The sequence below is a fragment of the Diadema setosum genome, chromosome 22 (genome assembly GCF_964275005.1).
Source record: "Diadema setosum chromosome 22, eeDiaSeto1, whole genome shotgun sequence".
Lineage (NCBI taxonomy): Eukaryota > Metazoa > Echinodermata > Echinoidea > Diadematoida > Diadematidae > Diadema > Diadema setosum.
This window is the reverse complement of record NC_092706.1, coordinates 29,592,242-29,736,420: the sequence shown is the minus strand read 5'-3', so window position 1 is coordinate 29,736,420 and position 144,179 is coordinate 29,592,242. Positions and strand designations below refer to the sequence as shown.

The window sequence follows — 144,179 nt, the reverse complement described above, 5'->3', positions numbered from 1 at the left end:
TATTTTCATATTTCACTTGACATCGAGCTACATCAAACAAAGAATACAAACCAAGCAAGATACAAAATATGATATAAATCGGGTCATGAATAGAGAGTGTGTCAGCATACATAATGTAAAGACAATTCTCTATAACTTGTGAAATGCATAGACATGCATACTGTATATTATATCATCAATTTCCTTTTATATCGTTGTTTATGCAAGTCAAACGACTCTGTTTTAAATATACTTTGTATATTTCCCACATGTTCATGATTATGTAACTTATGTATACTGATTTGCAGAAAATAAAGCATCTATCAAACAAACAAACAAACAAATATGATGGAACCGCAAAAGCAAAGCTTGTAAACGATGCATTTCAATGCATCTTCCAAAAAAAAAAAGAGAAAATACTTAAGTTTTGAGAACATATAAGTCGCTGTAGGAAGTAAATAATGGTATGAAAGCTACTCTCCACACTACAGATAATGCTACAGGATTATTCAGCGTTCAATCATATTGTACTCTATACACAGACAGAGTCTAGGTTGGGGTAAAAGTCCGTGAATTGTAAAACAACTACATGTATAAGATTGTGTGATTACTAACAGCAATAAATTTGACATTTGCACAACGTCCGATCGTGTGAGCTGACACCATTCATCCCAGCAAAAAGTCTCCAATTACTTTTACAATGAAAATAAACACGGTAAAGAAAGTGTAATAACAAACATATTCAACTCACGGCAGATACATATAAACTGTCATAGTTTTGGTTTTCTTCTTCTCCTTCTTCTTTACCGAATATTCCAGATGAGACCTGTATTTGCACTTATCTTGTGTACCTGCTGTTCACTTCTGGTAGCTGAAGGATTTGGTAAGTTACGAAAGATGTGCAATAGTTAATTGTAAAATTCATTATAGAACACTAACTATAGTCATATGAAATGGGCGTAATATATTTCTCTTGCGTAATGTTACAGGATTCATACTCAAGTATGAAATGGGTCGTCTGAAAATAATATATTTCATATATATCACGATCCGTACTGCTGTTGATTTCTGTGAAATATGTTATTGTTTAAAAGATGAGCTGGATCCATAGAGAAATATTGGGTAAAATATCACTTCCACCAATTTTGATTGTGACTAATGCTTATGTGCTAGTCAACTTTACCGAATGAAATAACCCTTTCGTTTGTTTTGCAACGATTCTAGCCCCATTCACTAGTGTGTATGTATGTGTGTGTGTGTGTGTGGGGGGGGGGTCTATAGGGAAAGTTGTATGCAATTATAACTCGATGTTATCCCTCGTGTGATCACATATCCCTCGTGTGATCACATTACACACAAACTTTGACATAAAGACTCGTACACACTCGACTGGGATACGTATCAAAAAATCATGAATTATTGACGTGTTGATGAGTTTACATGGAAAAAGCACACATCATTCACAACATCAAACACACACATGTGTAAACGCAAGCACACCCCCCCCCCCACAAAAAAAAAACAAGAGAAAAAAACATTCGCAGACTCTAAGAATACTAATCACGCATTAAATAGCTTGTGTTATAATTCAAAATCCAAGGCGGTGACGAACTGTACATAAATGATTTTAGTGCAGTTGAGGCCATCATCGAAAATAGGCATTAAAGGCATAATATAACATCTGCAGATGAAACAAAAACCCAGCATTAGTGATTCAAAATAGTCTTAAAATGTGAGTTAAGGATAGAAACAATGTGAATACTTGAATCAGTATAATCGATGTTAAGTATTGTTAGATATACAAAATGTGAACAATAGTCATAATAAAAATGCCTACATACTAAACCGTCTACACTTGAAGAGTTTGTTTGCAAAAACCGATAAGTCCATATTTGACAAATGGAGATATTTGCGATTAAAGGTCAAGAAAAATAAAGAGAATAATAAGAAAATTTTTGCTTCTTTTGACCATAACTTCAAAAATATACCTTTATATGTAGTGACCAATATATCATTTAAAAGGTATTATTTTGTACTTTATGACAGAGATCGTACCTCAAAATCTTCAAAAATGGACTTATCGGTTTTTGCAAACAAACCCTTCACTTATAGTTCACTAAGAAAAATAGTGATATATCCTTATATTTTAGGCTGTATTGCAAAAAAATATATATATATAATATGGTAGGATGTTTTGTGATACAACTGACCTACACAATATGCATCAAAAGTGATATCTTGAACATTTTTTTTTAAATCTCTGCTCCCAACGGTAAACAGAACCTTTAACAACAGATATAAATGTTGACGCTGGAACAAAAATTACTAATCGTGATGCACCAATGTAGATAAAATGTCGTTTCGATGACGTTAGAATTATGATAAAGGGGCCTTTTTAGGGTGCCATATCTCTCATATTTTGTTCACTCCTATCGTGCCCATAGCTGTAGATTTCGTAAAACAAAGTGGACTTTACATTGCGAGTTAACAATGGAATGTTGGAATCGTTGGTGATGTTTTTCTCGCTTTTGCATTCTGAAAAATAGAATGCGTGATAATAAAGCTAGATAGGGGTTATGAGAAAATGAAAAGTAAGAAAGTATAGTAGTTTGCTTTAATTGGTCTCAAATATGAATCTTCGTATAGCCCTATTATGTCGATTTTGATTTTGATTTGATTTGATAAGATTTAAGATATTGTCTCTATATGGCATAGCTTTACAATTACATAAGTTTTCATCAATTTCATGAACACTATACAAACAACAAAGGCTTTTCACAGTATATAGTTATGTTGTACAATTTTGACAATTTTGTTGTATCTGTACATCGATAACATAATAACACGTATTGCGTTACATCTACAATTTCCATACAGCACGATTGTTAGGAATAAGCATAAAGCTTGACTATTTGGCAAGCGATAATTTATAACATAAATACAATAAAATCAACAACATAATGCGCATGGAAGAGAGGGATTAGGAAAGAGAGAGGGGGTGGGGTGGAGAAATATATTATAGCGGTATCACTTGCTGTGTACACCAGACCGTAAAACAGGTCAGATATTTGGTGGCGGTCGATCATTTAAGGATCGCTTCCTGACTACACATTCACCAGTGCTCAGTAATATGAAGTGGAGCTGACGTAGTTCCTACACTTGATTCGCGTTGCCAACATGCAATAAAATACAACGTAAGTTGCCAGTGCTTTCCATACGCCATGTACGATTTGTACCGAATCAGACTAGATCACGCTATCTCACTGTGTCCAGCACAACTGTCTACTGAACGTATTATCATTCCTTTCATCGATTAATTCAAGCCAATTTCGCTTAATTTTGTCCCATTCTGTTGTCATTCAAGAAACGTGTCATGACTTCACAGTGCATAATTAGGTTATAGAGGCCATTGCACGATGTATGCAAACCTTGTAAAAACAAGACAAAGAGAGGATTATGAAATGAAATAATGGAGAGGCAAAAATGTACAGAAAAAGATTCGGACGTGTAACATTTTTCACTGCTCACAAAAAAAACAATACATCTGCCTTTATTCGAAAGACTTCAAACACTGCCAAATGCACAAGCTTTTATTCGAGTGCTTATAAATTATCATATCAAAGAACATCAGCACGTATGCATATCCTTTCATGCACGTTAATAATCGCGAACACACGCAATTCTGTCACTAAAACATGCTGCAGCGCAGTAAAAGAAACATAATTATTTATACAAAGAATGCTGCAATTATTTCAAAAAGTGAAAAGACGAAAAAGTGAAAAAAAAAATAATAACATGTATTTTCAGTTTGTAAAATGTCAGTGTTTTCTTATCGTCCAAACGCGGACAATAGGCCCTGCTCTGCATAATCAGCGCTATCCAAGATCATTTCTGTATATGAACAATTCCTCGAAACGTATTCAGGAACACTTTAATCGAAGTAATTCCTAATCCTCTGTTTCACATGTTTTGTTTTGGGTTGTTTCTTTTTTGTTTTTTTGTTTTTGCCTGTAAATTTAAGTCTAACCCAGAACACATGTAATTAGTGTTCAAGTAATGAAACTTGAGTATAGATGCAAGACTAATCTTCAATTAATACATTCTAATTGGAATTTTTTTTTTTATGTCTTATATCCATTCTTCCTTTACTTTTTGTTTAGTGATGTTTCAGTTATAATACGAACAGCCAAATATACAGTTTTCTCTGTACAACTTCTCCAATATATTATATCCAAGTCCTACACTTATTTCCATCGCGATCATTTCGAGTAGTGTATCTTTACTTTTGTAATCATGATAATAACAAAACATGAATCTCCAAAATTTCTTTATTAGATGCCGCTTATATCGGGACAGAGCGCTAAAATTATGACCGTATGACAAAGTATGATGATGAATATGACCAGACACAAATACATAGCGTTTATCCTCGGCAACAAAAGTTTAGATAGGAGTCTACTGTCGTCTGACGTTATATATACTCACCTAAATAGAAAGGGTGAGTGATTTAATCAGGATGATTATTATAATGTCTCCGTAATTACACAGTGACGCACTTCACGCCAGAAAGATATTTTAGTTGGCAAAACCAGGTCAGAGTCTGATCGCTAGTGTCGTATGCTTCCAAATTTGATATACCGCAGTGCTTTAGATAGGATAGTCAGATAGTGGAGACATTTTTTTTTTCTTTCACGGTCCGATATAATTTTGCAACTCAGCATATCCCACTCATGCTAATTAAACTTTAGATTTTGATAATTTCACAGACAGAGGGCTTCGCAGCAGAATTTGTATTGTTACGAATCTAGTACGTCTCTACCTTTTCCTCGGGCCGGCCGTCTTTTCAAGCAATGCTTACAATGGCGGCCCTCTGCATAATCACTTCTTAACTACAATTGTTATTGTAATCCCTGCTGTATAGACATGCATACATTATTGTAATTAATTTCCTTTTATATCGCTGTTTATGCAAGTCAAATGACTCCGTTTCAAATTTACTTTGTATATTTCCCACATGTCTATGATTATGTAACTGATGTATATTGATTTGCAGAAAATTTGGTATCTATCAAACAAAACAAACTTACAGAAACCCCTGTGTATTATCTCTGCATCAATAGCTTTCAAGATCTTTGATTGAAATTCCTTTAAATAAGAAAAGAAAGAAAGGGCATGCAGGTAATAATTTTAGTGTAGAAGAAATTTAAGTTGGATGATAGAGGCTGGGGACGAAAGGGCCAATATGAAGTCGGTTTTTTTTTTCTTCAAAATGTTGATTGAAGGTAAAAGGGGTACGATCTATCAGACAACGAAGATAATATTTTACCTGAAACTTTGAATTTTAGAAATGGAGGGACAGGAACAGTAAGAAAATAATTGTTATACTGTTCAGAGTTTTGCACAGCACGCTATTGTGTTGGTGTGACCACGCCATCCGGCAGAGACTAGAGGGGGCAAACGGTAAAATAGAAGGTTGGAATGGTGCTTTGTATGACAGTCCATGCAGTATTGGTTGTAGCTCCTTTGATTCCATAATTATTCCAGTTTGTCCTGCGGGCTTTACACGAGCCGGCCCCCGATGCTACAGACTGGAGCCATCTAAGAACCGTGACAAGGCGGGTGAATTCTGCGCCGGTCTTGCCTCGTCTTTGGCCCTCATCACGTCTGAGGAAGAACAAGTCCACATTAAGAACTTTCTCTCCAACTACCCTGGCAAGAAGCCCGCTTGGATCGGTCTGGAACCGGTCGACGACTTCGTCTTCACGTGGATGGATGGCTCACCTGTAAACTTCACGAACTGGGTATCTGCGAACAAAGCTCACGACTTAGGCACTGATTGTATCTGCTCTCAGGGAAGTTCAAACTGGAAATGGAATGACAGAAGTTGTTCCTTTAAATCTCTCTTTGTCTGCGAAACTGAAGTACATGATGGAGGTAATACATTTTTGGTGACAGAGGCGTAACCTTGTTGTACTGTTCGACCTTTTTTTTTAAAAGTTGTTTTACCCTATTTAAAGAGTGCTGAATCAGAGTCTGGATGATGCAAATCTTGCATTCTTTAGGGTTTTGAGATATGCAAAATGGCCGCCACATTCTGCAATTTCTATAATCATGATTCACTTAAATGTAACAAATATTGAATTTCACCTTATTTAAAGGATCGCAACTCTCGCATCATTGAGGTTTTGAGATATTCAAGATGGCCGCCAAAATGGACATAAAAAATCTTGAATATCTCAAAACCCTCAAGGACTCAAGAATTGATTTTAGGATTAATGAAATTAAAAAAAAAGTTACGTTCGATTGGCTATTACAGTTGCACTTAATTTCAAACATAAGTATCTTTGTGAAACAGACTTACTATCAGTACTGATCTTATGCTCGATTCAGTGAGTTAAGCTCAATAAATCGAGCGTAAGATCAGTCGCAACTCTTTATGAAAAAGGCCCCAGGTTTCTAAAAACGTGCATACCAAAGGGGTCTGGAAAATGTGGGGTCATCTCACGAGACCGACACCCACGACTCATAAAGCCCACGAGTTCGACATTAAAAACAAGTCCATGAGTCATACAGTCCACGAGTCATACAGCCCGTGAGTTCGACAACCGGCAAATTAAGCCCATGAGTTCGACATTGTAGGTAAAAACAGCCCACGAGTTCGACAAATACAACACGGGGCTTAATGTGTCGGTCTCATAGGCCTTGTTAGCTTAGTGTCGAACTCATGGACTGTATGACTCGTGAGCTGTATATCTCATGGGCTGTATGACTCGTGAGCTGTATGACTCGTGGGCTATATGGCTCGTGAATGTCGGTCTCGTGACGTGCACCCGAAAATGTTTTCATGAAATTTATTACAAGACTACCCATGCAGTGACGTGTAGTTGTAATCTTCATTACTACCCGATTACAGGACCATGTCCGGCAAATTTCACCTCAAGGTATGGCACCTCGTGCTACCTAATCAACACTGAAGTTAAAATGAAGAGAGATAAGGCAAAAGAAGAATGCATGGCTCTTGGAAGTCATCTTGTTTTCCTGGAAACCAGCCAAGAAAATGACCACGTGGTTTCCCTCATGGAAAACTTGAGTAAGTCATCTAAATCTCGCCAATATTTACCTTCTTGAAGGAGTGATAAAATGTGCTACTTTTTAAAACTTTGAAAAGTTTTAATAAGCGTTTGATTTTCTGCTTTGACCTTTTCCTTTTACGAAGACCTCTGCATTTGAAGTAGTATTATCCCATTGTTGTTGATCATGGCAAAGCAGTGATTCGAGAAGAATCAATAGGTTTATAACCAGGAAGATACAGCGATACTCTTTTATATTTCATATAAATGGTTTCTAATCATCTCGTAAGAAGTTAAAACTTGAATCCCCATCTCAAACCAAGTATATCAACATCCCTTTAATCCTAGATGTTGGTCGTACAGTTATCGTTGGTCTTCTGGCAGTAGATAACATTATATTACCCCTTAGACAATTTTAGTTATCATGTGTCTTTCAGCATGTTCAGTTCAGGGAATGGGTGATTGTCTGGGCATACTCATCGAAATCAATGAGCTATTATCATTGCTTTGAATATTTGAGATTTTTTTTTTCTTGTTTCTTGTTAAACTTTTTACGTTGATGAGAGTAGTAACAGCAAAGATAATGATGGTGATGCGATGTGGTTATTTCTGCGCACGATAGTCTCTTTGGTATTAACAATGTTTTCCGAAGGGGCCCTGCCATTTTAATACTCTAACATTGGCACACGGGTTGCAGTCATTCCTTATGGGTCAAAAGGGACAAAGGTCATAGATCAAGTGTCATAAGATTTATCTATTGGAGTCTGCCAGGTCTGTTGACTAGCCAAAAATTAGCATTGAAATTCGTTTGCCATTATTGAGGTTACATTAGGAATTTATCATATCTTTAAAGACAATGATTTAGGAGTTTATCCGTTACTTTAACGCGTTCCATGCGGGAACCTGGTAGCCTGTGTATAAAGTCAACGGGGATTTCAGAATTCAGTATGGGATAGGTTAATCTCAGTATGATCAACTTACGTCTCTGTAGAGGTCAACAATTCCTGGATTGGATTGACCCAACCAACCCTTGGCCAGTTTAGATGGACGACAGGGGAGGAGCTTAACTACACAAACTTCTGGAATCTAGACAGACATGCGGCTTGTGTGGCGGTAGAGCCTGGTAAGGGCTATCGATGGGCGGACAAACATTGTACTGGTAAACATGCCGCACTGTGTGAACGAGAGGGTAAGTTTGTCACAGTCTTTCAACACAGTCTTTTGTTACCTTTCTAGAGTGTTGTCTGAAAAATTTATGCACATTTGACTCATTGACACAGGAAGGGTTTAAAAGGTTTATTCACGAATAAAATTAATTGTATTTGTGTATTCGTTTGTCTGTTTCTGTTGTTGTTGTTAATGTTGTTGTTTTTGCCGAACAAATAAACAATAAAGAACAAAGAGCGCATAATTTTGCGACCTGAATTTTTGCTTCGTTGTAATCGGAATTTCGTTATAACTGTGATCGTTATAACGGGAGTGCACTGTATTATGGTAATTATATGTAGAACCGGATTTGTCAGACCCCTTGCTCTTGCTGTAATGATTTACCACTTTCAAACGATGGCATGATATACATTTATACAAGACTTGATAATGTTGATGTAAAAACTATGAAATACTACTATAAGGTTACATATGAAAATCAAAACGACCTTTTGCTTGTGCTCACCTCCCATATCATACATTTATTATTATTGTTATTACTACTATTACTATTATTTGATTATTGTTGTTGTTATCATTATTATCATTATTATTATTATTATTATTATTATTATTATTATTATTATTATTATTATTATTATTATTATTATTATCATTATCATTATTATTGTTATTATGGGGAATGAAGCTCTCTTGTTTTTTCTCTGTAACATTCATGTGTATTTAGTTGTTATTCCTATTAAATAATCTTGATGTTGTGTCTTCATGCACCTCATTTTAAGAGACGTAGATATTTTTCTTGATAGTCAGTTTCAGAGTTAATGAAACTTTGAAATAAAAAGACATTTGAAAAGTAGCCCCGAATTATGCACACATATCTAATGTAGATATCAGAGTATACATTTAGGAGACATTCCTTGAATAGTTTTGTAGACAAAGAATACGCCCTAAATGTAGCAACAGAATGTTCTGGATGAATGTTGTAAATAATTGTTATAAGTAAAAGGTAAGTTATTACAGTAACTTCTCTGAAATTTGAATGTACGGGAAGACTGTAAATGTTCTGTTTGGATTTTTTCTCTAATCGGTATTTGTTTACATTTTCTTTCTTTTTTTTTTCTTAACATCTCAGGATTTTACGCCGATAGAATCAGGAGCGCAGAATTTGAACTTGCAGCTGTGAACAGCGCCCCCGCATCAGAGTCGGTCTTGTATGAACATCACTGTGATAGTCTCATGTGCTGCTCGCAGTACTGCCTGGCTTTCGGCCAGTGCCACGCCTACGCCTTTGAACAGTCCACGGGGTTATGTCAAGTGACTGAGCGTAATAGCTCCCTCATACGACGGCTCGGTTTCCGTTACTTCGTGGAAAAAGACAGTTTCACCATTTAACCCTCTACTGCCAATTAGCCAGGGTCCTTAAGCCTGGTTGGGTTGTCGCAATCGCAAGATTCTGTAATGGCTTTCATGATTGAACTCCACATGTGCTATCAAATCGCAATTCTATTTCAATATGTAAGTCATGCCAATCACGGTATTATTGTTGACGTAGTTTCCTTACAACAATACACGAGAGTGATTAGCATTTCAAATGGCATGTGGCCGACATAAATAGCGTCATCAATACTGAAATCAATATCTTTGTCATGTCAGCCGTTATCCAACATTGACTTTTATGCTAAAGTAGGCCACGATTAAACAAGTTACAGTTTAGATAAAATTTTCGAATATCTCCAGATGCCTTCATTTTGCAGATGAGGATAAATTTTTTGATATATTTATAAGTGAATATATGAAAGGAAAAATGAAATTGAATATACATAATATAGCTCAACGATGAAATTTGGTTTAAGTGTGTCTTTGTGTTGTAAAGGTGTACAAAGTTTCATCGACATGATAAATGCATGCGGTTACAGTTCCTAATCCGAAGGTCCGTTCTCTTCCCACCTCCCTGGTTAATCAGAAATGAGGCTCGTAATTCCGAAGGTTCGTTCGTAGGCCCTACACACTTTTTCCTTCTTTTTTTATTTTCGGATAAACTAACCTTCGGGATAACGAACATCACGCATTACAAGCACATTCACCCTAGTCCCACATATGCAAACGCTGAATAGCATTTTCCTCGTTCTGATAAAGTTGTGGACGAAATTTCCTTTTTTTTTCTTAGCAAGTATAATATCAAATGAAAGAAACATTATTCAGAGGGGTGAGGGTTCAGATGTGATTTTCTTCAATTCGTCTCCCTCTACAAATTAAATTTGTTAAGTGTAATATAAATATTTCAAATTCCAGTGTCAATTCATTTTTTGGGTTGTTTTTGATTTTCATTTGCGCAAAAGAAAAAAAAATATACAACGTAATAATTGAAATTGCAAAAAGGAAATGCATGGCGTAAATCATTTTGTCGTTGTTTATACTGTAGTTAACTAAAAAACGCACACACACAAATACAATGTATTCTGTGAAGAAAGGGGGGCCACAGAAATTAGCAGAACAGTAGTTTATTTGAATCATAAGTAAATGAATAACCTCTTTCGATGTATAGATTTAAAAGTAGTACGTGATCAGATGTTCAGGAATCTATATGTTGATTAGTTTGACTAGAATATCAATTAGAAGATTTCAGTACAATGAATAAAAATGGAAGATCGTATCTGTAATTCACAGTTATTGTTCACAGTACATGTTGTTTTAAAAAGAACAAGAAAAGAGAGGAGAAAATGGGACCCTATCAAAAAAGTTGCCCCAGACGATACTGACGTCCAATCAGACCAAAATAAATCTTAAACAAATCAAACATTATTATTACGTTGGCATTGCTATGATAATATAATGTCTCCAAAAGGAAGCTCGTAAATGTCTCCACGAGGGAGCTCATAATAAACATTTCCACAAAGGAGCTTATAAAGATTGTAATTATTACAGTATACCAACATTCAACAATAAAAAAACATTCAATCCTCAAAGAAAGAGCTCATAATGATAATAACTCATAATTTCTTATTCACAGTATGTAATGAGACAAATGTACTGAGTAATACAAATGACAAGAGTTTTAAATTTGAACTCGTACGTCGTTCTCATTGACTTCCGTGTAATCAGAAAATTATATCTTTCAACTGATTGACAAATTACCCTTCATCGACGTAAATAAACAAGATTTATTCAATATCTGAGTTATAGCCATAAAAAGCCACGGGCATAAATACTCGGGTGGGATTCGAACCCTCAACCTCCTGATTGCTTAGACAGACGTCATACCCATCGAGACCCGCTACCGAGCTTCCACCCCATACAGCCAGTGATGGTTCTATGGTAGGTATGACCCCTGTCTAGCAATCAATAATAGGTCGTGGGTTCGAATCCCACCAGAGTGTGTACTTTATGCCCATGATTTCTATTATAGCCATTAATTAAACACTGAGCAGTCCGTGTTTAATTTCGTCGATGAAGAGCAATTTGTCATTCATTTACATAAAGAACTCGACGCAAGAATCATCAAATCAAATCAATTCTTATTTTCTCATATGTCACTTTGCTCTATGTGTATACAGCCTTGAGGAGGAGAAGTCGTATATAGTCTGACAGTTTATGAAGTCAGTTCTCTCAAACGTCCACGGACAATGGTGAAATATACCACAATCCCTAATGACACAATTCATTTTCTTGCAGAAATCTAGTCTTCTTATACAGTCTCCGTGAAAACGCACAAAAATATCCATGCTTATTTCATACTGCGTTACATGAAGCATTGGATAAGATTTAACGCCCTATTGATCACATTTTGAAAAGAGCGAAAATAGTAATAACAAATAAAAGCATCGGTTTAATGATGTGCAAAATCAAACTTAAAATGCTTACACTGAATAACAAGAAACTACCAAAAAACAATAAATTTCATCTCTGACATTAGCATGTTGAATAGTGATTAGCTTCAGATGCCTCAACTTAACACAGACTACTTTACTGGTGCAAAAGAGCGAATAATTGTGGATATAAAGTTGTTTGTAAGGATGTTTTGAAACGATTTATTCTCGGGAGACCTCGATAATATCTAGCGTTCAAGGAGTAAGTTCACGAAGGCATGACGAAGGTACCCGGCGTAGCGATGAACTTGTTAAAGGCAATGGTCTCCCTTCGATAGTCATTACTGGGGAGGGGTAAAATCCGCTCTCTCGAGTTTTATCAAGATTGATTTGACTGGAACCGAAATTAAACTCCAATTAGCGAAGAGTGGTCATAAATCAGGATCTCCGCTTTGTCAGCTATTTGGCATGCTGGGAAGAAAAAAAAAAAGAGACGAGTGCCTTACAATGCTCTTTCCATCGACTCTTAATTGAGTATCTGAATATAAAAACGACCCAACTCCATGGAAGACCATTTCGAGTAAACTTAAAAAACTTCATATCTTTTTTATTTGTCCAATAATATTCTATCTAACTGTGATGGGAAGGCAACATTGTATATACAAATTAGAACATATATCATTATGGCAATTAACATTTACATTAGTTGTGGAGAGGCCATTTTGTGTGATGGACTTGGGTCGTTCTCTGAATCATATGGACTTGGGTCGTTCTTTGATTCATATATATACATGATATTCTGCTATAGAGATGAGAGAAGGACGAGAGAGGGCGCTATAATATGAATGTAAGAATGACCCAAGTCCTTCATTACATTCGTATAAGATTTTAACTCATTTATTTCACGCACTTCCGGGGGTAATTAGGATTTATCATTTATACACAAGATGAGTCCTTGTATAAGCTACAATTTCCCATGTCAAACTGAATTTGGCCAAAAATTGGACTTGGGTCGTTCTTATATTCAGGTCTTCAATTGATTCGTCGATATAGGTACATTCGATGATCTGTATGCGATTTATTTGTTCCATGTTCATCGTGTCACTGCCGGCAACCAGGGACACCCTAGTGGTAGTGTCACTGCCCGGAATAGATGACAAGTTCGAGTCCCACCGGTTCTTTCTTTCCGACATGTGTGTTATTTTACAGATGAGCAGTTGTGATCTTAACAAATTTCATTTGTAGTGGGAGACAAATCGAAGAAACTCGCATCCGTCCTGAACAACCAAGATTATCAAGTGAAGGGGTTAAAGGATGTGTACAGTTCTGGTCGAGGTGAGGATTTATCTTTTAACATTTTGCGAGATATTCAGAAACCACTCTATGAGATGTCAAAGAGCATGCAATTCTTAGGGGTATCAAAAGTTTATTTGATGAAAATCGGTTTTGAAATGGCTGAGATATCCAAAAACAAGGTGAAACAAAGAGATCCTAATAAAAGGCGTGGCCTGTCGCCTTTTATTATTTTTTACTTTTTTGGATATCTCGGCCATTTGAAAACTAATTTTCATCAAATAAACGTTGAATCCTTCTTAAAATTACATGCTTTTTCATATTTCATAAGAGGCTTCTCATTATCTCGCTTAGGAATGTTCAAAACATGAATCCCCACCTCAACCAGTACTGTACAGTCCCTTTAATGGCCTTAATTAAACCTTCCAATCGACTTGTATGTTTCTCTATTACTAATGTCACTAACAAAAGACATCGCAGCGGAACATGAAAGTTATGCTCGGTCTCGGGGAATTTCCATTCCATTGTCTGTTGTTAACCACACCGATACTTTAAAAAAGCAATGGGTCACAGATGATTTTGAGAACAGAATAATGGTTCGGAAGGTTGATTTTTTTTTTAATAAGCAAAAGTTTATAAGTAATCTGAAGAAAAAAATGTAGAAAAAATTGTAACAAAAGGATTATAACATAAAAAGCATTTAGATATTCATTTTGTGACATCATGGACCTATTGCACATAATGGATACACATCGCTCGTGAATTAATTTACACTGTAATTACCTGTTTTTGTCAAAAGCGTCCCAAAATCATATCAAACATGCTTCTCTGCTTTGATCTCATCATGACCGCCGATAGCCAGCCTGCAATGGACAACAACAACACGGCGCGTTGAGAAATCTAATTACAATGCATTATATGCACAGAAGATAGCACCTCTCTTAAATCAAGAAAAACGCATGTGCAGTTGTAGTGTATATTGAGAAATCATCGCTCAGCCAATTTCATTTGCGAAATGCACGTACTTTATGAGAGAAAGCATATATTTTGGCAGATTGATTGTGATTTTCAATCTAATTTTTCCCATTTTCTCACATTCTTTCAGAGTAAAATTAGGCAGTCACGGTAGACGACATGCATATCTTATCGTAAGCAACGTTATTTGCGTGTCTACAAGTGTCCACTTCAGTAATAAATTACTAATTTTGTGAAACTAAATTTGTCATGTTTTGAGACTCGCTGCTCCCCATCATTGTTGTTTATTCAAATCAGTTGAGCCTGAAAAGGCACCTCAGCCAAGTAAGACCGAAATGAGGGAAACGGTTCTTTTGTCAGGGACGATGCACGACGTCACAATCGTCATTGTCCAAACATCTGAATGTACTCATCAAGATGCACATAATCAGGTGGCGGCGATGGTGATGACATCAAAGAAACACCTCAGTTCATGGTCTATAATTGAGGGTATCGCCAATACGTAGGTGCCGTGCGCCGAGCAGCGTTTTAGATACATTATGGGATAGCTCATGGGACAAACTTGCCCCGGTTTTGGCTGCACATGCACCTACATCACGCTCTGTCTTTATAAAGAGGTATTTTTTGTTGAAGATTTCTTCGCTTTCCATCATGTGACCAGCACATTGAAGCCTTGCTGTAGTGAACCATGACTCTAGTGACCGCAAATCAGTAAAGCTTAGACACTTTCAACTCTTTTAAGCTGAATTATAGCCAAGAAAAAAAGTGCTAACAACGGAAAAGCAGACAAAGAACTCCATTGAATCGTATGGGAACTGCGACTCGCGTGAGACAACCGGAAGCGAACAAGGGACCGAGTTTTTTTACATCATTGGCGATAGCGAGAATTATGTGTAGTAAGTCCATGCCTATTATGTGAACATACATTTTGCACAGCATAGGTTCTTTAAGTCGGTACACATTTGCAATCTGAGCATGTGCACCTAAAGATCGTTGCGGACCTTCTCTTGAAATCCGTTTGTACAGCTGAGGTATTAGAAAAAAAAATAACTAAGCCTTTACAAAGACAATGTTATAAATCTTTCATGTTCGAACTAGCCGCATATAGGAGTGAACATATAATGTGTATTCTTTTCATCCATTCTACAATCTTAGATAAAAGTCATTCATGTAGCACTCACATCCTACATTAGCACTTCCTGCATGCGTGGCTGTTTCAACTACTTTTTAAACATGAATCCGGGATGATATGGAAAGCCTGTGATTACGAGGTCAAACCATTGCTAACTGTAAATTGGCTTTTAATGAAAGAAGCGATGCTCTGGACGCACATCCCGTATACCAGCACGCTCAGACCCAGGATGGGGGGGGGGGGGGGGGGGGGATCCTCTAAAGACGCGGTGAGAATTTCAGTCAGAGCATGCGCATATGACAAAAATTATGAACGAATGATTGCGAGACTCAACTTGCGTGAGAATGAATGGAAGATATAAGCGGATCATCCTCGTCGCATTGGTACACACCTTTGTAGCGGAGAGATATTCTGCACGTACGGGTCAAACGCTGCTGGTACTGGGTAAGTTGAAACTAAAAGATTATCTTTTATACCACCGTCTCTGGAATGGACTATTAGCCTTTAAGAAGAGTCTTAACTTAGCATTTATCGTGTTTTTTTTTAAATGAATTTTGAGGCCAATCATTGTTTCAATACAATATACATGTAATTATATTCATGTAGGGAGCTATATATATAATCATGTACGTAATTACGCATGTCTGTCTCTGTGTATGAATGTTTGCGTGCGTGTACTCTAGCATGTCTAGTGCCATCATAAGAAAAAGAATATTATGATATAGACCGAAAACAGTGAAAATCGTATTTCTTTCTTTTGCCTCATATAGAGGGCTTATTATGTAATAAGGGTTTACATTGATAGGTACAAACCGATGTTACGACTCAAATTATATCATCACAAAATCATAATATGCAAAGCAATGATTTGAAAATGCAAAACATCCACATTGTCATTAGTAAACACAAGACATTATTGCCTGTTTGTTTTCCTTATTTAATTAAAAGCGGGTTTTTATTTTTTCTGTAGAGTACTTCTTCATAAGTAGTATTTCTTTATTTTGTTCCTGTAATATTTCGATTTACGATCAATTTGTGAGTAGTCCAAATACCTTTAGTAAGAAAGTAAATATACTCATATATGTTTTCACAATCTTGAATAAATGTTGGATGATAACAAACAATAGATTTACTTTGAATGTATCGTAACATTTCTTTCAAACACTAATTTTAAGGAAAGGCTCATTCAATTTACAGTCAAAAAGATTTATTTCCTCCTTGGAACATCATTTTGCCCATACGTGATAGATTTTCTCGAATTGAGAATATTTTTTGATTGTTTTGTTGTTGTTGTTTTTTTACCGACAATGATATGATAATTTCAAACTTGCATAAATCAATATCAACATCAAGTGTTTGTTTCTAATAAGGGCAACTGACATAGAACAAAGAAAAAGTGAATAACCATAGTTTTAGTTCCTATAAGTAATAGCTAAAATGGATTAATAAATCTCCACCATAATTCTCACTATTTTTTTCTCATGAAAGGAACTGCTGATCATAACAAGTGAATAGTTGCTTTAGACCATTGTAGACTAAGTGCGCTTAACATGTCACGTAGTCATGTGGTCATGCTTCCTAACTTAAAGGGACTGTACAGTTCTGGTTGAGATGAGGATTTAGCTTTTAACGTTTTGCGAGATATTCAGAAACCACTCTATGGGATGTCAAAGAGCATGTAATTCTAAGGGGTATCAAAGGTTTATTTGATGAAAATCGGTTTTGAAATGGCTGAGATATCCACAAACAAGGTGAAACAAAGAGATCCTAATAAAAGGCGTGGCCTGTCGCCTTTCATTATTATCACTTTTTTGTGTGTGGATATCTCAGCCATTTGAAAACCAATTTTTATCACATAAACGCTGAATCCTTCTTAAAGTTGCATGCTCTTCATATTTCATAAGAGGTTTCTCATTATATCACTTAGGAATGTTCAAAACATGAATCCCCACCTAAACCAGTACTGTACAGTCCCTTTAAGCATGGGCGAATGTTTTATTTCTATGGCAATGTGTGGTGGAACAGCATGACAAAAACTCGTCTCGGAAATAATTTGCCAAAAATCAATATAGCACGTGCTTACGTGATGTCAGCCAGAGTAATTGGTACAAAAACAAGATGTTATAGTCCCAGTTGAATTTTAGAACTCACAGCTCTGAGGGATGCATGATACAATTATTGCTTCATCTTTCTTGATCATGTTGGTCGCTTGAAGCAAATAGATTAAGTTATAGGCTGGAGGGACTTACGAAGACTGTGGTTCTGTCTTCAAGCATTGCCACAACGTTGTGAGGAGCTATTTCATTTTCATGGATACAAGTGTATCAAAACCCGAGTGTTAATAGTCACTCTTTTTTCTTTTTTTTATTCTCTAGTTTGGTCTTTAGTTGTACCGTGCTCCTCATCCTGTTCTTCACTCTATACTGCTTTTTGTTGGGACCTACACTCAACAACCTTTGCTTCTTAGTAGGATAGGTTCAATCGCATTTCTCTATGTATAGCATTCTTTTACTCTGATTGAAAATGACACATCGACCGCTATGTACTATGTTTTTGTAATTAATATCCCAGCTGGACATTCTGTATTACCATATTTTGTTATATTCTATGCATTTTCCATTTTGAAATTGAAATACAAGTGCTATCGAGGCCGATCATATACATTATGAGGTCCAAATTTACGAGAGCTGCAAACGTATGCTTCGCGTTGTACTTTAAATTAAGTCTCAGACTGTCAAATGAGAAGGCAGCTCAAATTTCACGGTGACAGCAACAAGATATTGCATTGCGACCTTGTCGGCATCATACTTTAACCTCCTTTTTAAAATCACACCCTCAATATCTTATAAGCCAATTTGTTGTTTTACTTTGGACCAGAACGGAAAAGGATCACTAAATATTGTACTAACGGGCGTGTTGGTTTTTAAAAGGCATGTTGGTTTTTAAATTCGCTATATATGAGATAAGCATGTGTGAAATAATGGCTTTTCATGTAATCCTTATAAATGGTGCATGTCAGCTCATCCACCCGACAACTAGCCTGGTACTTAGTAATATTAATGATAAAAAAGACGTTTGTTAATGCTTCAATGAAAAACATTGAAATGGATGCTTCTTCAAGTGTTGATCACGTTGTTTCGTCAGGTAAACTTACGCATTATGTCGATTTAAAAAAGAAGGGAAAAAGGAAATGTCATTTGTACCACAGTGCGCATGAGCTAATTACGAATTGGCTAAATTATTGTCGTTGTTTGTACTTCCTGGGCCTATAATACGTGCAGATGAAGGAGTATCCAATTGTCCGCAGATGACTCAAGTGTTATGACGCATGATGTAAATGTAATGTGTGTAAATAATTATTTATGTGTGCGTGTGTGTTTAAATGTGTGTAAGTGCGTGAGTTCTTCTGCCTTGAAAACCTTCTAGGTTTCTATCAAAGTTCTTTTACACAGAGATTCAATCAGCTCTAAGCTAAACTACCGGCGCTTGAAGATTTAAAAGTGAAAGTACTCAGTCGTCGATTTTCCTCTTTCCCTTCTCAGACAGTGTCAGAGTAATAAAACCGGACGTAAAGAGGCTAATTCATCAGCCATAATGTAATGCTGTGGTCACGAAAGGGGAAAAAGTCCTTCCTTGATTTATTATGTAGACTAAGATACACGCGTTTCTTTTCAAAACCTTGCACTTTATTTCCTTTTCCACTTGAGGCATCCTTTTTTAATGACAAAGCATAATTCGATGACAGCAAGAAATAACACATTCGACATATTCCGCAAATTTACGAGATAGGTGGTATCCGGATATACGTGAGATCCTTTTGGTTCGTTAAGCCATTTCCTCTATAGTTTCCCCTTCAAGTAAGTTTACCAGCACAAAAAGAAACAAAAACATCCTGTTGTCAAGATTTCCCAGACAAAGAAACCATGATACTTTGAGCTTAAAGGCATAATTTACCATTTGCAGATGAAAGCATTAGTGCTTTAAAATAGTTCTAAAATGTGGGTTAGGGATAGAAACAACCACTGTCAAAATTTGAATCTGTATAATCGATGTTAAGTGTTGTTAAATACACAAAATGTGAACAATAGTTATAATAAAAATGTTTCCAGACTAAACCGTGTACAGTTACGGTTTACTGAGAAAAACCCTGATATCTCCTTATAGTTTAGGTTTTATTGCAAATATTTCATATGGTAGGATGTTTTATGATACAACAGACCTACAAATATGCATCAAATGTGATATTTTGAACATTTTTGAAATCACTGCTCCCAAAGGTAAACTGGACCTTTAAAGGTGGATGATGATATACAGTATACTCCCCGTTATAAAGAACACGGTTGTTATATCGAAATTCCGGTTACAACGAAGTAAAACTTCAGGCTGCAACATTATCCACCTATGTATTTTTATTGTTTACTTGTTCGGTTATAACGAAATTTCGACATAACAAAAAAAAAAAAAAAAAAAAAAACCTAACTGCCGGTCCCGAGGATTTCAGGAGTCCACTGTATACAAAAATCACTTTTTATTTTATTTTAAAGGGACTGTACAGTACTGGTTGAGGTGGGGATTCATGTTTTGAACATTCCTAAGTGAGATAATGAAAAGCCTCTTATGAAAAATGTAATTTTAAGAAGGATTCAATGTTTATTTGATGAAAATTGGTTTTCAAATGGCTGAGATATCCAAAAAAGTGCTAATAATAAAAGGCGACATGCCACAACTTTATTAGGATCTCTTTGTTTCACCTTGTTTTTGGATATCTCAGCCATTTCAAAACCGATTGACATCGAATAAACTTTTGATACCCCTTAGAACTGCATGCTCTTTGACATCTCATAGAGTGGTTTCTGAATATCTCGCAAAACGTTAAAAGCTAAATCCTCACCTCGACCAGAACTGTACACACCCTTTAAGCGCATTTCATCACAGATAGATTTAGAAGTGCTCTATCCGTTTAAAGGGATGAAATAGTTTTGTTTAAGTCCTGGCTTCAGGTTTCTAACTTTTATTGAAGGGATAAAGCAAAACCTCTAATGAAATATGAAAGAGCATGTAAGCATATTAAAGGAATCCAATGTTTATTTGATAAAAGTTGGTTTTTAAATACCTGAGATATCCAAAACAAAGCAATCAGAATAAAAGGTGAAAACCACGTTTTATTAAGATCACTTTGCTTTACTTTGTTTTTGCATATCCTAGCCATTTCAAATCTGATTTTCATCAAATAAATTTTGAATTCCTCTTGGAATTGTATGTGCTGTAAAAGCTCAATCCTCATCTCCACCAATACTATACCATCCCTTTTAAGTCTGTAAATGCCAAAATGCAAGTTTCCGTTTCTTTTTTGTTTCGGTCGTTTTGATTTGTATCGACCGTCACATGCAACCAATAAAGACAGACGAGTCCTTTTCTTATTAATAGTGTCCTACCAATCAGACCAAATTACATTTTAGGCGACAACTAAAAGATTAATTTAGTTGCTCGTTACTTGGAATGATATTTCCTCAGGATTTATCATCAAAATAATTGATAACTGATATGGTCTGCTTTTGCTAGTATTATTGTATTGATATATTGAGTAATAATTATATATCATATGGCCCCAACACAAACATTTAATGTACCTATCACTGCACACCCACAGCACTCCCTCACATCTTTTTCCCTGTACAGCGTGATATTGCAATAGAAAACAAATAAAACTACGTTTTGTGAGAGGCAAACCTTAGTTATATTCCCAATGAGGCCATCAACCTATTCAAGCCATGCTTATGCTGACGGTCTCCTGCTTCCTTACCGAATCATATGTACTGCCTTTTCTATACTATGTGCAACTATAAACGTTTTACAAATATTTTTGTTATACATGTAGTATAAACTGCACTTTTGTATTGTTCCTTTACCTTTGTCATTGCTTAGTTGTGTTTCGTTTAAAGTACTCAGTAATTCATTTTGATTTGATTTGGTTTGAGAAGCAAAATAAATATGAACGAACGAAAAAAAAAAAAACCCCAGAAAAAACAATATGTACTTAGCCCAATATTAAAGGTGTGCTACACTAACAATAATACCACCGCAAAAAAAAAAAACACGAAAGAAAGAAAGAAAGAAAGATGAAAATGATTTGCGTGAGTGTCACAAGAAAGAGCTAATTCATCCCCACTTATTTTGTAAACTAAAGCTTTCACTATAACAATTATGATATTGGCTTTGACGAAGCTTTTGTTTAAAGGGAAATTTCTATAATCTAAAACAGTACTTGATAAGCCCCTAACTATCTCTATCTCTCTCTCTCCCTTTATTTCCCAGAAAAAGACATCATGGCCTCCTTCACTTTAGTTGTCTGCATCGCTTTCATCTTTATCGCCATCCTTCAACATGTACCTATGGGTGGAGCCAACACGACCACGCCCATTCCCTCTACTGGGAGTGGGACCACTGTTGATGCTATGACCATAATTAGCCAACCAGGATTATGTGCCGATGGTAACGAATCAGAATGCATGCTAACTATAGGCTCCACGACGTCCGGTGCTGATCTACCATCTGACGAAGACAAAAATTCTTCTGCGTCGCACAACAAGACGGATGGACGTGAGTATAAATATCCCCTTAATATATATTACCATTGTAATCGCATCTAGATTTACCGTAGAAACATACCCTTTCAATGAAGAGCAATATGCGGCAAAGAATGTCTACTGTCTTTAAAAGAAAACAAAAGGAACAAAGCCCGAAAAAGGTCCATCAGGACTGTCAGGTGTTAATCCACTTTCTCATATCGACTTTAACGTGAGAACCACAATCATAAAACAATAAAGTTTAGTGGAATTCGAAATCATAAATATATTTTCTCAGTAGAAAATAGGAAATACTTCCATAGACGCTTTGAAAGAAAAACTTAAAGTAGAACATTGAATAGCACATTGCTACATATATAACAATATTCGATAGAAGAATACTTGACAAATTGACCACAAATCGTACATATTTCAGGGTTATCTCTGATCTTCTAGAATAGAGTATCACATATAACGGGAAGGTTCCTGCGTATTGTTGCAAGACAATTCGCATGCTGTTGTTACTGTTTTGCTACTTAACATTTTGTAGGGCTGAATGACACGTGCAATCATTATGTACAACTATGATCCTTATGTTTTTGTGCAAATGAATTTATTGATCGCATTATTAATGTTACTTTCAATTCTCCCAACATGTTTTCCGGAGTCATTTCAATGATCAAAATTAATGGTATTGATTGTCTAGCTTTCTATATAAATTGGTCTTTTCCTTCACGTTGCTTCTTAAAACCAGACAAAACCCATGAACCTGAATGGGAGGTGATGCCGTTAAAGTGGACGTGGTACATCATTATTCAGTTAATATCTGGGATCTTGGGAACCCTGGGCAATCTCCTCGTCGCCGTCATCATATTTCAACGTCGCTCGTCCGCTCGATCCACAGACATCCTCATCGGTAGCCTTGCGATCGCCGATTTCCTGACGTCGATTTTCATAATCCCGACACCGCGTCCAACCAGAATACCGAACTCTTGGCGTGGCATGCTATACTGTCTCATTCTGTTTCCTGACATTCCATTATGGACGTCGATCACCGCTTCGTCCTACATCCTCATGGCGATTTCCATTGATCGATTTATCGCGGTCGTCTTCCCACTCCAGTTCGGCCGTATCGTGACCAACCGCAGAGTCAAATTTGCAATCGTTTTTATTTGGTTGGCGGCCTTTCTATCTCTCTCCTTCTCGTTCTTCATCATCAAAGTCGACGAATCGAGTCATCAGTGTGTTCTGACAATAACGACAGCAGCGGGCTATGCCGCCATGGGCTACACCTGGTTTTGCATCCGCATCATCGTCCCAGTCCTGACGATGCTTATTACGCAATCCATCATCGCCGTCAAGCTCCACATCCAGTCGTCAACTTTCAAAGCCAACGAGACTTCGGCTACCACCGCTTTTCACATCGTGGCGCGGAATCGCGTCATTGGAATGATGTTCCTCGTCATTGTCGTCTACATCGTCTGCTGGCTGCCCAATCAGGTGGCCTTCCTCGGTTACATTGTCGGCTTCTTCCCGCCATCATACATCGGTAGCCCTCTTCATCACGTCTTCACCGTTCTCGGATTCCTCAACAGCTGCGCCAACCCCTTCATCTACCTGACTCGTAACCCCCAGTTTAGGATTGCTCTCCGTGAGTTCCTGACATGCGCGGCAAACAAGGATGTGTCAGTTTTCGACTGGAAAGTGAGTCCAGCCAATACCAAACTCACCACGGCGGGAAGTAAGAAAACCAGTGACACCCACGACGGGCATGGAACGATCATGAATAAGGCATGACGACTTGGCCATTCGATCCCACAGTGAACACCTTCTTAAAGGTACAGCTTACCGTTGAGAGCAGTGATTTAAAAAAGAAATATTCGAGTTATCACATTTGGTGCCAATGTGTAGGTCAGTTGTATCACAAAACATCCTACCATAATTATTTTTCAATAAAGCCTAAAATATTAGGAGATATCACTGTTTTTCTCAATAAGCCATAACTGTAGACGGTTTGGTCTAGAAACACTTTTATTATAACCATTGTTAACATTTTGTATATTTTACAGTACTTAACACTGATTATACTGATTGACATTTTTTACATTGGTTGTTTCAATCCCTAACTCACTTAGAACTATTTTGATGCACTAAAGTTGGGGTTTTTGTTTCATCTGCAAAAGGTAAATAATGCCTATAACCCTTTCCTAATGACAGTCCAGCTGTGCTACTGCAAAGCTTCTTTCGAAAAGATTTTTGAAACTCACCGAATGTCTCAATAAGCAGTTGATGACACTGCTTGAAAAAAAAAAGAATGATGCGAAGACCGGCTTGTGTGAATATTCTATATATCATCATATTTGGTTTTTATCACAGTACATGCAGTAAGATTCGCATGCTCAATTGTTCCAGTAGCCTACTAGTAATTCTGCTTTCGTATGAAGAAAAGATTGGGGTAGGAACCAACGGGGATTGCAATAATTGATGCTTATGTTATAGTATACTTATCAATGTTCTCGATTACTGAAATGTTAGATTGGCAGTAATCATATCCTAACTACGAGTAGTTACCACAGCTGTGATTTGCTTATTGACACTTTCACCACACGTGCTTGTATCTGTAACGATTTGATTTTCTGGATAAAAGAAGCCGACACTTTAGAGGCCTTGTTTACCTTTGGGAACAGTGATTTGATAAATGTTAAAGATATCACATTTGATGCATAAGTGTAGGTCAGTTGTATCACAAAACGTCCTACCATATGCAATTTTTGCAGTAAAGTATTAGATATAAGGAGATATCAATATTTTTCTTAGTAAACCATACCCGTAGACGGTTTAGTCTGGAAACATTTTTATTGTAACCACTGTTCATTTTTTTTTTTTTTTACATTTAACAATACTTAACATCGATTATACCGGTTCAATTTTTTACATTGGTTGTTTCTATCCCTAACTCACATTTTAGAACTATTTTGAAGCACTAATGCTGGATTTTTGTCTCTGCTGCAAATGGTCATATGCCTTTAACATCTACTGTGCAAGGGACTTTAACTCTTAAAACATCCGAGTCAGAACTGACCCGGAACTGGGTCCGTTGGGGTCACACACCGTTCCGGGTCAGAAATGACAAGGAATGGGGTCAGATATGACCCATTCAGAGTCATGAATTGGGTCAGGGTGACCCCATTCGGGGTCTTCATGACCAAATTCCAAGTCATTTTTGACCCAGAACGGTGTATGACCCCAACGGACCCAGTTTCGGGTCAGTTCTGACTCGGATGCTTTAAGAGTGTTGGACAGTACGTACAAAGCAATGGGGTCCCCCTTGCCAATCGGAGCTCAAAGCACACAAAAATGTTTAATGGGTCCCGCTCACAAAGCAAGTCCACAACCGGTCTTACTGTTACCATGGTTACAGGAAGTGGGACAATCTTGGACAATCATATCAATTGTCAAATAATTCTCAAAAAAAAAATTAGTTGCAAAATCTTTCTTTTCATCTTTTACTTTATTTTTGATTGGGCTGATCTTATCTGTGATTTTCATAAAAACAAATGTGAAAAGGGCATATTTAAAGTGTAGTGATACAAGAAACTTAAGTGTGTATTCTGTAAATCTAAATACACAAAACGTTTTTAAATGGTATATATGTACATATATATATTGTATAATATCACGTGTCTGTTATGTGTTTGTGCACATATGTCACCAGCTTTCGATCTGTCTACTCTTATATTTATAAATTGTGTTGATATCTTGTAGCTCTCTCAACAGACGATCTATACCATCACTAATGGAATGAGTGCCATGCTACAGATGGCTCAAAAAATCTTCATCAAAAAGCGCGCGTGACGTTCCGAATGTGTTGTTAAAAATAATAGCAGTAGTCTCCATGTTTTCCAGCACACCGTGACAGGTCTAATGGATAGAGCGTGAACCAATTAGCAACTTATATTATGGTTTCCATTTAACTTTGCGTCTGTAATACCAATAGAGTATACAAGCCATTCGCGTTTCAGTGAAGGCAGAGATAGCACTATACAAACGCATCTTATCCAAATGATTTCTGCCTGTGTAGAGCTATTGCAAAATGGAGAGCAGGAATAAATTTACATTGTCCTTAATGTTGTGTATCTGTCCTCCCCTATGTAGATTTCATTAGATTAAGTTCGCTATCGTGAGTGGGATTACATAGAAAAAAAAGAAGAAGTATGTCATTAGTTTTAACTACGATGAGGTGTTTGAATTTTCCTCGCCTATGAAGAGTGTGTAGGCATCGAAGGCAGATTTGCAGATTTGTAAATCAATGTAATTCAAGCATTGTTAGCTATAGCTGTTTTCTATTTTCTACAGTTACTTCTGTCATAATCAAAAGTGTACAATCGTAGAATTGTAATGACTCTCAATAATGGATCATTGATTAAGAGACTCAAATGGTGGGGTAACAAAAGGCAAGAATTTGAATAAAAGAAAAGCAGTTCATGGGCCCTTGTAATCATATTCCGATAGCCGCATAGCAAGGGAGATTGATAAGAAATGACAGATAAATAGAAATGAAGACTCGAGTATTTTCACCTTTGTTTCGAGAGAAGAAAAGAATGACACGAAAAGTAGTCAAAGTTCTAAAATTAAATACATTCCTCATGTAGTGTCACGTGCTCGAGCGGTATAGGTAAACATTTTGAATGGCCTCCATCTTAGAATCCTACATCCTGTTGTTTGTCACTGTCAATGTTTCAAAGAAGGAAAATGAAGTTAGCTAATTAACAAAAAATTCTTATTAACTTTACTCCTTTGAATCAGCATCTGTCTGTCTCATCTCGTGAAAATGTGATAGAGACAGATAACAATGATCCAACTGTTCATATTGAAATGATGAACAACTATTCTGTTCCTTCGATGACTGAGGATCCACCATCCAATTCCAATATCCGGATATTTCTTTGAACTGCTTTCCAAGATAATTTCCTCTTCACTAATATCTTTCACCCTTTGCTGCAGTCGTTATCAATATCAACTTTCATTTATTGTCTTTTCTTTTATTTGACCGTTTCCGTCTACAACCTTTTGCCTTTTCGGAGTTTCTTCACTTGTCGCAAATAATTACTTCCCCTAGCATATTTGGTACGGTATTTTTGTCCTTGACGCTCGCTGTTGTATCACATTCGAACATAATTATGTGGTACTGGTACAATATACATATTTTTTTTCAAAACGTTGTTATCAGTGTATCGCAAGCAAACTGTTGACGTAGCACTCTATAAATTCAAACAGGTACCTGTTTGGATAATTTTCTTGCAAAAAAAAAAAAGAAACCTTTCATATTGCACGCTTTATCTGGAAGCACTTCAATGGAACAAAATTTACCTCCAAGAAGGTATAAGAGTAGTTATAGGAAGTATTCTTCAAAAGATTTTATCCGCTCTTATCATGTTTATAGTACTTAACCAAACAAACATATAAACAAAACAGGTTAATTTGAAAGTAGTACAAATGTATTCCTCATTTATACACATATTTTGATATACAATTTTGAATGACTAGTTCTGCAAGGCAGTTTTCCACTTGATTTTAGGAAATACAACGGATTTTTCGTTTTCTCCCTAACATGCTATTAAGCGCTCATGAGCACTGTTAGAAGAACGATGTGTTTCGTTTTGTTCTTCTGTTATTTTCATGGATTTCATGTGAACTTATTGAAACTTTGATAATTTTGCATAATGAAAGGATTTACAGACAATAGACATAAAAAAGCTTGAATGTTTTAAAGCACATTGCAAGCATCATGTCAAAAACTATAGAAGTAAATGAAGTTAAGGTATACAAAGGTTAACGCATTGAGATTCAAGTATAGTATAACTATGCCTACTGTATGAGAATTCTATTCATTATTTGTTACTCTCGTGAAAGAAATTGTTGCTCGTTAAGTAATGTTTACAAAAGCTTGGGCAGTAAAATATATGTTGAAATCTACCTTCTCTTGCAGCTCCCTGTTTCTTCTATCCACAGGTTTATAAATCTATAATATATATATATATATATATATATATATATATATATATATATATAAACATATATACATACACACATATATATATTATATATACATCAGTTTGTATATCATATGTCATATAATAGGTCCTATATACATTTCTCATAATCGAGTATTTCAAATGGCATGGCTTGTCTTAGTGAATGCATGTTATTCAAATCATTCTTTCCATGGTATTGGCTCGATATTTCACTCTGAATCTTTCTCCTGTTACAATGCGCTGGTGTAGTGTTGTTTCTCTTATTTTTCTCCCTTTATATGTGTTTCTATATGAAAAGAGTTCCGATTAAGGAATTGTCCTATATGTCAAGGGAGCCCTGATGACGGTTCATTCAAAGGAACGAAAGCCTGGACGATGAAATACCAGTTTAACTCTAGTCTTTTCGTAATATATGTATATGCAATCATATATTACGTGTGATAAAAACCTAAAATAGCATAGATCTATATAAACGCTTTATCCTGGAGAGGAAAGCGCATGTTTTAGAAACAAGACACCAAACAGGTTAGTCATCGCATTCTTCATCACTAACCTGTTTGGTGTCTTATTTCTAAAACATGCGCTTTCCTCGCCAGGATAAAGCGTTTATATAGATCTATGCCATTTTAGGTTTTTATCACATATATATATATATATATATATATATATATATATATATGTATATATATATATATATATGACATGACGGAGCAAATGCAAGTGAAGTTCAAAGAGTATAAAGCTTCAAAAAATATAACGCTTAAAGAGTATAAAGCTTTCTTTTCAAGGCGTTCGTTCTTTTTCCCTCTATGTCACATAACAAGGCAGATATGAATTGTATTATGACATTATGATATGTCCAGTTTTTTCCCCAAATTGTGAATCAACTCATGGAATTCACTATTGTCTTGTTTTTGAGACCTCCTCCAACATCATATTTTATCAGACGACGGAGGTCAATTTGTCAGTAGGTTGTATTCTAGGTTCTTTTTTAAAGCCAGAAGAACCTATTTCATGATTATTGATTTGGCCTTCCGGACTGTCATCTCGTGTGACTAAAATGGAGCAGTCCTTTCTCGCTTTTCGTTTCTCTCTTGTCGTGAGGCTGAAGGCACTCAATTGAAATGTACATTTTTATCTTTTTAGGTGAGGTTTGCTTTGGATTAAGAATGAGGAGTGAAAGTGAAATAAACAGAATGGGGAGAAAAATCATATCCCCGTGCCTCGACATTTTAAATCGATAAAGATCGTAACTGTAAAAAAAAAAAAAAAAAAAAAAAAAAAAAGCAGCACTGGACCTATTACATTAACTTGATGGGAAAACACATGACTTCTACTTTTTATAAGACCTTGATCAATCAAATACCAATTGAATGTGACATGAATTGCCCTTATTTCTCAAAGAAATCGCCAACGAATAGTCAGTACCAAACAAATCGAGGGTAGTGACTTATTTCATATATCAGTACATAGTTATTGATTTCCAAGCATTCCATATACTTATCTTATTTTGGTTCATGTCTACCTATTAGAAAATCAAATGACATAAAAGTACTTTTTTAAAATGTCAACCACAGGTTTATAGCTAACATCTTGATTTAAATTTCTTTTAAAAAAGCAACAAAAAAAGCAACAAAAAATCCATTGCTGTTGAAAACTCATTTCTCTTCCCTGGTCTGTATTCTGGACTGAACTGATATATATATGTATATATATATATGTATATATATATATATATATATATATATATATATATATATATATATATATATATATGAAGGGGTCGGTGCAATATAGTGCTAACCCACACAATGGTCATTTTGAGATAAACGCTGTTGAATGTTTGGAAAGTCCATACATTGTACATTAATAAAACATGAATGCATGCATTTTTTACCATCTTATTGGTTGAATTCAAATATGATATTTTCACGGAGGCTAGAGTGAAGGGTAAGGATCATGAAAATGCATTTAACTCAATTTTAACAAAAGTGTGGGTTAGCACTATATTACACCGACCCCTATATATGTATATATATATATGTATATATATATATATATATATTTGCAAAACAAATTCCATTACTGGCAGTGACTGGGGAAGGTACGTAGTGAGACTATGTTTCTTTTTTTTTATCACTATTTCCCTCCTATTTTCCTAATAAATTTTCATCATTCCCCATTCCCTTTCCACTTCAGTGAATTTTCTGTTATTGGATGATAGAATGTAGAGCAGACACTTTCCTTTCTCCATTCTTACTAATGAATGAATAATACAATTTTGGGGTTGTCTTCCAAGTGAATTCACTCACCTGAGGGTAATATTACCTATAGGCCAACATCAAATGCCGTCATGTGTATGTGCCATTTCACCAACAAATGAAAATGAAGAACAAGTTCAAAGAAAAAAAAAACACAAACAAACAAAGAGAACACTGCAATAAAAAAATCATACTGATAATAACAACAACATCAATGATAACGATGATTTTATTGTACTCTACCACAAACAACTAAGATGCTCATAACAATGTTGAGAACGATTTCCATACTCCACATGTGCGGAAGAGCACCGAATGTATCTTCCTCGACAGTGGTTGCTAAGTAACTACATTAAATCAACATTTAACACATGCTGCGCATGCGCACAAGCTATACTGGCTGCTTACGCCCTAAAAGCCATGGTAAGAAAGAGTGGCAAGAAAAATTTGATTCCGTTTTACTAAACAAAGAACACAACGTGAGTAGGCTGTTCCAAGAATATCTGGCGCATTATTTAAAGGAAGCGTAATAAACTGTGACTTGGTACTTTAAACAAAATCGGTTTAGATTACGAATACGGGAAATTTCCATCGACAGCATTCATCACAAGGCGTAGCTCTTTTATCTACAATTCGATACTGCAGGTGAAATTTGCTGTCAGAATTTACGAGTGACTTTATGGAAAACTTTCGTCTCTCGTTAGAATTGTCAATTCTTGAGGCAGCGTGGTATCAAACTACATGGGACTGCAAGGGACGTGTAATAAAAGCTGCGTCTACGGAGTTCTGAAGTAAATCAGTTCCTCTAGGTTTAAAGGGATCGTATAGTTTTGGTTGAGACCTAATTTCAGATTTCTAACATTTTTGGTGAGACAATGAGAAACCTCTTATGAAATATTAAAGAGCATGCAATTCTATGAGGAATTCAACGTTTATTTGATGAAAATTGGTTTTGAAATGGCTGAGATATCCAAAAAAGAGCGATTCTAATAAAGTGTGGGACCCACACTTTATTACGATCGCTTTGGTTTACTTTGTTTTTGGATGTTTCAGTCATTCCAAACCAGATTTTCATCAAATAAACTTTGAATTCCTCTTAAAATGGTACGCTCTGTAATATGTCATAAGTGTTTTCTTGGTTTCTCGCAAAAAGTTAAAAGCCCAATTCTCATCTCCACCAATACTGTACCATCCCTTTAATGTTTCTGTGATCGAATTGCTTCGATCACGCACTGTACTTCAATGGCAGTTATGCTTACAGAAAGCAATTTGGGAAATAGTTATAACTTTGCTTCTAGGGAAAAAAGAAAAAGAAAATCCCAAGAGGACTTCTGCAAAAGAACGCACAATTCAGTGGATAAGATGATGTCGCGCATGCTGACGTTCGCACAAAAAGAAATCTTGATTTTTCATGAGCATTTGTCTCTTAAAGAATGTTCTTTAATTTGTTTATTTAAAAAGACAATGAATATCTGACGTCACCTCGCTAGAATGTCTACGTGCATATTTTTTCCCATTATCATTGTTTACAAACTATACGGCACTACAAATGCCCGCATATTTTCGTTCATTTTTTTTTTCATACACCTTCCTGATGTTAGGGGAAAATACTGTTCTGATTACGTACTGGCACATACCATGTGTATCATTGGTCTTAATTTGCTAATAAAGGTTTTATGTTCGCTTTAAGTATGTAATTGTTTGTGTATAATTATGTAAGCAGATGTGTAATAATACATATATATATGTGTGGCGCTCCGTCGGAATGAGTCAAAAGTCGCAAAAAATGAAATCGTAGTTATGCCTATATGTGAATTCTACAGACTCTAAGCTTTACACTGATATGTAATACAACTCATTTCGACATCCCTGTAGATCACAAAAACGAATATTAACTACGCTTACGATGTCAGTCCTTTTTCTAAATAACGGAGAAAATCGCTCTCAAAGTTCAGGTTAGGTTCAAGCTCACAACCTGTTTCTTTCGCGGGACGAAACAATACAACAGTCCTGCTTAGCGACGGCGTTTACGCTCCATCGCACGCACTACCGTATAAGGCGATAGCTTGGGTGTGTAAGATAATTAACCAATCGCAGGACAGGTCTATCATTAACGATTCTGACCAATACGGTCGTCCGATGTAAACTTCGGTGCGTTTGTGTCCGTGCCGCTGCCGCCGCATGAATGAGTCGGTACGCGTTGTGTGTCGGCTGCGGTGTAGTTTGCCGCAAGTTTTTAACTCACAAACAATAGGAAACAGTAGAAAGAAAAAAGGCACGCAATGCGTATTACGAAAAGCGTCTATAGCGAGAGCGTTGATCGCTTCCATTCTCCTCCCACGTTGTTGTCAATGGAAACTATAGAGGATGCGTTTAGCAAGTACCAATACCTAAATCGAACCTGAGTACCTATTGTAGCATAGGCGGGCACGCAATGCGTCTTACGAGAAGCGTCTTTTAGCGAGGGCGTTGATTGCTTCCATTCTCCTCCCATGCAGTTGTTGTCAATGGAAACTAAAGAGGATGCGTTTAGCAAGTACCAATACCTAGATAGAACCTGAGAACCCATTGTAGGCGGGGGTTCAAAATGAAGTTAATTAACGATAGTCGTCTTTTGAGATCGTATTCTTTGCGTGTACTAAAAACCCTCAAATTACGCACATGGTCGTAATGTTGCAGAACATCAAAGACTGCTTTCGCGTCTGTTCTGCTGCAGCTATATACAGCCGTAACATTCTGAATTCCCGCCATATTAGGCACATATCCTTTATAGGCGTTGCGTCCACAGAATTATCGCTTATCAAGCTTGCCAATGTTGCACGTACTATACGTATCAGAAGCAAAGGTTGATGTAGGCCTGACAGCTTCACGTTGGGTTTATAATTATGACTGTATCATGAATATACTTCTTATTCTCGGTCACTTTTGTAATACCATAGCATATAAAGACTCGTTAACTTGTAGCTTAAGCTTATCTTTTTTTTAACATCACATTTACAATCTTTACAATTTTACAATCTTTCTGCATTTGTGAAGTTGAGTATAGATAATTATAATGACATACATTCTAAATTGATAGTTAGGCCTTCCTCATTTCGTTTTGTATTCACAAACCTTACTAAAATAAATGATTGCTTGATTACTTTCGGGTAAAGGAAACACCGGAAAAGGAACCGCATTTCATGTGTGTTGTTTGTTGTTGTTTTTTAGCGAACCTAAGCTAATAGCGAACCATATTTCATTGTATGATTAACAAACCTTCAGAATACTCAATTGTATTACCCCCCCCCCCCAAAAAAAAAAACAAACAAACAAACAAACGAACAAACATTTCAATGTCATGTGTTGCCAATAGTGATAAAAGGCCCGTTTTTATTTAATAGTATGTCTCAGTACTCCTGTGTTTATTTTTAAGGATGTGCCTCACCTTATGATTGCGATTGATGTTCAGCTATTTCTTTCCCGCAAGCTTGAAAAGGAAGCAGCTAAAGTTCAGGCAAGGAGACTAGTTTTCTTCCATGAGATACAATCATAATTGTATCAGGCACTATACAAAACGGTTGAAATCTGCTGAAAGTCGAACTTCGTTTTTTTTTTTTTTTTTAATTCCATTTCAAGCGGGGATAGACTAGAAATGAGTTTGTCTATACTGGCAGGAGACATTAGTTTTACAGTACATACTCCGCATTTAGATAGTCGCCATATTTTCGTGGTCAGAATCAGATACACACGTGATATTATCATAAAAATGAAAATACAAAACAACTAACACGCCATAATCGTACAAATATTATGAACTTCAATGAATTAGTGACTATACTTACCTGTAATAGTCCGCATAAAAAACAAGCACGCCAATCAAATAATTTGATAGAATTAATAGAACATACAGCGATATCATGCGTGGCAGATCAAATCAAGTTCAATTGGTGAGAAAGCTAAATGAAGTTAAATAGTTGACTTCTTTACGTTTCTCTTTCATTTTATGAAAACAGAATTACATTGTATATCTCCTGAAACGGATTGTCTCTGTTGCGAGCGATCGCCATATAAAGCATTTTTAGTCTTCTGAGCAAATCCGAATCCCTATATACTTTAATTTTTGCTTGATAATGTAACAACCCTTATAACTTTACAAAGGACTCGCAAATTCAAAGTTTCAAAACGTATACTAAAACATTACATTGTACACGTTGTATTTCAAAAAACATTTTGAATGCGTTGTGTGTTAGCATGTTAATGGAATCAATCTGCCTTTTATTTTCCGTACGTAAAGCGCAAAGAAACGTAACCAAATGTTACCAAATACAGTGGAATGCATTGTACGGGGTGGTATCATCATTAGAAGTATATCCCATTCCTTTTTCCTTTTATTTGCTTGAAGCAGTAGTCAAACCATGTGTCATTATCGCAGCGCCATCACTTAGGAATTAGAATGTATGAAGATAATCGTTACTCATTTATTTCATGCTATTATTATAGCATTTACATTTTCCAACTGTTATTGACAGTATTATGGTACTGTATGGTTACGATTACGAATGTTGGTTATGAATTCAAAAGACTGGTTCATTAATCGAACCATAAAGGTAATAGCTGTTTTGAAAGTAGTTCGGTACAAGTTCGAAACGCAAACGAAATCATCGTCATAGGGGGAACTGATCTAGAAAACTTGTTTAGGTCAGTAAAGATTGCCGTATGCAATCCTTGTAGAAAGTTTTGACTATGGCCATCTTTTGAGCATTTTGAGAAACTATATAAAGAATTATTTGTTTGGATTATGCCAAGAATTAGTTTGAACTATGAAAATAAAAAGGCGCGGTTACCTCAACAATGTCGTAGTTCGATTAGACATGATGGGTGAAGTGAATTCATGACTTGTTGATTAATCCTTGCTGATTGATGATCATTTCTGTACTAAAAACCATCAGATAAGTCTCGTAGATGATACCTCTGTAATCGTAGTCAAAATTCGTTTGAGCAATGAGACGAAAACCAACAAAACAAAATGCCATGTATCATCGCTCGAGTTTCCAACATTTGTCGTCACCCGACCAACAATAAGTGACGAATCAAATGGAACATTTAATTGTGGGAAAGCGGACTGCGTTACGATTTTTAAACGTTGCGAGCAATTCTGTAAAATAAAAGAGAAATGAGGCAAAGTTCAAGAAATTAGAAAAAGCACGTAAATGCAGGCGATCATGTTTAATAGTCAAAGTAAGAGATTACAATCGGCCATGCGGATGTATATGATTGCCTTATTTACATGTCTGATTTCTATAAACTATGTTATATTTAAATTTAAGTTCCCTTCCCTCCTTGATAGAAGTTATGTTGGGTTTTCGCTAAAGGCATTTATTAGGACACGCTATAAAAACGACAACAAATGACTAGTTACATCAAAAGATGACCTATGCATGAACCACAATAATTTTGTACGTTCTGATATAATGCAACTGCTTGTTTGTCTGTTTGTTTGTTCGCTTGTTTGTTTTGAATTACCATGGTCTTTGTCGGGGGGAAGATGAAGAAAAATAGTAGAGTGTATCACTCCCAAATCCGGATGATTGCGATAAGTGTGTATTCCCGCCCTTTCTATACAGGTAAACGATTTAAGCTTGGTATGCTATTATAAAAGCCTTGTGTCGCGCAGAAGAACTGATTCCGCGATCACTTTCAACCTTTCATAAAATTCACGTTTTAAGATAGTAACGATAGCTTGTAGGAGATAAAGTAAGTTGGCGTCCCTGGCTGTGGTTCTGAACACAAAAGGGGACTGAAAAAATCTTTTACAAATTAGCAGACATAATGCCGATCCTCCAACACTGTCGCTCCGTTACGTCACTAATTCTACTATCAATAGCGAAAAAAAGAATTGTACTGGTTGCGTGATTATCCACCCCGTGATAGCAGGAAGTTACCTTTCATTGTTCAAGGCTTCGTTGATGCCGGGTTTACTCGGATACAAGGCGTGAATAGTGTCGTCCGAGTTCTTTCATTCGGAATTCCTCAGAATACACAATTCAATAGGCAATTAGCGCTGCTACTTCGCAAAGCTGTTAGTCAAATTCTTTGCAGACTTGACCTCTCACATGTCAGCTACACGTAAGACACGACAAACAACTATCATTACACACATTCTGATTTAAAAAAAAAGAAAGAAGAAAAACACTTTTGAGTAGCGACACAGCTTTCTGTCACTTTCTCATAGGTCCTACTTCTAAAAAATACACAAATGACAAGAGTCAGAATATCCTCCAAAGGGAACACGAGCTATTTGGGCATTGATAATGTTTGTCGTCCGATTTCTCTCCATGCCGTTGCGGCCCAAACTATCATAAGAAAATAGGGCAATAAGTTTTATTAACCGGGGAAATAAAATTACGCATTACACACATTTGGCTTAAATTATCATGCGAATTGTCGACTTTATAAAGACGAGAATAATATTGACAACTTATGCCATGCTATATCTCCAAAGATGAACTTTAAACAGCAAGTCACATACCAGGGAACGACAGTTATACATAATCATTTGAATGAATTCATTAATGAGGCCAATAAAAGTTGTAAAAGTACACACACACACACACATAGAGAAGTTTCAAGTTCGATATGTGATCATCATTAGCTCATTGATAAAGTATCATAAATTTTGCGTGATCATTCGTTGGAATTTTTTTTTCAGCGCCATTTATGCGTCACATCAATCACCACTTCATGAAATGTGGTGCATGTATCAAACGCAACTCGCTGGTCATGCAATCGATAGCCTTGGTCAGCTCACTGTTATTGCGTAATTAAGCCCTCGCCGCCGCCGACGCCGCCGCGCGCACCATGCTTTGTTTTGTCTTCAATGGGGTCAAGAGCAATGCTTCATTAGCATACGCCCTAGCAACGGAGGCGGAGTCTCAATCGGGCAAGAACAATAGGTGCGAAACGCAGCGCAAAGGCGAGCGTTCGAAAAAAATGTAACCGAAAAAAATTGTCTCAGAAAAACTGTGATTTGGGACACTTGTCCTCATTTTTACACGCTGAAATTTTCTGTACAAATAGATAAAACGTCAAGGAATCAAAATCCGTCATAAAAAATTTTCGACCCGAGTAGTGCTTCCCCTTCATTTTCGGCTCATTACGGGAAAAGTCCCCGTGCGACTTATGACTCATTTTGTCGGAGCGCCACACATATATATATATATATATATATATATATATATACGCACACACATACATACAATGTATGTGTGAGTGCGTGCGTGTGTGTGTGTGTGTGTGTGTGTGTTGTATAGGGCCTATGTATGTGTAGCGATGACATTCTTACCTTCTGCTATCTATTTTCAGAATGGACTATCACTTCTATTCCTCCGTCTATCAGAAAACTTTTTCTCCGTCTATCAGGAAAAAAAAAAACTTACAAGCGAGAAGAACGTTATGGTTTCCATGGAAGCGCAGAGGGTATTGTTGTCGTTGTTGTTCCAGTCATTCCTTACAGCGTATTGTTAAGAAAGAGAGTAGCTATTAAGCGGTTTATTCACTTGACCAGTATTGATACGATTTTGAGTTCTCATATTAAACAGACTACACAAAGCGGAGAAACCTCCTTCGAGAAGAGACTCTGGACATTGCTTTTATGAATTATTTGCTTTCAAATAATTCAAGTAAGCATGGACGATTAGATAAAGTGGGACGCAATGGACATCGGTATAGTGAGTCTAACTTGCTTTTTCTATTTCTTGAATAGATAAGGCTGGACAAATGTCGGCATTTATTATTTGTTGTTTCCGTTTTTAGAGTTTGAACCTTGACATTAATAAAGCTTTTCAATTTTTCGTACGCCCCCGGATATGGAAAACCCTATATCACCGTTTGATGCAAAAGTCGAATCTTTTACACTCAAGTTCTTAAACAGAGGTGATAGGGGAGGGGGAGGGGTAGCCACTGGATTTATAATTGCGTCATTGGATAGGTCAGTTTCACGCCCACACTCGTCCAAGAAAGAAAATAAAATAGCTACTTAATCTTATAAGACACACACACACACACACACAAAAAAAAATGAATTTCAATATGTTCATTCAAAAACACATTGACATAGGGCCTACTTACACCTCGGTATACCTTAAACTTATAAACTATTTCATGTTTCTGCACATGTACCCAATTTATGAACAATTAATATACAAAGAAGTGAATAGATAACAACTATTTCTTGAGAAAGTAATTCATATCTAAACTCAGAATAGTGAAATGATTTATATGCTTATGAGTGTGTGCTTGTCTTTTTAGATAGTCATTATGGGTTTTTGTTAGTTGTTTTTCTTTTTTGAGAAATTATCTGCTATAAAGTCTTGACTCTAATACTAGGCTGGATAAATCCCTGGTGACCGCCACTTAGTGGACGAGAAGCGAAAACCCTTTCAGAGTGAGACCGGTATGAGATTATGCCATATCAAAATATCGACCAGAAATTTACACCGTCAATACATCTCTTTGGCGCCCAATGTGGGGCACGAACCCACGACCCTGGGATTAAGAGTCCCATGCTCTACCGATTGAAGAGATGTATTGACGGTGTAAATTTCTGGTCGATATTTTGATATGGCATAATCTCATACCGGTCTCACTCTGAAAGTTATGAAACAGTCACTCATTGATTGGTTAAACAGTGACTCATGTAATAAGATAACACTCTGAAAGTTATGAAACAGTCACTCATTGATTGGTTAAACAGTGACTCATGTAATAAGATAACACATTGTCAACAAATGATGTACTCATCTGAATGCTTGAATGCTAATGTATTCTTTGCATCTTTGTTTTGATTGCAGATTGAATAATATAGCCATTATACAATCCAAAAGCGGCGTCCGTCTTCCTTTGTCAGTGATCCAATAACCATACATGTACCTATACCAAACAATACATTAGGTCTCATAATATATTTCTTTATACTGCAATGAATAGCGCTCCCCATGTGATGACCTTGAGAAATTTTTACCATGACAAACAATGGAGTTTGATTTGCTTTTGGTTTGTGGCAAGTATAAATCTGATTGGTCCAAATAAAGACACTTGTAAAAATGAAAAAAAAATGTAAAGAAAAATGTACTATGTATTTCTTTGTACTTTCGTATAAAGCACTCTGAATGGGTGACCCAGAGAAAGTTCAAATAAACGGTTATGTGGAGTTTAGTTGTTCTTCCCATGTGCCAAATGTGACGATAATACATGAAATGAGTCATAAAAAGGAAGAATTAATTTATTACAATACATGTGATTTCGATAACAATAGACATCGCAGTTTATACAAAATGCTAATCTGTCTTGAAAGATAACAGTTGTTATATCTCTATGATCATGCCGAGTTTTATCATTCAAAACTACTCCAAAAATAAGAATTAGTCGTTGTTTGTCTAATTAACAATTTCCATCTATACAGATATTACATTCAGCAGATTGAGAATGTGACGCATCATTAGTATAAATTGTTTTCAAAATATTCAATGATAATTTATTACATTCAAACCATGAATACATTTTTAGCGATTCAATATTTAAACTACTTTAAAAAGTGTCAAACTTTCGATAAGAAAAATATAATCATTTGTTTCATAACAAAATATATTATAACAATAAGACCGAATAAACAATGACATTTATGAATAAAAATCTAATAGATGATAACGGTCCCAAAAAGGAATCTTGCGGGTCACTATATCTTATTGTCAATCGTTGTGACTCTGCAGTTTGAAATTAAACATACTGTAGTCTATAGATTACTCAAACAATCTACGAAACCACAGATAAACATTGCAGCGCGCCCCCCTTAGATTTTATCAATAGACTGATGAAAATGCTGATGGTGATTATAATCATCTGCATAAAAATCATTACATGGCATACGGTTCGAGCAAAATAATTTGCAACCTACTATTATAATTATAAAAAAGCAAAAGAGAACGTTTGCCACACTGCCTTGTGAGCTTACATAAAACAAACACATTGATTTTTAGGAGTTTTGTTCAAGTTTTAGAAACGCACAAAATGGATTCAGTGTTCACCCACTGATCGAGAAAAAGCAGCGAAGCTATGAAACTTGATGAGCGCCACATGCGGTAGGTCTTGGATTATTTTGACCAGCTGGATGAAGCCCAAGGCGAGCGTCCGTGGTCTTTCAGCCGCGCGCAGCGGCTTGGCCCGCCTGGACTGGATCGGCCTTTTGGCTGAAAACAGACTCATTCTTATTGGTAATGCACGTGAAGAACTCTTTAAGGGCAATTCTGAAATTCGGATTACGAGCCAGATAGATGAACGGGTTGGCGCAGCTGTTGTAGTAGCCGAGAACCGTCAGAACGCGGTGGAGCGGACTCCGGAAGTATGACCACGGGACGAAGCCGACAAGGTAACCGAGAAAGGCCACCTGGTTAGACAACCAACAGACGATGTAGACGAGAATGACGATCAGCATCATTCCGATGACGCGATTACGAGCCTTGATGTGCACATCAGCGACGGCCGAGGTCTCGTTGGCTTTGAAAGTTGACGACTGGATGTGGAGCTTGACGGCGATGATAGATTGCGTAATAAGCATCGTCAGGACTGGGACGATGATGCGGACGGAAAACCAGAAGTAGCCCATGGCGGCATAACCCGCGTCTGTCGTGATCGTGAACGTGCATTCATGGCTTGTCTCGTCGACTTTGATGACGAAGAAGGTGAATGAGAGCGACAGGAAGGCCGCCAACCAAATGACTGCAATTGCAATGTTGACCCGACGGATGGTCACGATGTGTTTGAAGTGGAGTGGGTAGACAACCGCGATGAATCGATCGATGGAGATTGCCATGAGGATGTAGGACGAAGCGGTAACTGATATCCACAAGAATGTGTCCGGGTATAGAATCAGGCAGGCCAGCATGCCCGTCCAGGAGTTCGGAACTCTTCTCGCACTCGGCGACGGGATGATGAAAATCGACGTCAGGAAATCGGCGATGGCCAGGCTACCGATGAGGATGTCGGTGGATCGCGCCGACGAGCGACGTTGGAAGATGATGACGGCTACAAGGAGGTTGCCTATGGACCCCAGTATCCCTGAGATAAGCTGGAGAATGGTGTACCATTCCCAGTCTAACGTCCCCCACACCCATTCGGGTTCATTATCAGTTTCATCTGTTTGAAAGTTAAATCAAATTGATGTACACTAAGTCAGGCTGTTGAACTTTAAAAAATGGCATGAAATCTTATATTATTGTATGTTTCAGGTTGATATAACACCAGTCCTGTTCTCTGCTTATGTTATACGTCTAAAGCTAAACATACAAGTTAAGCATGTATCATTTTATTATTGCAAATTAGACAGGTTTGATGATGAATCCTCTAAGGTTTATAAAACAAATGCGATGGTGCATCACAAAGGTAACAAAAAGTCGCACGCCCTGATTTTGCGTCAGGACTCAAAATAAATGAAACGTGTCAACTTAGCCAATCTGGAGCTTCATATCTTTTCTTAAAGAGCAATACTCGTCTTTATTATTCGAAAATTTTGGAACATGAAACAAATGGGAAATTATGGTTTTAGCAGTTATTCTAGAGCATTTTTGGTAGAATAGTGTATAATTGGATATGTCTTAGAGGTCCTTTGTCATTTCTTGAAAAAAAGACACCTTTACACACTCCACTTTAAACTCTAAAATTCTTTGAAGGATGACGCTCCTTCTTTGAAAGTTGTCATTAGTCATGAATCGAGTGTGTTCACAAAGCATGTTCAATATCAGTATAATATGGAACGTTTCAATTATTACAAAAACGATCACATGTAACAAATATACATATCATAAATTACCATTATATTTTGAAAAAATAAAACTAAAAAAAAGAGCATAACGATATCTAACTTTAGAAGAAACTGGTACTTACTCGTAAGCGACTCGTTGTATTCTATAGAAGTGTTCTCGACAATTTTTAGCTCGTCATCGTATTTCGCTGAGGTTGCAGCGAACTTGCAGGCTGTTGTGCCATCATCACCGCACGGCCCTGACGTGACGCGTGTTGCATTACCGGTTGCAGATATCTCCGTGGCGTTGTCGATTGTACGTGCAAAGGGCGTGGTCCTATTGACTTCATCCGTATTCACCGATCGCCCAGATACATGTTGGACATGAATGATGATGGTGATAATGGTGGCGATGGCCGCAAACATCTTTGCGAAAGTCATTGTGTCAGCTGCAACGGGAGAACAGTAGGGAAAAGAACAGTAAGATCGAGACAGAAAGAGAGAAAGGACGGGTTGAGAGTTCGGTACATAATTTATCATCAACGTTTTTGTAATTGTTGCTTCAAAGATAAGTAAAGGAAGTTAACTGTTTGGCGTGAATAAAGCGTAAATATGGTGAATCCTTTGGTGATGTGCTCATGAATATCGATTATCCCGCGGTGACGTAGATGACTTTATGACTAACATTACTGACAATGATACAGGCATGACAGGGACTCTCACTGTGGAATCTTTTGGAGATCAATGGAAATAACCTCATTCTATCAAGCTGTCCAAATTTACCAAACATGCTTTTTCAGATGATGAAAGATAACTGTTGAATATGAAATGATGAATCATCTCCTCTTAACACTGCCCAGGAAAAGAAAAAAAAAATCTCCCTGTTACTGCCCCAATCAATGGGAACACTTTTGTGCAATAAAAATAGCAAAATATGTCATAAAATCTTGTGGATCGCGATGTCATACTATTACTGGATGTCGAGTGCCATTCATTGTTTACGAACTATAGCTTTAATCCAATAACCCCATAAAACAATTACCATTCTCTAGCACACATAAAGTAAATCATAACCCGAAACTTAAGGGTGTAATGATAATAATACTTTTTTATAATTGTTCCGCTAAAACTCGTCGTGTATTCTCTTCAGGTGGGACTGTTTTATCGATACGATTCCGTCAAAAATGATGAACACATATGCTGAAGCGATTCATGGATTAAAATACCTGTTGTATAGAGGTCAAATGAATAAAAAAGATGAATCAAAGTAGCAGAAACATTCATACGAAGTTTGGAATTCTGCAAAGATTCATGTTCCACTTGAGTCCAATTGGTAAATAAAATAAATAGATTACCGTAGCCACAATAGGAGCGGACAAAAAGACTGGTGACGAATATCACAAACCCTCAAACACACGTGTACCCACAGCCACACACACTCGTGTACATTCAACTCAAATTGAGGCGTGAACATATCCACATGCCACTGATATGTTGAGAGTTATTCGAAAGGTCCCAATTTGTCGTCTCCCCTCCCTACTCTTGGCTTTCAAGCCTCCATCTCCGCACAATGAAGGAAAATTCGCTCTCAGCTCAAATTAGAAACAACAACAAGTTTAAAGAATGATAAACATAAAGAGAAATAAATACGAAACGTCCTTCGTATTTTGTGATTTGCATATTCAACAAGCGGAATCACGAAGAACGTAAAAGTTTATTTAAAGTTGAACTTACCAAAAATGAGAAGCACTCAGCAGATCGTGATTTTCGTGGTTGGATGTTGGTACTTGGAGTCTATCAATATTCGAATGAACCAGAGAGGTGATTACTGTTGACTTTTATATATGCACAACCCGGATCGTCCCACCGTCGTTGGCTGACAGCCTGACGTACGTGACGAAAGCAGGATGCGAAGGAGGTCTTGTGGGGGCATGGGGGTAAACAACCGCATCCCATCAACCCCCTCTTATTTTTTTAAAAATTGAAACAGACACGAAAAACTGGCCTATTTCTTGATACTTCTATGTCAATGTTTGTTACCCCAACATACTGTGTCACTGACCATTAGAATGCTCATTAGAAGTATTCTGTAGTGTTTTGTTTGTTATCTTGATGTATCTTCCTTTTAGCAATTGGAAAATGAAATGAACTGGAATGGAAATTATACATGAACGGCCAACACAACATGGTAAAGATAGTAACATCAGGGAGATAATGAGAATGATGATAAATGAGACAATACTGATTTCTTATGTTTTTCTCTCGTCAATGGTCAAATCAACAAATAAAATTATTGTGAAAGATGACTTTTATTTATCACACAGCTACCGGGATTAAGGTAACAGATGTATAGAAGTGGCTAACTCATCATTTGGATCCCCATACCAAATTGAGAATACAATCAGACACGCACACACACACGCACATGCAGATGTAGAAGCACTACTTTCTTTAACATGAGGGGTCGAATACGTTAAGGGAACATCTTAACCGCCGTTTACAATGTATCATCAAAACAATGGATTCATCCCACGAGCTCTACAACCACAAGTCATACAGCCCATGAGCTCGACAATGGGTAAAAAAATCCATAAACTCGACACTAGGCAAATAAGGCCCATAAGCTCGACACTAGGCAAACAAGGACCACGAGACCGACACTTAGCGGCAAAAGGCCCCTGAGCTACGACACTGCGTGTAACGTCGGTCTCGTGGGCTTTTTTTTTTTTTTTTTTTTTGCCTATGTCTGGCTCATGGGCCTTATTTGCCTAGTGTCGATCTAATGGACCGTATAGCTCCTGGGCCTATTTTCCCTGATATCGAGATAATGGGCCTTGTTCACTTAATATCTAACTCGTGCACGGGGCTGTATGACTCGTGGGCAGTATTACCCGTGGGTTATGATTCGGGGCGGTATGACTCGTGGGCAGTATTGCCCGTGGGTTGTATGATTCGGGGCTGTATGACTCGTGGGCAGTATTACCCGTGGGTTATATGATTCGGGGCGGTATGACTCGTGGGCAATAATTGCCCGTGGGTTATGATTCGGGGCTGTATGACTCGTGGGCAGTATTACCCGTGGGTTGTATGATTCGGGGCTGTATGACTCGTAGGCAGTATTGCCCGTGGGTTGTATGATTCTGGGCGGTATGACTCGTGGGTGACGAGTTCGTGATGTTCACCCAAAAGCATCTGATGCATGAACTGATAGGTACATATAGGCCTATATGGACAACGAAATATATATGTGAATATAATAAAGATTTACTTATTCAATCTTATTTGTAATTACACCTCCCTTCAAGGAAGTCCACCTGCGTATGCCCCTGCTTTGCATTCACTGCCTGTTCATTGATAAACAACAATTTCCCCCTCGTATAAACAAATTTTCCCCTCTGTTCAGAAACCATCCCGTATCTCCCGCTCAAATTTCCAGGTACATGTAATGCTTTCAACGGGTCCATTACGTTATTCTATGCCTTAGTGAGAGTACCTGCAACTTCATACTCGATACGCATAACAAGAAACTAGTTCCCAATTACACAAGCTTCTAAAATTGCACTATGAGCGCACAGGAAGTTTTACCTGTTGATTTATAGATTCCGACATTGATATATCAAGTGCTTAAAGTGGGAGCAGGTTAAACAGGCGAATTGAGACGTTATTCATTGATCGCTAAACCATCAACCAAGGAACAATCGGACCATAAGTATTCTCCGAAGGACTTTTTTTTTGTCTCTAAACTGTGCACATATCCATGAGAAATACGATTTCAGTTGGGTAAAGACAAAAATACCAAAAAGTTTGCCGAAAGTACGACAGTCCTGTGGCATGGTCGCTACGTATCTTTTTTTTTTATTATCATCTATTCGATTATAGATAATCGACAAATTGGGCAACATGCAGTAGGCTATACTAACAAGTAACGTTCAACCTACCAATAATGCTAAAAGCGGAGGTCCTCCTGTAGAATTAAAGTCGCATACTACGATCGAATTTTCTACACTTTTGATCTCAAAATACTCAAACACAACTCACCATCCTGGAAAATTGCGTCAGATGGGTGTTAGTTTCTTGACTGACTTTCTAGATGAATTCTAAGTAAATTCCAAATGGTGGATAATGAATTTGAGTCCTTACGAGAATTATGTCTTTACTAAAAGTGTCTTAACTACTAAAGGCACCGTCTCTGCTGCTAAGGTTTTGAAGCGGGGAGTTCAAGTCTGAGATCCTGCATAGTCTTATCTACTTTAACCACACCATCTCATCGTGTGCTTATAATAATATCATACTTTAAAGGGATCGTATAGTTTTGGTTGAGACCTAATTTCAGGTTACTAACATTTTTTGGTGAGATAATGAGAAACCTCTAATGAAATATGAAAGATCATGTAATTCTATGAGGAATTCAACGTTTATTTGATAAAAAATGGTTTTGAAATGCCTGACATATCCAAAAACGAGCGATTCTAATAAAGTGTGGGACCCACACTTTATTTTACTTTTACCCACGCTTTGTTTTACTGTGTTTTTGGATGTTTCAGTCATTCCAAACCCGATTTTCATCAAATAAACTTTGAATTCCTCTTAAAATGGTATGCTATGTACTATATCATAAGTGTTTTCTTGGTATCTCGCAAAAAGTTAGAAGCCCAATTCTCATCTCCACCAATACTGTACCATCCCTTTAATGCTTGAATTCGTGCATACAAACGATACTCCGGAAACGTAGGGTCAGACATTCTTTAAACAAAAAACATATACTCTTTGAATTTAAGAAAAAGTCCCCCGCTTGTATTTGTATAATGTACAAATTATGTATTTTTAAATGGGTAGTTGAGAAGAGCGACTTTCTTGCTAGAGATCAGAACCTATAAGGATTCTGGTTAGCATCTCAATGTTTTCCCTAAACCTATCCCCTTTTACCATGGCTACTACTAAAACACTGATCAATTCAGTGCTTATTTACGTCGATGTAGGGCAATTTGTCAATCAGTTGCAATGAAAAACATCTCGACGGAAGAATTTCATGAATTTGAATAATTACGCAGTACCCGCTGCATGTTATAAGGATTAGAACCAACACTTGCTGTCGGGCGAAAGCTCGGTGGTCTGGAGATGACGCCTGTCTGGAGATCAGGAGGTCGTAGGTTCGAATCCTACTCGAGTATGTACGCCCATGATTTTTTATCATGGCTACTACTAAAACACTGATCAATTCAATGCTTATTTATTTCATTTTCATTTCATTTCATTTATTTCATTCCTTCTTTCTTTTTTCGTCAAACATAACACGAAATGTATCAGAAGATGTAGCATAGGCATGAATTCGACTTTACATGGTAGATAATGGTTAACAAATACGAAATTATACATGCATACCGGCAAAATACAAAGTTATGTTTGGAGGGGAAAAAAAAAGAAAAAACTGAGAGGTTCACTGAAAAGCATGCTTGTAAATTGTGAACCACTCAAAGGATTCTTGTGAATACATTAAACTTTTTTTTTTTTTTTTTTTTTACAAAGACAGGAGAGAACAAGACAGTAGAAACACAACGACATTATATGACTTTACAGTAGGGTATACCATGACAGTAATAAAACACAAAAGAATAATGGAAAGAAAGGAGAGAAATAAAAAGGAAATGAAAGGAAAAGCCATGTCGATGTAAGGCAATTTGTCAATCAGTTGCAATAGGCAACTAAAGCACATGAGTTCGACACTACGTAAAATAGCCCACGAGTTCGACAGATACAACACGGCGCTTAATCTATCGGTCTCATGGGCCTTGTTAGCTTAGTGTCGAACTAATGTGCTGCATGACTCGTGAGCTGTATTAAATTCACGGGCTGTGAGACTCTTAAGCTCTATGACTCGTGAGCTGTACGACTCGTGGGTGTCGGTCTCGTGACGTGCACCCAAATCATCTATCTATGGAGGTTGCCTCTCTCGCCTCTTCATCCTTTGTTTCTGTAGAACCTTCGAACTGTGGCATGTTCCTTAAAGGGATGGTACAGTATTGGTGGAGATGAGAAGTGGGCTTTTAACTTTTTGCGAGATATCAAGAAAACACTTATGAAATAGTACAGAGCATACCATTCTAAGAGGAATTCAAAGTTTATTTGATGAAAATCGGGTTTGGAATGACTGAAACATCCAAAAACAAAGTAAAATAAAGCGATTGTAAAAAAAAAAGAAGAAAAGTGTGGGTCACACACGTTATCAGAATCGCTCGGTTTTGGATATCTCAGTCATTTCAAAACAAATTTTCATCAAATAACGTTGAATTCCTCGTGGAATTACATGCTCTTTCATATTTCATAAGAGGTTTCTCATTATCTCACAAAAAAAAAAAAAATGTTAGAAACCTGAAAGTAGGTCTCAACCAAAACTATTCGATCCCATTAAGAACTCTATTCATTTCTTCCCGTAACATTGCGTTTCCTCTCTTGCCTTGTTTTGGTCTTGTCTTCTAAACTTTTGCAAAGTCTGGTAGTCTGAATTAGATACTCAGAGATGACGCCTGTCTGGAGATAAGAAGGTCGTAGGTTCGAATCCTGAGTGCGCACGTACTCCCATGATTTCTGTTGTCATGGCTACTACTAAAACACTGATCGATTTGGCGCTTATTTACGTCGATGTAGGGCAATTTGTCAATCAGTCGCAATAAAAAAACAAAAACATCTCGACGGAAGAATTTTCATGAATTTGAATAGACCAGTTTTGTTTATATATATTTCTTTGTTGTTCATTCTCTCTCAATTCATTCCCAATAAACTGCTCTCTTCCCCTGTGGCCTTCTTCAGCTTCATTTGACCCCTCTATTGTATACGTCAGACAAATCCCCATCTTACGAAACGTACACTCAGGGTTCTGTCGTAGTAGTGCCTACGCTTGAAAATTAGTACAATCCCACCAAATTCAGCGTTATTAGATATGGCTTGCTTCTTAATTCTTCAATATGAATTACACGATTCGATTACAATTATGTGAGTAAGCCTCTTAGGGGGAATTAAGGGTCTACCGGGTCAATTTCATAAACAAAGATCTTAGGGCAGCATTATACATGGTCAAAAGACTCACACCACACAGGTCACCTGATGTAAGCCATGTCTCCCTTTGTTTCTCAGAAAAGGAAGAAAAACGATCTCCTGACCCATACAAAGCGTGCGTAAAATTGAACTCGAAATGGTGCCATTTAGAAACTGGAAAGAACCAAAGGATTAAGAGGTTTGATCACTATAAAGGATGACACAGGGTTGGTTGAGTGTGTGTGTGCGTGTGTGTGTGTGAAGGTGCGTATGTTGGTGTGTGTGGGAGTGTGTTGGTGTGTGTGTGTGCGTGCGCATGTTAATGTAGGTGTGTGTGTTAGTGTGTGTGTGGAAGGGAAAATGGGAGGAATGCTATTATTTTCGCATAAGATTTTTTTCTCACCAACGGAGACGTCTCCGCCACGTCTCCAACTTATCAGTCGCAGCAGTCGCGGAGACGTCTCCATCATAAAAATGCCTTGCGGTCTCACCAAGGAGACGTCTCTGAGACGAGCTATGGAAGGTGTAAAAAAATTCAAATATGAGGGAGCCGTTGCAGGATCACCTGATTTGATCTAGGCAGGATGTCAGCACGCAGATGGGTCACGTGGTTTCTAAAGTAGGTCAAACAGCGTCAAATAGAGTCGCGGAGACGTCTCCGCGACCTCTCACCAGTTTTTCTGATCTCCAGCAGGTCTCGGCGACGTCTCTGAGACGTCTCGGAGACATCGCGGAGACATCGCAGAGACGTCTCAGCAGTCGCGGATAATAAATGATTAGTCTCCGCGACGTCTCCGCAACTGATGGAGACGTCTCGGAGATGTCGCGGAGACTTCGCGAAAAATCGAACATGTTTAAATTTCTTGCGACTAATTGGAGACTCTGTAATTTTCAGGAGACGTCTCTGCAACTAGCAAAATCTGGAGTCGCGAACTAGTCGCGAACTAGTTTCAAGCCCGGTGAGATACCCCCTTGTATACTGTATTCTTTGACAAGCTATTCCATTTCACATACCTGTACGTGTATATTACAGATCTGCATTCAAGTGGCATGTATAAATGTTATTAAGGAATTATTAATTAAATTGTGACTAACATTTGAACTGTCTTATATCTATCAGGGTGCGATTGTTATAAACCCCGTTCCATTCTGTTTTTACTGATTTCAGTCGATTTATTTTTTTTTTAAAGCCAATTGGAACAACAGTAAGGAATTGCACTTAATTTTCCTAAAACATATAGTTCATATGTGCTACTCTTACCCGAAGGTATATAGTATAGGAAAATATCTTTGCTCAGACTAAAAATTGCTTTCTTTGAATTTTTCAATTCTCTCCATTAAATTTTTGTCAGATTATTATTCAAATCTGATATGGAAATCTCCCTCTCAAACTAAATGTCGAGCGTCGAGGAAACTGAAATATCAACCATCCGTCGCCCACATGCCCTCGTTGCAATCTATATCGATTTCAAGCACTATGAATTTTGTTTGATAAGTTTACTAGGATGATTGACAATATACCCAAGAGTTTATTATTAGTAGTATTCATTTTGTGTGGAATTAAATATTGTCTGCATGGTAGACATGAAATTAGTTTTTGTCATGGGTAAATCCAAGGAGGTACTAGGCTCGCCTAGTACCTCCTTGGTAAATCCACCCACTGGATAGTCGTTATGCAACAGGTTCTGATAAAGCATCTTCGACACACACACAGACACAGACACACACACACACACACACACACACACACACACACACACACACATATATATATATATATATATATATATATATACACTGTTTTATATATATATATATTAGATTTAGATGAGGGACTAAGTCAAGATTAGATTGAAAATCTCAATGTGATAAATTTAGAAGTCAATCTAATTTCTAAATCTAATTTTTTTATTTGTTGCAACCACAATCTCATAGTTTGATTTCCACTCTAAGGTATATATATATATATATATATATATATATATATATATATATACTCTTTGGATTGGCTATCTTCGTACAGAGTGAGAGAGAATATATATATATATATATATATATATATATATTCATTTATTATCTATTATCATTTTTAAGATGGACGCCAAGATGGTGAATTGCTTGTACTTGTCGTTGTCTTTCTTAATCAAGAAAATTATATCAAAGTTCATAAGTTGCATATCAGTGAACGCGAGAGACTACTTATACACAAAATAGGTCATGATGGTATAAATTAGTAGCATTGCACAGCACATCACTGCAGTGGCGTCTTTTTGTACAATAGTCGATAGTAGGCTGTACAAAGTAAAAGAAAAAAAAAAGGAAGCGAATGCTTCACTTTGAATACGCAACGGCATAGTCCTGAAGGAGAACGTTTGCTCTATCACAGTGATTGTCCTTATAATTTGCTTCTTTTGAATGAGATGCAAATGGAGTTCAGCAAAGCTGGGAAGGGAAATGTCAAGGGAAATACTCGATTCATACAGATAAACTTAAAAAAATAAGAGAGTTTGGCACCTTTCAATGAAACTGTAGATAGACTGCCATCATAGTATACCATGGGTACAGAAAAACAAAAGTTTGGAAGCTTATATCGTTGCCGATTTTGTGTTTTCTGTCTTGGCAATAGGTCAAAGCCCCTTACGGATTATCCTTGTCTGTTTATTTGTAAGGAGGGTGATGATAATAAAATTAATGGTGTCGATGACTGCAGCTGAATAATAAGTTGCTGGTATCATAGCTTGGTTCATCGAAGTATCGGATGTTCGGTGGTGACGATGCTCTTGCGGATTCAATCATAACGAATAATATGGATAGAGGCATGCGAGATATGTTTTTTTCTTTTTTTTTTTACATTTAGATGTGATTTTTTATGCAAGGTTGTAATAGAAGCGGTCATTTGAGTGGTTCGAGTGTGAATGTACGTGCATGTGTAAAAGAATATCTTTTTTTAATCTATTTTTCGTGTATATATATATATATATATATATATATATATATATATACATTTACATATTTATATAATATACATATATGCGATAGCCATGATATTGATTCTTAAAAAAATAAAAAAACAACCACAACCTATTTCAGTGTTCTGTATCAGTTCTGTATCAGTGAAACAGGTTCAGCCTACTCCTTAATACACTTAATACACAACAGCCAACAGACACAAACGCATCAAGATATATTTCTTGCAGGGGATGCATGAGTATTTCTTTCCCTTTTTAGCACAAGGATACCATTTTCCACTTTACTGAATTTCGCTACATCATAGTCTTCCCCTTATTACATTAGAAGCAATATCTCTCCGCCATTTCTATTAGCGTTGACGACTAATTGTATTAGTTTTTTAATTCTATTTCTATTTCTCCTCTTCTTTTTTTTTTACGTAGTCTTCAGGCCTGACGTAATTTCACTCTTGTGCTGTAGGTATAGTTCTCGAAACCACACCATGAATGGTTGTGCATAAATGTAGTATGATTTCATTCGTTGTATTCAGTTGCATTGGGTTTTTATATTTTTCGATTGCAATTGTGTGACATTCATGTACTCGTGTATATACATAATGGCTGTTTTATAGAGTATTACACACACACACACACACACACACACATATATATATATATGTATATATATATATATATATATATGTATAAACAAGAGTATGTCACATTTCTAAACCATACAGCGTATCTATAAAAGCAGATGTAAGAGGATAATATGTTGTGATATGAATTTCAATCAAGACATCTGGGAGTACGATATTCGTGCAACAGTAACGCCATCAAGAATTATCCAAGAGATGGATATCTGGCACAGACTTGAATTTATCTCAAATCTGAAACATGTCTTATATTTAAAGTCTTTGTTCCATAATACTGGTGCTATTTGTTCTAAAACCTTTATCACCATAATATGTCTTGAATTGCACACTTATTTCAGAGATGAGAATCTTTGCATGTAAATTACCCAGGCTTATACACTGTACACTGAGATCCACATGTTCGGACATTTCAAAGAAGTCTAATAACTATTCAAGTGTATGAACCTCGAGCATGATACGATCCCGCAACCAGTGAAGACTACCGGGTATGCAGGATTGCCATTATGTGTTCAGATATCGTTTTGCGTGTGACAAGCCTTCCGGTTTATTTGGGATCAATTGAGTCCCAAGAGCTGAGATTCCTGGAACTGCAAAAAGTAAACCATTATTATGAGAACGAAAGCATGTATCAGTTTTTGTGCCGTTCTATATCCATAAAAGTTGCTACGTTTTTTTAATCCTGCGTAGGCAGAGGATTGCCGATTTACACAAGATTATTATTTTCGTACTCGGATCATCAGCATCTGTGGCAATAACGTCATAGTCAAGTACAATATTGTCAGAATGTAAGAGAAACTTGTCCAGTACTCGAGTCTCAAATTGAGAACTTGTCCAAAATATCTTGCAAGGAGTGGTCCTCGATGAACTGGCCTCTGTATTCCTGCGTTCGTCATAGCTTGTCACAAACTCGCACGCGGTCGGGAGCTCGACGGGTTGCTAAAAGTTTTAGATCCTTCAATGATGCTTGATAGGCCTACATCCTCACCGAATGGCTGTGGATGAGCTTATAGAAATAACAAATAAGTTAATACATGTAATGTAGGCCTATAGTGCAGAGCACTAACAAAGCAAGTCGATCAAAAATAGATCCTGTGCTTCACTGTGAATATCGCATATTCATGTCTCAAACATTTTTACGGACAAACCTAAAAACATAGGGGGGGGGGGGGTGGCGCTTTGGGGGCCTCCAGGAAGGGAGGGGTGTGACCTGTGTCAATTTATATACTATCACACTCGCGATATAACCGATTTTAACAGGCATGATATCTGGGATACAAGTGTACGAAACTTGGCTGTGGATGCCCGGCTTATGGATCCTTAAAATTCCCAATTGATAATCATAGCTTACACTGCCCATGTTGAATGATTAAAATTTCCTGTTAAAAGTAAAATGAGTTCTCTCGAAATGTATAATTACAGGTGTGTATATACTTGGGGTGCATGAAAATATCCTGATGAGGGACACTTAACTTTTACATTTTCCACATCGTTAAATATATAACCTTCGAATCATACGGCACCAAGACAACTGATCGTTTTTAGTTTTGTTTTTGTTTTTGTTTTAGAAAAAGAACGACTCTCCCCCCCCCCCCATTCTTACATTTGTCGCGATCCTGGCTGTCATCTTTAATGCGTCGTCAAAAAAAATATATATTCCTCTAAAATTAATTAAACTAAACTAAAACAAAAAACAAAAACATAAAAATAGGGGAAATCCAAGTCGAAACTGAAATTAATAAATATTACTGATAATAGTTAAAAAAAAAGATAATTGTGATGAAATTGACATTTGATAGTTACACTAGGATGAAGAAAAGGCAAGAAAATAGCGATTTTTTAAAGATTGCAAGGTCACAGGAAGGGACGGAAACCGGAACTTTGATGGCACAGAGCGTGGTCTCTCGTCTCAAGAGGAAGGGCCTCTAACTCTCCCTTGAGGCTAATTTCCTACAAACGAAAACTGATTCCTTTCAAAATGTTAAATGACTCCTGCGGGCGTGTGGAAAAAAATTTGAAGAACAACAACATGTAACTTTGATATTTTGTACACCCTTATGAATAATCTTCCGAGCATTCCTCTCCAGGACAACTGGCCATTTTTTTTTTCTTCGAAAGAGAGCCAGTATTCCCATCTCGAGACTTCCCACGATGTTGCCGTTCGTCCGCTGTGCAGCCCATGAAATTTTCATGGAAATACCTTTTTCTTGACATAACAGGCTCGTTGCCCTCATCTTCACGATTCTTGTCATAGTTCCGCTTTTGCCGTCTCAGATTTCGTGCTTTATGAAAAGTTGGTGATTAACAAATAACACGTAACTTTGACATTATTCATCTCAACCTTCGAATCATACCGTGCATTAAGACAGCTGGTCGCTCTTTTTCTTGGGAAAACAGCCATTTCCGCCATTTTACTTTCTCTTTCTTTTCTTTAACCATTAAACTAGAACCTTGGACCTAAGAACCAGATATCTCCTCTGAACCTTGGACCTAAGAACAAGATATCTCCTCTGACGTTCTGCTCTTGTACCAAGTCATAATACCATAATAGTTATCCTCCACTCGGTGCGTGGGTCCTTCGTACAGTTTGTCCCGTCGAAGTGCACTAACTTCCAACGTGTCTCCGGTTTAGAACGAGGGGAGGCTTGAACACTGGACGTGACGTCTGAGAGTTTGGTTACTGTTTAGTAAGGTCTGTCATAACTGTGGTCTTCACACCTTTCCTTCTCAGATTATTTTTCAACCAGACGAAGCATCCTAAATCAGATGACGTCAAAACCATCTTCTTGTCATAGTTCCGTTTCTGCCGTCTCAGATTTTGTGCTTTGTGTGTAATAGGGCCTTAACGATCGAGTAGATAGGCCTATTCTCCATTTTTCTTTATAAAATACATATATTGCGGATTGATCCATAAATGAAACTTATATGTCCTTTTGAAATAGTTACTCTGTCCTTTCACTGCATAGTGATGACAAGAATGCGGGCAACTTTATCATATTGTATCTTGCTTGGATACCTGTGTAAAGGAAAATGAAGTGACTAGATGTAATACCTGCATCTCAACCCTAAATGTAATAACAACCCTAAATGTAACATCCACCCTAAATGTAATACATCTTAACCCTAAATGTAATACAATGTACATTTTAACCCTAAATGTAATAACAACCCTAAATGTAAAACACCTTAACCCTAAAAAAAAAAAAATAAAAACATTCCTAAATGTAATACATTTTAACGCTAAATGTAAAAACCGTAGACAACCCTAAATGTAACATTCACTCTGTATGTATATGATAATTTTGAACTCTAAATGCAATATCCACCCTAAGTATAATACGTGTTAACCCTAAATGTAATAACGACCCTAAATGTAATACATTTTAACGCTATAAATGTAATAACGGCCCTAAATGTAATACATGTCGATCCTGAATGTAATAACAAACCTATAAATGTAATAACCACCCTAAATGTAACATCCACCCTAAATGTAATAGTTTTAAACGTTGAATAATATAATATCCACCCTAATATACGTTTTAAACCTATGCGACCCTAAATGCAATACATTTTAACGCTAAGTGTAATAGTTTGATTGCAATATTTTGTCTCCAATGTTCTGTTGCATGTGAGGTATGAAGTTTTGCGCTTTTTTGTCGCATTTTTTTTTTTTTGAACAATTTTATTGACATAAACCAAATGTTTTGGTAATATATTTTTGGTGAATGTAATGTTGATTGTTGTCGTAGTAATAGCGTAAATGGTAGTTTTATTGTTATAACGACAAAAATATGTGTGTTTATAAGTATGATTTTAATATCGGTGCAGGGATTAAAATGAGGTCGAAGGAGGAGGGTAAGATTTAAGGAGGGGAAAAAGAGAAAATGCCGAAGAAGAAGAAGATGAGGAAGAAGTTCAGTATATGTATAAGTAATTATTTATGGTAATGAGAAGTATTAGAACTGTATCAGAGCGGCACATGTTTTGTAAATTGAAATTGTCATCTTTTTGTAGTAAATGTTAATTTTATCTTGCAACAGCTAAGATGAATATTATGTTTGATATTCTCTTCTATTCCATGCATGTTTTATGTCTTGTACATATTTCAATACATTCATGCTCATGTAAAATGTCCGCAATTCAGCCTGTGGGCTGCAACGGATATCATTCAATAAAATACCCTTTTCAATTCATTTCAGTTCAGTAGTTCATTGACTGAACATTTCAAGGATGTGTGCACGACCTATACTACAAGTGACCTCATAATTATGACGATGAATTGTATGGTGCTATACAAGGACACCCTTTAAAGGGGAAAGCCAGTCCAAACATAAGTAAGGCTAATAAGAAAGAGTAAGATATTACGAGTTCAACGCTAAAATTTTGATCGAAATCGGGTCAAAAATAAGGAAGTTATGACATTTCAAAGTTTCGCATTTTTTAAGGAAACAGTTCTTGAACAGTCAATATGAATATGCAAATGGCAAAGTAAGCATGTCTTCCCCTCAAAACTTGCCATTTACTTCGTAGATAAAATTGTGAAACTTCCAGTTTTTTAAACTCAGTTACGCTCGAGGCTTAAATCCTGATAACTGATCACTATTCTAAAGTTCTTCAACCAGAATAACATCATGGTTAACACTTCAATGACAGAAACATTAAATTGTCATAATTTTTTGTACACGATCAATGAAAAGATGTAAGGTTATTGCACATGGTCAGCTCACTCATTTGAATATTCATATCCATTGTACAAGAACTGTTTTGCAAAAGTGAAAGCACTTCTATTCCATGAGACTGGAAACATTCAGGTTATACCATGCAGTCACTATTTTCTCGCGTGTGTATATGTGTGTGTGTGTGCGTGTGTGCGTTTTTGCCGTGTGTGTGGTATGTAATAATGTGCGTGTGCCTACAGCATTCAACTTCACAACTTTATGAAGACGCTAGAATGTCATATTTTTGTTCTGAAATACCTTATTTTCTACAAGGTAATACAATAACTAATCAATGCCGTATTAGTAAGGGTAAAGTAACACAGACTATACAGACTTAAACTTTCTCACTTTCTCACACTTGCAAAACTTCGAGATCTTAAAAATCGTGATCTTTAAGGTTAATAAAACTCGAAAAATGGCCTGGTATATTTGTTTTATATCCGTCCGAATGAATTTTAAAGAGTACAGTATACAGCAAACCTGTCTATAGCGGCCACCCAAGGGAGACGGAAAAAGTGGCCGTTATAGACAGGTGGCCGCTATAGACGGGTGCTGTTCGTTATTCCGAAGGTTCGATATTCCGAAGGTTCGTTATTCCGAAGGTTCGTTAATCCGAAACACGCAAATTCCCTATACCTAGAGGTTCGTTAATCCGAAAATGAAAAAGGGTTCGTTATAATCCGAACATTAAATTGTGGCGTTATTCCGAAGGTTCGTTATTCCGAAGATTTGTTCATCCGAAAATGAAATTCGGAAAAATGAACCTTCGGAATAAAGAATCTTCGGACTGAAGAGCCTTCGGAATAACGAACCTTGTCACTCGGAATAACGAGCTGTAACCCTATAGACAGGTAATCCAACTTTGTGTGCATTGCTTACATGTACATGTATGTGTACGTATGCACACACCGTGTGTTTCATGCATTTAACCAGGGAGGTGTATATGAAATTGTTGCACAGTAGTATATATGTGTTGTCGTGAAGAAAGCTTAACACTAGTGCATATTCATGACTGAATAAGGAATGAATGCAGCGGTGGCGATCACTGAACGTTGCCCGCATGGCTACAAAGCAGAAGAACACGCTGAATTATCGGCTCGACTAAGGCTCCAGTGGGTTAAAATCTACCGCGGGAAACAAAATTTGTGGCCGCTGGGCCGCTGGCCGCGTTGGACAGGTGGTCGCTATACACAGGGTCTTTAACAGGGCTTTTCTCTCGGGGGATTTTTCAGTGGCCGCTTTAGACAGGTGCTCGCTATAGACAGGTGGCCGCTAAGGCAGGTTTGACTGTATATCAAAGTGGAGTGAGTGATTGACCGTTTGGTGGAAACCCGTATTGTGACGTGATGTCTGATGCGCTGAAATACACTCTAATGCTCATGGAAAGGGTGGTGCAGCGGGATATATTTTTGTACTATTTGATTGATTTACATTCATTTCCACTTTGAGTGCACAAAAGAATGAAACAATGATTATTTCAATTATTATACAATAACATTTTGTCCATTTTTGATAAAAATATAATCGAAGCGATAATACATGTACTAATATCATCACTTGCAACACATAGCCAAACGAACAAAAATGGGATACTAAATCAAAAGCATAGCTTGTATTACTTTAAAAGTCTCCCGAGAAAACAACAACGACATCGTTACAAGACACATACCAATAATTAGAATAGGCCTATATATTGGAATGACATAAAGAACGATAAAAATAACTAAAACTGAATAGGCCCTACTCAACTTGTGGATGGGAGAAATGATGGGCCTATGTATCACCGATAGGTGGCCTAGTCTCTTTTCAGAACTATGATGACTATGGAGGAGGACAACACCCGAGGGCTTGTATGATAGTGGGAACAGAAAATTGCGTTGAAGCCGATAAAACCCGGACGAAGTGGCACGATCAACGGAAAGTTGCGCGAGGAATTAGTTTTGTTTTGTTTTGTTTTGTTTTGTGTCAGCCGATGAATTCCGGAATTCCCCCCCCCCCCCCTTTTCGGAATTCCTGGATCCGCCCCTGGAAATTTGAGCCTCATTTTTCGATTTTCGCTTTGTCGTCCGCACGGTGAAAATATGTACGGTGGAGTTAATAATTTTCATAATTTTGCTGCATTCGTAATTTTTAGGACTTCGTGAATAACTGGCGTTATTTTTGGCCGAAGTATCATCCTCTTGAGTACGGAATTCAGAGCCACGGAAAACAAAACAAAACAAAACAAAAACGTCCGCTGATACGATCCACTAACTCGAAGTTTAGTACTGACTGGGATTTCACAATTCTGGTTGAAATAAAAATCTTGTAGTTTACTGGTTCTTGTCCGCATGAGGGCGCAATGCCTGCTGTGATGCAATTCCCGCATGTGTTACACACAGTACAGACAGGTCCATTAGCACTAGATGTACACTGCACTAGCTACTGTTCTAGTGCACATGTATGTACGAGTACCGAAACCCATGCATGAGGGCCTGGGGACAAGACGTGAATGCGCTCTTGGGGGTTTTAGCCATTTAGTATCCCGAAATCGCCACTTCAAGGGAAAACAGAAAAGTCTTGCCTTTCTGCCAAAGACAGTAGTAGCCGTAATCTACTCGGAACCATTTCCGTAGCAGTCAAGACGCAGGAAGCCTAGTTACAGTGACGGATTTCGACTGAGAAGATCAGCGAACAAGACGCCACCAGCCTCGGCGAGTCCAGCTTACAAAATCGTTTGCACGTTGACTGAGCTTGCTTGTGTAGTTGTGGTATTTTCTATTTTGCTAAGTGATACAGACATTAATTAACCCATGGCTGCTGCTCTTAATACGTTATTTTCCAGATTAGGGAAGCTCGGTGTGGGAGTAGCCATTGTTGGTGGTGTTGTAAACTCTGCTCTTTATAACGGTAAGTCTGTCTTTTGATTCGATTTTGTTGGTGTAACACTAACAGTAAGTGAGTAACACCAACACTGACTAACCTGCTAACAGTTGCAGCATGTACAGGATAGACTCTAAAACACTATTAGATATTATATTTTGGATCAAAAAATTATCCTCTGGTGATTGGTTGAAAGAGCTTCACGTGATTGTAGGTATTTTCAACTAGGGCCTAGAGATGTCAGAATGTTGACACTCTATTCCCATACAATATGTAAAGTGCTAGGCCTATTTGCAAAATGACGTTCTAAGGGTTAAACTAAGAGCAATGACGACATTTTGCAAATAGTATACCATTTTGCAAAATGATGTCACAAAGCAATTCTGAAATTGTGTGCAGCTTTGCACCATCTGTCTGTGAAATGTAACAATTTCTAACAAAACAATTGTGATGCCTTTTTTGTGACAATCGTGACAATTGTGAATTTTTTTTATCCAAACTAGGCTCTATAAACAAATATATTTTGCCTAATTTCGAATTTCTTGTTCAAACTATGAATAATAGAATCTACTAGGCCTCGGTGCTTCCAAAAAAAAAAAATTCACTTCGGGCTGTGCCCCTCATCATGCTCATACGATCAGTGAATAGTTCTTTTGGAGTCACCTCTGCCCATAGTTTGAACAAGAAACTCTCAACCCGAAGGCAAGGTCCTAGTAAAAAGTACAGTTTTGTAATGAATTAAGATTTTGAAATACATGTATTTTTGTATTGTATAAATATGACCAGTGATGACGGGGTATTCTGCAGTTCCAAATATACTGCACCAGTATTGATTTAAATTTACATTGTAATTTCTATAAAAAAAAGCTCTTCGTGTTCCTTGAACATTGTTGAATGAAGCCTATTTACAATTGAAGACGAATTAGAACCGTAATAGAAGCTAGAGTGGCTTGCTGCACATCGTAATCACTCAGAAGATGTTAGTGACTATTAAATAAGGTAAATATACTGTATATACATGTACAATGTATATGTCCCCCAATTAGTTGTAACTCTGCTATTCATTAGTTAGGTGGTCTACATCTTGAGAGTGGAGTGGAAAGAAAATTATTAAAGCAACAAAAAAAAAAGTTTTCTAGAAGGTATGGTAAGTGGGGTTACTTTTTTGTGAGGACTTGTAAATTTACACTTGTACAAATTGTACATGGCATGTTGACGTGGCTACACCCAGCACGTTCCCCATAAAACGATATTGAGCTTCTCCCTACCATGGATTACTGGTCGTACCATACAGTGTAGTTTAATATGGGTAAGCTCGACCTGGCTGGTAAACTCGGCCCCCAGCGCTCACATTTCAAGTGGCCGAGTTTCCCAGCTACAAGTAGGCTGAATTTACCCTTAACTACAATACATTATACAATGTACACGTACATGTAGTGTACAAGAGTATGGCTCTATCCTGTGACTTGGGCCATGGCTAATTTAAGAAAAATTCTTATCTGATGATTTAAAGGGTGTGTACAGTTCTGGTCGAGGTGAGGATTTAGCTTCAACGTTTTGCGAGATATTCAGAAACCACTCTATGAGATGTCAAAGAGCATGCAGTTCTACGGGGTATCAAAAGTTTATTCGATGAAAATCGGTTTTGTAATAGCTGAGATATCCAAAAACAAGATGAAACAAAGAGATTCTAATAAAGTTGTGGCATGTCGCCTTTTATTATTAGCACTGTTTGGGATATCTCAGCCATTTGAAAACCAATTTTCATCCTAAACATTGAATCCTTTTTAAAATCACATGCTCTTTCATATTTCATAAGAGGTTTCTCATTATCTCACTTAGGAATGTTCAAAACATGAATCCCCACCTCAACCACTACTGTACAGTCCCTTTAACGAACAGGTGGTGAACGTCGAGTAGTGTCATAGCTGACTTCTGTCAAACTTACATCGTATGGTTGGGGCACCACCTATCGACAGGGCACCTTCCCATCGACACCCTGCGTATCATGGCTGTTTGCGTATAGAACGAAAAAGTACGCGCGAGATTAAGTGTCATTAGCTATAAAAACAATAAAAACGAAGAAACGAAAATCAAACTCAAACAAACCAAGCTAAAAATTACACATCCGATCAGTAACGACGCATGGCTGTGAAATTCACGTGTATTACCTATGGCCTGTGAAATTCACGTGTATACCTATGCTGTGAAATTCACGTGTATACCTATGGAGGAGAGGGGGTGTCGATCGCAAGGTTCCCTTTTTAGCTGCGCGAAGAAAACGGAACGCACGCACTAAAATTGCGCTATTTTAAAACGGAGATTCATAATCAACGAGACGGTCACGACATTCAAAACTGCAGTATTTATGGCATATTTGAGGTAAGAATTAGGCGGATTTGTATTATATTTTTAGAATAAACAAGCTACAGATCCTTAGGGTGTCGATACGTGGTACCCCCAACCCTACAATGTAAGCGGCTTTCACAACATCTGGTTGCATGTCATTAGATCATTTCAGTCTGGATGATGAGATCTGTTACAAATGTGAGGCCAGGTTCTCATACTGTCGAGGAGTTGCCTATTCTATCCAAGATGGGCCTATTGTAGACCATGCATGTGCCTTGATTTTGACATTTCAAGTACAACTGCATTATGCAAGAATAAAGTGAGACTTTTGTAGGAACTATGCGGTGGCATATTATTGAATTTCACATCAATCTGTCACAGATTGGGAAGGGAAATGATGGTCTGTGTATCCTGGGAATTGTTGAATTTTAATTTGCTGTTTATAACTGTGACTGTTTTTCTTTTTTCACCCCAACTCTGCAGTTGACCCTGGACACAGAGCTGTCATCTTTGACCGTTTTGCAGGGGTGAAGGATTACGTGGTTGGGGAGGGAACTCACTTTCTCATCCCTTGGGTGCAGAGACCTATCATCTATGACTGTAGGAGCAAACCAAGAAATGTTCCCGTGACGACGGGAAGCAAGGGTGAGTTGGATGCCCGACAGGAACACAACTCACCTCCTTAACCTGTTAAAGATAAGTCCCGGGTATACATGTACTTGGGCTGGTGTCTTTGAGAAATGTGTGTAATAGCAAAATCAGTTAGTCATCGATGGGTTAAGCGAGTTGTTGCTATCGTACTTTGTACATGCTTCATTGCTCTTGCTATTATTATTTCATTAGCTCAGCTATGTACTTGTATGCTTCAATTGGCCAGCTTTGGTATTCAATCTCCTCTTCAATTAGTCTTGCATTCATTCTTTTCCATAGGAATGCAGTAGTGTGTTTAATTTATATACATGTATTTCTAGAGTGTCAATCTTATTCTTCAGTTTTGGAGTGTCTAGCACAATTTGCTGTCTGTATTTCATCCTGCTTTGTTGTCCCCGCCGAACGAGTTCGAGCAGGGGACTATGAAACGGGCACCGTACGTGTGTGTGTCCGTGTGTCCGTCTGTCCGTCTGTCTGTCTGTCTGTCTGTGCGTCCGTGTGTGATCAAAATGTTCAAAATGCTACTCCTTCACCATTTCTAACCCGATTTTGATTCTGTTTGCTTTATATGATAGCACTACATGGGAGCTTTGAAACTCCTATACAGAATTTCAGTTGTGACCTTTGACCTTGACCTTTGACCTATATTGTACATTTTGCTTCAAAATGCTACTCCTTCGCCATTTCTAACCCGATTTTGATTCCGTTTGCTTTATATGATGGCACTAGGTGAGGGCTTCAAAACTTCTACACAGAATTTTGACCTTTGACTTCTTTGACCTTTGACCTTGATTTTTGACCTATATTGTACATTGCCTACAAAATGCTACTCCTTCGCCATTTCTAACCCGATTTTGATCCCGTTTGCTTTATGTGATGGCACTAGGTGAGGGCTTCAAAAGTTCTACACAGAATTTTGACCTTTGACTTCTTTGACCTTTGACCTTGATTTTTGACCTATATTGTACATTTTGCTACAAAGTGCTACTCCTTCGCCATTTCTAACCCGATTTCAATTCCGTTTGCTTTATGTGATGGCACTAGGTGAGGGCTTCAAAACTTCCACACAGAATTTTGACCTTTGACTTCTTTGACTTTTGACCTTGATTTTTGACCTATACCATGTATTGTACATTTTGCTACAAAGTGCTACTCCTTCGCCATTTCTAACCCGATTTAAATTCCGTTTGCTTTAAGTGATGGCACTAGGTGAGGGCTTCAAAACTTCTACACAGAATTTTGACCTTTGACTTCTTTGACCTCTGACCTTGATTTTTGACCTGTATTGTACATTTTGCTACCAAATGCTACTCCTACGCCATTTCTAACCCAATTTCGATTCCGTTTGCTCTATGTGATGGCACTAGGTGAGGGCTTCAAATCTTCTACACAGAATTTTGACCGTTGACTTCTTTGACCTTTGACCTTGATTTTTGACCTATATTGTACATTGGCTACAAAATGCTACTCCTTCGCCATTTCTAACCCGATTTCGATTCCATTTGCTTTATGTGATGGCACTACATGTAGGTGAGGGCTTCAAAACTTCTACATAGAATTTTGACCTTTGACTTGTTTGGCCTTTGACCTTGATCTTTTTACCTACATTGTACATTTTGCTACTAAATGCTACTTCCGGCGGGGACATATATTACGCACCGCGTAATTTCTACTTTTCCTTGTTTTGTTTTGTTTTGTTTTGTTACTGTCTGTATTTCATCCTGCTTTGTTTTGTTTTGTTTTGGTTTGGTTTGTTTTGTATTTTGGGGGAGGACTGAAACATTATTGTCAATATTTTGTTTTCTATGTTTCCATATCAGTAGTATTATGTTTAGTCAATCTTAAGATTCATATAAAAATCTTGTTTAAAATCATTGTGTATGACCAGGGGTGTATGACTGCTGCCAAAAGTGTCTGCCTCTGTTCTGACTAATGCAAGAGTCAGAATAAACAAATATTAGTCAAGAGAAATATAAAATTCTTGGGTCCTATAAATCTAAGCAGTGGGAAAGATATTACTCTACTCGTAACATTTCATTATACAATCTCCTTGTGAACCAAAAGACTGCAAAATTAGATAATGCATTTAAAGACACCCAGTCGCGAGGATACATGGACATATTTCAGCCGCGGGCGGCAGCACGTAAACTCGCTTCCGAAGTTGCTACGAAGCGAAATGTGTGTGTGCGCAGGACATCCCTAAAGCAATGTATCGCGCTATAGTATCTCGTTTGCTCGCTTGATTGATCTGAGCGCGGGGAGTACGTTTTGTGTAATGTGAATTGAATGTATGGTATACTGTATGTACTGTGTGATGCAATGTTCGCATGAGCTATAGTAGCTAGCTGCCTATACTTGTACGACTACAGTGTACGCCTTCTCTTCATCGCACCGTCGATCGTCGTCAGTCGTTAACTACACTGTAATCGTCAGATCAGATTATATATAGGTAGGGTGGCCATCATCAGGGCTCGACCTTAACTTTTTTTTTAGGAAGCCAGCCGGGCTCCTCAGGGACCTTTTTAGGGAGCCAAATTGAGTTTTAGGGAGCCACGGTTCCCTCAGTCACAATCAGCAGTAGAGGTCTATTGCGTGTATTAACCTGGTGGAGAAGATTTCATTTAGATATAACATGCATTTCTCCACAGACACAAGCCTGAGATACCTTGTTCTTAGTCTCTAACACACAGTGTGTGTGTGTGTGTGTGTGTGCGTGCGTCGCACGTGCATGCGTATGTGTGTGTGTGTGTGACTGTGCCTGCCACGTGCACCTGCGTGTGTGTGTGTGTAGGTGTTTTGTGTGGTCCCTCTCCCATTCCCTGGTGTAATTTCTTACCCTGGTCTGATCATATCGTCTTTCTTTCTCGGTTCTTCTTTTTTTTTTAGCTGCAAGGTGTGGGTTAGAAACAATTATGTAACGCCACATGTTGATTGATCAGCAGAGCTGCCAAGCTTTGGAAGCACAAATCCGTACTCAGCAGCTCCAAAATCCGTATTTTCCACCAGAATCTGTATTTTTTCCATCTCCCTCTTTTTGCCATCTTGAATTAAACTCGTCGACTTATAAGGCCTACAAGCTCTTTAACATAACATTACGACACATGCTGAAGTATCGAGCTGGTCACCAGCACGATAAAGAATCCAAACTACGCAATGTTCAGAGTTGATTGATTGCTTTCTCTCAATGCATGTGTACAAGACTACAAGTGCATGTATGTACCTCCAGAAACTTGCTGGGCTGGTTATGGAAGCTTCCACTATCTAGCAGGGGAGGGGGAATGCTTTCATCTTCTCAAGAAAGCTTCTGTGTCAGTGAATGCAAAACTCTGTTCGCTGTTTCCAACTATTGTTTACTATAAAACATAATCATGCGTTGTTTTCAGGCTTTTTAATTTTACTGGATTTTAAACATCAGTATTTTCCGAAAGTACCGGTATTCCAATTTCTTTTACCCTAACTGGAATCGGAAAGTCTGCTATAACGATGATCGCAAAATGCCGCGCTGTGTGTGGTTGCGCCAATGTGCAAACACGTGGTTGTACTTTCAAGTTTAAAGGAATGCGCCATGTGCTCCTGCCTAAGAGGTTACTGCAAGTTCGATGGATCGAATGCGCCATAGCTGAGCTGATGGCTTGTTTACGGTAAACATGCAGTTTACATTCGATACGAAGAAGTCATTACGTTTTTCACGAGGAAAAACATACTAACAAACAAAAAACACCTACGAACGAATGTTGATAGCCAAAACTTTGAAAAGTAATAAGCAGTTATGATGAGCATGAACTGAAATTAATTGTCATGATTTTGCTGTCTAAGCAGGTGATGACTGCATCTCATTGGACCTACTCATAGTGAATTTGTCTTGGCATACAATACCTTTTAAGTATTTCTGTGATTACCTTTTTAACTGACTGATTAATCGATCCTTTTTTATTGTTCAGGGAACATAAGATATTCGATTAAGTACACTATATTCGACTGTTTGATGTTTCCTACTATATGGGCCAAAAGAAAGGCTATAGAATCACGATATCTTTGCAATGATTCCTTTAATTCAACTAATGAGCTGGTTCTTCGATCGATATTTCCAGGATATTTACATGCTGTTTATTCCAGTGCGCGCATTCTTTCGTCTGGCACGCACCTGGGTGTGGCACCTGCTTTTGTGGAAATTTCCACAAGGGGAGAGGGGTGGGTGTCAAGTTTCTTCGAGCCGAAGAGACTGCGCGCATGTATTCAGTATTTCACAATCTCTTCGCTCTAATTTATTGTAATTCATGCTTTCCCCTTATTCTTTGTTGATATTGAACATTTAGATTTAACTTTACGAAGGTTGGTAGATCGTGGATCTTTTTGTTGTGAGGTGTATGTAATTTCTTTTTTTTTTAATCATTCTTTGGAGGGGAAAGAACTTAGAAGAGTAAGGGGAAAGAAGAACAAGAGGGAAAGTGAAATAAAACGAACGGCACGTACGCTCAGCATGCAGTAAGCCGTCTTTTTATACCAGCATAGTTTTCATCATCACCATCAGACATCACTCAGATCATTTTAGCCTTTTCCTATCAACATTAAGAAACACGCACAGTCCCTCGAGATAAAAACCGAGGAAAATAAATAACAAATACAAAGTATCAACACCTACCAACACAAATATTTAGAAAAGACAACACACGTCGCTTCGATTCGAAAAAGTATTGCAGCAAAGTGGAGAAATCGCCGTTACGGAAATAACAGTGCGAGACACTTGAAAGAATTACGTTTAAATATTTCAAAGTATAAAGGGAACGGATAAAGTGATATAAAATGGAAGAAATCGTACCAAACGAGGTGTGAGAAACGACAGAAATAGAACGATAAGTTTAGTAGGAAGTAGGATTTAATAGGCCCTAGCAAGTTTGCAGCACCGAAAGCTACGCGAAAATTAATACACATTGGAAACTCTGTATTGCGACGAGATCCTTGGACCTTGGGATCATCAATAAACGATACAAAACAAAGGAAATTAATTCATTTTGACCGGAAAATAGTTTGTTATAAGTATTCTGTTATATGAGATCTCCTTTAATAGGCCTAGAAATACATCGAGTTTCCACGATACTCGCGGGAAAGAAAGCTCGAACGCTTTTCACCTGCACATGCTGCTCCTTTAATAGTGCACATCAATACACGAACAGAAACTCACCTCTTCCTTGCAGAAAAATGATGCAATAACGTTACAAAAACACACACACAACACTCTAAAAATCATTTCGCACTTGGGAGGCAAGGGAAAAGCGGAAGAAGTAGAGAAAATGAAGCAGACATTGCACAACGGAGCGCTTCTACCCCGACTAAAAACGAAATAGTGTACTGTTTATAGTGGCAGCTGGCTAGTGTGTAGCTTAGCTATCATACTCACGCTCCCCAGCCGGCCACACATGGGGATACCACGGCGATCGATGTAAACATCCAGGGTCCGTAGGCGACAGGGATTCAGGCGCGCGGAGTTCCGTTCGGTGTCCACAGTACGCAAGCAGCGAATTGCATGTGCGCACACTATTCTATAATAGAAGATACGAACACACACACGTCGGGTACACACACACACACACACACACACGTACACATGCGGGCAACGTGGGCCGGCTGGAGAATGAAGCATGTTAAATGTTCAGCGTGTAGTCTATATTGCAATTTCAGGGATAATAACTTCGAGCGTCAGGGCTCGCTGCGCGCGCCGGGGCCGCTCGCGCTCGTCGATAGAGTGAGTGTGTACATAAACTATGATTCTGTCTTGAAACGTGAGGCTCTACGGCAAAAAAAACTTAAGGAGCCAGCCGGGCTTTTTTCATACATTTCTGGGGAGCCCGTAGCGATTCTGGGGAGCCAATGGTCCCCGGGCTCCCGCTAAGGTCGAGCCCTGATCATGGACGATGACACATCGTCATGGGTAGCGGATATTACCGCCGAGTTGTCCATTCTGAACGCGGACGATTGGGTCGGAGACCCTGTGTCTTGTGTAGCACTACTACATATCGACCACTCTTATTGAAACCGACCGCGTATAATTCGCGCACTGAACACTTAGTACGCACTTTTCTGCGCGCAAAGCACATAAAAATGGATTGGCTTTGAATGTAGATGAGGATGGTGTGGGAAAACGCGATAATTCACTGTTCATTAATGGTTTTAATCAAGGACAAAATTTCGAATGAATATTCTCACCGAATCGTAATGACAGCACAATGTAATGTCTATGGAAGTTTCTAAAAGGCTTCTAAAAAGCTTCGTACAACACGGTGTTCAATACAACTCGGTTTGCGTGCATTGTCAATGCAAAAACAGCGGTCGATCCTATTAACGCGATTTACCGCGGGGAGCTGAAACGAGGCCACGCAAGTTCGTCGGCGATATTTTTGCACTGAAACTTCGAATCGAAAACGGAACAACGGCATTTGATAGAGCTGGATTTTCTTTTTTTTTTTTCTTTTTTTTTACGTGAATTTCAGTGTTAAATATTCTTATCAAGCAGATAAACATTAGGCGGTCGATTAGTAGTAGGTCCAACCATACTTGCCCTGGCGTGTGTAAATTCAGGACGGGGACCGGAAGCGACTGTGCCCGTGCAGGGCCAACGGCCACAGTTGCACTGCACAGTGTAACTGTGGCCGTGATAGAAGGGGGCCGTGCACCAACCGACATACCTTCAAGTCGAAGTATAGGGCCTAAACTAGAATCTATTATTGTTAGATCTATCATCTTTGAACATTTAGTACCCCTGTTTAAACGTTAGAGTTCTACCAGATCTATTGGGTTAGACTACATGTATGATGGAGCTTGCGATAGATCTATTCATTTTTTTTATTTATTTGCAATTATAAAATCATATTCTTGGGGAATTTGCATAACATGATTGATATGAAAAACTTCTCATTTAATGGGACTAATGACATTAAACTGACCCAGCAAATGTCATTTCAATTACGGCATTATCATAATTTGACATAAATGAGAACGCGGAATTATACATAGAAAAATAGGCCTACTTGTCGATCAAACGCAAATGCCCTAAAGTTACTGATACTACTACTACTAGATTAGAAAAAGTCATTCCACTTCAATCACTGATTCATGTGTAGACTTCTACTTACACATCATCTGGATCTGGATTCCTTGAAGTTGTTGACTTGGCCAGCTGGGGTTGCTTGATTGGCGTAAGCCGTGGCAACACAATTCCACCGTGCATGTCGTAACACGAATTTGCACATTCTAAATAAAAATTCCTGCAAAACTGTTCATGCAACTCCAGCAAGTGGAAAGCAAAATTTTCATCGGCACGCTGATGCTGAAGCCTCCCCCTCTGGTCTCTTACTTGTCCTCCAGCTAAGAACACGTCTCTCTGCGTTCTCCACTCGTCGATAGCGTCAAACAAGTAGATACGTTGCCTCGAGTTGGACGGCTGTTTGATCTCCATTGTGAGGTTTCATTACTAAACCAAAGCCAAGGCTAAGCCGAAACAGTACAGCACTTTTTATTGCAAACAGTACTCGCATACCACACACAATATTGATACTGACATACCGGTACCGACGACTTTCTATCAACTTTGTTATGTTACGATCCGGCCCAACGTACTGTAAGCTGTACGTATAACACATGCAGCTGACGCAGCAGACAACATTGCACGATGAGATCATAACAACCTGCCATATGGCCATATGCATTGCAACTTGCTATACATGAAGCTTAGAGTTTTAATATTTCTTCATCAAAGCATATTTATAAATACCAAATATTAAACAACGTAATATATGAATAATTTATGATATTGTTATATAATATTTTCAGACATTTTTAAATACATGTATTATTGCCTAGATTGCTGAAATTGGCACCATAGTGCATATAAACAGAGACTGGAGCCAGATACGTACGTACGTACGTACACCCTACAGCTCTCACTACTTGTTGTGTCGCGGACCGGGAGAGATTTTTCATGCGCATGGCTGTTGTGCGGTTTTGTGCATGCACCCATTCGGCCCCATTCGGTAGGTATTCGGGCGTCCATCTTGAAATTACAGTGGACAGCTCGCACGGCGCTCGTGCCCCATCAGGTTTTCGCTGGTGCGCTGCGTAGCGTCGTGTTCGGCATTCGGTACGTACGGGGGTACAATAACGGGAGGAGCAGCTTGTCGTGCTTTTCTACTGAGCTGCGAATCGCCTGCGACGACCGGCTGCCTTTAACAAAATTTCATGTTTTCTTTTATTCCTTGATTGATCGATTTTAACATTTATGTATTAATGGTCAAAGAAAAAAAGCAACAATCATGACAGCCCACAGACCAAATTGACATAGTTTGTGATAACAATATATCAATTATTACATCCCCCACAATGTACAATTTGTTAATCAAAATAGATGACATATTAAAACAGGTAGCACACAATGTACATAAACAACTCCATCCTTCTCCTTTCTTTTCTTCTTTTTTTTTTTTTTTTGTAGTAAGATAATTTTCAAATGTCAGTAGCTTGAACTGTCCCAGGCAGAGCAATGTGTAATATCATCCTCTTTTGTAACTTCCTGCTTTAGCATTCTTTTTATTGGTAAACATTTTTACTCTTCAAACAGATTTGCAGAATGTCAACATCACTCTTCGTATTCTTGTCCGGCCCATGGTTGCTGAACTCCCAAAGTTGTACGTCAACCTTGGTGAGGATTATGATGATAGGGTGCTACCCTCCATCACAAATGAAGTCCTGAAAGCAGTAACGGTAAGCAGCTTGAAGTGACCACTGCAAAGATTGATTGATTGATAGATTGATTGATTGACTGATTGATCAACTGATTTATTGGTAGATACACTGTACATGTATATCGAGAGTCTACATTTGCAGATTGTAGAACTGGGGCCCTAAATAATTTTCTAGACAATTATGTTATTTGCCTTTGTGTTTTCATAACATGCTATGATGATAACATTGCAGATGAATGCAGTGTACAAGAACATATACAGTAAAACAAGGAACGTTTGCATGCCTTTTAATCTCGCGAATTTTGCGAGAGCCAAGATTTGTGACGTTAAAATGCATGTGAAAAATCTTTGTCTACACTATATGCATTGAATGTAAGAGGCAATTCGCGAAAATTTCATGCCGCAAAAATATTGTGTTTTACAGTATTTAAAGGGAACCCTTTTCCTACAATGTAACTTGAAAACAAGGTTGCCAATACTTGTGCCTCAGATTTTCTCTTGTTGTGAGCAATACCATGTTATATAATGTACTTAAAAGAGACTAGCTAAATACAGTGATGGAAAGTTGGGATTGCAAAATCCACTTTGTTAAAAGCAAAACCTCATTGTAAACATTCTTTAAAAACAGACTAGCTGCAATATGAACAGTACTGGAAAATTGGGACCGTCATATTCACCTCACTATTAAAGGGACTGTACAGTACTGGTTGAGGTGGGGATTCATGTTTTGAACATTCCTTAGTGAGATAATGAGAAACCTCTTATGAAATATGAAAGAGCATGTCATTTTAAAAAGGATTCAACGTGTATTTGATGAAAATTGGTTTTCAAATGGCTGAGATATCCCAAAAAGTGATAATTATAAAAGGCGACAGGCCACGCCTTTTATTAGGATCTCTTTGTTTCACCTTATTTTTGGATATCCCCGCCATTTCAAAACCAATTTTCATCAAATAAACTTTTGATACCCCTTAGAATTGCATGCTCTTTGACATCTCATAGCGGGGTTTCTGAATATCTCACAAAATGTTAACCCGTTGAGGATGAGTCCCGAGTATACTCGGGCAAGCATCTATGGGAAATGCGTGTTGTAGCAAAATCAAACCGTCCTCAACGGGTTAAAAGCTAAATCCTCACCTCAAGCAGAACTGTACACACCCTTTAAAAAGCGATACCTCTTTTTGACCAAGCTCCGGTCAGTTACTTAGCTCATTATACCAGAATTTTCCTGTACCACTTTTCATTGCCTGCTGATTAATGTTAATTTCTTTGTACCATGTAACACCCATTTTCACTGTAGGCTCAATTCGATGCTGGAGAGCTGATCACACAGAGAGAATTAGTATCACAGAGGGTCAACGAAGAACTCACTGAACGAGCAGGACAATTTGGACTCATCTGTGATGACATTTCTCTGGTTAGTTTTTGTGGGTTGTTTTTTTTTTTTTTTCTACCACCTTGTTTGGTGTGCATGGAGAGGTCTAATCCTTGCTTTTTACGGGAATTTGTGGATCCAGAAAATGCAGAAATACAAAACACTGTATTAACAGACCACTTCAGTGAAATTTGAGGGAAATTGGTCAAAAAGTTTTGAGGTTTGAGGCTATACCAAATTTGTCTAATGCCCACAGTTTATTATTCAACAAAGTGGGAAAAATCCAAGGAGACAAAATTGCAATTAGACCATCTGGTCATTAGACTGAACGATAAGTAGCCAAACTTGGCATTAGACAAAGTATGAATTAGACCAAACGGGCATTAGACGAAATTGATAGTAGACCGAACGAGTACAGACGTAGTGGTGTTCGACGAACTGGGAAGTAGACCATCTGATAGTAGACCAAGTGGCGATAAACCATGGCAGTGATCAGGGGCGGATCCAGGAATTCTGTAAAGGGGGAGGGCGCAAGTAATATTTCTGGCGCCACTTCCTGGTTTCATTTCATTTTTTTCTTGTTATTTCTTTTGTTTTTAACGAAAAATAAAGGGGGGCGTGCGCCAGTTCGCCCCCTTCTGGATCCGCCACTGGTGATGTTTTATAATCATGTCCTACTCCTATCTCTTTCTCTCTCTCAGACACATCTGACCTTTGGCAGGGAGTTCACACTGGCCGTTGAGATGAAGCAGGTCGCTCAGCAGGAGGCAGAGAGGGCGCGATTCCTTGTAGAAAAGGTGAGAGTGAAATTCTTTCGTCGAGGTGTTTTTATTTCAACTGATTGACAACTTGCCCTACATCGCTGTAAATAGCACTGAATTGATCAGTATCATGGCTACTACTAAAACACTGATCAATTCAGTGCTTACTTTATATGTCGATGTAGGGCAATTTGTCGATCAGTTGCAATAAAGGTGAGAGTGATTAGAGGAGACTTCCTTGATTTCCCAAAGGTGGCAGTGTTCTTCAAGACGTTATAGCATGTCTTCCTATAGTCCCACGGCATTTCTTTCTGCATTATATGCTATATGAGAAAATACTGCAAGAGTGGATGTTTTCGCGCTTGGCTGAGTAAGATGAATTTTGCATGTTTTTATTTTCGTGCTGGTTTCTGGTAGCGCAAAGTGCCCCAAAATTTCCACATTGTGAAAATTTCCACTTTTACAGTAGCATATAATATGAATATAAGAGGTCATGTCCTGTAGTGGAATGTGTTAGGTGCAGTCAGGTTGGAGGGCCAGGGTTGCAGCCAATACCTATCTCATACTGTATGTGTATTATATCCTGCAACAAGATGGTTTATCCACAATCTTCCTTACTGCTGGGGTCTATTAGTATATGAATAATATACATAATAAGGGCATTAGTAAGAATTGCCCAGGAACAACTGTACGCACCTGTGGAACAGTCTTGCATGCCGGGGGGGGGGGGGGGGGGGGGGGGGGGGGGGGGGGGAGGAGATAGCCATTCATGTCAGACTGTCTGAATGTATCAAATGGGGGTAATTATGCAAATACCTGCACAAAATAATTTATAGTATTTGTTTATGAAACAATGAAGCAAATCCTTGTTTCATAAACCATCCTCATCATGACCTAATAAAATGATGAAATCTCGCGCAGTCACCATTGCAATGTGAAAGTTCTAATGACCAGTCACTATACTTTGCTTATGACCAGTCATATACGAAATTATGCATTTAAAGGCAAAATGAATGCCTGGTCATGTGTACACATTCAACCAATCGTTTGACTAGGATCTGCTTCTTTTCTATAATGGGTCATACAGTGTACAACGTAGGTGATGGCGTTGCATACTGCTGTCATAGGATTAAACTATTGTGTGGCAAACAGACAGCCTTGCTAGGATGTATGGCAGAGCCTGGAGTTGATGCTTTGTAAATGCAGGTTTGATTGTACTGAAGTGGTTAATGATGTCTTGTAAAGCTGCACTTTACACCCCTGGGGTCTACTTTATGAAATCATCACTTAAAAGTCTTTACATAAATCTCAGAATATCAAACGTTGCTCTTATTTAGCTATGTAGAGAAGTAAAATCCATTTCATGAAGTCTTTCACAAGTGTGTCTTACGAGCTGAAATTTTCTCATAAGTGTTTTATGAGCAATAAATCTCATAAGACTTTCATAAAATAGACCCCAGAACATGGTTGGGAAAAGCCAAATTAAAAGCAATCATCCTTACAATTACCTCTCACACCATCGACTGAGCATATTCAGAAGAGTTAATGTCTCCAGTGCTATTTACACAATAAATGCATACTTGCGTGGTCTACTACAGGCGGAGCATCAAAAGCGAGCGGCGATCACAACGGCGGAGGGTGATTCCATTGCGGCCGGCCTCCTGGCCAAGGCATTCTCCAAGGCCGGCAACGGACTCATCGAACTGCGCAAGCTGGAGGCAGCGGAGGACATCGCGTACCAGATGTCGCGATCGCGCAACGTGTCGTACCTGCCCCCCGGACAACAGACCCTCCTCAGTCTTCCGCAGTAGAGTTCTTCACATTGCATTCTGATCATGCCATATTGCGTATTAAGCAGTTGTTTTTCTATAAATTTGTGAAGTATTCTGGGAGAGGTACTGTACTTGGAAGATGTGAAGTCAATTTGTCCTGAAGCATTGCGTGGGGCAGACTATCAACTGCCTGACCAGGCTATTGTACAAAGTGCAGGAAATCATCTACTGCAACCATTTGGGCAGAAATTTGCCTTGTTTGACATTGCATGGCAGAATCTCCAGGCCTTTGGTGCATTTGTCTCCATTTCAAAACCTGAATTTAAACATACAGTAAGTGTGGCAAGACATCTACAAATTACCGTATCAAAATCACCAAAAACTAAAAAATATGATAATTGTCATGTGGACCATGAATAACAATGTGTGTAGAAGTATCTTGCTGTGTGTAATGTAAATACCAGCCTTGTGATACTTACTATTTACATTTACTTGTAAGGGTAAAAACAAAACAAAAAAATTATTTAGTTGTCCCAAATCTAGCTTTTACGAGGTGGGGACCATGTTGAAAAAAAATACAGAAGGTTCATTGTTCGCATCCTTCATCACCATTTTCCAGTCCGGCCCGATACATAAATACTGTGAACTCTGCTTTTATGCCTCCATATCAGTCATAAAAATTTTCCCCGCTCTAACGAGAAGAGAGGATTGATTATTTTCTGCTCTAGAGTCCAGAGTTTTGCGGTGAAATATTGCAAACATGCAACATATCCCCTACCTATGCGAGGATAAGGGAAAATAAGTGGATGAAATTAGTATAAAAGACAGGATAAATTTCTTATTATTATTTTAGGGACATCCGAGTACAGCAGAAAATCAAATTTCATTTTCATTGTTGTGCCGGTGAAGTTAATAGTTTCTTGCTGTTATGTCCTTATTTTGTCTAAGAAAAATAAAATGAAGGTTTGAAATTTGAAGCTTGAGGAATATTCTCTTTCTGTTTTGTGGATACCAATTTATTGGATAAGTTGAGGAAACATTGCATATTTGATTGAATGCCCAATGTGGGGATAAAACAATATATCATTATAGCAGGTTGTTTTCTGTCTTTTGCCTTCATGTCAAAGAATGACATGTAAAATGGTTCAGTGTATTAGGTGTGGACAGGGGAAAACAAATAAAGGAATATGCTGTACGGTGATACATTGTATATCATTAAATACTGATCTGTGATACAAACTGTACAGTGATTTTGTGTCTGTGTTTGATCAGAAAGTGACTTTTCTGCATGTTCTAAATAATGCACATGACATTTAGTAAAGACATAATATACACACATGTATATATCAATTGATATCTACACATACACACACAGTCATACTACCCTTCTTGTGATGGTTGATATTGTGAATTCCTGTGGAGTGCATGATACATGTGTAGTATGAAGCACACATACAATTGTACAGTGATAGATTTGTGCTTACTCACTCTTCACGACTTTCTTCATCCAATATATATATATATATATATATATATATATATATATATATATATATATATATATGCCCATATAAAACTGGAACCCAGATGTAACAATCAGAAAAAAAGAATTGTTGGAATGAGGGGATTTGTCCAGTAACAATCGTTATATCCCTATTTTACTTTGTTCATTTTAACAAGCTTCATTGTAAGAAAATACAATGTACACGTAGTTGCAGTCCCAACTATTTGCCATATTGGGGTTCACAAGTTTATGCCTAGATGTATGTTAAGTATGCATGTGTGTGCGTGTGCAAGTATGATGTATGAATGCCTACATGCATGTCCAAATGTACATGTATTTCCTCAAGTATGTGTGTGTGAGTGGTCTTTGCACCATTGTCATTCTAAGAGTGAAGTATACAAGAGAATGTCTTTCTGTCAGTGTGTTACTAACCAGAATGGTTCTTTCATGCAAGGTTCTTGTACTGCACCACTCTCCACTACAAAAACCGCTTTACACAGATTGGCTCCGATTATGAAAACTGTATTTCAGTCTGATTCTTTGTTCTGCAAGAATGGCTTTAGTTTACGTTTTCTACAAGAATAGCTTCAAATACACAAGAGGCAGGATTTACAATAATTACACAGATATTCACTTTAAAAAAGATGGAAAACAAGTAACAAATTAACATGGCAACTACCAGTACTACACTTGTTTATATTTGTATGTGGTGTTTTTTTGGTTATTGAAAGTAGAATGTCTTACAAGGAGAAAATAACTGAGCACAATTCAAAGTTTACATGCCCCAGACTGTCCCTGTGTTTCATCAATCATAATAATGCATAAATGGATAGGCAACTACAGTTGTATTACAAACGGCTTCAATTTTGAAGGAAGGCATAAAAATCATCATTGACGAACAAATGGCAGACCAGTAATGAAAGGAAAGAATTTTTTTCTCTAACAAATTTGTTGGTACAAAAAATGTCAATCTCACATACATCTCAGATGATTTCCGTGTGACTCACAAGGTTAACATGAAATAACAGAATTTACACTCCCTGATTCAAATTCCATCAAGTGTACTGAGGAATGAGATGATCCAAACTACCATATTGTATACTTGGTAGATGCAGTCTATCTCAAACACAAATGTCATGATCTGGAAATAAAAGTCTTCTTTTCAGCTGCCCTCATCACTAATGCATCTTTTTTCCAAGTGCTACAAATAGATACCTACATTTACGCGTTCACTGCATTTTGTTGCCAAAATGCTAATAACATAATACATGAACAATAAAAATATTACACAATTTTAATGACACAGGATGTATATGTACATGAACATCACCTTTCCACACAAAAAAAGAATACAAAAACATTTATCATTTGTCTAGGAATGAAAGAAAAGAGGGGTATTGCCAAGATACATGTATGTACTGTTACGACCAAGAGTTGTGCATAGTAACGTTAGTACTAGTCAGAGAATAGCTCAAATGCTTGACAGATCTGCTAGACTTGTTCCTCTATCCATGCTACATTTTTGGTTGCTGACCTCACAAAGCTGCACCCATGGATCTCTCGTGTTTTCAATCTAATTCCTTACACACTCATTCCACTGAAGCGTCCTGCTATGTCACATGACACATTTACATATGCAAGTTCCCAGCGATTCCAATCTCCTGCTTTTGGCAGGAAATCTCTCGCGTGGAGGCCACTTTTTCAAAATCTCCTGCTCTCACCTTTGACTTTGAAGTTTTCTTATTTTGATAGCTGTGTGTCTCCTGCTCATCATGTATTTTCCCCAGCTTAAAACTTGGCTTTCTAATGATACAGTTAAACTCGCATAAGTCGATCTTCTCGGGACTGAGCAAAACACATCGACTTAGGCGAGTTTCGACTTGTGCGTAAGTCAAAAAAAAAAAATCGACTTAACAACAGTCACACCACACGTACATTATGTATAAATGTACATGTATGTTGTCTACTCTGGAGCCGAGAGCTGGAGAGGTGTGCCGCAGCACGGGTCGCCCGGCAGGGCCGTGGCTGACTTTGCATGGACAGTGCATTAGCATTGGCACAGGTCCAATTACTTTACACCCTTGTTAAACCTTGGGGAAGTGAATATGAACGATATTTGAGCACTGATTGATTCCAGTTTACCATACCGTGGCTTGAAATTCGTGTAGAGGTGTACTTCTGATTTACCCGTGCCCGTAACTTTCCCCCTACTCTCCGCTTTGAAAACTCAAGCAGCTTCATCCATCCACTGCACAGCACAGACTGCAAACATACACAGACTATACACAGCCCAGTCGCTGTACGCACAACTATACACAGCCCAGTCGCTGTACGTACGTAGCGCTAGTGACAGGGCTGTACCAGAGGACCTCCAAACACGAAGAGAGTTCAACAATCGTATGCGATCGCTTTGAATTTTGATACTTAAGATCATTTTTTTTGTCACCTGTCTTGTCGGGCTAGTTCTTATGTAAACAAAAACTGGCGTCTCGTGATTTTGACAGAGATTTATTGCACAATAAAATCTTATTCGACTTAGGCACAGTGAATTTAATGGTTTTTCCGTGAAAGTGTTCTTGGAATTTCATCGACTTAGGCGAGTATTCGACTTACAAAATTCGACTTGAGTGAATTATTACACGTAAGTCAATGGGGAAAAATCGGGACTTTTTAAAATCATCGACTTACGCGATTATTCGACATATGCGATGTCGACTTAGGCGAGTTTAACTGTATTAAAAAACAAGGCTTAGATGCCACCAGAGAATTAGTTACCCTAGAGCTTCAAGGGCCCAAAAAGAGGGCCCTGAAAGAGAGCTCTGGACCACAGCCACAAGCGATGTCATGCTTTAAGCTTGAAATGAGCGCTATACACATGTAACATTGCTCACATGTTCACATGATCAGAGTCTCCAGTTTGCAAGGGGATCCAGGTGGGAGAATCTCCTGTTTAACCTGTTGAGGACGGGCTGATGTTGCTACAACAAGCATTTCCCATAGACACCTGTCCGAGTATACTCGGGACTCATCCTTAAACAGGTTTACAGGGATGGTACAGTATTGGTGGAGATGAGAATTGGGCTTTTAACTTTTTGCGAGATACATATGTACCAAGAAAACACTTATGATACAGTACAGCGCATACCATTTTAAGAGGAATTCAAAGTTTATTTGAAGAAAATCGGCTTTAGAATGATTGAAACATCCAAAAACAAAGTAAAACAAACCAATTGTAATAAAATGTGGGTCCCACACTTTATTAGAATAGCTCTTTTTTGGATATCTCGGCCATTTCAAAACCAATTTTCATAAAATAAACATTGAATTCATCGTAGAATTACATGCTCTTTCATATTTCATTAGAGGTTTCTCATTTTCTCACCAAATAATGTTAGAAACCTGAAATTAGGTCTCAACCATAACTACATATTGTATGTTAAGAGATGCTGAGGGTCAGTTCCATCAAATAAAGAGTTTTTGAACTGAATTAAACTAAATGTTGTTCGTGTCACACAGACAAAGTTTTTGAGGCTGAAGGTTTTGGTATCTTTATCAGGTAGCGAAGTGACCGTTCATTCTAACCATCTGCTAAAAACTTGAAATTGGCACACCTCTAGCATCATTGATAAAGAAGACATTTCATGTACACTTGTCTATGTTATACTGTACTTCAGTATTCTATCAAACTAAAGACATGTTGGCACTTGTACAGATATTTCATTCTGAAACACTTTCTGAGTATACGTGTACAAAGGACATGATGCTTTAATCATCACTATAATCCTGCTTCAAGAACATCAAGTAAATCTAACAGTGTCTGCATACATGCGACAACTGAAGGTGCCACTGGGAACATGACACCGTGATGTAATTCTCCAGGTTCATTACAAATAATGATAATCTCACGCCCTACGTGTATTTCAGTTGAGGGTGGTTGTCAAAAGGTTGAACCTTATGCTTCAAACATGATCCTATAATTGAACCACCATGAGGTTTTGAGAGGTTTTTGAGTCGTAACAATTATGATGATACAAAAAGAAGAACAAACATGGACAAGGCAAGTTTTTGGGGAAGAATGAATTGGTAGAAAGACTAAAGGTAGATTTGTCTTCATTGACGTGTAATCTTGGCAAGGTCAGGTTCGAAACACCAATTTGTAGTTCTATGTATTTGGTGTACACGTACCAATGGACAGAACTGGTTTAATTTCATGTACTTCTCAACATACAGTACCCAAAAAGGTGGCAGCACCAAATCCTGATCATTCACAGCACACATGCACCTCCAAAACTCTTTCATGCATCCATAGAAACCTGACAGCTCTGTGAATAATTATAGCCAGTCGGAACTCCATCTCTCAAACCTCGATGCTCTGTCTAGATTGTTGGTGGCTGCTCTATGAGGAAGGTGCTTCGTAGGGCCTTTCGCTGAGGATCCTCCCCCTCTCCATGCAGTCCCTAACCCAGTCTGAAGTCACCACGTGTTGCTTCAAGTCTCGTTGTCGGCCAATGGCTCGGAACTCCTTCACTCTGCTCAGGTCACTGCAAGGAAAAAAAATCACAAAATTAGCTGAATAATCTCATGACTCCAATTTAAAAACATCAAAACAATATAAAAGGGATAAAACAAACTGACAGGCACACATTTTGTTGTTTTATTTCTGTTAACACACTGGAAAAAAATATTAGTACATTGTACATTGTAATTATTACTTAGAGCACTTAATTCCAGGCTGGTCTAGAGATAATGTTTTGGAGTTGACTATAAACTTGAATTGAGACCTCCAAGGAATATGGAAACACACTGTATACTGTAAAAGTGGATATTTTCGCGCGACTAATTTTTCGCGCTAGGCCGGGTCAGAAGAGTTTCGCGTGTTTTTAATTCCGCGGAATCAAGACATCACGCACAGGAACGTATGGCAAGCAAAAATATTTGCGTGTTTTTATTTTCGCGCTAGTTTCTTGTTGCGCGAAATGCGCGAAAATTTCAACACCGCGAAAATTTCCACTTTTACAGTAGTCCAGCTCAGCTTAGTTAACCTTCCACAAGCCAAATATTTGGCTACATCACAGCAAATTTCTACCCTGGATGTTTATAAACTTGTGGTAATGTTATTTTGTAAATAAAAATTTATGTACACTTAACCGGTTCAATACTGAATTCTGAAATCCCCATAGACTTAATACAGAGACCACTAGGTTCCCGTATGGAACGGGTTAAGTCCACGGATTTCCCCAGTCCCTATGGATTCAGCCTAGGCAAGGTTGACTGTAAATTCATTTTTCCTGAGAATATGCAACTTGGGGTGGAGCCTACATATGTACCAGTAATCTTGCTTATCCATTTTGTTTTGTTTTGTTTTCACAGTGCAAAATGACATCAGACAAGGTTGAGTTATCCTTTTGACTGAAAATTCTGAAACATTAGACTCTCTTAGGGTCTGCCAAGTAGGCCATACAAAGGTTGGTTTTAAAATGTGATCCATCAACAAAAACTTTGCTTGTTTCTACATGTCCAAACTTATTTTCATTTCAACAAATGAAAAGATCTTTGCATTCCTGAAAAAATCACTCATTTTGTTATGGTATGTATAATAAGCTCAGAACACTCATCTACTTTCAATACTGTCTATCTTTATGCTGGACACAGAAAGCAAGAAAGAGAAAAAGACAGAGAGACAGGCAAATGTTATGAATGTTCATTTTCTCAAGAGAAACAAGATGGTTTGTGCTTATTGTATTATAACTCGTAAAAGGACAAGTTTCCTCACAAGTACATGTGGCTTGAGTTGATGCATCAATATTAGTAGAAGACATTTGTGAAGTTTGAGGGAAAATTTGACAATCCATTCAAAAGTTATGAATTTTTCAAGTTTTGGTGCCATCATGACTAGATGAGGAGACTACTACAGTTGATGACATCATTGCAGAACACTAACGAAATATAAAGAGAATTCCACAAAATGTCATTTTTTATGACAAAGAGATATTCTTTCGACATGTTACTGATATATGATAGGGGCAACATGATTTCCCCCACTTTGTGAAATACATAGGTTAGTCAATTCATCGCCGGTCACACGAACCGACGAATCCCTCAGGTTTGCGTAAGAATGACAATTCGAGAAAATCGCGTTTGAAGTTAACCCATTTTTCACTCATGGTTGCTACACTTTCATGTCTATAATTTCCAATTATTTTTGTAGTACATCAGACTCCAATTCTTGCTCTAACTTGTGAAGTTTTTATCGAATTGTATTGTTAACAAATAAGCGGGAAATCGTCAAAGACCTGCATGCATGTATTTTCGGTCTGCAAAGAACGTTGTCATTTTCCATGTGTGTCCATATGTACATGTACATTGAGCGTTGTCATTGTCAACACATGTATTACATAGTACGCGCACTGTGCGCGCGCGGTCAATGAACTGTTGAATCTCAAAAACTACACGCAAGTCAATGCGCACTGATTCGTCGGTTTGGTGACCGCGCGTACTAGTATGCGCGGTCACCGAACCGTCGAATCGCCTGATTGTTTAACACACGCGTCTATGGGGAAAACAGATAATTTTCACAAATGGAATTACATACTTCCACAAAAGTGATTACTACGTAAAAATTACACCGAATTACACACTGAGAATTTCAGAATACGTAGTACAACTTGTATGGAATATCTACTATCGAAATGATTGAAAATCTCAAAATCTCAAAATTGACCCAAAATCGAGTGATTCGTCGGTTCGTGTGACCGGCGACGAATTGCTTCCATTGTGCTAGATGAGTTCTCTGCACATTGTACATTATCTATTTCCGCCAAGGGAGGAGGTTATGTTTTTCATCGTTTGTTTGTTTGTCCGTGTGCAAAATAACTCTAAAGTTGTGAACAGATAAAAACGAAACTTGCAGGGAAGGTTGAAAATGACACAAGGAATAGATGATTAAATTTTGATATTGACCGGGAAATTTGTATGGATTTAATGAAGGATTTTTTATTTTTTTGCAGGTAGGGTCTATGAACTTGGGAGTTCAAGCTGCGCATTTTTGAGGTTTTCATACATGCACTGAAGTGCGTGCCTGACTGCGTGGCGTATCGTGCAGGTGAGGGTTGATGACATAACAAAAGGCTTCTATATTGGGAACTCGGGCGACTTTTAGCATGCATACATGTATGTATGGGTGGAAATCACTGATCTCTATGGAAAAACAAGATCAGTGGTGGAAATGAGCTGCTTGGTGGAGGTCTGTGCTCTCAGAGTGCTTCTCTAGTTTTGTACATCTGATTTGCAGTGATGTCACAAAATGTTGTCCTCTCATCCATGGATGGCAGCATCAAAACATTAGAAATGCATAACTTTTAGATTCCCAATTTTGAATTAAGTTCCTCAAACTTCACTGATGTGTTCTACTACTCAAATTCATGAAATTCTTCTGTCAAGATGTTTTCATTGCAACTGATTGACAAATTGCCCTACATCAACGTAAATACGCAATGAAATGAATTTGATGAATTTCAATAATTATGCAGTGGTACTCGCTGCATGCTATAAGAATTTAGAACCAACACTTGCAGTCGGGCGGAAGCTCAGTGGTCTAGTGGAGATGACGCCTGTCCGGAGATCAGGAGGTCGTAGGTTCGAATCCTGCTCGAGTATGTACGCCCATGATTTTTTTATCATGGCTGCTACTAAAACACTAATAAATTCAGTGCTTATTTACGTCGATGTAGGGCAATTTGTCAATCAGTTGCAGTGTTCTACTACATGTATGTTGTAAATATTACTGCCTTCAAATCAATCCACATACATATCTGGGGTAGATTCCCAGGTGTTTGTGTTCTGATATAGCTCACTATTACCTTTTGTCCACCACGATGTGGGTCACTCGTCTGCTTAGTTTCTGGCTGACCCTGGCACCATAAAATCTCATCTCCAAGGCAACAAGGTCTAGGGAACAGTCTTTGATGTGCTAAAACAAAAGGGGGAGGGGACAGGAATGCATGTGAGAAAAGAGAGAGTAGCAATGTGCATCTCAGATACAGGATGCTGGGGGACTCAGAGTATTATGGATGTTGATAGAACATACATAAATCAGAGAAGTACATCAGTCAAAATTTGGAGGAAAAATTAAAATTTGTGAAATCTTGTTGTCCAAACCATTGACGAGCTGCTCCAAAACTAGATCTGCCAACATTAGCATATCAAACTCGGGGAGATTCCAGAGAGCAATCACAGAGATAATAGAATGTTACATGCATCTCGATGGGAAAAATAATTACTTAGTCTGGGAGATTTTTATATTCTCTCATCTTGACAAGAGAAAATATCAACATTTTCAGGAAGCCTCCCATAGAATAAGCTACGGAGACTTGGCAGCTCTGAAAGATGTGATTATTTCCTAACAAAGGGTGCATCTGTGCTCAACTTTACGAGGCCACAATTAGAGTTTTGACAAATGATCAGAGCAAAACACTGTTGCGTCCTGACTCACCTCGATATAAACAGCATTCCAAAACGCTTTCAATATTCCAAATGCACAAATTTGTGCATTTATGATCCTCAGCATTTGCTCTCATCATGTTTATAGGGGAAGTATAAACACTAAAGACATACAGTGGACTCCGGTTATAACAAAATCCTTGGGAACAGCAGTTTTCTTTCGTTATATTAAAATTTCATTATAACCAAACAAATAAACAATAAAAAAATATAGAACCGATGATTTTGCGACCTGGATTTTTATTTCATTGAAACCAGAATTTCATTATACCCGTGTTCGTTATAACAGGAGTACACTGTATAAAGACATTGATTATGATGTCATCTCAATGTCTTCTTAGTTTGCTTGAAGTGGACACATGTACACGTATGCTGAACAGTTCGCTACAGTAGGGGCTCAAAGTATCTTAAGAATGCGCAGTGCACGTTTTAGTATCGGCTCTTTCTCAAGCTTGAAAAAAATGAGCATAAATAGTACCTCCCATGAACAGCATTTTGAATTAGCATTTTGAATCAAGATTTCAAAATGCTGATTCTGCCTTCGCAAATTGAGCATAAACGCACCCTGAAATACATGACCAAAAACAGACCAAAGACAAACTCATGCACCGGCAATCTAAAACACTGAAATGTTTGTTGGTAAAGCTAAAGGCTTACTGTTTCCTGGTCCCCAATGATGAGGCACGAGTCGATGTAGACATTACAGAGACGGAAGAGACCAAGCTGAGCATCCTGGGGGAAGTTCTCCATCTCAACCTCTGCAATCTCATCAGCTGCTAATGGTGTCCCTGCATCCTGTAAGTATCAAGTTTAAATAAAATACAGAAAGATAGAATGACTGCACATACATAGTCCTGTCAGAAGGTTCTTACTGACACGTTAATGAAAACTATTAGGCATTCTGGGTTTGCTTTTTGTTCTTCTTACCAAGTCGTTCATGTCAAGGCTATTCCTGAATTCCTGAATCATTATGAATCAGGAGGATATGTTGTTATGTTCCAATGTATTTTATATTTTGTTTCTCTTGCTCTTTTTGCTCTCTTTTCCTTTACGTCCCTTTCCTTCCTTTCATAGTGTTCATTACTAGGTTGTTTGTTTAACAAGACCAACATTTTCATCAAGGGACCTATACGTTACAAGCTCTGCTTTTTAGTAGGTCCCCCAAATTTCATGTTTGCAAAATTGTCTTCTCTTGTATTCTTTTTAATTGTGACGCTATGTCAAGCCTTATGTTCAATCGATTGTATCACATTATTTGTGTTTGAGATGTGGAACAATAAAATCAAATCAAACTACAACTGCTTGTGCATTTCATTGCTGCATCGTGGAGGCCTTTTTAGACAGTGTAATGAAATAATAACAATACTTTTTTTTACTGCAAATTGCAAATGCCTCTAAAGCAAAGGAGATCATAAAAGGCAGATAGAATAACATTCTAAATAACAAATTATATGAAATTAATAAACCTCAAAAAGATATACAGGTACATGTATGTCTTCAACATTACTTAAAAAAAAAAAAAGGAGTTACGTAGCACTTCGAGTTTGAATGGGAAGATTGTTCCAAAGGTATTAAGTTCCATAAAAGAAAGAATATTGACCATATTGGCCTGAATTCACGAAGATGGTACAATTGAAACCATGGTTTAAACCATGGACAAAGACCGTAGTTTTATTATGGGGCGCCAAGTGCCACTTGGCCTATTTTGTTACGAAATCAGTCTGATTTTGTCAACGCAATGTCAACATTTCCTAACGAAATGAACATTTCCTCGGCAAACTTGACAAAATTACTGATTTTGTAACGAAATAGGCCATGCGACACTTGGCGCCCCATACAAAACTACGGTCTTTGTCCATGGTTTAAACCATGGTTACAATTGTACCATCTTTGCGAATTCGGGCCATTGTTTGTAAGAATGAGCATAAGACCATACGTACCTCATACATGACAAATGTTTAAAAAAAAAGAAAAAAAAAAGAGAAACTGAACCCTGAGGTACGTATCCATTAAACCTAGGAGCTTGTGGCATGACAAACAAAACTCTGGCCCTTCTGTCAACCTCTATTAAAGGCCCTAGACACATTTGGAAGCTCAGTTGTACAACATTAATCTATTAGTAAGTGAACCGCCTGAAACTGCCCGTCTTATTACTCGCTCAAACGCCCAAAACTGCCCTTCTGCTTTTTTATAGTTTTATGCTTTACCATTTTTATTGTTTTCATATAAAATATGTAATTTTGCTATTGTACATAATTTGAAAAGGTCACAGGACAACAAAAGTATGCCAGAATTACTTCTGTGACACACCATTCTCTTAGATAAAGCCATAATAGGCTTTAAAATAAACATAACTTATAAAAGACAATAATAATCATGCTGTGACCTATTTTGGATAATTTAGAAAGTTGTCAAAAAGAGGGTAATATTGATGTACCTTCTAGGGAACGATAGGCCATTATATGGGGTGTACAGAATCTTCAGTTACTTAAAGGTTAATGTTTTCCAAAAACCCTTCTCTATATCAGTGTTCAATGAGAACTTATCTGAATTTCACAATTGTAAATACTCAGTAGCTGGTGGAGGCCTTTTAGCTCATCTATAATGCCTCAATACAAAGGAAATTACAGACAGAATAAAACAAAGCATTTTACACAATACTGTCAATATCGCAAAATGTATTGTCAAACCTGCTACCAGTAAAGATATGTCCTTATGAAGAAGAACCAGCAAAACTTTGTGAGCAGACATACCAGAACTACAATGTAGTCTCATCAAATATCAAACAGTGAAATGTTCAGAATTCAAGTCTAATCCAGGAATTCCATAAAGGGGAGGTGCCTTTGCAAAATCAAAGGGGGGGGGGGGGGAAGCGTACACACACCCATTTTCTCTTTTTATTTCTTTTGTTTTAATAAAAAATAAAGAGGAGGCACAAGCCTGGTGCGCCCCCTCTGGATCCGCCACTGTAATCCCCTCCACATATGTACCTTCTTCTCAACATTAGCAAAAGCTTCTCTCAATTTTTCTTCTGTCACATCCTCGGTGTAGCTGTCTCCGTACGGGTCGTAGTCCAGAGCAAATTGAACCTTTGTCTCAGGGGATGTGTGGAGCATGTGAGACGGTAACCATCGCAACACTCGGCCAGCATCCTACCAGGTTTAGAGAACAAGAAATCACCAACATCATCTACAATGTATTCAACATTCACAGGTAATGTGAAATACTGTAGAAGGCAAAACATTGATCATCCTGGGGGGCATTTCATGAAGCATTTTGTCAGATATTTTTTCTGACAATCTGATGTAAGCTACTGAAATCCTTGCATCTGATTGGCTGACAGCAAATTTGTCTGACAAGTTTGTCGGACAAAATGCTTCATGAAATGCCCCCCAGATTTCAAATTCCTGTTTTGGTCTCTCTTTTCTGTTATCAATCCCAGTAAACAGCAGAACATCATGCAGAATAGTTACAACTTTCCCTGTTTGATCTCATGAACAAGAGAATACACAAACCAATGGTCCTTTTTTCCGACTGACTCAGATGCTTATTTACTGCAATTTATGTTCGTTTCTTGGTTTACTTTGCCCTTGTAATTGTGACCGTGCATCACAAAATGAACAAAAAGTCGCACCCCTTGATTTTACATGAGGACTCAAAAAAGGTGAAATGGGTCAACTAAGTCAATATTGAGTTGAGAAGTACCCTTCTTCTACATTATTCTTAAGTTTGGGATCATAAAATGAATGGGAAAGTGCATTTTCAGCAGTTTTTCTACAACTCTTTTTTGTAGAGTAGTGAGATCAGGTATCTTAGAGGCCCCTTTTCATTTTATGATAATCCTTTGCACACTCTTCACTTTCAAGTCTGATAACTTTTAAAGGGATAAGGCTACTGCTTTGAAAGTTGGAATTAATCATGGTCAGAATGTGTTAATAGAGCATGCTCAATTTCAACTTCATCTGATTATCTCTTCATTGTTGTTGCCCCAGTAGTTCACATCCTGTTTTTTGTCCCATTCATCACACAGCTAGCACAGTTTGGTAAAGATTAAACGCTTGAATAGACAGATAGACGCTATACTTCAGAGCCTCTTTTCTCGGTTCACACTTTCCAGAGTGCGTGCTTTCTTTCCAATATTTAGATAGGTTAGGAGAGTCCATTTCAGTTGAGCTATACATCATTTTAAAGCTTAGAGTCTGCTCTTTTAGAATGTGCCCTTAACTTAAAATCCATGTCTGGCAACCTTTTTTCTGTTTTGTGATGCAGGGTCACAATTAAACTTCTCCTTGTGTTTTCAATCTCTGGTGAAACAAAAAGTGTGTGGCTCAAACTATGTATAAAGTAACAGACTGAATGTCATTAAAATGTACAGTACATCACTGTGCCCCACTAGATAAAAGAAGAAATAAAGGAGAATACTACTCAGGAATGAAACAACCAGAGCTGTTCACTCCCTACATACAGTATTTCCGGATTGCCACTCACCAAGCACTCTATCAACCATGATGTCTTCACTACGTCATACCGATCAGAACTGGAAAAAGGAACAAAGGTGATTAGTATGTGTAAATTGTAGCATACATGGGGTGGCTTTAGAGCAATATTCTATCTTCATACATTACGTTTTACGCCAAATTTTGGAATCAAACTTTTGCCAAGGTCTCACTATGTTCTCAAGTAACAAGTATCTGCCTCAAGAAAGTGTTTCTAACTTGAACCAATGTGACACCCTAACCATTTCAAAATGACAAGGAAGACTACATATTCCAATGAATGAAATAGACTCCATAAATAACATAACTGAGTGCACAAATTAATGCATGCATGAAGGCAAGAAAGCATGCAAAATCCCTTATACATAGATATAAAGACAAATAAACAGACAAATTAATTGACAAATCATAGAAATACTGATGAATAAGACAAGATGAAATATGCCTTGCTGAATCAAGTCCAAAACCTTTGACCTTTGACCTCTAGGGGGTTTGTCCAATACCTTTATCAGTGCATCTACACCTCATAATGTAGCTTGCATGGACCAGGTACCAAGAAAATTCTTTGTGCTTTTATTTTTTCTCCCTAAAATAACAATGAAAAGCTGAAAGATGGACAGACAGATGGTGAACAGAAAACCCACAAACATAATGCCTCTGGCACCCTCAGACCTTCCAACCTTTCTGACTGAACAAGAGACCAGCGGGTCTAGCGCTCACCTGAGTATCACAAGTTCACCTTTCACGCAGTCACTAATCTAAATTATTCACAGCTCTACTAAAATTTGACCAGGCATTCTCAAGTAGAAGATGAAAATGTACAATAAGGGCCCAAATTTTTTAAGATTCCCCAATTTGGGGGGTTTGGGGCCCCCTGGGGCCCTCTGGGTGGGGCATGGTGCCCATTTTGATAAATTGAGATCCTGACCCCCTAGGGATGCTACCTGCCAAGTTTGACGAAAATCCATCATGAGGTTTTCAGGAAGAAGATGAAAATGTACAATTCAGGCCCCCATTTGGACCTTCCCAACACCCCCCCCCCCCCCCGCCCCTAATTTGGGGGGGTTTAGGGCCCCCTGGGGGCCCCCTGGGTGGGGCATGGCGCCCATTTTAACAAATTAAGTTCCTAACCCCCTAGGGATGCTACCTGCCAAGTTTGATGAAAATCGGTCATGGGGTTTTCAAGAAGAAGATGAAAATGTAAAAAGTTTACGCACGACGGACGCCGGACGAAGGGCGATCGCAATAGCTCACTTGAGCCTTTGGCTCAAGTGAGCTAAAAATAGGGATGATTAGGCTCAAAAGTACTTGTACAGCTGTAGGAAAGAAAGAGTAGTTCCCATAGGAGTGTGTGGTAAAATTATCCATAAAAATACGAAACTCCTGTTGAAACAAGAGCTGGGAATGGTCAAAATTCAGATTCTTTCCTCCAAATTTAGTATGGTTTGAAGGTCTGCACCCTTCAGCACAAATAAATCAAAAGTAAAGTAAAGAAAAGACTCAACAGCAAAAGCACACCTGATGATGTTTTTGACCTTGAGGTTAACCTTGTCTGCTAACACACAGTAGGTGTCCAGTCCTGGGTTTTGAACCACTTCTCCCCCACACTCCACAATCCTCCTCTCCAAGTCTTGCTTAGGGTGGGATGGTGGACCATTGACCACACACAGCTCTTTGTCACACAGCATCTCAGAAACCTATGGAGTAAAACAATGGTATGTCATGATATGTACCTCCGCCAAGGGAGGAGGTTACATTTTCTTCACCATTTGTTTGTCCATGTGCAAAATAACTCAGAAAGTTGTGACCGGATTTGGATGAAACTTGCAGGAACGGTTGAGAATGACACATGGAACAGATGATTAAATTTTGGTAGTGGTCTGGAAATTTTTATGGATTTTATGAAGGATTTTCAATATTTTGGCAGGTAGGGTCAATGAACTTGGGAATTCAAGCTGCGCATTTTTTAGGTTTTCATATGCGCACTAAAGTGCGTGCTCTAGTTTCTGCTAGGGCGAGGCGCGCCCTTGCAGCCGAGGGTTGATGACGTAACAAAAGGCTTCTATATTGGGAATTCAGGTAATTTTTCAGCATGCATACATAATTATGCAAATCACTGATCTCCATGGAAGAACAAGATCATTGGTTAAAATTAGCTGCTTGGCGGAGCTCTGCCCTCTCACGGTGCTTCTCCAGTTTTTTACAGTACCCGCTCCATGCTATAAGGATTAGAACCAGCACCGACTGTTGAGTGTAAGCTTAGAGGTCTAGTGGATATGATGCATGTCCAGTGATCAGGATATCGTTGGTTCAATTCCAGCCCGAGTATGTATACCCATGACTTTTTAATCATGGCCACTAAATTTTTTCATCACAAAATATTCTAAGTGCCATCTTTAACCCTATTCTAACTGGGGGGGTCAAACTGACCCCCCCCCCCCTCGACGTTTCGCGCCACGATTTCGCAACGCGCAAAGCTTTTGCCGCGTCGTTTCACGACTTTTTTCATTGAAGTCTCCCGCATATTTTGAGATGAAATTTGCGACGTCCGGGTACATCGTTTTGAAGTTACTTAATGTTTTGCATATGCATGTCAACCAAAAACAGCTCAAATTCATGATATCGTGTGCAAATCCAATGCAAATTGTGTTTTTTGGTTAAATTGATATAAATTAGATTATTTCAACTTTTAACCATTGAAATTAATCAATTCTAGTGTAGATAAGCCTGAAAAAGTGCCTGCAACAAGTTTTGGCAAAAAACAATAGAAAACAAAAGGTTGAAAAAACAATAAAATACATAAGAAATTAACAAAACAATAAAAAACAAAAGAAATTAATTTCAATTGAGCTATTTTTTTACACGAAAATTGTTTGATGTGTCTTGAGGAATTCTGACACAAAAATTTAGCAATTCTCCAGTCTTTTTAATGGAGTTATAGGTGAAAATATGATTTCAAGCCCAAATTTGCATAATTAATTTATTAAAAATAGAAAGGCAATATTTTTCTATTGTATGATGATGTAATCTTGTAGTTGACATCCAGCTCTATCTTCAGGCAAAATTTCGCGGTGATCGCGCGATCGGCGGCCGAGATCTGAAGGGGGGGTCAAATTGACCCCCCCTCAGTAAAAACTTGGTCTCAAATAGCCCAGTTAGAATAGGGTTAAACATTTTAAAGTAATTCCATCATCACAAAAAGCAAAACAAAACTTTTCCAATAATACCTCACTTGTAATATAACAAAGAATATTCTTGAAGTAATGATTACAAATATCTTGTGTTTTCTTATTCTTTTCTCTTTTTTAGTAGCTTTCTTCACAAATATCTCAACATTACAAGAATGGATTTAGCTTGTTTTGCATTAAAATTGTGCATTTGAAGGTAAAAATCAATCATTATTGTCAATTTGAAGGTAAAAATCAATCATCATTGTGAAATATAATTCTGTTTCCTCCTCATTTTGCAATGGCATCTCAGGCTTGTGCATTTAGCAGCTCTGTGCGCTTACATTGTACTCTTTCGTGTAGGACCCACTTGTGCATTACATGAACAAAAGCATAGAGATACCTTTATACACTTACAGGTTCCTGATCGTTAAATCTCTTCCTGAGACCTAATCTGACTACACTTTGATCAACAGATCAGGCATCCAATCTTTACCCACGATGGAGCACAGCTAACCCTTGATCAATGTTGACATTATGCCTATCTCTGTGAAATCCTCTTTAGGAAAGCCATAATCCATGCCATATCATTACGACTGTCAGGCAGTATCCTCAAAACAAACAAAAAAGAAGAAGAAAAAAAAAAGACAGTTATCTGTCGCTACCTAATGGGGAACCAGACGAGGATGAAAAGCTGACTGCAAGCCTAATATGCATATCGCAAAACCAATCAACTGGCTGTCCCCTTGATTTAATACCAGGGTGATGAAATTAGTGTTTGGCCTAGAAACTAGACGGAGGCACAATGTCTGACATCATACTGCTCAAAATTCACTGTGCTGCTGAAAGAATGTAACTTAAAACTATTTGTGTTCACATAAATGATTGTTCAATGGGTATCTTTTTTACATCCCTGAAATCTGGAAACAGAGTCATGACTGGCTACTTTTGGGGGGATACAACATTATCTGTCCTCAAGGCCAGTCCATATCATTTTAGTACTGTATGACCATAATAATTTCAATGAAGTGAAAAATATCACATCCACACCACAAAGGTTAAAAATGGACATTGTTCGGGTTTGAGAGAATGACTTACAGATAAAACGGCAAAGCTCTTGCTAGCATACTTGTCATCTGCATATCAAAGAAGAAAGCGAACTCAAAATCTCTAGCCACCTTAACCCGTTGAGGACAGATTGATTTTGCTACAACACGCATTTCCCATAGACACCTACCCGAGTATACTCGGGACTCGTCCTCAACGGGTTAATGTTGTGTTGTAACCTCTTCACTCCTTGGCCATGTGACATTTGATATTCATATTTGATCTAGTCTAATTTGGAATACAAACTTTTAACATTGCTACTGCTTCACAAGAAAATGAAGATTTCATATTTCTATGAGGTAAGCTGTAAATCATCCAACCTGGGTCACATTGGTCAAATCTGCCCCTCGGAACCTGGACGCCACGGCAACAGGTCTGTCAGTTTTCGTCACTTTCCTCCGCTTGGTGGTGACGATCTCATCATCGTCTGCGTTGACATAGCGACCAGTCAGTTTGCCCTCAGCTTGCTGGAAGGGATGGTGAGAGAGAAAAAGGTGAAAAGTTTTCCACAGTTCACCTTTGTCATCATTCCATGCATTGAACGAAAAAAGACCTTTATTTCAGTCTCATTCATAAAGTCACACTTCTGTTCAGTCTGTTCAGGGAGTGGCTCTGGCTGTATGTTTTATCATGTCATTCTATCTTTTGAAACAATCGTCTTAAAACCTGGAAGATGATTTCTTGTACAGTATTCATCGCATAATCGGGACAGGTTGGGAGTAGCAAACACGGCCCCTTTAAGCGGGGTGCCCGATTTCGCGATGAGCACTAACGGCATACGACATGTACTGTACATGTAGTGCACACACACACATACACACACACACACACACACACATGCATACTGACGTACACTTTGTACTGTACATGTACATAAATACATAACCACGCTACCCCTCGGCGCGACCCTCTAGCTCTCCCTGCATTCTCGCAATGATGTAGAGTAATCGCAAACACAAAATAGGTGGATTAAAAGCTAGCACTTTCTTAAACATTCGTAGAATTCTTGGACAAGTAGGGCGTTCCGTATAAATACATATCCACAACCATGGGAAATGATTACCCAGAACTGATGTGGGAACGTCAATGAAAAGTCCTTCAATCATTCAATCATCACGGCTTGATTGTTTACTTGCCGCGATCACTGCACTGTACATGTGTTGTCAATATGTAGTGATCTAGCTCGCCATATATACACATGTACAGAAAAGCGAAGGCGGGCAGCGAGCTGAAATGTACGTGTACTGGATGGACGGAGGTCAAAACACACCAGTCCGAAGCTTGCTTTGTAAGTTCGATGTAAACGACAACTGATACGGAATCTTTGAAATATTGTTGTGGTATTTTGGAAGATTTTTTTAGTAAAATATAAACAAAATCAAAGATCGCTTGAAGAAAAATTGTCCCGTTTATCAGAGGTCCCCGCCCGATTATCCAGTGAAAATAACGTGCATTGGAAATGTTTCTGGGAAGCGTATGTCATTTAAGCGAGGTTCCCGATTATCAGATGCCCGATTATGCGATGAATACTGTATTTGTAAGATATTCCCAATGAACTTTTCAGTATCACTTTTTACCAAAGCATGTCATGCCAAAACACTAGTGTCCGTACAACACTTGCGCATTGTCCAGTTTCAACTACATGATATAACTCCACTTTCCATCCACTAGACACAATATGACACTACACAGGGTCTAGAACTTATCTACACATCCATCAGTGAAATGCTTTACACTAAACAGTGTATCACTACACACATTTCAGGACTGCACTATACACCAGAAAGTGTCCATCTACACCTGCATGCAGCCAGCAGTGGCACACTTTACACTGGAGAGTACCTGGGGTCCTTGATACACAATTGTAGGTACATGTACATGTACCTCTGTAGCTATACACCTGGCAGCACTACACTTTACAACAGACATTACCCAATGAAACATCCAGCTGAACCACAGTGTACACTATATCATAACCTGTAAACCACACATGTCAGTACCCAACTACACACCTGGTAGACCTGGCAGCAACACACCATACACTAGATAGTACCCAAGAACAAACCTGGTAGCACCACACTATACACAATACAGTACCCACGTGCATATGTACATGCCTGGTAGCACCACACCATACACCAGATAGCACCTAAGTGTACACCTGGTAGCACCATGCCATACACCAGACAGCACCCAAGTACACACCTGCTGGTAACACCACACCATACACGTACACCAGACAGCACCCAAGTACACACCTGTCTCATAGAGTCCAGCTCCTCAGTGGTCATACACTGGTGCCAGTCCTTATCATCACGCACCTTCTCTAGACGAGGGAACCTCAGGGTGCATCCTGTGTAGTACCTGCCATATGTTCAAGGACACCATGTTCAACTAATACACGTCTGACCTTCTCAACACAAAAGGACCTCACAGTACACGTAAGCCTGATGTTTGCTGCATAGTACATGGGGTCCACTTTGAGCAGTGGTACATTTCCCCAAGGACAAACGCCAATGTGAAACTGAATTCCATAAGGGCCAATTATACATATATGGAGAACATAATCGAGAACAATGCAAAAGAGTATGCCCATTTGTTAATCGTAAATGAGCTGTATCCTATACATTGACTACTAAAAAAAAACACTGACACAAATCCATAATTACATTGCACAAGTTTGCATTGTAATGAAAATAACAAATACTTTATAACCAGAAATGAAACTTTCACAAACAGGAGCAGACATCCTTTTTTGCGGCATGAAACTTTCACAAATCTCCACTGGCATTTAATGCATTGTGTAGGCAACGTTTAGACAAAAATATTTATTTTTTACAACACATATTTGTTAATTACAACACGTGATGAACATTTTACTTCCGTGAATCTTGCCTTCTCGCAAAAGTCACAAAAGTTTCATACACACAAAAATGTCTGGTTCTACAGTGTCACATTGTGCTAATTCAGCTATTAAATCACACATTTCACAAATACAAAATGCATGTCTACATAATGCATACAAATTGTACACCTGTAACTAATTGTGATATGTATTTATGTATCTATGTTTTTATATCTACTTATAGGAGTGCTGTAACTGGAGCAAAATAACTGAAGGAATGTAACTTACACAGCTGATGCATTGATTTCAGTAGCTTTGATCTGAACGATGAAAGAATTGCACGGCTCAATATACACCTCTGGCTTTTCCTGTACGACAGATAAAGAAATAAACACAAATATTTGTCCTTGCTGTGCAATTTAATAATCAGCAAGTCATTCTGCATGCATCATTAACTGATTTAATAGAAAAAAGTCCAGAAACTGGCAGTCAATGAACAGGTACGATATTTACGACCTACCCACTCCAAATTTGGCAGATAGAATTACTTTAAAGAATCATACATCATGACAACTGTTCATAATCGATTTGGTTGCTATTTGCCTGCACATGTGAGTTAAATACTGCATATTTTTTTTACATGCTTTTTATTGTCTTTTGCTTTGTTGTACATTGTTTTGCATCTGATATTGCTACATGTGTACATGCAAGTATTTGACACAGGGCCAGAAATTGTATGTGTTTTTAAAAAAGTGATAATACAATGTACATGAAATGTTGATATTCTTTGTCACCCTTAATTGCTATTAAACAAGGAAAATATCACTTTTAAAAACTTAACATCATTTATCACACCCTCACATCTATTGATTCCAAATGTTAGACTGGATGGGAAAATTCATGCAAGGAAAAATATGTATAAAACATCATTATTTATCATTTGGGGGATGTATATAAACAGTCAACTCTGAAAGGCATTATTTACCATTTGCAAATGAAACAAAAACCCAGCTTTAGTGCTTCAAAATAGTTCTAAAATGTGAGTTAGGGATAGAAACAATGAATGTAAAAATTTGAATAAGTACAGGTATAATCAATGTTAAGTATTGTTAAACATACAAAATGTGAACATTGTAGTTATAACAAGGAAAAGTAGAAATTACGCGGTGCGTAATATATGTCCCCGCCGGAAGTAGCATTTAGTAGCAAAATGTACAATATAGGTAAAAAGATCAAGGTCAAAGGTCAAAGAAGTCAAAGGTCAAAATTCTATGTAGAAGTTTTGAAGCCCTCACCTAGTGCCATCACATAAAGCAAACGGAATCGAAATCGGGTTAGAAATGGCGAAGGAGTAGCATTTTGTAGCCAATGTACAATATAGGTAAAAAATCAAGGTCAAAGGTCAAAGAAGTCAAAGGACAAAATTCTGTGTAGAAGTTTTGAAGCCCTCACCTAGTGCCATCACATAAAGCAAACGGAATCGAAATCGGGTTAGAAATGGCGAAGGAGTAGCATTTAATAGCAAAATGTACAATACAGGTCAAAAATCAAGGTCAGAGGTCAAAGAAGTCAAAGGTCAAAATTCTGTGTAGAAGTTTTGAAGCCCTCACCAAGTGCCATCACTTAAAGCAAACGGAATTGAAATCGGGTTACAAATGGCGAAGGAGTAGCATTTTGTAGCAAAATGTACAATTTAGGTCAAAAATCAAGGTCAAAGGTCAAAGAAGTCAAAGGTCAAAATTCTGTGTAGAAGTTTTGAAGCCCTCACCTAGTGCCATCATATAAAGCAAACGGAATCGAAATCGGGTTAGAAATGGCGAAGGAGTAGCATTTTGTAGCCAATGTACAATATAGGCAAAAAATCAAGGTCAAAGGTCAAAGAAGTCAAAGGTCAAAATTCTGTGTAGAAGTTTTGAAGCCCTCACCTAGTGCCATCATATAAAGCAAACGGAATCAAAATCGGGTTAGAAATGGCGAAGGAGTAGCATTTTGTAGCAAAATGTACAATTTAGGTCAAAAATCAAGGTCAAAGGTCAAAGAAGTCAAAGGTCAAAATTCTGTGTAGAAGTTTTGAAGCCCTCACCTAGTGCCATCATATAAAGCAAACGGAATCGAAATCGGGTTAGAAATGGCGAAGGAGTAGCATTTTGTAGCCAATGTACAATATAGGCAAAAAATCAAGGTCAAAGGTCAAAGACGTCAAAGGTCAAAATTCTGTGTAGAAGTTTTGAAGCCCTCACCTAGTGCCATCATATAAAGCAAACGGAATCAAAATCGGGTTAGAAATGGCGAAGGAGTAGCATTTTGAAGCAAAATGTACAATATAGGTCAAAGGTCAAGGTCAAAGGTCACAACTGAAATTCTTTATAGAAGTTTCAAAGCTCCCATGTAGTGCTATCATATAAAGCAAACAGAATCAAAATCGGGTTAGAAATGGCGAAGGAGTAGCATTTTGAACATTTTGATCACACACGGACGCACGGACGGACGCACGGACGGACACACGGACGCACGGACGGACACACGGACACACGGACACACACACGTACGGAGCCCGTTTCATAGTCCCCTGCTCGAACTCGTTCGGCGGGGACAATAAAAATGTTTCTACACGAAACTGTCTACAGTTATGGTTTACTGAGAAAAAATAGTAATATTTCCTTAGGCTCTATTGCAAAATTTTTATATGGTAAGATTGCTTGTGATACATCTGACCCACCCATACAATGTATGCATCAAATGTGATATCTCGAACACATAATAAATCACTGCTCCCAGTGGTACACAGTACCTTGAAGTGTTTGACTTCATTTACTCACCCCAGTACAATGTAGAAACTGCGGAGGATTCTTCTTGTCATATTTCTTCCAGTGGTTGGCGAGTTTGAGATTAAAGTCTCTCAGCTCTTGGAGGGTGTAACCAGAGCCAACCTAACCAACACAGGAAAACAAATGAAAACAAAGAAGAGGAAAACACATCAGGAAGGTGTAGTTACACTTTCATAGTTTTCTCCTTTCACAGATACTGCAGCAGACCTATACCAAATCTGTACCACTTCGTTTGTTTGCTTTTTTTCCTTCAGAAATCTAATACAGTGCACTCCTGTTACAAGGAACATGGTTATATTAAATGAAATTCCGCTTACAACGAAATAAAAATTCAGGCCGCTAAATTATATGCTCTTTATTCTTTACTGTTTATTTGTTCAGTTGTGACGAAATAATTGATATAACAAAATAAGATTGCTGGTCCTCAGGATTTTGGTATAATGGGAGTCTACTGGAATAATAATAATAGTAATGATGATGATGATGATGATGATAATAATAATAATAATAATGATAATAATAATAATAATAATGATGATGATGATGATGATGGTTACAATAATAATAATGTTAATAATAATACAGTCTTTTCTATAGTGCATTTCCAATAAATTTTCAATGCGCTTTACATATAAATTCAAATAAGAACTTTTTCAAATTCTTTTTGAATATTCTAATAGTAAAGCGTAGTTCCTTTGGCAAGGCATAGTTTGCAATGTATAAATAAAGGTAAGACATGTATTTAAAAGAAACATCAGATATACCAAATTTCCCCCATGAAACAAAGTTTCCTAGGTGTTCAGCACAGGGCAAAACAAATAAGCAAAGAAACTTGCATCAGGTCTACTCCTCTGACAAAAATATATTAAATTCAAGACTAACTGATAATGATACCATACTTTTTATATACAGACTGTACATCTGTATGTGTAACACCAGGGGTGGTATTCTGAGGCCATAATAAAGTCTGTAATTAACTTTGTGATTAAGTCAAGAAGTTAATAGGCCCTTAATCATGGGCAAAATCAATATTCTGAGGACGTAATTAAGGTATGATTAAGTCCCCTATGATTATCTTAGGTTCCTCCCATCTAATTGTTATTCCATCCAATCAGACGCGTTGTTAGAAGCCAAAATGATGACCACGCATGCAAATATGCCCTCAATGCGCGCTCCTCCACACACCCCCTGTAATTACAACGTAAGAGCTCCGTGCGCACACTCCGGTCTTTGATTACAACCCTTCATCTACGCACGCGAAGAGCTCACATAAAATGACAAAATTCCTCGAAGATCGCTTATATTTCTTTTTTTCTCTGAATTCTATGGATACCATGACAACAAGACTCAACCACTCCTTGGTTACCGAAGACGGTAAGCATCGTTTTGGCCGAGAAAAAATGCTGTAATGCGTGATATCGGGGTAGTTAATGACACTCTTTGGTATCATTAAGTTTTCCATTAACTTTCATACTTAATCACACGCTCAGAATACCGATTTGTAATTAACTCTGTGATTAAGTCCTCTTAGAAGCGCACGCGCGTAAGACTTTCCCGCCAAAACGCTTGTTGTCATGGTAGTTACGTGTAATAAACCCTCTACTTAATTAAGCTCTCAGAATACCGATTTGGTAATTAAGTGCTAATCAGACACTTAATAAGCCCTCAGAATACGGCCCCAGTAGTTTCATAGTACAGTGTACTTGGATTTCTGTTAACTGTCAACTGATTACAAAGAATAAGTATTCTTCATACAGCGTAGGTTTGCCTGGAGTGGAAATTGCAGGAAAATCATACAGCTACATCTGAAAATGGTGTAATCATGAGATTTTCCCACAATCAAGAAAATCATTTTTGTGCATATACGTAACGTTCAAGAATATTATCATCTTCATCTTTTTCTACTTTTCTGTCTTTTTCTCCTTCTTTGTATTGTCACTAGAATTATTGCAATTATTACCATAATCTTCATTATTGGCACTACAAACATCACTGCTTTTAGTTGCTGTTTTGATTAGACAAAATGCATGATAAATAACTACAGTATTCCAAATAGTACAATGTACATTATTCAGTTTTCCCATGGTGCATATGTGATGAGTGAATACGGACATGCTATGAGCTATATAAGCGTTGCTAATTAGTATTATACAACACATGATTAGAATGCACAACTGTAGCTATCTGATTGGTCAATTGCCCATCATGTGACATTTAGTTAAAAGTTCCATCGCACGCTGTGGCTGTCAGCCGTGCAATTTTGTTTGAGCAAAAATGGACAGCGCATGGCTGACATCACCCATATCCATTGACTCCCATGTTAAACTCACGATTGACCCCTAACTTTTTGTTCCATTGCACGGCTCTGATGTAACAATAAACAAACATTTGCCATGCGCACTCAACAATACAAGCGCCTCAGTGAATAAAGCGCCTTTCTACTATCATTGATTACCTTGCAGAAGGAATAGAATGTCTTTGGATATTCTCCTTCCCTGATTGGAGGCACTGCCACAGCCAGCAGGAAGTGGGAAATCATTTGAGCCCTGACCTGGGTCACGAGAGAGAGGAAGCAGGTCAAACAAGGGTCAAACTAGGGTCAAACTAGGGTCAAACTAGGGTCAACCTACACAACTGTAAACATGTACAATCTAGCATTCCTAGATTTAAAGAGACAATCTACTCCTTGTCCAAGAAGACTTGAATCATGAATAGTAAGTGAAAAAACAAGAATAACAATCCAGGAAACAGAATAAAAGTTTTATTTTGATCACACATAAAGAGAGTTTATCCTAATATGGAATATTAAGATTTTATATTATTCCCTAAACAAGTGACAATGACATATGCAAATCAGATGAGGTTGTGTGGTCTTACCTGTCACCTGAACAATTTAGGTGACAGGTTAGGCTATGAACAATGATGATTATTTGTAAAGAAGTATGTAAAAGCTGCAAAAGTATTGAACTGTCTCATTTCTTAGTCAGTACAGAATTTTACAGTAATTACCAATGTACAAAAGTGTATATCACTAATATCTATAATGTGTTTACATACATGTAATTGTGACTGCTATCATTCGCAAAAGTGATACTCTCTCTTGTAGCACAGGTGCATTGTCTTTATTACGGGAAATTTGCCAACTCTTCTCCTACACATGTAATAATACCCCTTCCTCAATCCGCCAGTGTGATTCCTAACTGCGATTTTCAAGGAATTGCAGACTTGTTGTGCCAAGCCCAATTCAGGAAGTACTGTATCATACTTGCAAAATGATCTGCATATTATTACATAGCTGTTCAACAGAGAAGAAAATAAAAGACACCACAGTCGAATAATAGTACTGTATAGTATGCTTCATACTTGGATAGTGTATAGTCTACATTACACTGTATTAAATAAATAATAATGTAATAGCAGCGTACATTACAAACTGTAGGAGTGCCTGTGTGGAAATGCCAGTGAGTACATGTACAATGTACTGGTAGAATGTCAGAAAGTAATATTCAGGTATTTCTGAATGTAAAGACCTACACATGTAACAACTGTGACAACATGTATGGAAAACGATATGAAGAAAATCGAACATTTTGTATTTTCATTGTTTGTTTTTTTTGGGTCAAGATAAAAGAGCACTTGACTGACCCATTCAGAAACGAGGGGAATAATATTACCCTTATATACATGTATGTCAGTAGCAAGTCAAGGGAATGTGTACTTTTCATAAAATTTGATGTTTTGCGGGATTATAATTACAATTTTGTTACATTGTAATATGCATATGTGACATCTCAAATCTGTAGTAGTCTTCTCATCCACAGATGGCTGTACCAAAAACTCATAACTCTTAAATTCTTAAAAGTATTATTTACCATTTGCAGCAGGAACAAAACCCAGCTCTAGTGCTTCAAAATAGTTCTAAAATGTGAGTTATCAGTATCAGTGTGATCAGTGAAAGTATTGTTAAATATACATCTGTACAAAAGGTGAAATATAGTTATAATAAAATTGTTTCTAGAATAAAATGTCTACCGTTACGGTTTATTGAGAAAAACAGCGATATCTTCTTACATTTTAGGCTTTATTGCAAAATTTTTAGATGGTAGGATGTTTTGGGATACAACTGACCTACACATATGCATCAAAAGTGATATCTTGAACATTTTTTAAATCACTGCTCCCAGTGGTAAACAGTCCCTTTAACTGAAATTTAAATAACTTTAATTCTTAAATTCATAACTTATCAGCAAATTGTTTGGTTTTCTTATATCTTCACTGATGAGTTAAACATACATTGCTGCATTCACTTTAATCCACATGTATACTTGGATTTCATTTCAATTTAATCTTTTATTTCTAACATGCAGTCTATGTCCTTACCCCTTTGCCGAAGTATCCTCCTACAACAAGCAGGTCCAGTTCATCCATGAGGTTATCAACATACTCTGGTTTGATCTTCAGCCAGCCACTTCCTGAAAGAAACACAAAAGCAAAACCTCTTGAGTCTCTTTTAAAACAATGCTGTTTGCCCTCAGGGCATACATCATACAGTGGAAATAAAAGATTTTGCATCAAAACATTTTCATTTTCAAAAGCCATGTTATGATACAATAGCTTCAACAAAGCAGATTCTTGTTTTGTAATGAAATTAGATCCAAATTACAAAAGCAATTTGACTCCTGCACAGATAACTGGGAAGCCGAGGAGTATGATGGTACATGTATGTATAGAAACAAACAGGAGTAGGGAAAAGGAAACATCGATAAGACAACAGCAGATAAGGATGACAGGACACCTAACAAGACAAGAAGACCAAGTATACTTAGGACTAGTCTTCAACAGTTTAAAGAAAAGTTTTCTGGCACAAGAAGCACAGAATATTGTATACGCCATGTATTTAAAATTGTAACAAGTCTAAATTTTCGCGAATCGGGACTTCCCGACGATTTCACGAGTGGTTAAATTCCTGATCTTGGAGTACTAAATGGAGAAATGTATATGTGTGTGTCCCATTCATATCGGGATTAGAGTCAATATGTTCACGTGTCTTTAATTTCGCGAATAGCTGGTAATGCAGTATAATGCAAGCAATGGTGTATACAGTAACAAACAAGACATGCAGACAGAGAACACACAAGAGAGATACTGGATGAGAGAAGCTTAATACAACAATGAGACAGAAAGACAGAGGACTAGGTACAGGAGACACAAGGCAGGGGACTCATAAACACTACCCCACGACACTATGGAGAACAAAGAAGAGACATGGGACAAGGGAATAACAACTGGAAATATTACACGTGGGACCAAGAAGGGATACCTTTTCTCTTGTCTGGTCTGTACGTTGACTCTGGATGTTTGATCAGAATTCCTTCCTCACGCTTATCAATGGCCTCATTGAGTGCCTCTACAACTTCAGTCCTGATAGGGGGACATAAAACATTATACAAAGAGAGTCATAATAATGCATCTACTGTAAATGCACAATGGCGGTAATGATGGGGATGAAAATGAATTAAACAACAATGATGATAATTGTATATTTCTTCTTCTTCTCATTATTACTATTATTAGTATTAGTATTAGTATTACTATTGCTATTATCATTAGTAGTAGTATTTTTAATATTATTATCATTATCATTATCATTATCATTATCATTATCATTATTAGCATCATTATTTGCTCTTCTTACTTTGTAGATGCCTCCCTCCTGTTCACCAGTGCAATCCTTCCCTCGATGACATCAAACACCCTGAACACACAAACAAACAGACAGACAAACACATAGACAGACAGAGAAACAGAACAAAACTAATTTGTGCTGTCATGGTCAAGATTAAAGATTTCTACCAACAATTCACACTTGAATAAATTGCAATCATGGTATCTTGCTGGAAGGTCCATGTCAAAAATGCAAACCAGTTGAGGACAGACTGATCTTGCTACAACATGCATTTCCCATAGACACCTGCCCGAGTATACTCAGGACTCGTCCTCAACAGGTTAAGAATTACAGGAGAGCATGATGATGCATGTGCACATTTATGTCAATCTATATTATACAAAATTCTTGAAATAACTGAAATTGATCAATGAATCTACTTTGAAATTGATTTTTAGAAGGCAATGTCTATTGATCGTGACATCACTAAGACAATTGATATTATTTGTTGAGATGGTTACCATTCCCCATGAAATGTAAGATAAAAACCTAAATTGACAAGACTGATTTTAATTCTTTTAGTTACAATTGTATTTCACACATAAATAATGTCATTCTCGTGTGAGGATCTTCTGAGTTAAAGAAAAACTCCACTCACTCTATGTCAACATCAACTGCCATACAATGTACATTCAGTTAATTTACATCAAACTGAAGAGTGACATTTCATTATACACTGTAGGCCTACTAAGGAAAAAATACAATGTTATGGAGTGGAAAGATATCATATGTTTCAACAAAACATGAATAGTTGTTACTATCATGTGAAAAATAAAAGAAGTGAATCATGCCATACCCTTTAAAGTCTCCCACTGGCCCGCGTACAAGTCTTCACAAGGGTTCCTTTAGTTACATTCAGACGGCAGGCCCTAACCTCGAGGTTAGGAAACCTCGAGGTTTAGCTCTTGCTCTCTAACTACCACGTGTGTCCACACGACGAATCTTAACCTACGAGTGGGTCCCACTCGATGTTAAACGCACAAAACCGGAAGTTTCAGCCCACACTGCTAACAAGGCGTCTATTTCTTCTTTAGTCCAACCATGTCGGACTCGCTTACCGGTACTCTTTTTCCCACCGGCGGCACCAGCTTCCTCTGTCATGGTATGCAGAGATACAATTGTACATGTAGCACTGCACTGATGACTTTATGCTTGATGAAGATATTCGTCGAAAACAATTTTTTAGCGTCGGAGAATATAGAATACAGTAGCGAGTTCGACGTGTTCAGTTTCAGAGATCAAGCGCATGGGAAGAAAAGATGATGTTGTTGTGATGTGCGTCATAGGTTTTTCACCTCGGGCGCACGTGTAGTGTATTTGTGGTGTACGTTTGGGAGGTTGACCCGGGGGCAGAGGGAAATTGTGGGGGCTGGAGTTCACGGCGAGATCACTCTTAACTTCGAGTTCGTTGTTTTTTGTGTCCACACGGTGCTTAACTACGAGTGGGGACCCCCCGCGGCTCATGGTTAGAGTGCTAACCATAAGATTTCTCGTGGCTCGAAACATCGAGCAAACCTCGAGGTTTGCTAACTACGAGTACGTCTTCACGGTCCCTAACTACAAGCTCTAACCTCGAGGTTAAAAGCTCCCGTCTGAACGTAACTAATGAAACAAGAAATTTAATAAGAATGGACTTTGCCCTTCCCATTTCATAGACTGTGTGGAAAAATCTAGAGCTACAATTACTGTGACAATGAGAGCTGACATATAATGCATCAGCTTACTTTGGTAGGTAGGCTAGTCTTTCTTTGAGGGGACGGTTGGCTAGTTTGCAATCATTCACAAGCAGGACATCGAAGACGGCATAGCAGACCTGTACGTCTGGGGGTAAAAACAAAACAAAGTTTACATACACAATGCATAATTCTAAAAGTGCATTCACACCTAGGCACCGTTTCATAAGAATTGTTATTGATAGTTGTTATAAGCTACTGAAATCCTTGCATCTGACTGGTTGAGCAGTTGTTACTGATAACAAGTTTTATGAACAGGACCCTGATGAAGTTCCCAAGGGTGCACTTACTGATTTGGAAGTCATATGTCATCGAAACTCGACTTTTCAATGACAAATTTGTAAGTTTGTTGCACTTCACTTCCCTAAACCTATCATATAAATGGTAAGAAAACCTGGCATCCATCAGGTAATGTAAAACACAAAATTTTCGCTGCATGAAATTTTCGGGAATTGGAGCCGACGGCCTTTTCACAGCATTAAATATTCGCAAGTTGCCTCTGACGTTCAATGCCTATAGTGTAGACAAGAACTTTCAAGTGCATTTTATCTTCGCGAAATTTGCGAAATTAAGATGCACATGAACATTCCTCGCTTTACAGTAAACATCATTTTAAAAAAATGGACTCAAAAGTTTGGACAATGTCTGGCAAGCAGATGATTCGGTATGTACCATTGGTACCGGACTTTCCTTAGCCCATTTTTTGTTTACACTAGACCTTGCTTTTGTCAAAGTGGGCTAGCCCTATCGATAATCCCGTACAATCTTGCCCTGCAAAAATAATCTGGGGTTAAGCGACAAAGATGAAGCCCGAACCCCACTGACCAATCAGAAAGTACGGGACTAAAGAAATATGAGTGTAAAAAGGTCAGTTTTCTCTTTAGCCCGGGACAAGAGCTTAGTATGGGATTTATTGGCGAGTGTAAAAAGCTGAAAAAATTGGTACGGGATTAATGATAGTCCTGGGTCACAGAAAGTACAGGGTCAAGAAACACAAGTGTAAAAAGGGCTTTTGATATTTAGACAGGAGGTAGGTGATTATGTAATACTTTGGTGCTTTAGTTTAAGAAACATTAAATTGGTGGAAAAATGAGCAAAGAAAATGGGATTCCATCAGGATTTGAACCGGAGACCTCCAGACTGCTAGCCCACTCTTCTACCAACTTTTCCCATCATGATCGCCTGATCTGACAATGTATTTTATAGCCATAAGATATGAAACTTGATCGAAGTCACATGACAATGGGTCACATCTATAGACATCAGCTACAGATAGGAGTGACAAGGGTGCATTCGAGCGCTCTACAGTGAACAAAAGTGAACTGTACCATGCTGTGCAAGATTTGGAGCGTTGAAGTGCTCTGTTGAAAAAGCACACCTCACGAGTTATTTTTAGACGAGGTCACACATTATGTAGCAACCATTCATCACCCGGAGCATTTGTACTTACAGATGTCCCGAACAAAGAGAATGATGTTTTTGCAACATGAACATGTTCAGGTTATGCACATTCTTTGTGTGCAAACTTGTGGTACCCTGTCAAGCACATCATCAGGAAGTGGTCCACTTTTGGCTTGGTTCGATACGGTACACTATAGAAGGGCAAGGGTTCAGTACGGTTCCATTTGCTTTAGGAGAGCGCTTCAATGCACCCATAAGAAAACACAGCTTTTTCAGTTCCACAAAACAATTCCATCAAGGGTGAAACATTTCAACTAAATATCAAATGAAAACTTATTGTGCCAAATAAAGAATACAGATATAACATTATACTAGGATGCATCACAATAATGTAGAATTTGGAACAAAGCTCTCAACTTTGCTACATCCATAATTTGGCACTGTTTACCATTTAATACAAAATCCATTGTAGTAATTATCATCCCAGTGTCAGTATTTGAAATTCACAGCCCTCTATACTTCACAATCTACAAGTTTGTGAATAGCACATGATGTCAACACGGCATGTTCTCGGGCCCGTTTCATAAAACTTGTCATCAGAGACAAGTTGTCATAAATGTGACAAGCTACTGAAATCCTTGCATCTGATTGGCTGAGAGCAAATTTGTCATAGAAATGTGGCAGTTGTCACTGATGACAAGTTTTATGAAACGGGCCCCTGGAGTGTGTCATACAAACAAATGTGGCAGGCACTATTGTTATTTTGGAATATCCCATCAACGTGATGAATGAGTACACGGGAAAGTCATTTATTTTCTGAGATGGGTTTTCATGTGAGAATGAAGTCCTATCCTTGATGCACACAATTGGCCACTGGTTCTACAGCTGGGAAGGAATCCAAAGAAACAGATCTGTGTTTCTTATGTCCTTGCTGTGCCTCGTTACACATGAATGGTAGACTACGAGGAAAAAATTTACATCTTACCTTCATCATCTCGCAGGGTCTTGATGTCAAAGTTTTCCCCCTTCGATCTGGGAAATTTGTACAGCAATACAACCATGATGTTTATCTTTCATTTTCTATTAAAGCCTCATCTGACATTTCAAAGTACAGAGACAAAAAAACCCCGAAAACACATTCTTCAAGAAGAACCATAAAGTAATCTTGGCTCACGGTGAATTGAGTCTAACTCGGCTGTTTGCACTTTGTATGTAGATCTAAGCATACAACAGTGCATCATTATGCTGACTGATCGTGTGAAGTATTGTCTGATAAGCTTGGCTATTGAGAATTCATTTTTATCCAAGACTAAACTATTCATGGTCTGTTTGCAGCAAGAACTTTACAGTGAGTACCACTGCATGTATGTTTACATGTACATTTTTTTGTACATGTATACAAATGCATTTTATGAAGTCAACCTTTGACTCTGATGAGACTGTGAATTAAACCACAAAGCCAAACAACCAAAGCAAATTAACAATCTTCAGCCATTGTTCCTCTCAATAAATATGAAATGATGACCAACACTCTCCTTATCTCAAGAAATCTGGTATAATAACAATAATAATAATAATAATAATAATAATAATAATAATAATAACAACAAGGAAAAGTAGAAATTACGCGGTGCGTAAAATATGTCCCCGCCGGAAGTAGCATTTAGTAGCAAAAATCAAGGTCAAAGAAGTCAAAGGTCAAAATTCTGTGTAGAAGTTTTGAAGCCCTCACCTAGTGCCATCACAAAAAGCAAACGGAATCAAAATCGGGTTAGAAATGGCGAAGGAGTAGCATTTTGTAGCCAATGTACAATATAGGTCAAAAATCAAGGTCAAAGGTCAAAGAAGTCAAAGGTCAAAATTCTGTGTAGAAGTTTTGAAGCCCTCACCTAGTGCCATCACATAAAGAAAACGGAATCGAAATCGGGTTAGAAATGGCGAAGGAGTAGCATTTTGTAGCAAAGTGTACAATACAGGTCAAAAAATCAAGGTCAAAGGTCAAAGAAGTCAAAGGTCAAAATTCTGTGTCGAAGTGTTGAAGCCCTCACCTAGTGCCGTCACATAAAGCAAACGGAATCGAAATCGGGTTAGAAATGGCGAAGGAGTAGCATTTTGTAGCAAAATGTACAATATAGGTCAAAAAATCAAGGTCAAAGGTCAAAGAAGTCAAAGGTCAAAATTCTGTGTAGAAGTGTTGAAGCCCTCACCTAGTGCCATCACATAAAGCAAACGGAATCGAAATCGGGTTAGAAATGGCGAAGGAGTAGCATTTTGTAGCAAAATGTACAATACAGGTCAAAAATCAAGGTCAAAGGTCAAACAAGTCAAAGGTCAAAATTCTGTGTAGAAGTTTTGAAGCCCTCACCTAGTGCCATCATATAAAGCAAACGGAATCGAAATCGGGTTAGAAATGGCGAAGGAGTAGCATTTTGTAGCAAAATGTACAATATAGGTCAAAGGTCAAGGTCAAAGGTCACGACTGAAATTCTGTGTAGAAGTTTCAAAGCTCCCATGTAGCGCTATCATATAAAGCAAACAGAATCAAAATTGGCTCATAAATGACAGAGAAGTAGCAAATTGAAGATTTTGATCACACACGGACGCACACACGGACGGACGGACGGACACACGGACACACACACGTACGGAGCCCGTTTCATAGTCCCCTGCTCGAACTCATTCGGCGGGGACAATTAGACAATTTGTATAGCGCAGCTACTATGTAAACATACTCTACTGTGCTGTGGTGTAACAGAGCTCCTGACATTGTTACTGATTAGACACACAAAAAATAAGTAACAAATTAATCAAAGTCTTTAACAAAGATTTGAAGACAGCAAGTGATGAGGCCTTCCTCATTTTCTCAGGTAATTTATTCCAAAGTTTTGGAGCAGCACAACTGAAGGCACAATCCCCCAAGGTTACTTTTGTGAGGTTGCTTTAGAAGCAACTTATCCCGTGTACTTCGTAAATTATGCGAATATAAATGTGATTTCATTGATATTAATTCTGACAAATAACCAGGTGCTTGACCATGCAGTACTTTATAAATATATGTATCCAATCAATGACATGGAACTTGATAGATACTGTTCTGAACACCCATTTTAGGTTATCAGGGAAAAACAAACAATGTACAAACAAACAATACCAACCATAGTGCCTAACTTATAAACAGTCAAAATGGAGGAGTGGTGACTTTAAAGCCCACCGCACACTATAAGTTCAGACCGGTCTTATGATTGTAAGACCTGAAGTGTGACATCACCAGTCTTGCCAGTTTCCAGTCATGCGACTGGATCTTAGCGCCAGTCGTGGTGATTTGACAGGTTGAATTTCCACGGCCGGTCGTGGGCTTTCAGCCAATCAAGATTCAACATTATGCAAAGAGCATAGAAGCATGCGCAATGTGCACTGCATGTACTACCATACTTTCATGAAGTAATCATTGGTAAAATGTACTGAAGCCAGAAAAGTCATAAGCCTATTGTAGTCTCATCGTATAGTGTACGTTGCCAGGTCGTACGACTGGGTCTCGTGGTCTTAAGGTCTTATACTCATGAGTTGCATAGTGTGCGGCGGGCTTAAGTCATACCAGGTACTCACATGTACTCATTAGTGTCTGGATTATAGGCACACATCTCCCCATCCAGTATACAGGTGTGGATGTTGCTATGACCAAGCAAACAGGACAAAGAAAGAACGAACATAAATTTGATGAGTGATTCATGAGAAATATGATCAGTGACAATTCCACAGCTTGAACTAAACCTAAAAAAACCTAAAGAACTAAACCTACGTAGATATACATGGATTGAGGAAATGCAGCAATATTAGTAGGAAAAAATCAATTAAGTTTGACAAAAACCTGACAACCCATTCAAAAGTTATGATTTTGTTGTTTTTTTTTTGGTGCCACCATAGCTGGATGCTGCATGAGAAGACTACATAATGTCATGGTGTACAGGTACACTAGGTTATTCAGACTTTCCCCTCAGAATGACTACTAAACTGGAAACGTCTTCATGATGGAGGGTGCAGGGGATACCACAGATTTACAGTGACTTTATTCCGACCCCCCAAAATTCCATCCGTTATTCCTGGTACAAAAGGGGATCACAAGGGGTGAGGTGATAAGATATCATTCAAGATGTTGTGAGACATTAATCTTTAACCATGCAAAGTTGTCTGAAGTTTGCAAAAGGGTTCTACAACCTTTACGTCAACAAATGATTGTGTTGAGTGCAACAGTGTAGAAGAAACGAGAAATCTGAAAGGTACATGTATTGTATACCATTGGGAGCAGTAATTGAAAAAAAAAATTGAGTTATCACATTTGATGAATTTGTGTAGCCTAAGTCAAGTTGTATCACAAAACATCATACCACATAAAAGTTTTGGAATAAAGCCTAAAGTATAAGGGGATATCACAATTTTTCTCAATAAACTGTAACAAGTGCATTACTGTAGATGTTTTAGTCTACAACTGTAGGAACAAATTTATTATAACTACAGATATTGTTCACATTTTGCATATCTAACAATACTTAGTAATAATCATACTGATTCAAATTGTTATATTGGTTGTTTCTATCCCTACATCACCATTTTAGAACTATTTTAAAGCTCGAAAGCTGGGTTTTTTGTTTCATCTGCAAATGGTAAACAATGCCTCCAACAAACCTCTTGAAGCAGTTTGCTATGTAAGGAGTCAAGCTTCCCTCCATCGGGTTCTCTCCAAACGACGAGGAGTAGTCATGTGACCTAGATATGGTGGACAAAAATGCTTTATCTAAATTTAAATTTGATTTGATTTTTCACAAAGTATATACAACGTAACAAGCTTCCATTCCAATGATAATAGATAATAATAATAGCGGCTACTTGTATAGTATTACAATACTAATCACATTGCATACAACACAAAATGAATATCAATATAATCATTTATATATAAAGCATCGATTACGAAATATTGTATAAGTGAATTATAATCATACAAAAACAATTGGAAATCATCGCTTATTTAATTGAATGAATACACACAAAATGTAGGAGCATGAACACAACGAAGACCACCCTCTTAATATGCAATAAGGGCATTAAATACACTTTTGATACTTCACTTTCAAATTACTTTTGAACATGAAAGAAAGATATCATTCAGAGGGGTGAAGGTTCAGGAGCGAGTTTCTTCACTTTGTCTCCCTCTACAAAGTAAATTTGTTAAGACCGCAACTGCTGATCTGTAAATTTACAAACATGTCAGGAAAAAAAGAACCAGTGTGGCTGCCTGGAAAGCAGAAGATGATAGGTTTGAGTGCCACTGGTTCCTTTTTTCCAACATGTTTGTTAATTCACAGATTAGCAGTTGCGAGCTTAAAGGGGATGGCTAGTAACCGATCAGTGGGAATGCTGGGGGGTGATTGTTCCAATTCTCGTGGGATTCATTTAAGAGTACATTATATATCTATTGTTGTGTGAAAATTATTTCCTTCAGAATGGTCTCATATTCAAGTATGTAATGTGCAGTTTAATGTTTCCAGGCTAGCATGCCTGTACAGTGACGGGGCATTAAACTGCCCATTACTTGAATATGAGACCATTCTGAAGCAAATAATTTTCACACAGCAATAGATATATAATGTACTCTTAAACGAATTCCACAAAAATTGGAACAATCACCCCCAGCATTCCCACTGATCAGTTACTAGCCATCCCCTTTAACAAATTTAATTTTTAGAGGGAGACAAAGTGAAGAAACTTGCACCTGTACTTTTGAACTTGTTTGTTCTGCCGCAGATTTATTCTACAGCCATTTCTGTTGTAAGCACACACCAGATCATAATGTATGTGACATCTTGAAGGTGTACTTTATAGTATGGTGACATTGAGCTCGGTACTACAGCAGTATTTGATTTTATTCAAACTCCACCACCAACATTTTTTTCCTTCTTTGTTTCCTTCATTAAGATTTAATTTTTCAACAACAACAAAAAAGCTAGATAAACAATAATGTAAAACAAGAAATGTTCACATGCATTGTAATTTTGTGAATTTTGTAAGAGGGAAGATTTGCAAAATTAGAATGTACTGTAAAAGTGGAAATTTTCACGGTGTGGAAATTTTCGCGCATTTCGCGCAACCAGAAGCTTGCGCGAAAATAAAAACACGCGAATATTTTGCGTGGCATATGTTCCAGTAGTTTATGTCCTGATTCCGCGGAATTAAAAACACGTGTAACTCTTCTTTCCCGGCCAAGCGCGAAAAAATAGTCGTGCAAAAATATCCACTTTTACAGTATGGGAAAGTTCTCGTCCACACTATATGCATTGAATGTGAGAGGCAATTTGCAAAAATTTTATGCTGCGAAAAAGGCTGTCTGCTCCAATTCACATAAATTTCATGCAACAAATATATTGTATTTTACAGTATGCAGAGTCCATTCTTGATTAGCCCTTGACCAAGTTCCCCTAAAAAGAAAAAAAAAAAAGGACTGTGCTTTTGGCTATCAAACAAATTCCAAGAGGCAAAAGGCAAAAATTGTGTTGCACCAAATATAAAGCACATTGTGCATGCTCTATTGGTGATATTTACATTTGCCATGTAATCCAAGACTGATAACCCCCCCTGCCCTCCCCCCCCCCATTAAAAAAAAAAAGAAAAGAAAGAAAGAAATTAATGTATATCAATTAGTGCAAAAATGATCAAACAGATGGCATCATGGTTTAACAGTCAACAACAAAAGAGCCAGACAAAGTTAAAAAACACTGTCTTTCATAGCTACTGCACCAATCATGACTTCTTTATTCATGTCCGGAAATGAACATCTGCTGGTAATTTGGCAACCGCCCACAAACCCAGCAACGACCACAAAGAGCTTGTGGTATTTTGTTTCAAGTACACTCTATTAGCAGTTCAAAGGTTCTGCACAGGGTCAGAGATAACAGTTTCTCCGCGAAATTTTGCCGGAGAGTAATGTTATTGTCTGTCCGTCTGTCTTGTCTGCTGTCTGTATGTCTGTCTATCTGTCTGTCTATCTGTCTGTCTGTCCGTTTGTCTGTCTGTTTGTCTGTCTGTCTGTTTGTCTGTCCGTTTGTCTGTCTGTTTGTCTGTCTGTCTGTTTGTCTGTCTGTCCGTCTGTCTGTCTGTCCGTCTCTCTGTCTCTCTGTCTGCCTGTATGTCCTTCTGTCTGTCTGCCTGTCTGACTGTCTGTCCATGTGTCTGTCTATTTCTGTCAATGTCTGTCTGTCTGTCTTGTCTATTTCTGTCTGTCTGTCTGTCTGTCTATTTGTGACCCTGCATCACAAAACAAACAAAAAGTCGCAAGACATGAAATTTTAGTTAGGAGCATATTCTGAAAGAGCAGACTTTAAGCTTTAAAATGATGTATAACTCAAACCAAAGTGACTCTCCTAACCTATCTAAATACTAGAAAGAAAGCTCGCACTCAAGAAAAGTGTGAACTGAGAAAAGAGGCTCTGAAGTACAATGTCTATTCAAGCACTTAATCTTTACCAAGCCATGCTGGCTGTGCGATAAATGGAACAAAAACAGGACAGTAACCACCAGAGTAACAACAATGAAGGGATTATCAGATGAAACTGAAATTGAGCATGCCTTATTAACACATTCTGTCCATAGTTAATGCCACTTTCAAAGCAGTAGCTTCATCCTGTCAAAAGTAATGAGAGTTGAAAGTGAAGAGTGTGATCAAGGTCTTTAAGAAAATGAAAAGGGGACTCTAAAGACACACCTAATCACACTATTCTATCAAAAAATGTTTGTTTGATATTTTTTTGTTTGATAAGTACTTTATTTTCTGCAAATCAATATACATAAGTTTACATAATAATGAACATGTGGGAAATATACAAAGTAAATTTAAAACAAGAGTTGTTTGACTTGCATAAACAACAATACAATAGGAAATTAATGATATAATATACAGTATGCATGTCTATGCAGCAGGGATTACAATAACAAGCTCATTGTAGTTAAGAAGCGATTATGCAGAGGGCCGCCATTGTAAGCATTGCTTGAAAAAATGGGCGGCCCGAGGAAAAGGTAGGGACGTACTAGATTCGTAACAATACATATTCTGCTGCGAAGATAGCAGGGGAAAATAAACTCTGACATGTGATGGTGGTGACTGTGCGTGCAAGTGCTTGAAAGTGCACAAGGGCAGATACAATGTAGGCTAGAATTTAGAATAATAGAATTGGTCTGCTGGAAGAGGGAACAATATGCAATGTTGCGATTGGGAGACCAACATAAGTCGTAAATTATTTGTTTTTAGTTCATATTTGAAGTATACTGTAATAAAATGTGCTTCTTTAAGTTTGCTTTGAATGAAAACAAGGAGGCACATTGTTTCAACTCCTCAGGAAGAGTGTTCCATGTATCCTGACCGTGTTCGAGATAAACTGCTTAAGAACACACTTTCCTGCCCATTTCATGATCCCAAATTTTAGCATAATGTAGAAGATTTGCCCTTTCAGAAAATATGAAAAAGTCAAGATCGACTAGGTTGACACATTTTACCCGTTTTTAGTCCTCACACAAAATCAGTGTGTGCGACTTTTTGTTCGTTTTGTGATGCACTGTTCTATCTGTCTGTCTGTCTGTCTATTTCTGTCTATCTGTCTGTCTTGTCTATTTCTGTCTGTCTGCCTATCTGTCTGTCTTGTCTATTTCTGTCTGTCTGCCTATCTGTCTGTCTGTCTGTCTTACTTGTCTATTTCTGTCTGTCTGCCTATCTGTCTGTCTGTCTGCCTGTCTTGTCTATTTCTGTCTATCTGCCTCTCTCTCTGTCTGTTTGTCTATTTGTCTGTCTGTCTATTTCTTTCTGTCTGTCTGTCTGTCTGTCTTGTCTTTCTGTATGTCTGTCTGTTTGTCTGTGTGTCCTGGGGTCACTTACCGTCTGGAGAAGTACTTGTACTTGTCTCCCTCTTTGTGAAGCTGCATCCTCTCCCCGTCCAGTTTTGTCTCGATGTAGAAATCTTTGTGGTCCATCAGACGCTCCACCTGCCAAACACAAAACCATTTACTACATTGTACACATGAAGTCACACTTTCCATCACATATAGCTCTAGGGGTGGGGTATTTGTGCATGGGCAGGAGGGGGGGAGACGGGTGGGGGAGGGAATTAAGAGGGAGGGCTGGAGAAAAAGGGGGGTAGGGGGAAGGGAAAAGGACAGAAAGGGGAAGGAACATATGGGGCAAATAGAAACAGATTATCTGTCACAACAGAGTGAAGTACGTTATAAACCAAATGTTTTTCTGTACAGACATTTTTGTGAACGTCACATTTCTTCAAGTTAATTTCACAATTGACGTGTACTGTAAAAGTGGATATTTTCGCGTGACTACATGTAATTTTTTGCACTCTGCCCGATATGAAGAGTTTTATGTGTTTTTTAATTCCACGGAATCAAGACATCAGCTACTGGAACACATGACAAGCAAAAATATTTGCATGCTTTTATTTTTGCACTACTTTCTAGTTGCGTGAAATGCACAAAAATTTCAACACGGCAAATATCTCTACTTTTACAGTAGAAGACCTGCAATTCACGAACCCAATGCTTTTCTTCATACATAGATCACATGATTGAAACAGGGAAAAAAAAAAGAGAAAAATCAGCAGACAATATCAGCTTTTTCTCTTTGTACGTCAACATATGGCTCCATCTTGCACTATAAAGTTGTCATAACTCGTCGCATCTGATAAATGAAGATTTTTAGGTTTGAGCCTGCTTTTAGGAGAAGAGACCTTTAGCTTTAAGATGATGCATATCTCATTCATTAGATGTTCCCATCTCCAAAAGAAATGATTAATAGTTATTATCCCGAAAGAGGCTAATGAAGTTCATTAACCCACTTTTTATTGTGCATGCACCAAAACTGGATTTTAGAGCTCACATCAACAGCTAACAATTAGGGTAATGTTGTAATTAGAGTTGTTTTTGTAATACCTCCCCATCTTTTTCCTCCCCCTTTTTAGACCAGAGAATATTTTTTCTGATGTTCAAATTTGCTGAATGCAGAAACAGAATTCAGTCAAGTGGCAACCTAGACTCAGCTGCATGTTTTACCTGTGTAATTTTTCCTCTCTCTCCGAGCATTGGACTGAAGGGGCTGAAAACGCTGATGGCAATCTCATTCAATCTCACTTTGGGATCAGCGAGGTCAGTGCAAACCTGGAGAAGAAAAGAGAACAATGGTTAGTTGGTCACCAACGGTGTGTGGTCAAATTTTTCTAACACTTAAAATGCATTCAAACACTATAGGATTTACTAAAATGTTCAAATTGAATGGCCCCTTGATATGCACTCACATCCACGTGCAAATTACAATGAATACAAATATGTTTGCTAAAATTTCAGCCCAAGTTTCTACCAAACATTCATTTTAAGTATAGATTTTTCTACTTTCCATCCATGTTATAAGAGATCAACACTTTTATCAAATTGTTGCATTAAGCTGGGCCTTGGTAAAACCATGTATAGATGCTTCATCAGTGAAAGGGAAAATAACTGGAGTAATAAATAAAGGAAAGTGAATCAACTACAATCTGTAATAAAAAGAGAAAAAAATACTAAGGGAAAGACTTGCCTTGGAAAGACTGTTAGTCACATTGAAGAAGTCTTCAGCATCAGGATGAAAAGTGCCCAGGATGGAAGACTGGCTCAGACCTATTTTCATTTCCTGGAAGAGGTACGAGTGAGAGAACATTCACAGTCCAGTGTGAATGACAGTCAGTAGTCAAGCAGTCCAGTCTGAAAAAATAGTCAGTAGTAATACTATCCAGTGTGAACTAAAGCAGTCACAGAGTCCAGCACGAATGACCGTCAACCGTCAAACAATCCAGTGTGAACGTAAATGATAGTCAGCAGTCAAGTGTGAAATACAGTCAGCAGTCACACAGCCCAGTGTGAATAATACACACCAGTTTAACTGAATTGTCTGTTATTCAATACTGGATTGCAATACACAATCCAGTGTGAATTATAGTCAGCAGTCACACAGTCCAGTGTGAATAACAGTCAGTAGTCAAACAGTCCAGTGTGAACAATAGTGAGCAGTCACAAGTCCAGTGTGAATGACAGTCAACAGTCAAGCAGTCCAGTGTGTACAGTCAGCAGTCAAGCAGTCCAGTGTGAAAGACGTACAGTCAGCAGTCACACAGACCAGTGTGAATGATAGTAGTCGAACAGCCCAGTGTGAAAGACAGTCAGCAGTCACACAGTCCAGTGTGAATGATAGTCAGCAGTCACATGATCCAGTGTGAATGTAAATGATAGTCAGCAGTCAAGCAGTCCAGTGTGAAAGACAGACAGGAGTCACATGATCCAGTGTGAATGATAGTCAGCCGTCACATTATCCAGTGTGAATGATAGTCAGCAGTCACATGATCCAGTGTGAATGATAGTCAGCAGTCACATGATCCAGTGTGAATGACCAACAGTAGTTACACACCCCAGTGTGAATGGCGGTCAGTTGTCACTCAGTCAAGTGTGAATGGCAATCAGCATTCAAACAGTCCAATATGAATGAGTCAGTAGTCATACAGTCCAGTACACATGTGAATGATTGTACATTCATATACGCATGTATGCACAATGTAGTTAAAAACTTTACCAGTGTAAATACAGCCATATGCATTATGGTATACACCAAACATAGCATTAATTTAGATTTGAAAGGAGTGTCAATATCCTGAATCTTCAGACAAAAATCAGCTTGAGTTTTAGATGTTCCTCATGGAATCGTCATAATTCATAACTAAAAGACAATCTTCAACTGGGTTGGTCATTCTCACAGGGCACACTGAGAATCTAATGGGCACATAAAAATTCAATTACTAGTTCTTTGCAAACTCTTTTGGCTTTGGACATTTCTCATAAGTTCATCGATTAATTCTCACTAATGCTAAATGCTGACCCAGTTACACTTATTACATCTATAAGCAAATACCCATGGAACATGTCACTTCGTGATTATATTCACATTTGTGTGTTTGCTGACCCTTAGGACTACGGTACCATTGACCAAATGTTTGCATGAATGTGCATTATACCCAAGAGTGAGGTATAAAACAGATTAACAAGGTTAATCATTTTGAGTACTGAAAAAGCTTATGATGGTCAGAGGCTTGCATTGTTGAGTGTCCCTATATTTTTGTAAACCTTACGAGGGAATTTCCCTAAAGTATGGGGATTTAGCAAGTGCAGGAATATCAGTAGATCACATCAGGGAAATTCAAGAAAATTAGAAAAGTGTTAAATAGTTAGGAATGTTTTAATTCTTGGTTAGATTCATTGTGTTATTACTGCAAAATTGGAAGTCTATAGTGGTGAATCTGGGGGGGGGGGGATCACTGCGTGCACGCCCCCTTAATTTTTGTCCTTTTTTTTTTAAGAAATCATCCTTGTCAACCGATTGTAGTGGCACCAAAAATTGCCCTTAAACATTTTTGTTTTTGTTTACTTTCTCTTTTTTTTTGGGGGGGGGGGCTCATCAGCTGATGAATCACAGAAATGGCACAAGAAATGAGAAAATCTGCAGTTAATAGATTTTTGGTTTGGGGGATTTGTTGTTGTTTTTGTTTTTTGTTTTTGTAGTAGTAGTAGTAGTAGTAGTAGTAGTAGTAGTAGTAGTAGTAGTAGTAGTAGTAGTAGTAGTAGTAGTTGTTGTTGTTGTTGTTGATGATGTTGTTGCTTTTTGATAGTACAGGTGTTTTGTTGTTTTTTTTTTTGCTTGACAGGCGATTAACCATGAAAGTGGTAAGAGAAAATACCTGTTAAGGCCTTCTTTTTTTTTTTTGTCAGCTAATGAAACCAGGAACTGGTACTAGAAATATAAACTGCTTTGTGCGCCCTTCCCCCTTAAAGACTTTCCTAGATTCACCCCTCTTCTACATCAGTCTGTGATGTTACAATAGTGCATCAGTATTGTAAAGATGATTGAAAGGGATTCCACACATTTTTCTTGCAGTATGACAGAGCACTCGACTTGCTTTCTTCAGTGGGCAAGGGGAATACTATTACCCTTAAAACATACAACGTATCCATTTACATGTATATCAAGTGGAAGGACTGTCTACAGTAGTACTTTCCATAAGAAATTAAAATTTTGGGGAATACTATAATTTCCTTCCTATTATTTCACTCTTGTGATATCATGTATTGTCAATGTCTTCCCACCCAATCATAGTGGATCATGGATTTAACCTATGCCTTAGGGAATCAAGGTACATCAGGTTTCCATGGCGACAACGAATATATGGGAACCTGATATACCAGGATCCCGTGACAACAACTGATATAAGGGAACCTGGTATATCAGGTTCTCGTGGTGACAACTGATATCCGGGAACCTGGTTATATCCCATGCCTTCAACTGATATGTAAAGGGAAAGGAACCGGGTATACCAGGTTCTCAAAATGTAGACATGAGTGCCTGCATTCATGTCCTAAATTCACGTCTATTTGTGTTAAACTGCCAAGAAAATGGCTTTGATGGAAAGATCAGAGTTTCTTCTATCAATATCTGAAGAGTTTGTTCGCAAAAACTGATAAGTCCATATTGGCCAAATGGAGATATTTGCGATTTAAGGTCAAGAAAAATAAAGAGAATAATAAGAAAATGTTTGCTTCTTTTGACCATAACTTCAAAAATGTACCTTTATATGTAGTGACCAATATATCATTTAAAAGGTATTATTTTGTACTTTATGACAGAGACCATACTTCAAAATCATCAAAAATAGACTTATTGCTTTTTGCGAACAAACTCTTCATCTGTTTTCTTTCTGTATGAAAACTGCATGTATAATAGTATTATTTACCTTTTTTCCAATGTAGTGTGCACTTGTTTTCCTATAAAACTCACATGAAGATGCCCATCATCGAACAAAAGAGTTTATGAGCCCATTAGCGCTATTCTGTTATTAGCTCTATTCATACCTCGCATCCGATCGATACTGTCATTGTTTGATGGCACATGAAGTTGAACGTGGAAAGGGGATACAGTGTGTGTGTACCGCTTGACTGCTTTCGCAAAGGCAGATTACCAACCTATTTGTTCTCCGTCTACGGGCATAAAGAATCTCACTTGGGGGCATCGAAGTCTCTCAGAGAATTGTGAGAGGAATGGATTTGACAAAGGCTGTAGAATCCAGTCTCAGAGCTTTTGGCTGGTTTGTCAGAATTTCCTCAAACTTCACCTGTGTGTTATTCTTCTCATTCTTTTGCATTCACTAAATCCACAAAGTAACACGTTTACTCTTTGACCCTATAAAAGCTGGTGGATGTTGGGGGCTCCACCCCCCCCCCTTTTTTTTTTCTTTCTGTGATCATTTCTGAACAGAGAAAAATTTGACTTCTCTGACTTTTCTAGAGTTTTGTATATCTTCTGATACCAAATTTTGCAAATATGGACAAATGCTTATTGCGCCATGGGGCATTTTACACTCAGGATGAATTTCCCATAATAATGTATAACACATGAATTATCATGGAATGAGAGGAACTACAATGTACATTTACACAGTACACTGCCCTTGATATTAAAGCACTCTTTTACAGGAGTATATTTGCATATGAATGCATTTAAAGTCTGTCATGCAATTATTTAATCTCGTATTTCCCATTAGATTAACAATTTATTAAGCAATTGCTTAATAAATTGTTAATAAAAAATGAATTTATTTTGGAAATCCAAGTAACCAGTCTTGTAGAGTACATCCCATGCAATGCACATACAAAATTTGGTGGCTGTCACATGCTTCATAGCCAAGATTTGGGGGTGGTGGGGGGGGGGGGGGATCAGATATAGCATCTAGCCAAAACAGATCAGCCTGATAAGTGCTGACAGACAACACATTCAGCCATTCCAGGGAATGCAGCTGCAACATATTTGTGTTCATGTTGTTGGCACAAAGTCAATGCTTTATCAATTTAGGAAAAGCCCATCATCTTTAGGTACAAATAAATCCAACAATATCCTGCTTTGTCTTCTTTCCACAATGAGAATTACTCAACTGCAGCCAGATTCTATCAATATTTACTCTGAGTCTCTAAACAATTCTGACATGATTAGATCAGTAACTTTTCACTGGCTGGATTTAATGAGTACTTCAACCCTTAACATGCTCCGTTTACCAACTGGCATTCACAGTGGAGTGCTTTGTTTGCAAAGAGGCACAGACATCTGGGTGCTGTTTTATGAAGAGGTAAAATTGATTATTGTATACAGTTGATTTCAACTTTAAAGGGTGTGTACAGTTCTGGTCGAGGTGAGGATTTCGATTTTTAACGTTTTGCGAGATATTCAGAAACTCTATTCATCTCTCTAAGAGATGTCAAAGAGCATGCAGTTCTAAGGGGTATCAAAAGTTTATTCGATGAAAATCGGTTTTGAAATGGCTGAGATATCCCAAAACAAGGTGAAACAAAGAGATCCTAATAAAAGGCGTGGCCTGTCGCCTTTTATCATTTTATCACTTTTTTGGATATCTCAGCCATTTGAAAACTAATTTTCATCAAATAAACGTTGAATCCTTCTTAAAATGATATGCTCTTTCATATTTCATAAGAGGCTTTTCATTATCTCACTTAGGAATGTTCAAAACATGAATCCCCACCTCAACCAGTACTGTACACTCCCTTTAAGTCTATGGCAGACTATGTGGTGAGGAAATTTAAAATCAGTTTTATCTTTTGATAAAATAGGGTCCTGGAAACTAACTGTCAATGAATAGAGATTAACTAATCTCCCTAATCCCTATTGTATCACCATGGCCTTCCTGTTGGACTGAGGCACATTGCTATACCAGAGTGAGTTTGCTATTACAGCTACAACAACGTGTACGTCTAATTTAGGGTAGACTACTGAATGCTGATATTAAAAACAGTTTGGAAGCTGAGTGTCTGGGCACATAAAGAGTTAACAGGGAATAAAGCCCAAATGTGTACATGAGGATTGATTAATGCTGCAATGTTCATATAACACCATGCTAGAAAAGTGAAAAAAAAAAGAGATTAATTTTCTTCACATTTTCTTGATATCATTGTCCAAATGTGACATCACAAAATGTTGTAGTCTTCTCATCCAGTGATGGTCACATCAAAAAACTTTAAAAATTCTTAGCTTTGCCATGTATCCTCCAATTTTCTCAAACTTCACTGATGTGTTCTACTAATATTCCTGCATTCCCTCAATCTATATAAGAAGCGTTTAAACGCAAAAAAAAAAAAAAAGAGAAGATTCATTTATTTCCATCAACTGGAGATATCTTAGATTAAAGCTGCTGAAAAAAAACAAACAAAATGAAAATCATCTCTATGTGATAATTTTCAAAAATATTTCTTATTATGTAATAAGTGCAGCATCACACACACAAAAAAAGATGTTATTTTTCTGTCTAATGATGACCTCGCTTTAGAAAATTGAAAATGGCATTGATCTGTTAAACTCTTCATAGATATTTGGGTTTCATTCTCTTTTACGGGTCAATTGATATGTCAGTACTTTAAATAGACCCTCAGCTTCAAAGCCTCTTTTTTTTTTTTCAGAGAGCACCTTTCCATTATTCAGATAGGTTAGTAAAATCCATTTGTATTGAGTTTACATCATTTCAAAGCTTAGAGTCTGTGCTTTCAGAATCTGTCCTAGACTGAAAATCCATGTCTTGAGACTTTTTGTTTCAGTTGCACAGACAAGACTTTTTGCATATACCTTCATGATCATCCTGATCAGCCACTTCTGTTCTATGGCACTGGTGTTCCTGAGCAGGGTCAACAAACTTTTCTTCACCAGGTCCTTCTTCTTACTTGCATTGTTGAGAGCGATAGAGTCCAGGTTGTCATTCACATCTCTGATGGACAGACTGAAATAGAGCCAAAGACAAAGGGAACTTGAAGTTGGTTTCCTTGACAGAATATACCCTTGAAACATGACCGTTTCATCCTTTCCACCTTATCAATATTATTTTATCTAAATGGTATTATTGTGTATGCATTTCTTCCCATCCTGCCTCATAATTTAGCCAAGGACATAACAATGTTAATGTTATATTGGGGAAAGTACATTTTACAGGGAATCTCTCCCCTAATATTTTAATTTGAGAGGTGTGAGAGCATGTCCTAAGAACTCAAGAGAAAATTCTATCCCATCACAAAAAATGCCCAAAACTGTGAAATATTTTATATTTTAATAAATCAGCACGCACTAGTGTGCGCTGCAATAGTAGCCAGATCTGAAAAAAGTAGCTGCGCGTCGACCATCGGTGTGTGCACGTTTCCTTCATTCGCCTCCGTCTGCACACAACTATATCGAATACTGTCTATTGGTATCGCCTCATCGAGCCGTATGTATCCGCATGAGTAGATGCTGCCGCGGCTGCCAGGTCAGTGGCCCGGCACGGCGCGGCGTGGCAGCACTAACTTAGCTGCGTACGTGGACATTTGCGTGCGTTGCGTGTTTTGAGAGTATCGTAGTACACTGATTGTACAGAAAATCATCCAACTATGCAATCAAACGCAGTTGAGAACTCTAGACGACTACTCTTAGCTCAAGGCACATGTAATCTTGGGCATTTTAGAGATTGCTCTAAGTCTCTTTATATATTGCTATATCTCTGTATGTGAGTAACGTTGCACTCTTATATTTCAGAGGGATATTACCAGTACAATAACCTACAATGTCCGAAGACAAAATTTCTGTGTACAGATACACTTTAACTAAACTTCTGTAACCCTTGACCCCTACTCTCGAGTTTTCACCCATTCATTTCATCTAGATAATTGTGAAATCATCTTTATTTCACCCAAATGTACGTACTATAACTCCAATGAACATTCCAAGCTGAAGTTATGTTAAGAAGGTGAAGAGAGCCTGGTCAAACCAGTTTTTTTTTTTTTTTTAAACTTAAATGTACTTGCTTGAAGGTCTCCACCTCAGGCAAACTATGCTGACTTTGGCTAATTTGGTCCTATCCTAGGGCCCCTCTATGGGGTACTGCCACCATTTGTACAAACTATAATTCCCTCCAACCCGTCCTTCCCCCCATAATCCCTGCCAAGTCTCGTCAATATCAAGCCACCCACCAGTATTAGAGAAGGAGATGGAAATGTGAACAGGTTTTGCAAGATGCATGACGCATGACAGACAATGAATAGATGACACGGTGTGATGTCGGTCACATGACGAACACCGGATGGTTAGCGATTGCAATCCTTTAAGCCATCTGGTTAATGTGAACTAAAGATGATGATTAAATACACTAAATACCCACCTGCCTTTCTCAGGACATCTGTTTCTTAGGACAAAAAAAGCCACGCTGGCAAAGTCACCAGCCTCCTGAGAAGGAAATAAAACATTGAGAGACAAAAATTGATTGATGCTTTACAATTCAAATACAAACTAAGATAACCCCCATAACGTTTAAAGTGAAAACATAGTGCTCATAAGGGTCCAAAACTGTTGATTTTTGCTCTCAAGATATACACAAATGCATAAAGAAATGTGTGATAATGAGCACTGTAATATATTGTAATACAATTTCACTTGGGTAATGACAAAAATATGAAATATTAGCCAAAAAGCTTCACCGGAAGTACTACAATCTCAGAGTTTCCCCAACCATGGTTGGCAACATGATTTTTCATATTCAGTTGCATCGAATACAATATATCGGGTCACAGCGGTATCTATTGTGTGTTTAATAGAGTGAATTGCCTGCAGCTTGTTTTGCATGCGATTCAATACTACTGTGTGGACATGATTTAGTCATCACATATTAGCAGCATTCTACGCACCCACTACTGAGCGGGAAGGGCTCTTCATGAACAAAGGTCAGTATACCGACTTTTATAATTTTGTGTCCTATGATTTGTTTTAATGTGGCTGCTATGCAAACAATAAATAATTGTAAGCAAGCAACAGTAAGTCCTATGGCTTTAAGTCTCATCAGATGGACCAGCAACCGGGATAGAGGGCTCTCCTTAATAGGGGCAAAATCACTGCACTCATGTTTGAAATATCAATGTAGCATTGTTGCAATGGATGATGCTCATTATTGTTTCAGTATGTTTCTTTATTGTAAGCATAATGTGCATTGTATCATATTATTATAACACAAAGCCAATGAAAAAGAAATGTCCATGTTATAAATCCATTATAAGAATCTGAAACTTCTTAATGTCTGAAACAGAATCTGAATTTGCCCTTCAATCTCTTTTATCAGAGGGAAAACTTCAACTAAAGAGCAGCTATGAGGTTAAAGGTCGACCAAGTAGCTGAGAAGCAAAGTTTTCTCCTGCTGAAATATGTGTTGCTATGGAAACCAGAAAGGAGGTTCTACCTGCTTGGCTGTAGGAGCTCTGTAGTTGAGGAGCTTCTTGGCATCTGTACTCTCCTTAGCCAGCCCAAGAATCTCGATATACAACTTGGCCAGAGTGAACTGTGCAAAGAAGAATGACACATAATAGGAATATTGTATAAACAACAATAAACTCACCTACACACATCTTTCAATAATCCTGTGTGTACGTTTTGCATACTGTTTTCTGTTCAATGGTGGCTTGAAAAATTAGTTTTACATATCTGCAAAAATGGGGCAAGTTTATATTACTATACCTCTTTGATGCCATATGCAAGTCTCTCTCGCTCCAGCTGGGGCAACAGCAGGCGCATAGCTGGGTAGAAGTTGTCCGTCTGTCGAGAGAGAGAGAGAGAGGGGCAAGGACCCATTCCATGCTTTGTCATGAAGAATAATATCATATAGCACTATGAAAAAAAAAAAAGATAAAAATTTGTCATTGGCCAAGTACTGACATGAAAAGAGTTCTAAAGCACAAAATAATTAAAGATAATAACAACAATAATCATCATAATTATTCATCAGTGGATCCATAAGAATTGTGAGGGACCTGTAGCCCAGCTTGTAGAGCTCTTGTCTACACTGCAAGCAAAAGGCTCAGGTATTAATTAATTGATTTAACTGTTATCACATTGTTCCTTCAGGCAAGAGGCAAGACACCCATCCTCCTCCAATAAGAAAAATAAATTATTAGCAAGGAAGTCCCAATTGAGAGACACAACAGAACTGGCTAACATAACAGATTCCACGTCACTTCTCTGTCTCTGTTCTCCAACAAGATGTGTTTGACAGAAAACCTCAAAAGTAGGTGGTTTTCCCCATGTGATTTGCAATATTGTTTTCCATGTTTAATATCATCAAGACACATTGCAGCATACAACAAAGTGAGAGATCTATATTTGCAAGATTGATATCTTTAGTAGTGTACATTGAAGTTATACCGGTAACTACAGAACAGGTAGTGAGAATCCTGCAATATCTCATAGGTCGAAAGCTATGTCTTGATTTTAACCCGTTGAAGACGAGTCCCGAGTATACTTGGGCAGGTGCCTATTGGAAATGCATGTTGTAGCAAAATCAAACCGTCCTCAACAGGTTAACTAGTCGCATGTTGCCTCATGATGATAGCCACTGTAAACATATTACTGCGCACTTGTAGCAAGAGTCTGTGCACTCAGGAAGAGATAACTATTAGCCAGCTAATCATGCAGCCAGTAAATTTACTGTGCATCCAGTTAATTATTGGATGCATGATTCGGATCGGATGATTTTTGTATACTTATATGGCAAGCCAAATGGAAATGCATCCAGTACATTTGCCATCAGGTTACATGATTACACACTGAATTTCTGACAAAAACATTTGTCCCCTGTTCTATAAAACAAATGATGCACGATTTTTTGTGAGTGCATCACGAGGAAAAGTGTTCACGTGGTAACTATGAGATTCAGCCTAAACCCACTCTGCAATACTACCTCATGCACATAATTCTGACTGATGCACTCAGACCTGTGTATTATTTGTATACTGTGACCTTACAAAGAGATTTGTGATGATATCTAGACAGCTGAGGAAGGGAGAAAGAGCTCTCACTCAACTCACCGTTGTAGGATTCTTGGCATGGAGCTGTTTGTGAAAAGCACGCCACTTTTCCAGGAAGTCTTTGAAGAGGCTCTTTTTCTGGTCATTTCCCTTCTTTTTCTGGACTCTCTCCAGAAAGCCACATATCTCTGCAAAGGGAATCTGACCTGCTACAGTGACCCCAGCTGGTGCGGATGAGGTAGCTGTTGCCAACTTCCCTGGGTCATTGCTGGTGGTTTCCATATTTATAGCTGGCTGTGGCAGAGAGAGGAGTTTCAGTGAGGCTAGAACGTCTTCATTTTGACATACAAGTTGTACGTAGAACGGATGTAAAATCTACATAACACATCTAGCAAAACACGATCAATGACAACAAACAACATTTTTGTAGCACTTTTTGATTTTGTAGAATATTCTATCAATTAGTTTTTGGTTTTGTAGTCCAAACACAAGACAAGTGGGGTCGGTTCTTAGTAACACAAAATATTAATGCTGATATCCATTTTCATAGCTAAAATAGAAAATACCAAATTAACACTGTCTTGTCTAGGTGGAATAGCATGGAGAGCCAGTGTGACTAACATAATTTTAGGATCAACGATGACCTTGCCCACTGCCCAATAATCAAATGAAAACTCCTCTCACTACCCCCTTGCCAACGACACTCTCACAGCAAACAGTTCTAGCTTGTCACCTGCAGAACGCAATAAAGGGTTCATCAATATCATTCCTACCAAGGACCATAAAGGACTGGAACAGCCTTCCAGAGGAAGTAGTGGCTGCTCCAACCCTTAGCATAGGGTTGACTCATTCATATCAAGGCCAGGGTCACCAAATAACCAACCATCATCATTGGGCATTTTCTTTAGGCCCTATTAATCACTTTACTGAAATTTACTTTCTTTTTTAAAAGTGTAGATTATCTACAGTGTAAACAGCAGTTTAGAAGGTTAACACAGGACATGTCAAGCTTGGTCTGCATCCCTTTAGTACCATGTTAATCAACCTATTGATTGTATGCATCTTCGGCAAGACAAGATAAGATTGATGCGCAACCGAGTCTAGATAGTAGGCCTGTACCTGCTCCTTTGGCTACAGTACACCCTATCACATACATGGGACTACAGCAGGGCTGACGACGTATCGGACAGACAGAGTCTACAATACAGTGACATAAGACCCTACCATCAGTCCAAAGATCATCGATTACTTACGGTACGACGTTTACAGACGATTGATTGCAATTCTTTGTAACTTTTTGATATCGATGAGCATGAATATTTTCTTTGAAGCTACGATAGCATTTTCGGTGAGCAAACTTACCTCTTAAAAGAGGTATAACTGAAAGCAAAGGTATGAACTATAACACCCAAAACATAAAGTGTGTACTGATATGCATCAGTAAAATATATACACCATATCACATATACGGGACTATTATAGTCGCGGCCGTTTGCTGCTGTTTGACCTTCGTTTACAAGCGTTGTTATTCGTCATTTATGTTAAAACCATCAGAACACATTGCCTTGTGTTCATTTGCCATACCTAAAGAGACATAAAACATCCAGAGAATATTCACCTGACGTGTAGTAGGGTTAACCAGTGATAATAGGACTTCGTAGAGAGAAAACGAAAGCGTTCTTGTGCCCGTGCACCAAAGAGGTTCTGTATTCTCTTTGCCGTGCAACCGACAACCGACCGATCGTTGGGAGGGGGTAGGGGGTGGGGGCCAGGGGTGGGGGGACTCCGCTTGAGAAGTTTAGACGTTCCTCCCTCCCACACCCCAACACAATTTTCCCAACACGGATCTTTCTAGATATTCCCAGCAAACACGTAACGTTTCCTAAACGTGTTTGTCGTTGTTGTTGTTGTTGTTTTTTTTTGTTTTTTTTTTGTCAAGGTTCCGTACGTCTTCGCTTTCGTATAAAATGGACGTTTTTAAAACGTAGGGCCTACATATAGCTGGCCTAACGTCAAACCTTGGACTTAGAATTTACTACAAAGCACAGTTTTGTTTTGTTTTGTTTGAAAACGTTAAAAAAGTGTCAATGGACGTTACAAAACGTTTTTATTTACAATATGTCAGCCACGTCCTCGTCATTACATAAATGTCTACAAAACGTTTTTATTAGGTCTGCTACGTCGACTTCGTCTATACATATTAAAAAAAAAAAAAAATTTTTGCTCCGCTACGTCTTTGTCATCAATTGGTTTCTTTGTCATGAATATTCATGCTTATTTATGAATATTTCAAATAAGAAAATCTAAAATTTGAAAACTAGTGGAAATAGATAGAAGAAATTAAATTCTAAATTATTTATGTTGGGTTCAAACTTTCTGTGTTAAAAATTGTACCTACGTTATTGATCAGTTACCCACAATATCAAATTGTGTTATGAAGAGGTATTTTCATAATAAATGCTAATGAGCCTACGTTAAGGTATGTGTGATTCAATTTTAGTCACCATGTCCAGAAAACCTTTGAAGAACGTCTAATTTGGCACTTAAAATAGTATAGTTATGAGATTATACAAACACAATCTGGGAATAATGTACGGTCCTCATCCTAATCCTATATAATCCTCCTTACCTGTTCCTAAAGTTCTACCACCTATAAACCTACTACCATGATATCCTATTCCCAGCTGCTGTAACTGTATCACATTCTTTTATGTACCGGCGTAAATGTTGGAATGCATGAAGACATGTACCTCCATTAGGTCTATTAACATTATGAAAATAACCCTTCATAACACAATTTGAAATTGTGAATAACCGAACAATAACATAAGTACAATTTTTAATACAGAAAGTTTGAACCCTGCATAAATACTTAAGATTTCAATGTCTCTTACCTCTTTCCACTAGTTTTCAAATTTTAGATTTTCTTATTTGAATATACATAAATGCGCATGAATATTCATGATAAAGAAACCAATGACGAAGACGCAGCGGACCAAATAAAAACGTTTTTTAAACGTTCATTGAAGACGAAGTTGACGTAGCAGACCTAATAAAAACATTTTGTGGACGTTTATAAATAACGAGGACGTAGCAGACATAATAAAACGTTTTGTAACGTCAATTGACGTTTTTAAAACGTTTTCCAAAAAACAAAAACAAAAAACTGTGCTTTGCGGTAAATTCTAAGTCCCAACTTTGACGTCATATGCACGTTTAAAAGAAAATGTCCATTTTATACGAAGACGTAGGGAACTTCAAAAAAAGTTTGGGAAACGTTCTGAAAACGATATGTGTTTGTTGGGTAGGCACACATGGCCAAAAAAAAAAAAAAATGCACAAGAGCTTTCAATCTTTTTCTTCTCAGATGCCATTTTTTTTTCAGTCTTGGGCAAACTGTGTTATTTCAGTCAGTGCAATACTGCAATACTCAACGGTACAATACTCGTGAGTTCTGTGAAATGTGATACACGAGGTTTTTTTTAATGTTTGAACAATCATTTGATATATACATTCAATGTTCAAGTATATAAATTCAATGTTTAAGATGAGGCTCATCAGCATGATGTTCAAAGCGGGGTTTTTTTTGTGCTTATATTTACAATTTTTTCTTAATTAAGCAGGATATTATAATCATTTCTCGTTTGATGTGTGACTGTCCATGCAAGAGTTGAACGGCTGCATGAGATGAGTATATGGGTTTATCTGTATAGACATGTGGATGTGATGTGCATGTGTACGTGTATGTATGTGTGTTAATGCGTGTGTGCGCGCGTGTGTGGGTACGAGTACGTTGATAACTATGGTTAGCTTTTTAAAGTAATTTTTTGAATAATAATTGGTATGAATTTGTTTATTGTTTTGATATGATGCTGTATATTTTTTATGTTAACGTAATCGGTATTTGTCATTGTTGAAATGTTCATACATTGTATGTTGTTTGATGTAATTGATATGTTTTTCAATGTGATGCATTGCATACTTTGCATGTTTGTTTCAATAAACCATTATTAAATCAAATCAAATCAAATCAAATCAAATCAAAAAGCTCGACATTAGATCACAGGACTTGATTTACGTATAGGCTTATACCGTCGAGCTAGTGAACCTATATATTTAGCTTCTAAAAGATTATTATAATCTTTCGCGTTATTCAATGATTTCTCCGACAAGGTTTAGCAGCGTTCCTAGAAGCATCCGATTGCGAGGTATATAGGCAGATATGTAACTTTTCCGTGATATAGGTTGATTCGTCCTCAGACATATCAATACCGTTCCTGAATAGATGACTTTTTATAGGTTATCACTTCAAGAATTGCAATCTGAAAAGTTCGTTCAGAAATCAACAGGAAATGTCTCCAGCCTCTAAATGCGGTGCACTTTGTAAAGCAACATTGACCAACTTATGTATATATCACAACGAAACCTCTATAGTTCTTATCAAGCCAGTATTGTTCTTTTCCCATGAGTTTAACCGAGTTGTTGGAGGCGTATAAATGCATTTATTAAACGACAAAGTGATGAGGGTTGTATGTGCTTAATTCTCATTCTTATAGCAACTGACGTATTGGGGAGTTGTCAATGTTTTTTATGCCTCCGCCACGAAGTGGTGCCGGAGGCATTATGTTTTCGGGTTGTCCGTCCGTCCGTACGTCCGTCCGTCCGCATTCGTTTACGCGATAACTTAAGAAATATTGACTGGAATTTTACCAAACTTGGTCCAAGTATAAAGTATGATGGGGCAATTATTTGATTAGATTTTGGGTGAAATCGACCAAAGGTCAAAGGTCAAAGGTGAAGGTCAAATCATGAAATTGTATCTGTTTACGCGATAACTCAAGACTGGATCGAGTGAATTTCACCAAACTTTGTCCGAGGTTGATGTATGATGGGACAATTACATGATTAGTTTTTAGTGAAATCGCACAGAGGTCAAAGGTCAAAGATCAAGGTCAAATCCTAAAATTTATCTGTTTATGTGATAACTCAAAACTGGATGAAGCAGCTTTCACCAAACTTGGTCCAAGCATGATGTATGATGGGGCAATTAGTTGAGGAGATTTTAGTGACATTGGCAAGAGGTCAAAGGTCAAAAGGTCAAGGTCAAATGATAAAAATGTTGCTATTTCCCCATATCTATGCAATGCCCGAAGGTATTTTATTGAAACTTAGTGTAGACATGTACTATTGCGCAAAGATTCTCCAGAGAGAGTGTCATGTCATAAGGTCAAAGGTCAAAAGGTCAAAGGTTAGGTGAAAATGTAAACAATTTCACTTTTCGCGCAAATGGTTCAATGTATCTTCATGGAACTTGGTACATATGCATGTACTGACTGGCAGGGATTATCTAGGGAATTTAGGGGTCATGGGTCAATAGTCAGGGGGTCAAAGGTCAAGGTCAACTCCTCAAAATTTTACTGTTTCCCTCATATACTACCGTAGTATATGCAGTGCTTGCATTATTAGTTTTAAAACTTAATATATACATGTATTACCTAATGGAGATTCTCTGGGAAATTTCCAGCCAGAAGGTCAAAGGTCAAAGGTTAAGGGTCAAAGGTCAGGTTTAAATGGAAAAAAAAATCTATTTTGTACTGTAATTACACTCTTTCTTCATACCTTGAAAATTACTCAATGCATAAACATATAACAGGGTCGGTCAGAAGTCAAGTAAAAATCCTCAATTCCCCAAATATGTGTACCTGCACTCTTAGACAATTATAGCAAACCCAGTTTGAGGAAAGTGAACATTCAAGACATTTCTGACAAACCTGTCATATCAATATTTTGCCAGTTATGTGGAACTGTCATCACACATTGTGAAGACATTGTACTATACAACTATTGGGAGAATCATGCATTATGGCGGAGGCATCAGTCGCCATAGCGACATTTCTAGTTTTTTTTTTTTTTATTTTCTTTTTCTTTGTGAAAAGTGGTCATTTCTCTTTCCAGGCATGGAACTGTCAAGGTATAATTCTTAGCAACTCACGTATTGGGGAGTTGTCAATGCTTTTTTCTGTTTTCTTTTTCTTTGTGAAAAGTGGTCATTTTTCTTTCCAGGCATGGAACTGTCAAGGTATAATAACCAGGGTTTGTTTACTTGTCGGGGGGGGGGGGGGGTATTCGTAAGATGCAGGGCACCATTGTTTTAAAGCTGGTTCTTTTTAGTTGTGACACCATCGGCATGGGTAAAACAAACAGGTGTGTATAGACCCCTATCAGAATTATCAGGTTGTACCAAGAAAAATGAGGTCAATGTTTATGACAAACATCGGAACTCAAACATGGCTTATGGATCCTATGATCGCCTTTAATATACAATTTCCATAGATGTATGCATAAACCGGACTTTATTTTATCACCTTCAGTGATAATTCAAGTTCTTCTGGATATCATTAGGGACGGTATATACATGCAAAGATACGTTTATTCCATGCACAAAGGTCAAAATCTTATATCTGAAATGGTTCTTTCGACAGAAACATCCTTTAACAGGTTATTCAAACCTTTATTGTTGCATTAATTTGAACAATTTATTGTGGTGTACTATACCACCAATTACACCTTCTGTTGAGGGAGGGAGTTACCACTGATAATTGCAGGTTTTATTTTGTCTTGTTTTGTTGTTGTTGCTGTTGTTGTTGTTGTTTTACAACGGCAATCACGTTTTACGCCTAGTTAGAAGAAAACGGCACCCAGTTCACATAGACTCTAGACTAGAACTAGGACTATAGGACTAGTGAGCAGTCAAGGACCGAGTAGATTCTAAGAAAGTCCAGACGAAAGTCCAGACTCCAGATCTAGATCTGGACCCTTGTCCTGCAGGCACTGTTGTTCCTGTGCTGAATTTTTTCAGGTAAGGTATCTGCTTTATGGATTTCCAATGTTTTGTAGTCGAGATAAATCTCATGGTGGTCGTATTAACACCAAGGACTAGATCTAGATCTAGTTTAGTTTTAGTAGGACCCATACCTCGGAAGAGTGCCTGACCACGTAGATAATAACAGTGCCGCTGCTTCGCGATCCAAGCGCTGGTGTAGGTATATAGTGCTAGCGTACTTCCATATCCATGTAGATATCTCAAAATTCACTTAACCAAATTGCACCAAAATCACAGGAAATACTCTATGACTCATGTCCACTTGCTCACGCTAATTGGAACCAAATCGCAAGTTGGGAAGCGTAAGTGAAGTTGTCGACTTTCCTGTCGTCGCTAAAAATAATCTGCTCTGTACGACTAAACAAGAGTGATCGCGGCATAGGCCCTACCTGCCTGCGCACGCACAGACTGAAGTTAGCCATGTAATATGATGAGACAAATCTTTCAAGTAATCGGGAGCACAAAATCAATTTATAAATTATTTGAGCTAAGTCGAATGAAAAATATAGTTCGTAAATCACACAAATCGCCAAAATCATGACATTTTTTAGTTTTGTTTCCGCGTAAATTCCCCGTTCGCAAAGTACTAGTCGGCTAATTTCAGTTCTAGATTGTGCATGTCGCGTTTACCATGATCTCTCGCGAAGAGTGAGTTTTTTTGAGTGACGACTTGAAAGTCGGCGTCAATGTTGATACTTCTCGATTACCGATTTCGTTCAAATATGAGACAGTATTTTGAAATATGCTTAGAAGTATATCCTGTAATTTTGGTGCGATTTGGTTCAGCGAAATTTGAGACAGCTGCATGAATAGGACAGTAGGGGAGACCGGGTCTAGTTGTTACAATTTTCACATTTTTAGGTCTGTACAAAAAACGAATAGAGGAATCGGCTTCATTTTTGCTTTGAGGATACCTTATTTCCTCCTTTACTTAAAAACAGTACAAACTTTGGAAGTCCAGATAATATAAACAAGATATTACGTAATCAATAAACACAAAATTTTGTAACAACTTTCCCCGATGTTGGGGTAGGTTGTTACAGCACATGGGGTACTTCGTTACACCGTAGAAAGTCAACTCAAATCGGGTAATGCAGATCTGACGTGTTAGGTAATTCTTAATATTAACCTGTCTGGGTGTGCATGTTAGCCTATGCTGGGGTGTATGAGTGTGTTGGGTGTGTGTGTGTGTGTGTGTGTGTGTGTGTGTATATATACATATATAACCATAAATTCAATTGAAAGTGCATTGGGGTAAGTTGTTACACCACTCGATTCTCCAGACGGGTCAAGTTGTTGTAACAACTTGACCCAGTGCGTTTTCAAAAACTTTTCACACGTGTGGCCAATAAACAATCAAACATCACGTGTTGCTACTTTCACCAAAAGACAGCCAAAACACGCTTCTTTCAACCACATACTCATCACTTACTGGAGAAGAATGGATTTGGAGTAATAAAGAAAAATCGAATTTTTCAAAATTTTACTCGGAGAGGTAAAAAAGTGTTTTTTGGACCTACCTTCTACATGTGACGTCCAGGCAACGCCAGATTTCGCATGCAGAGATCGTTGGCTATACGTTTTGATTTGATATTACTTGTATAACACCATCTTTTGATCATAATAGAGAAAATGACAGTGTAACAACTTGCCCGTGTAACAACTAGACCCGGTCTCCCCTACACAAGTGCCGCTTGCTTTCTAAATTGGGCCTAAGCGTCGTCTGCTACTCGGTACGATTTAACGCGCGCATATACGAGAGCTTGTAATCAGTGATATAGTTGGCACCTGTGACGTCACAACATCCGGGCTCGTCAGCTTATTAGCATAATTCTCACCCAAAAAGTTCAATTTTTAACATGAAATTACGGGCTAAATCGTTATGAAATTTTGATTCTGTTTGCACTGCTGGGTCTCTTAGAATTAAAAGAACAACATATAAAAAAATTAAAAACCGGTACAATGCCCTATTAAAGGGGCCCTGAAATCCAAATGCACGTTGATTTGTGCAGATTTATGATACCCTCAACATCACTTTTGCGGTGAAACGAATATCTAGTCTAGTCTAGTCTAGTCTTTATCTAGAACAATGTACCGTTATCATATCTAAAGTTCCTAATAAAAGGGATTATCTATACTGTTTTTATACCACCCTCTCAACAAATACATCAGTTTTAAACAAAAATCACTCTGTTCATTTACAACATTATTAATTATAATGTATTGTAGTGTACCGGTACATTGTTTTTGCATAATCTTTCATTGTTGGATGGAAATAAAGCGACAGTGGCGTGGTATTAGCCTTTTCAACCTAGCGTTTTCACCGGAAAATGATAGATAATTGAAAAAGACGCTGAAATTCACGAGAAATTGCTTTGTTGTTGTTGTTGTTGTTGTTGTTGTTGTTTTTAGATAAAGGGATATACACTGTTTCATAAGCTTTGGATATTCCCTTCGCCGTCTTGAATATTAGACTAAGCGCTGTGGACATCATAACCCTTGGATATTCCCTTCGCTGCCTTGAATAAAGACTAAGCGCACCGCGTTTACAACAGAACACCTGTGAACATACAGAAGACAGTGCTCTTCTTTGTATAGCGGTTGGTCTCGATTCAGAAGTACAGGGATATAACAACGAAACCAAATTGGTTTAAAATTTATTTACTATGACTAAGCTACTCATTAATTGGAAATGCTATCATAGCTTGATAAGCATATCTATGCCCGACAAACAAAATGACACCAAAAAGGTATTGCCACCTCAGATGGTACCAATATCTGGCCTGGCCCATGGACTAACACTAATCAACATGCATTTGGATTTCAGGGCCCCTTTAAAGGGACTGTACAGTAGTGGTTGAGGTGAGGATTCAGGTTTATAACATTTTTTCGGTGGGATAATGAGAAACCTCTTATGAAATTTGAAAGAGCATCTAATTTCAAGAAGGATTCAACGTTTATTTGATGAAAATTAGCCTTGACATGGCTGAGATGTCCAGAAAAGCAATCTAATAAAATTGACAGGCCACGACTTTTATTAGGATCTCTTTGTTTTACAGTGTTTTTAGATATCTCAGTCATTTCAAAATCGATTTTAATGAAATAAACTTTTGATTCCCCTTAAGCTAATGCTCTTGAACATTTCATACAGTGGTTTCTAAATATCTCGCAAAACGTTACAAGCTGAATCCTCACCTCAGCCAGTACTGTTCACTGCCCCGGGTGCATGGCTCCAAGCCATTCCTATATAGCAGCGATCACTGACGTGACTCATGCAAATGATATACAACAATGCGGCATGTTCACTTGGTCAATTATTATGATTAGTCATGAAATATCAAATGATATGTGCGAGTTATTGTCGCCAATTTATACAACTGAGTCATTTCTGTACTAGTAAAACATTCCGATAAAATTTCAGCGAAAACCCAATTGTATGTGTCAGACAAGCTGTCTGTGCACAAATTATGACTTAAGTTGCTCATAATATTTAAATTACTGTTTACCATTGGAAACAGTGATTAAAAAAGTAACTAATGTTCAAATTTTGCATATTCAACAATGTTGACATTGTTTGTACTGATTGACTTTTTATACACCAGTTGTTTCTATCGACCCTAACTCACATTTTAGAACTATTTTTAAGCACTAAAGGTGGGTGTTTTGTTTCATCTGCAAATGGTAAATAGTGCTTTTAAATAACAATATCACTGTCACAGGGGACTTTCCTCTGAATGTGGGGAACGAAAGTCCTCCCTGCGACTGGGATCTTTTCTATAATATGTATTATAGTCAAAGGTTGACTTTCTCAAAATGCAGCAGATTGTTAACAGACCATTCATTCATCCAACTCCTTCGACTTGTGCAACTAATGTGCCTCGAAATAAGTAGCCAATCGCACAGTGCTCTTACAATATAACAATCAATGAGATTTATTTTACTGGTCTCAAATTGGGGTCGTTTACAATAATAACATAGTACAAACTTGAGTACAGATATCCAATTTCACTTGGTCTTGAGCTTGGTTGCTCTGCTCGTTGGTTTATTCTATAGAAGCTCCCGTGCTTGGTTGCTCTAGGTTGTCGACGATGCCCTGCCTGAAGTAGCGGGTCGTCTCCCCTTTCTGGTCGTTGGCTTCCCAACTTCGGTCCTTGTCGGAACCCTGAACTGTGGCTCTCTCTGGAACCCTAAACCGTGGCTCTCTCTCTGGAACCCTAAACACCAACAGTTGTTGGTGTTTAAACTCGAATCCTCCTAGATTCTCTTCTGGACGGTCAGGCTGTCCAAGCCGAAATGCAACAATCCCTGAATCACACTGATTCCAAATAACACTCTGCTACTCTCTAACTTCGCAATCTCGAAGTACCGTATAGCCTGGTCCTGAGTGTTCCGCAAATAATGGCATCTGAATATTTCGCCTAAACATTGCATATTTATACATTTGTTGGACCATAGGTCTCCATGTAAAATAGATTAAGTGAAGTGACTTCCTAGAAAGTTTTTACAGAAGTCCTGCCCCCTTTTCTTATTGGCTGGAGTTTTCTGCCTGTCAAAACTTTCTTGAGTATCTCATTTTGCATTGGTCAAGCCTCTGCTTGACGTCATCACTTCCTGTCCACGGAAACCCAAAATTCTTTGAAATGGTCTTGTTTTGACCTAGCTAGAAACTTGTGTTTGACGTCGTGAATGACGTCCACATTCCAGATAGTATGAGGTATACTATCAGGGATACCCTTTCCTCGTATCTCAACGTCACATAGGGTTTACTCATCCTAAAAACATTCAATTCCAAAACACTGTCTTTTACTTTCCTTGTGCATCGCAAAATCTCATTATATGGTTATGTTGATGCACGCTTTTGTCTTTAAAGCTGCACTTCTTTTGTAACCACTGCGACAACATCAATTTCTTACATGATCTACATGATGAACATTGGAGACAAATTATTACGTGACAAATACAAAATATGTCATATCATGACAATCACCGTATCCAATTCCGGTTTTTACATTGATGCAACTGATTAGTACTTTATACTGTTTACAATCTTCTAGTGAACATGCATGTGGAGAGATACGACGGTCTTTCAAACAAGCATATCAAGATACGTGACTGAAATGTCAAAACGACAGGCCAAGTTCTCACTCCTTTGTTCCACTGCACCATCTGTCGTGTCCGCGACTTCATTGTGCTCGTTTAGCAGCCTTAACAGAGTAAACTAAAAATCCATGGGATCATGAAATACAAGTTTACTTTAAAGGCATGATTTACCATTTGCAAATGACAAAAACCCAGCATTAGGCGCTTCAAAATAGTTCTAAAAATTTAATGTGAGTTAGGGATAGAATCAACCAATGAAAAAATTTGAACCAGTATAATCGAAGGTAAGTATTGTTAAATACACAAAATATGAACAATAGTTATAATGAAAATGTTTCAAGACTAAACCGTTTACAGTTATGGTTCAATGAGGAAAATACTGATATCTCCTTATATTCTGGGCTTTATTGGAAAAATTTTACATGATAGGATGTTTAGTGATACAACCGTATCCGGGCAATTACCCTCAGAGGGCAATTACCCCCTGGCCAAATACTGGTTAGTGGTAGGTTAGAGTAAAGATTAGGGTTTGGGTTAGGTTTAGGGTTAGGAGTTTGGGTTAGGGTTAGGGTTAGGTTCAGGATTAGGATTAGGGCCAGGAGAAGGGTACGGGGTAATTGCCCAGGGGGTAATTGCCCTAGACCCGATACAACTGACCTACACATGTATCAAAAGTGATATCTTGAACATTTTTAAAATCACTGTTCCAAAAGGTAGGCATGACATTTAAAGAAGCAGCCTCGGTTCGAACAGAAAATACATGGATGTACAATAATTTCATCACCTCACATTCTCTCACAGCTGTCAGCAGCTGTGTGCACAAATACAAACACGTACATTCAATTCCACATCAGTTGACGGCACATAGTGTGTGTAGATGATGAATATAAAAAGTCCCAATTTACATTGAAATAATTTCCATGCGCTATTGGTGCGTGCATGCTGTTGTCGAATGTCGCCTGAATTGACTGTTCATCATTGATTGACTGATTGATTGATTGAGGTCGAACAACATTCACACGAATGTTCATCTCTTTTATTCGAGCAGCGTGTATTGATGGGGACGTTGATATCGCTGATGAATTTCAGTGGAGACAAAACACTAACAAAATGACGTATAATAATCCAAGTATTATATCATAGGAGAAACATTTCAGACGGTTTATCGGATAACATGGATAAGGAGGATTACGAGGAATACAACAAATCCACATCACTAGGACGAATAACTGGTAGTGCCACTAAAGACAAAACTGCATCTGCAATAAACCATCCCTTGGCATGACATCATTAAACTTAGAATCAAATTATTGTGGTCATGTAACAGTCTATAAGTAACATGACTTTTAGGAGGGAAGAGATTGCAGTGGACAAAATCATCAGCAAAAAACAAAACAAAAACAAAAACAAAAAACCTCAAAAAAATCTTACCATTATTTTTGTGAACAAGAAAAGCGACAGAAAAGAATGTAAGGTGATAATGGAGATAATATCAAAAACATGTATGATTTTGCGGATACTTTTTCCGAGTCTCTAGCCGTGATCTCGAAGACGTCTCCACGACGTCTGCTTTTTCGGGGCCAAATCTCGGAGACTAAGATAGATAATGCTCAAGATAAAGATAGTTAAGATAGATAATGCTCAATGTAAAAGTTCAACTATATGGAAAATAATCAATGAAATTCTTAATAAGAGCAAATCATCACCTGATTCTCAAGTATTTTTTATGGCAATACAAAGAAATCCGGTTAATATAAGCAATATGTTTAATGAATACTTTGTACATATTGGTCCACAACAGGGCTCTAAAATCGATGAGAGTAATTGTGATTTCGCAGATTTTTTGCCACAACCAATAAATTCATCCCTATTTTTAAACCCCACTGACTTTATTTTAATATTAAGAATTGTTCGCGCCTTTAAAATTAGTTATTCTGTCAGTCATGATGAAATTAGCACCTACTTACTTCAGCAGATCATAGGTAGTATTTTGTCTCCCTTAGTCCATATATTTATCTATCTCTTTCTTCTGGTATTTTTC

The 144,179-nt window shown here is 37.9% G+C and overlaps 4 protein-coding genes across 4 annotated transcripts; 2 read left to right on the top strand and 2 right to left on the bottom strand.

Moving 5' to 3' along the window:
* The first annotated feature begins 21,814 nt into the window (after nt 1-21,814).
* LOC140245488 (allatostatin-A receptor-like) lies at nt 21,815-23,820 on the top strand. The gene is made up of 2 exons (XM_072325058.1): nt 21,815-22,022; nt 22,743-23,820. The coding sequence occupies exons 1-2, from the start codon at nt 21,815-21,817 to the stop codon at nt 23,783-23,785; spliced, it is 1,251 nt and encodes a 416-aa protein (XP_072181159.1). The 3' UTR covers nt 23,786-23,820.
* Nucleotides 23,821-40,461: 16,641 nt separating this feature from the next.
* Nucleotides 40,462-42,501, bottom strand: LOC140245291 (allatostatin-A receptor-like). Its single transcript, XM_072324876.1, has 2 exons — nt 42,204-42,501; nt 40,462-41,456 (listed from the first exon to the last, which is right to left on the bottom strand). The coding sequence occupies exons 1-2, from the start codon at nt 42,499-42,501 to the stop codon at nt 40,462-40,464; spliced, it is 1,293 nt and encodes a 430-aa protein (XP_072180977.1).
* Nucleotides 42,502-59,827: 17,326 nt separating this feature from the next.
* Nucleotides 59,828-77,163, top strand: LOC140245481 (prohibitin 1-like). Its single transcript, XM_072325051.1, has 6 exons — nt 59,828-60,303; nt 63,109-63,270; nt 71,888-72,030; nt 73,312-73,428; nt 74,088-74,183; nt 75,746-77,163. The coding sequence occupies exons 1-6, from the start codon at nt 60,207-60,209 to the stop codon at nt 75,956-75,958; spliced, it is 828 nt and encodes a 275-aa protein (XP_072181152.1). The 5' UTR covers nt 59,828-60,206; the 3' UTR covers nt 75,959-77,163.
* Nucleotides 77,164-81,651: 4,488 nt separating this feature from the next.
* Nucleotides 81,652-131,858, bottom strand: LOC140245499 (DNA ligase 4-like). The gene is made up of 27 exons (XM_072325067.1): nt 131,774-131,858; nt 130,216-130,449; nt 128,870-128,947; nt 128,595-128,693; nt 127,527-127,591; nt 125,969-126,119; nt 119,843-119,935; nt 119,323-119,427; nt 118,145-118,251; nt 113,908-113,988; nt 112,831-112,896; nt 110,210-110,256; nt 107,815-107,911; nt 106,061-106,120; nt 105,686-105,786; nt 104,746-104,837; nt 102,821-102,916; nt 100,357-100,467; nt 97,826-97,905; nt 96,951-97,056; nt 95,013-95,159; nt 91,937-92,115; nt 90,411-90,459; nt 88,913-89,074; nt 86,580-86,717; nt 85,283-85,392; nt 81,652-81,964 (listed from the first exon to the last, which is right to left on the bottom strand). Exons 2-27 carry the CDS (start codon nt 130,435-130,437, stop codon nt 81,820-81,822), a joined length of 2,787 nt encoding a protein of 928 aa, XP_072181168.1. The 5' UTR covers nt 130,438-130,449; nt 131,774-131,858; the 3' UTR covers nt 81,652-81,819.
* Nucleotides 131,859-144,179: the final 12,321 nt, after the last annotated feature.

Excerpts from the sequence above, each read along its gene's own strand:
- LOC140245488 (XM_072325058.1), top strand. The coding sequence starts at position 21,815 with ATGGGTGGAGCCAACACGACCACGCCCATTCCCTCTACTGGGAGTGGG. Across the intron at positions 22,023-22,742 it reads GCACAACAAGACGGATGGAC|ACAAAACCCATGAACCTGAA; the intron begins GTGAGTATAAAT and ends TCTTAAAACCAG.
- LOC140245291 (XM_072324876.1), bottom strand. The coding sequence starts at position 42,501 with ATGACTTTCGCAAAGATGTTTGCGGCCATCGCCACCATTATCACCATC. Across the intron at positions 41,457-42,203 it reads ATACAACGAGTCGCTTACGA|ATGAAACTGATAATGAACCC; the intron begins GTAAGTACCAGT and ends ACTTTCAAACAG.
- LOC140245499 (XM_072325067.1), bottom strand. The coding sequence starts at position 130,437 with ATGGAAACCACCAGCAATGACCCAGGGAAGTTGGCAACAGCTACCTCA. Across the intron at positions 102,917-104,745 it reads GAGGATACTTCGGCAAAGGG|GTCAGGGCTCAAATGATTTC; the intron begins GTAAGGACATAG and ends CTCGTGACCCAG. Across the intron at positions 86,718-88,912 it reads TTGCTAATGTTGAGAAGAAG|GATGCAGGGACACCATTAGC; the intron begins GTACATATGTGG and ends TGATACTTACAG.
- LOC140245481 (XM_072325051.1), top strand. The coding sequence starts at position 60,207 with ATGGCTGCTGCTCTTAATACGTTATTTTCCAGATTAGGGAAGCTCGGT. Across the intron at positions 72,031-73,311 it reads AAGTCCTGAAAGCAGTAACG|GCTCAATTCGATGCTGGAGA; the intron begins GTAAGCAGCTTG and ends TTTTCACTGTAG. Across the intron at positions 74,184-75,745 it reads CGCGATTCCTTGTAGAAAAG|GCGGAGCATCAAAAGCGAGC; the intron begins GTGAGAGTGAAA and ends GGTCTACTACAG.